The sequence below is a fragment of the Pelodiscus sinensis genome, chromosome 14 (genome assembly GCF_052426305.1).
Source record: "Pelodiscus sinensis isolate ZL-2025 chromosome 14, ASM5242630v1, whole genome shotgun sequence".
Taxonomy (NCBI): Eukaryota; Metazoa; Chordata; order Testudines; family Trionychidae; genus Pelodiscus; species Pelodiscus sinensis.
In genome coordinates this window covers 10,449,544-10,570,766 of record NC_143065.1, presented here as the reverse complement: position 1 = coordinate 10,570,766, position 121,223 = coordinate 10,449,544, and the positions used below count along the sequence as shown (strand labels likewise).

The window sequence follows — 121,223 nt, the reverse complement described above, 5'->3', positions numbered from 1 at the left end:
CATATTTGGGGATAATTTAAACGTTTTCACTATCTTAAAACCCTCTGGCAATAACACGCCTGGCTTGGACTGTGGCGAGGGGCCGCGTCAGCCCCTGCTGCATTGGGACAGTGACTGCGGAGCCCACGGGGGCTGCTCTGCACTGCACAGAGAAGGGACGTGGGTAGGGACTGCCCAGTTGTAGCGGAGGGCTGGGTACGGTGCAGGAACCTTGGCTGGGTTTGGGGTTGGTCCAGGCTACAGAAGTAAATTTCCTATGTCTGTGAAACGAGCTGTGGGATTGTCACTGATCACAGCTCTGGTCTGTAGCGCCTCCCAAAACTCGCCACAGTTCGGGATGTTGAAATGCATTTACACACGGGGAGGCACGCAGCAGCTGGCAGCTTTTCAGCTGGCTCCCCCGCCTATTGCTGCCTCTGGCGGGGAGGGGCAGAGCTGGCTTATGCAGGGAGCTGGCTTAAGTCGGCTCCCCATGCGCACGGTTCCTGCCTAGCGGAGGGGCAGAAGGGAAGGGATGCCTCTTACTGCTTCCCACAGAAACTGGTCATCTTTGCTGGTCCCTGGCCGAGCAGTGATTCCCAGGGGCCTGAGACCATGGTGGAGGCTGGGCGCTTAGCAGAACAACAGGTAGCTGCACTGGGTGAGTCAGGGTTTGCCGTTCACCCCCATGAGGATGGTGGATCCAACTGGGGCGAGGACTCTGTTTCAGCTCGTTCGTGAGACGGGGCTCACACCTGCCAGTGAGCAGCACCCGCCCCCTCGTGCTGTGAGGTGTGAGCGCCTCTTGCCGCTGCAGACAAGCCTGCCCGGTGCTAGCTCTCAAATCACAAGCCGCCTGCTATAACCGCTTTCCACGTCTCCCAGCAATTTTGTGTGGGCAGAAATCCCTGCCCTTCCCCTCGTCTGGGAGAGAGACCAGAAAGGCGACTTCCCTGGGTCCTGGTTAGACGCCTCTGCCCAGGCCCTCGTTGCCGGCACCCACAGATAGACAAGTGCCACGTTTACGAGCCCCACAGAGGACAGCCACAACTCTCCCAGGAAAAGAGCAGACGTGACAGACTTTACCTAAGGGGCTTCCTGGCTCTGCCGTGGGTGCTAAAACCGAGCCCTTGGGTGCTGGACCAGGGCAGATGCTCCTCCTGGTGCAAGATGTGCACAGCCATTACCCGGTGCTGCGTGGGACCAGACCCCCCTGGCGGGCGAGTTAAAGGAAGGGCACGAGGCCGGCTCTGGCGAACTTGACGGAGCTCATCAGCTCTCAGGTGAGCTCCCTAAGGAGCAGCAGGTCCCCTGAACTTCCTGTGCCTTCCTAATGTTTGTGCCTCGGCATTCAGCACGGGTCCTGGACACCCCACCTCTAGGCTCGAATGAAGCGCAGTCGCTTGGAGACCCCAGGGAGAACAGGGTAGAGCCCCATCTCCACACAGCACAAGGAGCCTTGCAGGAGATCTCTGGCACTTTGTAGCCCTTTCTAAAACCCTTCTTGTCCCCATTCCAGCTAGGGATATCGGTGAACTGAACAGTCAATTTACCTCATGAATTCTGATCAGTTACTCGACTAGTCTATAGTCCCCGGGGGCAGGGCCGGCAGCCAGTGCACTCTGGCCCCACTCCCAAGGAGCCCCCTGCCACTTCACACTCCTGCCTCTGTATCCGAGCAGCACGGGGTGCCAGGTGGGAGCTGTTCTGCAAGGGCAGACAGTTTAAAAACCAGCTCCCCTCGTGAACCAGCTGCCTGTCGCCCTGCGCTGCTGCCTCTGATACAGAGGCAGCTGCGTGGGGTGGCAGCAGCCTCTGTCTGGTGCAGGGGGGCATGTGAGAGCTCTTGGACCCGGCGCTAGTTGGAACTGAGCTGGGCTGTCTGCTTGCCTGGCTCCAATTCATTTTAAATGCAGAGCTGCGGCAGGGGTAGGTCCCAGACCCAGAGCAGGCTGGGACTGAGCCAGGCTGCTGGCCAGCCGCGGGGGAGACTTTGTGGAGTCCGCAGCATTAACTTAGAAGCTTTTGCTTACCAGTTAATCAACAACACGGGTTCATCCCTAACTCCAGATGTTGGAGCTCCTGGGGCGGAGTCCTGACAAGCTTCTTCCAAGCATGAGACCCCGAGCTGGGAAAGAGAATACAGCGTGAGCAGAATGCTACCTCTACCGAGAGCAACCTCCTCCGACAATAACCACCCGGGTCAATACGGGTCAGAGGCCCGGGAGCCTGGTGGGCTGTGCGCTTCCCCTTTGCTTTCAGGCCACGCTCTTGTGCTCCTTGGCTGTCAATGTGTAGATGACGACGATATGCCCTGGATTTATCGGTTAATCCTGTGGACTACATGCGCTCTTCCCCTCCCTCCCCGCCTCAGTATCAGAGGCAGCAAGGGGAGGGTGGGAGGCAGGAGCTGGTGCCCTTGAGAAGCTGGCTTTTAAGCTGGCTCCCCACAAGCACCAGGTCCCATGGAGCCACCTGTCCCCATCCATGCTGCTGCCTCTGATACAGAGGCAGCAATGTGGAAGGTGGAGGGGGCGGGCAGGAGCTGGCACATGTTGGAAGCCGACTCCCTGTGCATTTCTGCTTCTGTGGACCCTCTGCCCCTCGTGTTGCTGCTTCTGCCAGAGAAGCAGCAGCGCGAGGTGGCAGGGAGCTCGCCAGGAGAGGGGCTAGGAGCACGCTGGCTGCCAGCCCCACCCCCGGGCACTGTCGAATAGTCGTGTAACTGCTAAGATTCGATGCGGTTACATGACTGTTCCATTAATACCAGGGCTGCTAGATTGCGTGTAACCCTGCACCGCCTGCAGTCCCAGCAGTTCGGGTGCACAGACTCTCCCCCCCCTCACCCCCCGTCTGTCAGCTGGTCCCAGGGGAAGGAGACGTCTTTTCAGTCCTGATCATCAACACCTCGCACCTCGGTGAAAAGGTTGTGAAAGTGCCGCTGACGCAGTTCCCTACTGAGTCCTCTCGCCTTCGCACCCGCGTCACAGCGCAGCGGGTGACAAATACTCGCCTGATGCCAGTGCCGGGGAAAGGGTCCGGGGCGAGGGCTCCTGCGGTAGCTGTGGGTTGTGGTGTTGGGCCCGCATGAAGAGTGCGGGGGAGCTGGTTGGCAGAGGAGGAATTGCCCCTCTGGGATGGAGACCAGCTCTTGGCTTGTAATAGCCACACGGGAGACCAGGTACCACCAGCAGGTGTCGGCACGAGGCACAGCTGCATTCTGACTGTAGCTCCCCCTCCCCTCCCCAGGACAAACTACCCCAGTGAGAAGGGGACAGTCACCAAAGCGGCCCCATGAAAGGAGACCCATGCAGTCAGATGAACTTTCATGGAAGTAATCAGCTTCTCTGTCTTGCTGTGGGGTAGCCACACGGCATGTTGGGCACCACAGCCAGCCACACGCAAGCGGAAAAACCTGCCTGGAAGGGTGTCGTTATTAGAAGGGTGTGCTGAGCCGAGGGAGAAGTGGGGTGAGCTTGGCTCCCCAATCCTGCACTGATTTGGGGTCACTAACACAGCCAGGAGCCACAACTCAACTCCTTTCGGCCGTTGTGAGTTACTCCCTGCACCACCGTGAGAGCGAGAGGTGTATCCGGCACCCTGCTGGCCCCTGGCCCTCTGTGCCTAGTCCTGTGACTGCAGAGAGAACCCTGAAAACCTGAAGAGGCAAAGATGCTGGGTCAGCTGCCGGCTCAGCAACCCCTGTGGCCTGCTCTGTTCACAGGAGCGGGTCTGAATTGTGAAACGCAGCCACAGATCAATGGTGAGGCAGGGTGACGGAGTGGGGGTGCTGTCTGCTTTTGTGAGCCTCTGCTGCTCTGTGTCTGTGCAGGGCCCGGGGGGAGGGGAGGGTCTCCTGAGCCAAGACAGGTAGACAATGGCCCAGCTGCTTCACACCTGGCAGGGGAAGGAGTTTGAACAAAGGAAGGAGTGTGGCTGTGGGGGGGGGGAGGGGCAGTCTGGGTGAGGAAGATGAGCAAGGCAGACTAAAGCCAGGATGGGGAGTTTCAGGGGCCCTTGAACCCCCACCCCCCAGGAGGGATAAGGCTGTCTGCTCTCAGTGTATCCTGCTACCATCCAACTCTACTGACTGATAGTCCCATCTTGCTGCAGATGGGGGTGCAGGGTCAGGGGCTGCTTGACACGTTGTCACAGGCAGCAGCAGCGAAATTGCAGCAGAAACACCCAACAAATCTCTTCCCCACCTCTCCAAGGGCCCAAAAACCCAATTGTCCCACCCACCTGCCAGCACTGCCCCGGGATGGTCGGTGGAAAACAAACACGAACCGGTGCCGTGGTGCCCCCAAACAAGCGTCACTGCGCTGTTGATTTGCTCCAAATGTCAGTGGCTCGAGGATCGTTCCAGCTGCCTCAGGATTTCCGATCTGCTGCGCCAAGGTTCACACCGGGCTTTGGGCCTGGCGAGGATGCTAATGCTGTTCCATAGGGCGCCTGTGAGTGCAGCTGTATTGGAAAACATCTGCAAGTGCTGAGCTAGTGGCTGAACACCAGCGCGCGCAGAGTGCCCGAGAGCCCCGCGGCTCAGTGCAGCTTAGGGGAGAGGAAGGCTGTCAATGAAACAGGACTGGGGTTTGTTGATTAAATTACCCAGCATCACAAGCCCCTTTCCAAGGGCCGACTGAGAGCTGCGCTTCTCCGAGAGCAGCGGGCTGGGCCCCTTTACGGCACTTTCTACTTGACCGCGTTGGGGCCTGCGTCCAAGACGAGCACAGGAGCAGGTCAAGGCAAATGCTTCCCAATTCAGCCTGGTTCACCGCTCCTGGGGGGAAGTTAGCAGCCCAGAGCTCTCTAATGGCAGGAGGCTGCAGTTCGGGGACAGCGTGGCGTTGATTTCCTGTGCTGACCCCGCAGATAAATCTGTACAAGTGAAGGGTCTCGCTCGCCCGGAGGAGCCTGCAGGGAGCAATGTAGCAAACTCACTGCTGGGCAGAATGCAGCCTGGCCTAAGGATTCGGGGTGGGGGCTGCCAGGTACTTAAAATAATAAGTCGCAAACTCGGGCCAGCTGGTTTGGAGCTGCTCAGAGGGCCTGTCTCCTGAGCACCGTCGTCAGCTGGCTTCCAGAAGCAAGGCTGTGAATAAAGACGCTGGCTTGGTTGAGCGGAGGGGTTTGGAACTTCGCTGCAGCACGCCCGTCACTTGGTGTGGGAGGGTTGTGTGGCCCTTTGGTCGGCCGCAGCTTCCCGTAAGTTGTTGGCCTTGGTGTCGTTTGTCGGCGCTACGCCCTGCCAGCACAGCGTGTGTTTTCCAGCACGCTTGAGTCCGTCGCCGCTTCTAATTCTCGTTTGTTTCTGTGATTTGCTGCCCCAGTTTGACGTATTGTCTCAGCCGTGCAACAGCCACGGCCACCGTTTGCTGTGGGCCACAGTTTGTTCTTTCCCTCTCCTAGGCAACAGTCTCCGCTAGGCCCTTGCCCTGTCCAGCCCTGTCTCCGCGTTCTTATTTAACTAGTGCGGAGCGCGTTTCCTCGCCTCCAACGCTGGGGCTCTGATGGGAGGGGGAAGGGGTTCCCTTGTGGGACTGGGAGCCACACTGAGATTTCTCAGGGCAACCAGCAAAGAAAAGGGGCCCTGGTTCCCTGTTCACTTCCCTAGTTGGGGTCATGGCGTTGTGAGCGCTGCAGAGCGCGGTGGTGCTGGCTTGGGGCTTCCAAGTTCGCGGCACTGCCCGGGTGCCGCTTGCTGATGCAAAGTTCTTGGAGAGACCCCAGGCTTCAGCTTGGTGGCAATTCAGCCAAGTATCCAGCAGGTCACAGGGCCGCCAACACGTGGGCGCCCACGCCAAGGGGAAGGCTCAGTCAGGAAACCAGGGTCCTGGCCCCTCGGCTGCTGCAAAGGTGCCCTCTACCCCTTCTCCTCATACACACTGATACAACCCCGGATCGCATGACGCCCTGGATGTTTCTAAGGGTACGTCTGATCAGCTGTTTGTCAGCTCAGCGCGGCAGCCATGTAAATTTAAATGAAGCGGCGATTATTTAAATCGCCGCTTCATTTTCCTATGCCTGGTAGCCTAATCTACATGCCTCTGGCAACAGAGGCATGTAGTCTAGACGTTCCCTTGCTCTTACCTGGGACCTTGTACCTGCTAGTTTGAATAAAACAGCCTCATCTGTTATCCTGCCCTTCCTCCTTACCTTCTGAGGCTCAGCGAGTCCCTGTGCGCCTGTTCCGAATGTGCCAGAGGAGTCACGGTGTTCCTGTACCATCCTCTCGGGGCGGGAATGGTCCTGCTTGGTGTTGCCCAACACCTGGGCATTGCTGTTGTGCCAAGGCCGGGTCTGCTCTGATTAGTTGTACCCAGGGCTCCAGCCTGAACAGCCACAGTTCTCTAGTCACCGTTGGCATGGGGCTTGGGCTGCTGGGTGGTGCCATGCGGGCAGGCGGTACTGCACTGGCACAAGGAGCCCCAGCCCCTCCAATGAAGCCAACTTCCATTGCGTCGCTGACTGGCCCGGGCTGTAGGCTGAGTCGCTGCAGACCCTCGGGTGGGGGAGTATGCTGGTATTTTCCTGCAGGAGACACCCCATCAGGCCAACAGTCGGAGGGCAGCTGGGGTGCGGGGCCAGGTGCCCTTCAGGCATGATGTGGGTGAGGCGGTGACTGTTCTCCCCAGATGTGCTCAGCCCCCCGCTGCACCTCTTGGCTTGTGTGGGGAGGCCGATCCTGAGTCTCGTCAACATCTGGCCTCCATCACAGTCCCAGCACAGGCGCAGGTCTGTCCCGTTTTATCCACCTTCCGGAGCACCTCGGGCTGCAGGGCCTGGCTGGGGGTTGCAGTGGGGGAGAGATGAGCCAGGCACCCACCACCTTCTTCAGGGAGGATCTCCACCCTTCCCTGCGGGCTGTCTGCTCTGATTGGCGCCCAGGCAATGGCCATCTTTCTTCACACCTGGACGGAAGAGGCTCGGCGGCACTGCTCCTGGCTGGCGCTCAGGTTAACAGCCCGGCGGCCCGTCCTGCTGCAGCAAGTGGGGGGGAGCAGGCCGTCCCGTGGGCGTGGGGACTTTCCTTGGCTGGTGACCCCAGCTCCTTTGTGAGGGAGGTCACAGCCCCATGTCTGTGCCCGGGAGCCGAAAAGCTTAGCACCTGCCTCCTGGCAGAGGCCAGCACCCTCTGCTGGAGTGCGTGGAGCTGTGGGATGGACGCATCGGTGCTGACCTCTCCTCCTCAGGTCCCACTGCAGCCAGCCCCTGTGGGCTGACCCCTATAATCAGCCCAGGTTGGTTCAGTTCTTGGCCACCTTCCCTCTGATGCCCGCTACGTCCTGGGGTACCGGGGTGGGAGGCACCGCGCTACCATCCGCACTTAGCGGGGGGAAGCCTTGTTTGCTCCCGGCATGAGGCAGCTCCCTGAACCCACGCGCTGCCCGCTAGGCCTCCAGGCACCGTTCTCCTCTAACAGCGACCAATAGGCCCCTGCCAGTCTTCAAGCCCCCCACCCCTCTCCTTAGCTCTGCTCCCCGGGCACAGGCAGGGAAGTGCGCCCAGTGACGCTCCCATCCTTAGTGCACAGCACGTGGACTAGAGGGGAATCCAGTGGATGTTTATTTACCAAAGACGGAAAGTTCCATCGTGGCCCATAGAAGTGTGGGAAACGTGGCTCCACGGGAAGTAAAATCACAACATGCCTTCTTGAGCCGAGACTGAGCTGCCTAGATACCCACCTGTCTAGGACAGTCTTGCTTGGCTGTGACTCTTCTTTCCAGACACGTGGGCTGCCGGTTTGCTGCCTCCATGCAAGGCTGGGTGTCTCCAGCCTCCGAGATCCCCCCGACCGAGCCGTGGTCAGCAGCAGGATGCCCCCTGCTGTGTCGATTTCGCACTCTGTTGCTCCCACCGGCTCCGAGGGCGAGGCAGGCAAGAAGCAATTCCCAAGTGATCAGACAGGGAGATGGTGTCAGTCACTTCCTGCCGGACAGGGCAAAGGGGAAGAAGTTCCCCACCTCTGCTTTACAGAGACACAGCAGCAAGGGGCCTGGCCCCCTCTGGGCATGCTGGGGTTGGGGGAAACAGCTACGACCTCCAGCTTCCCCCCTTCCTCTTCCCAGCTGCACTGAGCAGAGATCAGCCCTCCCATTTCACACTGTTTCTGACAGGTGGAATCCCTGGGCTCCCCAGGGTGTTGGTGGGAAGTGGGTGCTCCATGGTAAGGGCGGTTTGCAGTGCTGTATTTCAGAACCCCTCCACCTCCGTTGTTTGCAGCAGGGCCTGGACATTTAGCAGGAGGCCTGAGGCCAGCGACCGGCCTTTTCTTTCTGCTGTGACTTTTCAGTCTGGTCTCACTGAGTTAGACACTGGTCAAAGCCCTCTCTCCGCCCTCACTTGCTTCCTCAGGACAACGCTGGCAGCCGACACAAAGCTCCATGAACCAGCCATCCGGTAGCTTACCAAGTCAAGCATGCCGCGGCTGGGGGGCCCGATTTACAGCTGCCTCCCCCCCCCCGCTCTGCCCCTGGCACTTAGGCACCGCAACATATGGTCACGTTTTCCCTGCAGTGTCTGAGTTTCTTTGAGCCGTCTCCGGCCGTGTCAGCGACTGCTGCCCACGGGGTACCGCTCACCGCTTGTGCGTGGCACGGGGGGCGGGAGCGCCACGGTGGGACAGTCGTCTGTCTCTGGAAGGCGGCTGTCATCACGGCCGTCGTTACGGCTTTTGCATTCGCGGTGCAGGACTTGTGGGGAGAGGCTCTACCAAGCTGCCTGGGGAGAGGCCTTTCACCGTTCATGCCCCCCGGTAACGCTGAGTTTGGGGGAAGTGAGGTGGCTCAGAACTTTGTGGCCATAAACATTCTTTTATCTCCCCAATCTTCAGTATTTCCAGGGCAATAAACATGGGCGGTGGGTAAAAGCCCAGCTGGGGAAAACAAGCCCCAGCCCTGCCCTGCCCCACCCCGAAGCCAAACCACGCCCACCCAAGCCTGATCCTTCCTGGCCACGTTGAGGGCTGTGGCTGCTGTGCTGTGGCTCCAGACAGGCCCTCCACAGTGGCCACAGAAGCCAGGCTACTGCACCGCAGCCCCATCCCTCCCCAGTGGCCACAGAAGCCGGGCTACCACGCCACGGCCCCATCCCTCCCCAGTGGCCACAGAAGCCGGGCTACCACGCCACGGCCCCATCCCTCCCCAGTGGCCACAGAAGCCGGGCTACCACGCCACGGCCCCATCCCTCCCCAGCGGCCAAGGAAGCCAGGCTACCACACTGCAGCCCCATCCCTCCCCAGCGGCCAAGGAAGCCAGGCTCCCACACCACAGCCCCATCCCTCCCCAGCGGCCAAGGAAGCCAGGCTCCCACACCACAGCCCCATCCCTCCCCAGCGGCCACAGAAGCCGGGCTACCGCTTCACAGCCCCAGCCCCAGCCCCAGCCCCAGCCCCAGCCCCAGCCTTTGGTGGTCAGGCATGTAGGCAGTTTTGGGAAGGCTGGGCCTTCCCTTGCCTCCATTACTGGCCGCCCAAGGCAATAATCTCAAAATGTGGGGTAACTGATGCCAATTTGTTCTCCAGTCCACCCATCACCGTTGCCGTAACAACGGGAATGTCTGGGACTGGGCTTGAAAAGGGAACCATCCCGGCCAAAACGGGCCATGTGGTCGCCATAGCGCGGTGGGCGGCGTGTACAGCCGGGCTGTGCCCCCTGCCACCATGTGCAAACAGAAAAGCTCCTTCCTGACCAGAAACCTCACAGGGAGGAGGGCGCCGACCCCCTTTTCCCCCCGCCCGTGTTCCTCATGCCTTGCGTGCAGTTAAATTGGAGTGCGGCTAAACCCAACCCCTGCTTCAAATTCCAGCGGGGGCCTGGCTGCTCCCTGCCACCGTCAGCCTGACAGCCGCTGCGAGGGGCTGCTTGTTTCCCTGCCCCCGTAATCTCTCCGAGGCCTCTGCCCTTAAACCTTGGTCACACTTTGGTGCCTGCAGTAATTGGCCCTGCCAACGGCAGCCTCTGGCTTTCTTCGCCCGGCCTGTAATTGGTATCACTTAATCCCAGGCTGAAGTCTGCACATCCGTCCCGTAATCCTTCATCCGCCCTCTGCCCTCAGCAGCCGGCCGCGGGTGGATTCGCACCCAGAAAACAGGGTTCCCGCCTGGGCACATTCCTTCCTCCAGCCCTGCCGCACAGGAGAGCTCCAGCCCGGAACCCGGCCACCAGCAAAGCAGGACACGGCCAGGGGAGGCGACGCTTTTCCTCGCAGAGACACCACCTGAACGCTCAGGGACATCCCAGCCCATTGGCCCCCCCGGGGATGGGGGGTCCATCCCACACTAGCCTGGAAAGAGTTAATGGGCCTCAGCAGGGAGAGGCCGCACCTGAGGGAGAGATGCCTGAGGTAATCTCGGACTGTGGGTAGGGCAGGCTGGGTGGGAGGAGGGGGCAGAAAGGGGGAGATGAGGTGACCCAAGAGGAGCTAGAAGCTCGGGGAGCCAGGCCCTGCAGGCCGGGGTCACTCAGAAGGGACTGGAGCAGATGTCTGATGGGGTGAAGTGGGTAAGTTCTGGGGCAGTGCAGGCCTTGGCCATTGACATAGGAGTCCCTGAGGGGGAGCCCGGCGTAGCAGGCAGGCTGGTTGCCCAGCCTGGGCAGGGAATAGGAAGGCTGCCTGGCCCAGTTCCTGGCCAGAGGTTGATCCCCTGGAAGTGGGGAACCACATTGTGACCTGGCCAGGAAGGACGAGCCTTGGATGTGGGGTCACGGCGTGAGCATGGAGGCATCCGACTGGGTGGAGCGACTCCCCAGATGCAGCTGCATGGAGGAGAACCCCGTGACACTCCCTCGGGCTCCGCCAGCCAGCAGCAAGGAGGTCCCGCTCAGTGGGGCTGCCTGGATTCCGGCGCAGGGGGGAACAGCAGGGCTCCTGATGGGGCCGAGACCAGGGCCAGGCTGTAGAGAGGGGTTGTGTACCCCCGCTCCCAGCAGCGTCCCAATCAGAGCCCAGCCCGTGCACTGTTCCCACCCTGCCCCACAAACAGCCCCTTGGCAGCCCTAATCCCTGCTCCACTCTCCTCTCCATGTCGGGCACCCATCCCACCACTGATCCACAGTACGGCTGCTTCCCTGGTTGCTCCCCTGCCCCCATCATGACAGCTGGACCCTGGCGGCTCAATGCCACCTCGGGATACCCCAGGGCTATGCCTGTCACAGGCTGCTCCATCTCCTAGCCATCCCCCAACATGCTGTCTGCCCCACCCCGGGAGCCATCTATCCACCAGCAGCAGCACCACTCAGGAACTGTCCCACCCAGCGACTGCAAGTGGCCAGTTGTGATCCTGGTGGGTTCCTGTGATGGGAATTCATCTCTGCTCCTGCTGCTTAGCTACAGCCGGGTTGCAGTGAGTATTAATTAGAAAATAAGAATGGCCACACTGGGTCAGACCAAAGGTCCATCTAGCCCAGTATTCTGTCTGCTGACAGTGGCCAGTGCCACGTGCCCCAGAGAGGATGGACCGAAGACAATGATCAAGCAATTGTCTCCTGCCATCCTTCTCCAGCCTTTGACAGAGGCTGGGGCACCATTCCTTACATCCTGGCTAATGGCCTTTAATGGACCTTACCTCCAGGAATTTATCTAACTCTTTTTTAAACTCTGTTATAGTCCTAACCTTCACAGCCTCCTCTGGCAAGGAGTTCCACAGGTTGACTGTACCCTGTGTGAAGAACTTTCTTTTATTAGTTTTAAACCTACTACCCATTAATTTCATTTGGTGTCCTCTAGTTCTAATATTATGGAAACAAATAACTTTTCTTTATTCACCCTCTCCACACCATTCATGATTTTATATACCTCTGTCATATCCCCCCTCAGTCTCCTCGTTTCTAAACTGAAAAGTCCCAATCTCCGTTTAGCCTCTCCTCATATGGGACCCGTTCCAAACCCCTCATCATTTTAGTTGCCCTTTTCTGAACCTTTTCTAACGCCAAAATATCTTTTCTGAGGTGAGGAGACCACATCTTACGCAGTATTCAAGATGTGGACGTACTATAGTTTTATACAGGGGCAGTAAGATATTCTTCGTCTTATTTTCTATACCTTTTTTAATAATTCCTAGCATCCTATTTGCTTTTTTGACTGCCACTGCACACTGTGTGGACGTTTTCAGAGAACTGTCCATGATAATTCCAAGATCTCTTTCCTGATTAGTTGTAGCTAAATTAGCCTCCATCATATTGTATGTATAGTTGGGGTTATTTTTTCCAATGTGCATTACCTTACACTTATCCACATTACATTTCACTTGCCATTTTGTTGCCCAATCACTCAGTTTGGTGAGATCTTTTCGTAGTTCTTCACAGTCTGCTTCTGTCTTGACTATCTTGAACAGTTTAGTATCATCCACAAACTTTGCCACCTCACTGCTTACCCCTTTCTCCAGAGCGTTTATGAATATGTTGAATAGGATTGGTCCTAGGACTGATCCTTGAGGAACACCACTAGTTACTCCTCTCCATTCTGAAAATGTACCATTTAGTCCTACCCTTTGTTTCCTGTCTTTTAACTAGTTCTCAATCCATGAAACGATCTTCCCTCTTATCCCATGACAACCTAATTTACACAAGAGCCTTTGGTGAGGGACCTTGTCAAAGGCTTTCTGGAAATTTAAGTATACTATATCTACTGGATCCCCCTTGTCCACATGTTTGTTAACCCCTTCAGAGAACTAGATTAGTAAGACATGATTTCCCTTTACAGAAACCATGCTGACTTTTGCCCAACAAATTATGTTGTTCTATGTGTCTGACAATTTTATTCTTTACTATTGTTTCAACTAATTTGACGGTACTGACACTGAGGTTAAACTTACTGGCCTGTAATCGCCAGGGTCGCCTCTAGAGCCCTTTTAAAATATTGGTGTTATGTTAGCTGTCTTCCAGTCCTAACAATTGCCACCTTCATGATACGTTCGGTCCAATTATTTCCACCAACACTGCTCCCCATTGTCCGTCCATCTGCCCACCTCTCCCCTCCTGCTTCCCCTGCAGCTCAATGTAAAGAGAGTCACCGCTCTTTGCTCCCCTCAGGTCCTGCCCCTCTTGCTGTGTGGAGCTGCCCATCCCACAACAGTGCGCCAGCCTGCCACAGTGTGGACCCCGCCAGCGGGCACTGACAGGGCTGTGTCAAAGCACACCAGGTCCACAGGGCCGGACAGCGTGTGCAGGGGAGCACTGTTGTTTCACACCCGCCTTGTGGCTGTAGCTGCCATGTAGCCAAGCCCTTGGAAAGCCCAGAGCAGGGAGATGGGGCTTTCTCAGACGCCTCGGGCCTGAGCTGGCAGAACAAGTTCAGGGCAACCTGCCCCCACGGTGGGGAACACTAGTGACAGGTCAGGTCAGAGTCCCTGCTGCGGGCCCTGCCCGGGAGGCGCCCCGTGCCCACAAGCGCTGGAATCGGGGGCGCTGGGCGGGGGCCCCCGGCTGGAAGCGGCCTCCGGCCCACACAGAGGCAGGGTTCACAGCCCCCCCCGCACCCCGGCCCGGCTGTCGCGCACACGTGGCCGGAGGGACCCGCCCGCTCCCCGGCTTGGGCGGGGCCTGGCGAGACCCCCGCGCGAGCCGAGCGCTGTGACTGGTCCGGCCAGGCCCCGCCCCGCCGAGGGAGGCTTTAAATGGGGCCGCGCGGGCTGCCGCCGAGCCAGAGGCGCCCAGCGTGGGGCACCGGTGGCCGCTGTCGCGCTCCCCGGCCCGAGGCGAAGCACCCGCGGCGTCTCCCCGAGCGCAGCGCGGCGGGGAGCCATGGGCGCGCTGCCCGCCGGCCGGCTCCTGGGCTGCCTACTGCTCCTCGCCTGCCTCCCGGCCGCCCCCGCCGCCCGGCCCGACCTCGCCGAGCCGCGCAGCCGGGCGCCCCGGATCAAGGTTCACCCCCGCGGCAACCTCTGGGCCACAGGTACCGGCCGCGCTGCCGGGGCGGGCTGGCCGGAGCGGCCGGGAGCCAGGGCTGCGCTGGGGGGAAACGGGCGCGGAGCTGGAGCGAGGGGGCCGGTCTGGGTCTCCGGGCAGCCCGGGGATCGCTGCTCCGGAGCGCAGCCGGCAGCAGCCGTGCCGGGACCCGGCGCGGGGTGTGGGTCGGGGGCGGCCGGCGCCCCTCGGAGACGGGCTCTGGCCGCAGGGGGGCAAAACCGAGGGCTGCGGGGCTCGACTCCCCACGTCGCCGGCTGCTGGGTGCCCCGGCTTCGCGCTGCCCGGTCCCTTCCCTGCACAGCCCCGCTGTGCGTCTGGACCACGGGCTCCATCAGTTCGTGGAGGGTGGCTCCATCCAGGGCTGCTAGGCAGGATGGGGAGGAGCGGCTCCCCCCAGCCCAGCGGCTCCCCCCGGCCCAGCGGCGTCCAGCCGGGTCTGAAGCTGTGGCCGCTGGAGTGGCTTGTGCAATAGCGACCTAGCCACGTTATTCTGAAAATACAAGTCGTGTCGTGAGCCGAGGAGCCGCATGTGCCTAGTGCGTTGGACCAGCCTCTGTCAGAGGCTGGGAATGGGCGACCGGGGGGGGGGGGGGGCGATCATGGCTTCGTGATTCCCTGTTTCTGTTCCCTCCCTCTGGGGCACCTGGCACTGGCCATTGTGGGCAGACAGGACGCTGGGCTGGATGGCCCTTTGGTCCGAGCCGGTGTCGCCGTTGTGATGTTCGCCCCATGCCCAGAGGTTCTACGAGGCGACTCGCTGCGGCCAGTCGGGAAGCGCTGGTGCCAGGATCAGCACAGGCACGGCTACCTGCAGACGTGTCCGGGTGCCTCCGGATGTCAAAAATGAACCTCTCTGGAAAGCGAGGGAAGGGGAGATTGGAGGAAGGAGGGTGAGGCAGGACTCAGCCAGGGGTCACTGTGCCTACTGCTACAGATGCCCACTGTAAATCCCCCCCTCACTACCCAAGACAGATGCCCATTTTAAAAGCGCAGGATTTGCCCTTCCCTGAAATCAACTTCCCTTTTAAAATCAACCCCCCCCCCCCAAGAGATGAACCAAATGCAAGCCCAGTAGAAGTCTCTTGTGGCAGTCAGAAGCAGCCTCTCCTTAAGATCATAGAACCATAGGGCTGGAAAAGACCTTAGAAGGCCATCAAGTCCAGCCTCCTGCTCTAGGCAGGACCAACCCCAACTCAATCAACCCAGCCAGGGCTTTGTCAAGCCGAGACTTAAACACCTCTAGGGATGGAGACTCCACTACTTTCCTAGGGAACCCATTCCAGTGCTTCACCACCCTCCTTCGGATCCTTTGGTGCGATGCAGAGAGAAGTGTGAAAGGCAGGAGCGATTGACACTCTTGTGGGCTCTCCGAAGCGTGGCTGGCGAGCAAGAGGAGGGGACAAATTCTGGCGAGAAGTTGGCAGATGCTGTCTCAGTCACCCTTAACCCCCGCACCCTTCCGTTGCCCAGCGCGGGCTGCCCCGATGTGCTGCCTCGGCCCCTCCAGAGCAGCAGTGCGCACTGCGTTATTGTAGAAATAACCGGGAAATGCTCACCCAGCCTCTGGAGAGCCCCAGTGCTAAGGACTGGGAGAGCCAGTCCCTGTCTCTGGAACAATAACTTGTAAGAGTCCTGGGGCAAACCGAGGCAAAAAAGGGCTGTGCTGCTAAGAATCTTAATTCAGATCCATGAGCGAGTATCTGAGTTTGTCCACACTGCAGAGAGGTGTGGTCTTTGGGTCGCTGCTTGGGCACTCTGGGGGCTAGCAAGAGCCTCTGGCAGAGCCCCCATGTCCACACTGCAATTTAAGAGGCAATCTGGAGTCCCTCTAGCTGGAGTCTGTCTGCTTGGGCCGGGGAGACTCAGAGAATCAGAGAACATGAGCTGGGAGGGACCTCAGGAGGTCGTTGAGTCCAGGCCCCTGCCTCACGGCTCCACCGAGCACTAGATCATCCCTGACAGATGTCCAGCCACAGGTTTTCCTGCCCCAGGGACGTTTTAGTGTAATTACATTAGGGTCGCTCTTACCCAGCTGCCCAGTTTTACTCACCTCTTGGACCAGATCCTGTGCTCCACTTAGGACTGAATCAAGACCTGCCTCTCTTCCTGTGGGTCCCCAGGAAAGCTGCTCCAAGCTCTCCCAGCTGCAGTGTGGACGCACACTTCTATTTTCACCTGGGCTGCTCACCAAGATCCTGTCTTCCCTGCTATTTTAACCCGAGTTACTAACACACCTCTTTTGTGGTGTAGACGCGCCCTAAACAGGGGAGACCACCTCACAGGATCCTGCCCACTTGTCTGCGTGACAGCACCTTTAATTAATGAAATGTCAGAGGTAAATCCTAGAGGCTCAAGGAGCGGCTGTAGATAGAAGATTGTCAGAACAACTGTCCTTGACTAATGGATGATTCCAGTGCCCCATGTTACCTAGCGACCGTTCGCTGGTTGTCCCTGTTGTGGGTGTGTGGCAGGGTGGATTGTTACACGTCCCCATAGCAGAGGGATCACATCTTCCACGCAGCCGGTCCCAGGCATAGGAAGCAAATTCCTCAGGCAAATTCTGCTTTTGTTTGTAGTATTGTGCTCCACAGGTAGCCTCGTTCACAGGGTACTGTGGTCTCCGCTCTGCCAGATCCTGGGAAACCGGCACAGGGGGTTTCAGAACATCAGAGGTAATCTGATATTAGCAAGACAAGGCGGGTGAGGTAATATCCTTTATTGGGCCAACTCTTTATTGTCTCTCTTTGTTGGAGAGAGAGACAATTTTTCTGCTATGCAGATTTCTTTGGGGCTGGACAAGGTACCAGTGTAGTAGCTGTGTCAGTCCCAGGATACTGGAGAAAACCTTTCCCAGACTGGAGAAAGAAGAGCTCTGTGGGGCTTAACATCTTGTCTCGCTCTAACTGAAGTTGGTCCCAGGAAAGAGATTCCCTCCCCCATCTTGTCTCTCTAATATCCCGGGACAGACATGGCTGCAATGAATCGCGGATAATAAAATCGTGTTGTGCTAAAATGCAAAGCGGAGACCCTGTCCGATATTTTAAGGCGAAGCAGAAATACGTTCCAGATTTGTGCTCTTTCTGAGAGAGAGGAAACCCGTTCTCTTTCAAATCTATTAATCTTTGTTCCGGCACCTTGGGTGCTGCTGTGAAACTTGCCCGAGGAGTGCTCTGTGAGCGAGCATGTGAGCAGGACGTGGATGTGTGGGAGAAAGCCGCCATGAAGCTTCCTGCAGACGAGAAGCGTGAAGGGGGGCGGAGGGTAGAAGAGCTGTCGGGTCACTTAATCTGCTTGGCAAGCAGAGAACCCAGGGAGCCCTTGGAGAAACATCCCCGCTAGACACCACCTTGCCCTTCAGTGCCCCCCTCAGGTGATGTCAGTGCAAACCCCCAGGTGATGTCAGTATCGCCAATGGCAATTCTGGCTCTGCCAGGGCGATGCTCGTTCTAGCTAGGGATGCTGCACCCCAGGGAGCAAGTTGGAACTGTAGCAAGACCACGAGGTCGCCAGGCCACAATGAATCCAGACTGTCAGCCTCTCAGTGCTGCTGTGTCCTGGGGCGCCAGCCTTAACCAGTGGGCTGAGCTGCCCGGGGACTGGGCTGGGGTCTGTAGTGGGTTGTGTTGATCCTCTGTAGCTTGTAGCTTACACCCACTGTGCCTGAGTCCCGGCAGGGTGTTTTTAGGGTTGCCAGATGTCTAGCTTTCGTCTGGAGAGTCCGGTAATAATTGCGTCTTCTGTTCGGTGAACAGAAAGACAGAAGGCCGGTGGGGACATTTTTCATCTGGGGGGAGCGGGAATTTAAAGGCGCAGTGACCTTTTTTCTTTTTTCTCAACAAGTTTGGTTTCTCTCCCCCCCTGCCTTCCCCCCCCCCCTCAACCAAATTCACCCCACCACCATGTTCGGGATTTTTTTGTGACGGTATCTGGCAACCCTACAAGTTTCCTGGTGGCCCATATAATACTGGTCGGGCTGTGAGTGCTCAGCTCCGCCACTGGGGGGGGCGCACGTGACAGAACTTGTTGTGAAAAGAATTCTTCTGTTGCTGCGGAGGGCGTGGTGGTTTTCGCAGCCCGCGTGACGCAACGAGGCCAACCAATGGGTAGGCGTAGGCCAGGCCTGGGAGCATGCGTGGGGACCCATCAAAGGCTAGACCCTACAAGGTCAGCTGTTTCGAGAGCCGGACTCCAAGCGGGTGCTGCGTCCAGCCTGCTCCTGGGGGGGCTGGTGCCCCACTGCTCACCTGGCCACACTGTGCCTTGGGTCCAGGCTGAGCCCGGCTCGGATTTCGCAGGTGCCACTGTTGATGCAACTTACAGCCCTTAAATGGCACATTGCTGACCGCGCGGGCAAATCGTGGGCGGCTTCGAAAGGTGCCGGCGTGCTCTGCGGAGCGTGAGACTGGCCTCCATGCTGAAGCCTTCTACAAATGCCAGCCGTAAATCCCAGCCAAGTTCCCAGCCCCCAACGCTGCTGCCTCCTTAGCGCCCACCCAAGGTGCTTTTATGGCTGCCTCCCTCTGACCTGCTAAGCTAACTTGCAGGTTGCTAGTGGGTGGCTTTTAAAGGGGAGCTGCCAGGAGGGTTTAGGGCTCTGAGCAGCATCCCGCTGGCTCAGACGGGGTCCCCCATGCCCAGTCTCTCCGTGGAAGGCACAGGAACCCTGCAGCAGGCTGGGGTGGGTCTGTGACCCCCCCCCCAGGAAAGCTCCCTCCCACCCACCGCTAGCTGCTGGCCTGGGAAGCAGGCGGGTTTGTCCCTTCCAACACTGGCGGCTGTTTCTGCTCCGGGCTGGGATCGCGCCGGGAGGATCGGGAGCGATGTTTGCAGGGCTCGAGCAGAACAAAGCGCGGAGCCGTTGTCCCTTTGGCCACTAGCTCCCCCTCTACCGGCCGCCTCCTGCTACAGAGGGGTTTGCGCTCCAGGGTCTGGAGCGTGGCTGTTGCAATACTGCAGGGGCTGCTGCCATGGCTGGTTTCACAGGGAGCTTGGCCTCAGTCCTTCTGCCGGCACTTTGAACTCTCCCCCACCGCCTCCTTCCCCGGCCCTCTCACCCCGGCCCCTTGCCGTTCCAGGTCACTTCATGGGGAAGAAGAGCATCGCGACCTCCCCACTGCTGGAGTCTCCGGGAGACGCTGCAGCCGGCTCCGGCCCGGTGGCTTTCGACCCGACGCTCCGCGCCGCCCTGGGGGACGTGGAAGAGCTGCTCACCAGGGAGCTCCTGAGTCTCCTCGCCCAGGAGCGGCGACTAGACGGGAGCCGAGGCAGAGCCGATCTTCACAGCCAGGTGGGCGCTGAGCAGCGCGCGGCCGCAGGAGAGTGTGGCAGGGAGCTGCCTAGACCCGGATCAGCCTCCTTGGAGGCAGCTACCGGAGGGGCCGGGCGCCCCCGCGGCTGGACGGGTTGTTTCCCTGCCCACTGGGTGAGAAGTTCCAGAGGAGGCCCAGGGGCTGGGACCTGCCCCGGAGGCCCAGCGAGGGGAAACCCCTGTTTCTAAGGGCAGGTGATGGCTCCGCTGGAGCTGTGCTGCCTCGGGCAGAGCCCCCCGGGGGTCGGGAGGGGCTCTGGGCCTCTCACTGCAGCGGTGTAACCAGCTCGGGTTGACCAAGGGGAACTGCCGGGCGTGGCTAGTGCCTCCCTCCTGCTTCTGCCCCCAAGACCCTGAGGGGCAACGAGCCAGCAGAGCTGCAGTGCCAGAGCTGGGCCTGGCACCGAGGGTGGGTAGGACAGGGCAGAGCTGCAGGGACTCCACAGCCGACACCCAGTCACTGCCCCCCCCCCAGCCCATGGAGCAGAGCGGGCGGGTCTGAACCCGGCCTCGAAGGGGGGCGAAGTGACGCCGGGCATTTCCCTGCTCACTTCTCTGGTGCGGAGTATCCTGCCTGCAGGCTGGGGAAGGCTGCCCAGCCGTGCCGAGCACAGGCGCACAGGGGAGTCCACCAGGAGCAGCAAATCGGTGCAATAAGAGGTCTCCAGGTGCCTGTCTGCTCCCTGGCATGCAGCGGCTCTGGGGACGCCCGTGGCTTCGCGTGCTGGTGAAGGGGCAGGGGCAGGGGCTAGGTCTGGCTGGAGCGGACAGAGACGGGGCTGGTATGTTTGGAACCGAGCGCTGGGCACCGCTGCAGCTGGGGGGCAGCGCTAGGAGCTCTAGGGCGGCTCCGCTTTACCCCCGTGCATTCTGCTGCACAGGATGGTCCCTGGCCCTGTGTGGCCCGCAGAACTGAACCGCAGGGAGAGCCCTGGTGTGAGCACTCACCGGCTGTTGGTGTGCACAGGCCCCTAGGTGCCTGTCCCGCACCCCCCCAGCACAGTCCCTAGAGCGGTGCTTTCCGGGGGCTTCAGAATGCCTCCCGGGGGGCTTTGGAGTTGGCCTGTGGGAACTGTGGGTGCAAAGGGCCAGCTTCCACAATCCTCTGGGGGATTCCCCTGTCGCTGCCACGTAGCCCAGGGCCTTGCTTGAGCTCGGAAGCCGGCGCGGCTGCTTGGAGCTGAGGTCTCTGCTGGCGGCTGAGGGGCAGGCCGAGGAGCGGCTGGGGGCTGTGCCAGGCGAGAGCCAGAGCAGGGCAGCGCCTCCTGGCTGTGGGGCCCAGGCCTGGAGCACGGCCTGCTGGGGCCAAGTTCTGGAGGGGGGGAGCAGCTGTGACACTTCCACGGGAGGGAGGAGGCTCTTGGCGCGCCCCCCCCCCCCCGTGACAGCTGCTGCAGAGCATGAGGCGGGGGGCTGCATGGGGGGACGTGAGCAGGCAGCGGAGGGAATGGGGGGGGGTCCCCAGGGCTGACCCCTGTGGCGTGCTGAGGTTCAGCAGGCAGGGAGCCAGCTGTGGGATTTGCTGAGGGGCAGGATGGGCAGGTGCCCGCGGGAGGGGAGGGGGCTGACAGCGGGAGGGAGGTGGCTGAGCTGCGCTCGCTGCGCGGTGACTAACTCTGCACCCGTCGGGTCTCCCTGCCGCAAGCCCCGGCCTGCACTGGAGCCCGGGGAGCGAACTGTCAACGCTGAGCGCGGAGCCAGGCCCGCGGGATGCCGCGCCCTGCCGACGAGGGGGTGGTTGCCGTGGAGCCGGGACGTGTTGGGCCGGGGGGCTGCTCCTGCCTTGCCCCTTGGCTCCCATCGGCGCGGTTGGCTCGGCTCAGCTCTCGGGCCTGGCTCGGGAGTCGCAGGCCCTCGGTGGGCTGGTCTCTGCCGCCTGCTTGGGCCTTCCCAGTTCTCCAGCCTCGGGCTGCGCAGGGCGCACTTGGCGCACAGCTCCCTCTGTGCTTGGCCAGGCTCCGCGTGGCCCCTGTGTGCCCCTCAGGCACAGCACCGCAGGAGGCCTGCCGCAGTGTCCCCACTGGTTAGGGCCGGGGCTTGGCCTCCAGCCCTCGCCCTGCCAGGTCAAATCCCTTGCGGGGGGCAGAGCCCCCGTCTTTGGCCCTGCTGGGCTCCTCTCTCAGGTGAACCCAGTTGCCCAGGCTTGTGTGAACCTCCACCCCACGGTGCCCGGTAACCAGTCACGTGCGTGCTGCTGTCAGGCCTACCCTTCCCCCAAGCATGGGCTGTGGCTCCCAGCCTCGCCTCGGGTCCTGGGAGCTGCCAGTCCCCTCCCGTTCCTTCCCCTGCTCTCGCCAAGCTGCTGGCACTGGGGCCGCAGCTCCCTCGCCCTGCGGGGCCCACCCGCCTCTCTTCCCCCTCAAATTTCTGCCCCTCACGGCGCTCGGCCTCCTGCCGGCAGAGAGTCACCGCCTTACCTCAGCCCTCCTCTTCACCTGGGCCCGGGCTCCCTGCTGCCTGGCGCTGGCGCCAAGAGATGCTACGTCCCCTGGCTGAGCTTGCTCCAAAAATTGCCCCTTCCAAGCTGCCTGCCCTTCCCTCCAGCTCAGTATTCCCCCTTTGCTCCCCTCCTCTGAATGGGGGATGGAAGCTGCTGCCTGCCCCCCCCCACACATTTCTCAGTGCCTCTCCCTGGTGCAGGGAGACCCTACGCAGCGTGGCACTGAGCAGGGAGCCTGGCTGTGGGCCTATGATGGCCCCCCTTTGTCACACAGTGCCTGGCCATGGGCCCTGCCTCAGGCACTGAAAGGTCCCCCAATGGGAGTGCGCCCGACAGCCGCCAGTCCCCGTAGCAGGCTCCATGCGGCAGCCAGGGGTGCTGCCTCTCCACGCCAGGCCTTGCCGCCTAGTGGCTCGCTGCCCAGCCCTTAGCGCGCCCCCAGTCGGCAGCATTGTTGGGAAGAACGGCAGAGTAAAACTGCTGTTTGGGCCTTTCGTGCTGCGTGGCTGGGCCCTGGGAAGGGCCTTCATCACCCCTAGGGGCTGAATCGCCTGGACCTGTCTGGCACTGACATGCCTCAGTTTCCCTGTGTCCTAGATTAGGGTCCTGGCCTCCTGCCCCTTGATGGGTCTTTTGCACCCGCCCAGCAACTGTCATGGGCAGACGCCCCAGGGGTGTTTGCTTGCTGGATATGATGGGCCAGGCCCAGGTCCTGGCACCCCCTGCTGCTCGAGCAGCTGTCACAAGGGGGCGCTGTGATCTGGTTGATGAAGCATATGCGTATTGTGATATGGCTTGAACATTCACAGAGCAAAAGAGTCTTTCACAGTATCTTAAACCTACCTTTAACAAGTTTTATTGCACAGGAGCAGTTTTAAAAGCACTAATATATATAAAATTTAGTACTAAGCAATTAAAACAGCATTAAAAGCGATACTTAAAGGGAATAGTTAACTATCCACATCTAATCCTTAACCCAATTTAGCAGCCTAATTCTTAATTCAGTTTCACTCAAACACACACATCCTCTGTGGCTGGCCAGACCCCAGGTAACGTTGGTTAATTTGGTTGAGGCGAAGTCCGACGTGCATGTCACCCCAATATGCCGAATCAATGGGCTCCAACTCGTGGGGCAAAATGGTGCGGTATCGATCTCCTCGGCTGGTGGGATGCCATCTGCTAGTTGCACCCAATCCAGATAGGGTGAGACAGAGGCTGGTCGCGCTCAGTCTGGGGCTCTCAGTGACTGAGAGAAGCCAGGATCAGTCACCTCTCACGGCCCTCTGTGAACATTCCTGTTGAACAAAGTTTTTGTGTGTGGGCGTACGGGGTGGGGTGAGTCCTGGGAGCTGAACCCCCGCACAGCTGGGGAGAGATCGAAAGGGTTGGAAGTGTTGACTTGAGAGGGGACGAGGAGCTCACAGCGACTACACCTGTGACTGGTACAGAGACGCCACGCTGCTGTTCGCCCTGCCTCGCCATAGCGGCACAAGGGCTCCATGACCTTGAAAGGGAGCGAATTTAAAACGGAGAGATCCTTTCTGCACACCATGCGTGGCAGGCCTGGGGAACTCACTGCCATAGGATGTGAGTTTAAATCGGAGAGATCCTTTCTGCGCACTGCACACGGCGGACCTGCGGAACTCACTGCCACAGGATGCCAATGAGGCCAAGAGGGTCACAGGGCTCACAAAGGGCCCAGAGGGTTTCTGGGGCTTTGGAAAAGATCCTGAAGGGCAACAGTAATTCTGCTTCAGTGCTGCGTGCCAGTCCCACTGTGCCACTTGGGTGGCATAGAGCCGCGAAGTTAGTGGATGCAGCCAGGTGAAAAGTCTCGCTGCGGGGGGCACCTCCCAGCTGGTGCAGCCAGCTCCTGCAACTGCTACCTGCCTGCTGTGGGGAGTGGATGGGGAGGAGGGGAGTGCTGGTACACTCCAGCATGCTGCAGTGGGCAGACACTATACATTAGAGCACCCCAAGGCTGCTCTTGTCTATCCGGGCAGGTGCAGATGCTCCATGAACTGTGTCTCACTCCCTGCTGGCCTTTCTTCCCTGCTCTACTGGGTGGATTGTGGAGCAGGAGAGGATCCACCTGCTTCAGGGACATTCCCAGGAGCAGATCAGCCCTCGTCTGCCTTCTCAGAGGTGCTGATCCATTGGGAGGCTGAGCTAGCAGGGACTCTGAGGCTCTATGGGGTGACGGGTCCCGTGTTCCCATAAAGGTCTGTTGGAATAACGGGCTTGCCCCCGACGGGCAGGTGACGCTGTCCCTGCAGGTGACGTTACTGCGCAGTGGCGCTGGAGATGCTGCAAAGCGCTGGGTAGCTGCGGGCTATTCGGGAGCCGCAGGGAGGCGGTGCTGGCCCCGGGATGGAGCCGGGAATGCAGGCCGGCTTGCAAAGTGCCGTGACTGCAACGTGGTAAAAACTCCCCCGGCTTGGTCCCTGGGCCCCATGCAAGGTGTTTGACCTATTGGTTACCGGGCCATCTGGAGCTGGCCAATCGCAATGCTAGGCTTTTTCTGGGCCAGCTGGTCCTGAAATCCGAGCCCAGGTCACAGCGATACCTGGGTAGGCAGCTGGATGGAATTCCCTCCCCCCAAACCCTGCCCCATCTGGATCTGCCGGGGCCTCAGTGCTGCCAATTAGTGAGTTGGGGCCAGTGGATCCCCCACCAGCCTCTCCCCCACTCGTTTGCTGTCTGGGCCAGCTCCCTCGAGGGGCACAGAGGCTTCTCTATGGGCGTGAGGGATTCCCCGGGACTCGCGCTGCCCAGAGCCCTGGCTGGGTTAGGCCGGGCCGCCCTTGTACCCTGACCCTTGCTGCCGCTTTCTCGTTGCAGGAGATGAGCTTGGTGCGGAAGGTGCTGGCGAAATACCTGTCGGACTGACGGAGCGGCGCGGGGGCCGTGTGCGGAGCCGCCCGGGTCCTGGCGCCGGGAAGGCCGGGCTGCTTTGGCGGCGGCGGGCACCGTTTGGATTGTGGCACCGTGGCGGCGTTGCTCTTGTCGCACTGGATAGTGGCCGTGGCCGAAGGCGCCCCGAAGCCCTGGTGGTGTCGCCCGACGGGTCCCGCGTTGCTGCCGAGGTCAAAGAGCCCTTGGCAATAAAACCGACTTTGCCCAGCCCGGGGGAGCGCGTCCTTGGCGGTTGGCAGAGCCAGCGCGGGGGAGGGGCTGATCTGATGGGCAGGGTGGGGCGCAGTTGAGGGGGTCTGGCTGCACGTTGGGGGGAGGGGGTTGGGGTTCTCAAGGACCGGCCTGGGAGGGGCTCAGTGAACCTGGCTCCAGGGAGGCAGGGGGGTGGGATGCAGCCTGGGACTGAGCCCCGGGTAGACACGCACAGAGAAGTGAGGGACTCTGAGGCCCTATGGGGATGGGGCATGGGGATGGTGGGGGAAGGGGGGATGTTTGTGGGGTGGGAGGGAGGGCTGGGGCGGTGTAATGTCCGTGGGGTGGGGTTTGGGGTGGTGGGGAGGTGGGACATCAGGGAGAGGGCTGTGGGGTGGGATGTTGGTGGGGCAGGGTTCTGGGGAGGGTCGGGGGGAATGTTGGCATGGCTGGGGAGGAGGGTCAGGGAGGTGGGACGAGGGCAGGGCTGTCGGCGGGGCTGGGGGGAGGGTTGGGGAGGTGGGTGGCCTGGTGCAGCATGCCCCCAGGAGCTGCCTTGCTGCCTGCCTTGCCAGCCAGGAGCCACTCCAAGCCCGGCCAGGAGGCGGCCGTGCACTGGGCCCATTCGCAGGCCGGTCCCTGAGACGCACCGGTCGGTCTCCCTGCCGGGCCTGTTCCTGGAGCAGAGCTCAGCGACACCTCCGGGAAGCGGCAGGGCTGGAGAGCTGGCCCCTGCCCTGGACAAAGTGCTGCCGCCGTTAATGCCTTTCACCACTACAGACCCGCCTGCGGTGCCCAGCCTGACGGTCTCGCTTCAGCTTCCAGCCCCTGGGCCCGGCCCCACACAGCCGGCAGGTGGCAGCCGCTGCCCGAGACGTGCTGGGGAAGCCAAGCCTGTGCCCGGGGAATCCCTCAGGGCCTGCTTCCACTGGGCCACCCTGGAGCTGCAGCTGGCGAGGGCAGGGCTGGGGCTGGCTGGGCCCTGTGTTCTGCGGGGAGCTGAAGATCCCTCCGGGGGAGTGGGACCCAGCAAGTCCCCATCAGGCCTGGTGTAGCTGCCTGCACTGGGGAGACACAGGGAGTCCTGGCAGGGATGTGGTGTCCGGCAGTGGGTGTGTTCAGGCTGTTCCTCCCCACGTGCAGCACCTTGCGCGAGGCTAGAGCGCTCTGTCTCCACAGCCCCGGCTGCACCCCATCCCCTTTCACTGGGGAAACATGGGAGTCCAGGGCCGTGGGGGGGTTTCCCCACAAGCTAGCGACTTGCCTATGCTGAGGAGGAGGCGGGAGAACCGAGAGGCTGTGGGAGAGTCACAGTGGGCCGTGGAGGAGCACTAACAGTCTGCCCGGCTGTGAGGGATTCAAGGGGGGGTGACTGGAGCTCTGCCACACAACCTTAGCACCCCCCCCTGCAACTTGGGACCATTGATCCTCGTTCTGTCACCTGCCCCCACTGAGATCTGCCTCTGTGGACCCCCTCGCTGTGGCTGAAGGCACCAAGCCGGCGCCTGCTGCTTGGCAATGAGGCCATGAGTGTGGGTGGCATCTGGCCTGGAAGGTTAGCTGGGGCTGCGTGGCCAGGGGCTGTGAAGCCCCGCTCGCTCTGTGTGGGATGGGGAGCGTCCCCTGCAGCTGAGGAAGACAGAGCCCAGCTCTGGGGGTGTCCACAGCCCCCCCTTGCTGCCACCTGCCCCAGAGCCCCCAAGGGAGTGGGGATGTCTCCAACATGGGCTGGTTGAGGCCTGCCCTGCCCGTTTCCAGGGCTCCAGCTGCAGCATGGGAGGGAGGGGGCAGGCTCTGGCCTCCAGCCCTGCCCCACTCAGGTTTTGGGAGGGTGAGCAGAGATGGATCAGAAGCCACGGAATCCTTGCTCTGGCCCTCTTGGGTTGTCGGAGCCCTGCGGCTGAGACCTGGCACAAGCTTACCAAGGCGATGGCTTCCCTGGGGTGCCCTCTCCCAGCCCCGCTAGACAGTGGGGTGCGGCAGAGCACACGGCCCTGCAGGCAAAGGGGGAGGGAGCAGAGAGGCTGTTCTGCACGTCAGCTCCTCTCCCAGCAGGGCGGGGCTGGCATCTCCCCGCTGCCCAGCACGTTCAAGTCCTGGGCGAGGTCCCACGGGGCCAGGTGTAGGGTGACCATTCCTAGCGGGGGGAGGGGGGCAGTCCCAACAGGCAGAGTTGTCCCAGATCCCCTGTACTACTGCTCCATGCTTGCCTGGGGGCGTTCACGGGGGGCCTCCTCTCTTCCCCCTGAAGCCCTGCCCCTGAACCAGGCCAGAAGCCAGAGCTGGGCAAGTCATTCCTGGCTAGCGGGGGAGCCCTGGAGTCCTGCCCCGTGAGACAGGGCCGCTGGCTGGGGCTGCAAGTTCAGCAGTGAAAGGTCGGGATGGGTGTTGCAACGCAGCGAAGCATTTTCCCCTTCCAGCATCCAGACTCGTCCTTGTTTCCGACCCTTTGAATGCCAGCTCCCATGCAGGCGGGTGGGAGCGGAGTCCGTGCCAAAGGACAGCTCAGAGGAGGCTGACTCAAAGCTTTCTCTGCCGCAACCAGGGAAAGCAGGCGCGCTGAGTGTCATCACCGTAATAACAGGAAGGGTGCTATCTGCGGTGGTAATTACACCGCCTCTTTCTACAGGAAGCCCAACCCTGTTCCTTGGAGAATCCCTCACAAACCTCCCCCTGGCTTCACTGCAAACAGGAGCAAGTCGGGTGAGTTTCTCCATTAAGCCCCAGCACAAACTGTCCATAGCCCAACAAGGCCGAAAACGACAACAGGTTTGTTTTTTGGCAGGCGTTGTAGCAACCAATTTGGCCTGTTGCATTTTTCACAGCAACAGCCATTAACCACCGGGCCAGTTTGCCAGGGATCGTGGCGGATTGTCCTGTCGCTGACAATCTTAAATCAAGTTTGGGTGTTCTTCTCAAAACTCTGCTGCAGGGTTACTGGGAGCCGTTCTCTGGCCCGTATTAGGCAGGGGGTCAAGCTAGGATCACATGATCCCTTCTGGCCTTGGAATGTAGGACTCTGTGGCAGTTTGTGGGGCAGTGGGGTGAGTTGTCACAGCTTCTGCTGGCCTCACTGGCAGACGCACCCAGCCCAGACCTTTCAACGCTTTGAAAATTGAGGTGAAGGCTGAGTCTGCGTGCGGGTTGTCAGGGCCAGGCGTGGGATGGAAGGTCTAGAAAACAGCGATTAGGACCACACGGCCGATCCATAGCATGGGAGGAGGCGAGTCGGTGACTTCCCCGTGGCCCACACGATGGCCAGCGTAAGAGATTACTAATGCGATGGGAAAGGGGGCGACAGGCAGGAACAGCTGAAGATGCGCCAGAGTCATTGAGTGTGGCAAGACAAGAATGGAGTGTGAGGAATTTCAGATGCTCTGCCCCTCCTGTCCTTAGCCAGTACCGCAGAGATCTACCTTGGCCACCACCTGTCTCCAGAATGCAACACCCAAGAGACCACACAACCTCCACCGCTCCCGCTTGTAACCCAGCACCCCCGACTGAGCACAGCCCCACCACCCTGTTACCAAACACCCCAGTGATCTACCCCCCCACATATCCAACACCTCTGCCACCAAGCACAACCTCCACCGCTCCCGCTTGTAACCCAGCACCCCCGACTGACCACAGCCCCACCACCCTGTTACCAAACACCCCAGTGATCTACCCCCCCACATATCCAACACCTCTGCCACCAAGCACAACCTCCACCGCTCCCGCTTGTAACCCAGCACCCCCGACTGAGCAGAGCCCCACCACCCTGTTACCAAACACCCCAGTGATCTACCCCCCCGCATATCCAACACCTCTGCCACCAAGCACAACCTCCACCGCTCCCGCTTGTAACCCAGCACCCCCGACTGACCACAGCCCCACCACCCTGTTACCAAACACCCCAGTGATCTACCCCCCCGCATATCCAACACCTCTGCCACCAAGCACAACCTCCACCGCTCCCGCTTGTAACCCAGCACCCCCGACTGAGCACAGCCCCACCACCCTGTTACCAAACACCCCAGTGATCTACCCCCCCGCATATCCAACACCTCTGCCACCAAGCACAACCTCCACCGCTCCCGCTTGTAACCCAGCACCCCCGACTGACCACAGCCCCATCCATTACAGCATCCTCTGTCACTGACCCCACCCCCTCCGTTCCATCCGTTACTCAATAGCCCAGTGACGTGCCCTGCCCCGCCTCTGTTCCCCAGCACACCGGTGACCCTCCACAGTCCCCCCGGCTTCAGCCCCTACACAACGCTCCCTGGGCCCTATGCCATCCCCTCTGGCCTAGCCCACCACTCCGCCAACTTGTGTACTCCTCAGGACTGGTCACGTCCCCCTGGGGCCAGGGCAGAAGTGCCTGGGGGGAGGGGGGGTCCTGCAGGCGGACTAGGTGGATTTGAGGACTGGCCCTGAGGCAAACTGAGTGGAGACCTCTGGGCTGGAGGCTGAGCCCTGAGTGGGCCCCCTCAAGGAGGCCAGAGGTGAATTTACCTAGGGAACGGCAGCAGCCGGTGCGGTGCCAGGCCCTGGTGTGGGCGCTGAAGGCCAGGATTATGGGCATGGGCAAAACTGGAGGGCAGGAGGCGCCCAGGACTGGCACAGCAGGGGGACTGCCGGGCAGAGCTGTGGCAGGGACCCGCGGCCCGCCTTTGCCAGCCCCAGTCAGCTATGAACCTCTCTCTGCCCACCACGGCGTCATTGAACAGCACGCCCCGGGCAGCTCTCCCTTCCACGATAGCTTTGCAGGTGCCTTTGGTTCCCCTTCGCCCCTCCCCCGGCGCTGCCAAAAGCAGAGCACATTCCCCGTGACTGAGGCTTTCAAAAGCAGCCCGGCTCCTCCACCTGGCCCCAGGAGCAAGCCCCCAAGCTGGTCGCCCACCCCTCACCAGGGGCCCGCTGCATCTGCTGGCTGCGTGCACCCCAGGGAGACGACATCCCCTCGCCTCTGACACCCACGGCCAGCGTGCCAAGCGGCAGGGGGTTGCCCAGGCTCGCGGCCCCCCAAACAGGCCATGTGACAGGGCCTGTTCCTGTGCTTGGCAGAGCTCAGTGATCGGGGCGGGGGAAACCAAGTGGTTTTCCTAGCTGCTAATTACTGCTAATTATGATGATTAATTATTTACACCAGCTGAGATCCAGAGCTCACTGTCCTGTGCACTGGGCAGACGCACAGACAGTATCTGCCCCGAAGAGCATATAAGAGAAATGGACGCGCTGGGAGCAAAAGAGGGGCCGGGCTGACCCCCCTGCCGGCTGAACGGTTTGGGGGACCCCCCCTACATTTGCTGACACTGCACGATTGTTGACCAGGGCTGACGAGCGAACTGAGTGGTCCAATCAGCTGGTGCCGTTTGCACACAGGAGACGCCTGTTTCCTTGGAGCTGGGGCCCTGCTCGGCCACTGGCAGTGGGCCTACGGCGCGCCCTGCACGCTGTCTCCTCCCGCGCAGCGCTCTTGCACCCACTGCCACACCAAGACATTCCTGCAGAGGCAGGAATCACCCCGGGCGAGTGCCCGGCCTCCCGCTGCTCTGAGCCCGGGCTGCAGTCAAAGGAGGGCCCCGTGCGTGTCGCTGAGCGCGCCTCTCTGGGACAGGGCTGGGGGGGAGCTGGTGCTGCTCAGACACAGCTGATGTGCCATACAAGCTATGGCAGGAGTCTCCCCCTGGCTGCCCTGGGGCACAGAGTCAATTCGGCCTGCAGACGATAGGCTCTGTCTGACCCCTCCACAGTCAGGGCTAAGCTGGGAGAGGGCCAGGATCCCTGGCAGGGGCATGGGTTCAGCCATCTGCATCCAGGAGGGGCCCCACTGGAATTAATGCACAATCAAAGGCCTGGTGGACAGATTGCTTAAGCCCCGACCTGCTCGGGACCCCCGGGTTGAACGTTCGTTCCATTGAAGTCAAGCACCGGCCTCAAGTTAATCACATTGATCCAAGGCCGGAGGGCAGACCGTGGGGCTCTGCCGGGGCAGATCCGCGAGATCACGCACGTGTCCCACCCCTCCCTAACTTGGCTGCTTGCCTTGTCCCAGGCAGCAGCTGGGAAGACTCTGTTGCCTGCAAAATGCTTCTGCAGCCGATTCCTTGCGTGTGTCTCCTTCCAGCGACGTGGAAGAAATTGTTCTGTAACCCAGGACTGCCCAAAACAATGCCTGGGCAATGGTGAACCCCCGCTTCAGAGAGGCTCGTTTGCTGGCCCCGCCCCTTCCACCAAAGGCCCCGCCCCTGCACACCAGAACCTCCAAAACTTGTAACAGGAGTCCTGAGACCCGTCCCCCATGACTGACGGAACCCCGTGGTGCCCAAGGGGTGAATTTCCCAGCTGGCTGGGTTCTGTGTTGGATGGATGGATGGATGGAGATACTGATCCCGACTCTGGCTGATGCTGGCTCCGCCTGATGGAAGGGTTACGAAAACAGCCGGGCCCTGGACATTCAGGCAGGGCCAGTCTGTGCCCCACAGCCCTGCCCCCACCGTCTCAGGCCAAGTGGCCTGTGGACTCTCAGAACCACTGCATCCTGTTTGTGCACCCAGCTCCCGTGCGCAGGCCTGTTGGGTGTGTGGGGGGGGGCACTAGGGGAGCGTTCCAGGGAATAACGGGGGTGGGGAGAGACCGAAATGCACATAAGGCAGTTCCTAGGAAAAGGGAGATTCTTGGGAACTCAGCCTGAAGTTGAGACCATGAATCTGCCCCTCCCATGGCAGCGCCGGAGCAGAGCACAGCCCATGCGGGGGAGGGGAGCGCCTTGGCGTGGGTCAGAGAGCGTCGCCCCTGCTAGAGCTCCTGGCCTGGGTCTGCAACTGGTTTGGCCTGGGTTAGATCAAGGTCTGGTGCTGCTGAAGTGTGGGGCTTGTTAACCCTGACCCCCTGGGGAGAGGGGCGGTGTTGGTGGGTGCCTGGGCCTGGGACACCATCCCCAGCCCTGCCTGCCTCCCCCGATCTGGTTCATAACTTCACAGGCCTATGTGTGCACAGCTGGCGGGTCGGAGAGCACGTGTACACCTCGCAGGACACAGCACCTTGCAGGAGGAATTCCCCCCCCCGCCTGTCCCCCCCCATGACTGAGCTGGGAGCTGCGTGAGCCTCACAGACTTGCCCAAAGTCCCAGGGGAAGCCCAGGGCAGGGTCTGTGCAGTGCTGGGAGCTGACCCCCCCCCCCCCCCCCCCACTGCTCTGCAAGTGCCTAACCGCTAGGCCATCCTCCCTCTGCTGTTATCTGCTCTGCTGCTTCCAAGCTGGGCTGGAATGTTCCTCCTGGTTTTGTGCCCGGCTTTGGAGAGAGCTGGTGGGTGAGGATGGCTCTGTGGACAACACGCAATGAATAACACTCCAAGCCTGGTCCTGCCAGGCCAACCCCTTCGCCTCCCCTGGAATTTGCTTGGGCTCTTTCTTCCTCGCTTGGCTCAGGTTCTGGCCATTTCCATGAATAGCAGCGAGGAGCCTAAGGTGCCAGCCCGACTCCCAAGGCCCTGCCAGGTATAAGCAAGGCGAGGCCGGGCTCTGGATCCCGCGCTGTGCCGGGTCGGAGGCCTGTTTTCCGGGAAACCAGCTCACTGCCACCTTCCCTTTCTATCTGCTGGTGACTGTGGTTTTGGAGCCAGCAGGGGGAGAAGGCCGGCTTTGTGTGTATGCCCAGGACACGGTACAGGTGTGACTGCCTGACAGGGCTCAGAGACCTGCGCTTTGTGTGTGTGCCCAGGACACGGTGCAGGTGTGACTGCCTGACAGGGCTCAGAGACCTGCACTTTGTGTGTGTGCCCAAGACACGGTGCAGGTGTGACCGCCTGATAGGGCTCAGAGACCTGCGCTTTGTGTGTGTGCCCAGGACACGGTGCAGGTGTGACCGCCTGACAGGGCTCAGAGACCTGCGCTTTGTGTGTGTGCCCAGGACACGGTGCTGGTGTGACCGCCTGACAGGGCTCAGAGACCTGCGCTTTGTGTGTGTGCCCAGGACACGGTGCTGGTGTGACCGCCTGACAGGGCTCAGAGACCTGCGCTTTGTGTGTGTGCCCAAGACACGGTGCAAGTGTGACCGCCTGACAGGGCTCAGAGACCTGCGCTTTGTGTGTGTGCCCAGGACACGGTACAGGTGTGACCGCCTGATAGGGCTCAGAGACCTGCACTTTGTGTGTGTGCCCAGGACACGGTGCAGGTGTGACTGCCTGACAGGGCTCAGAGACCTGCGCTTTGTGTGTGTGCCCAGGACACGGTACAGGTGTGACCGCCTGATAGGGCTCAGAGACCTGCACTTTGTGTGTGTGCCCAGGACATGGTGCAGGTGTGACCGCCTGACAGGGCTCAGAGACCTGCGCTTTGTGTGTGTGCCCAAGACACGGTGCAGGTGTGACCGCCTGATAGGGCTCAGAGACCTGCGCTTTGTGTGTATGCCCAGGACACGGTACAGGTGTGACTGCCTGACAGGGCTCAGAGACCTGCGCTTTGTGTGTGCCCAGGACACGGTGCTGGTGTGACTGCCTGACAGGGCTCAGAGACCTGCGCTTTGTGTGTGTGCCCAGGACACGGTGCTGGTGTGACCGCCTTGACAGGGCTCAGAGACCTGCGCTTTGTCTTGGGACACCCTAATCTGTAGAACAGGCCCCTTTTTGCTCCAGAGAGAGCCAGGAGAGCGCCATCAGCCTGTGTGGCCAGCCAGGCCACTAAGCCTGTGTCGAATTCCTCCCTACTGTGCCTTTGTGTGGGCTTTAATCGGGGCTGCCCCTGCCCTAACGTGAGGGTCACAGCCAGCTGCATCTGGCTGCAGCTCACTGCTTGTCAGCTTCCTGTTCATTCGCTTCCTTCCTCTCACGCCACCACGCCCGGCCACCGCTGATCACCCCTCGTCCTGCCTCAGTCTTTGCACCCCTCCGCAACGTGCAAACGGACACAGGGCCCTTTGGCGGTCGCCCGCCTGGCACATGGGTCTTTTCCACTCTGCCCATTGGCCCCCAAGCCCACTTTGTTTTTCTCCTCCCAGGCTGTTGGCACCCTCTGGCTGGACTAGAGCAACAGGGTGCGGTCCCTATGCAAAGGGACCGCCCCTTCCATTCCAGCCCTTCATGCCTGGGCCCGAGCAGCCCAGAACTTCATCTTGCTGGGCCATTTTCCTAGCGTCCTCAGAGAGTGGGTCGAAATGCAGACGCGCAGCGGGCGGGGCAGTAGCAAGGTCTCAGCACCCCCTGCTGGCCCAGCCGGAGGCCCTGTCAACACCTGGTTTGGGCCGAGCAGTTGGTGACTCGCAGCGCGCATGCATCAGTGTTTGAACCCTGGCAGGGTCAACCTGGGGCTTTACTGAAACCAAGCAACGAAGGCGTTCCTGGGACGTTTCTTCTTCCTCGCGGGGCTGTAACACCACGTGCTTCTTCCCGCACAGCACCTGCCGCCCTCGCCAGACTCTAAGGGTGCCTTCCTCCCCCAGTCCATGCAGGGAGGGGTACACGGGCCAGTCTGGCCCCCATGCGGCACCTCAGAGGCTGAGCAGGCAGGGTCGCCAGGAAGGGCGAGTGAGCTGCTCGATGGCTTGCAGTGGCTCTGCTGGGTCAGAGGAGGCCTGTGGGGGGGGGGCCTCAGAAGCTTGTGGCTATGGGGCGTGGGGGAGCAGCCTGCCCAGCTGCACCCCAATGGAGTCAGCCCTGCACCCCATGAGCGAGACAGAGAGTTAAGCGCTGTGCTAGGCGAAGAACAGGGAGAAACGCTGTTCCTGGTGTTTTCCCCGTCTCCTCCCCGCGCGGTAAAACGGCCCTGCCCGTCTGTCCGCTCTGCCTGTCTCCCACGGCACAAGCGCTCTGGGCAGTCTATCTCCTGTGCTCTCCGTGGCCAAAATGAACCCCAGCGGCAACCTGGCGTTCATGGCAGTTTCCATGGGAGCCTCTGGGGTGAATGCCCAGGTGCTGCAGACTAGGGGGGTGCTTCTAAAGTGCCACAGGGCCCCCCCAGAGCCACGCTGAATGTGGCAGAAGCTCGGGGCGCTGCTTCCCACGTTGCCTAGTGTCCGGGGCAAAGACAGGAGAAGCAGAAGCGATGGGCAAGAACCAGCCACGTGCCAGAGCGTGGAAACAAGGGGAGAGGGGGGCTATTTTTGGTGGTGGCTATTTGAAGTGAAGCAGAGAAAGGAACATCCCAGCCTCCATGGTCCCCACAGAACTTCCCAGTCTTGCCTGAGGAGAAACAGCTTTGGGGAAGGTCCTGAAAGTGTCAGCCCAGGAACCCTGGAGGCTGAGTGAATCCAAGTGAGGCTACCAAAAGCAAACCTAAGGGTCTATCGGAGGAGCCTCGGGACAGTGCTACCCTTGGGGGGCGGGGGGACATGTGGCCGCTGTGTTCTGTGGTGTACCCGCAGACCCATGCATTTGGAGAGCACAAGTCCAGGCATGTCTGGGGCCTGGATGTGCTGGAGCAATTCCCTGGTGTGGCCGCCTGCAGCTGAGTCACTGACTTGTATTTCTCTGGCCCGGACAGTGACTGTTGATGGATTCTTTCACACCCCGCCTGGGCGTTGATTACTTTCCTCCCTGTTGCCTCTGGGGAGCTACTCTCTGGCTGATTCCCCAACTTACCCTATGTTTTAGTGACAACCATGCAACAGAATTGTCATAACGTTCATGATGCACACTATGGAGAGAGCAATGACGTTCAGAGACCAGAGCCTTTCCCCTGGCAGCTCGCAAGGCATGCTTTGTATGTCAGCTCGCGAGGGTATCAAATGAGGGTTATGGGGGTTACAGGATGCTGCCCCAAGAGCAACACAACCACGTAAGAAATCCTGGCTCTATTTAACCTGTCTTGGGTTTGAAGTTGGCCGCTGATTTCGGTACAGCATCCTCCTGCTGTCTACCTAGGCGGGTGCTTTCAGGTATTGTTGCTTTTGTATTGTTCTAGTTACTCCTGTTCTTTCTTCTCCTTTGTTGTTTCTTTTGTTGTATTGTTACCTTGGGGATTCTGATTGTTAATGGATTCCTTGTGTGTCGGACTACACTCCTAGCATACTATTTGGTAGGAAACATCCCGGGCAATGCGAGGGTCCTGTGGGATGGAGGCACCAGGTGCTGAGATACAGAATCCAGGACCCACGCCCCCAAAGAGCGAGGGCAGGAGCCTATCCAGCCAGCTGGCAGTAGGGAGAAGGTTTAAGCTGTGCCTCGGGTTACACTGGTGCAGTTTCCCTGATGGCGGGTGGTGTGGGCAGAGCACGATCAGCTCCACACTGACTGTGACGCCAGCCTCGAGCGTTCCCAAATCACGAATCAGGCACCTCAAATCATGAAACTGGCTTCAGAATCGGGAGATTTTTAAGTGGGGGGGGGAGGACCTAAGGCCAGGGGGGCAGATGCGGTTCCCAGCTTGCCTGGATCCACCCCCCCAAGGCTCAGCCCCACCCCCCCAGCATTGGGGTGCCTCTACTGGCAGCTGGGGCGAGCTACCATGCAGCCCCGCCCCCCACGGCACGCCCACCCCGCTCACCCCAGGGCCAGGCTCTGCTCTCAGACAGGGAGAGGAGAGCCGTGGGGCTGCTGGAAGGGAGAGCCAAACACAGCACAGGGCGCTTGGCTGCGCTAGCAGGGAGGTCGTGTCTGCGGCTCTGCTGCTCCCTGTCTGGGCCGGGGCTCGGAGCAAGTGCACGGCTCAGGTGGGGCGGGAGCTTCCCTGGCACGCTCCAGCAACCAGCTGCTGTCAGCACAGGCGGCGTGTGCCCTGGGGAGCAGGACGCGCAGGCCTGGCCGCCTGCCCATTGCTCAGGGAGCTCCTATATAGAGCGAGGGAGGCAGCCTCGCTCGCTCAGTTGCGTGTGCAGCTCCCAGCGGCCCACCGGCCCCGCGCGGTCAGCGGAGGGGGTAAGTCAGCGCTCGCCTCTCCTGCCTCGGGGCAGCATCCCAAAGCACCCGGTGGGGGGCTGGGGGCATTTCTGCAGGCAGAGCAGCGCTTCTGGGACCCCCCCTTTGCTGGGGCTGCTGGCAAGTGACCGCCCTTGGGAAGGAAGGACACCAGGAGCTGCTCATACATGGGGGCGTGTGTGAGTGTGGGGGGAATTGCCGCCCCACTACCCCAGGGCTGGGGGTGTGAGTCACTGTCAGCCGACGGTCAGGGCAGTGAGTCCCTTATGACCGGCTGAAGTTCTTTTAAATTGTGCTTGGTTCTGTTACAGCAACTGAAGGAGTCAGGTTAAAGCTTAAACAGTTACTATTTTATTGTTACAGGGTAAACTTAGTTGTTAAATGCTACTGCTGTGTTACAGATAACACAGACACTACAAAGGACAGGACAGAAATTACACTAATAAGTCACTTACAGGTACCATGAAACCCTTTGGTTCTCTGAGCTCTTATTAAATGCATGCAAAATAGACACATAGCAGGTATATATTCTCACCCCTGCGTTCCAGACTTGGCGTGGCCAGCGTCTTTCTCTCAATCCCTCGGGAAGAAGTAGGGCGAGGTTGGGCGTCCCACAGACCTCGGGAGACAATCAATACCTGCCAGCAGGTATAGATGATTGGAGCTCAAATGGGGTGGGCTGCTGAACCTCTTTTATACCCCTTGGGTCATGTAGGCTTCTTCCTGGGCTCAAGTGGCCAATTAGGAAAAATGGCTTTGAATGCCAAGTTTCCCACGAAGGGTGCAAAGCATAATTTACACCTGGGAAAATGCAGACAATGGGCACCTCTGGTATGTGATGGGCGAAGATTCCTCTCCTGGGACAGTGCAGGCGTGTCAATTACTGGTACAAGCCATCAGGGCGACGGGAGGCCCCGGGTCGTCAGCTAGCCCATTTACTGTCTGGTTTCTGTTTATGGTAGAGTCAGGGACAGGCAGCAAACCTGTGTTCCCAGGGCATCAAAGGCTGACTGCCTTTCTCTTGCTCTCTGGGGGGGGGAAAAACAAGATGGGGCTCGTGGAAAAACAAGATGGGGTTTTGTGTCTGGCTACATTCCACCCCCTTGACACGCCTCACTATGTCCCAGAACGCAAGATGGCGGTGATGCCAGCACCCTTTGCCCTCCTTGGAGGAAGCTAAATTCGCCCTATCAGCAGGGTCTGATCAGATAATTTGGATCAAGGGATTGATTAGGATCGCTTCCCAATGCCATATACCAGATTTGTGCAGAGGAGGTAGCAGTGTACACAAAATGCCTAACAATACATAGAAGCATGCAGCAAGCAATTACAACAAGTAAAATGGTTAATATAGTATTTACAATAGAGTGAAGGAAGGGAGTTAACGAAAGTCCAAGGTGTTGGGCTAGACAATCTAGCCATGAGGCTTTACATTTTTAGTTACAGCATGTCTTATCCCATACCGTTCGTTGCCACTTCCCTTGCCTCCCTCCTTGACCTCCCCCCAGAGTTATTTAGAGGATTGCGGTAGTCGCTGTCATCGAACCATACCGGTCCCCATCGGAAGATGTCACTTTGTTTCACCAGTCATTTGGGCTGAGAGGGACAAACTCGATTCCCAGTCCAGTAGAGGAGTCAAGTAAGGTGTTCTGGTACAGCAGTAGCAGTTGGGATGAGGAAGAAGACCATGGCGAGTTGGAGTACCATGTCTTATTTCAATAGTCTGTAACTAACAACAGTGGTTGCAAGCACAACAGCAAGCGGTGTATATATACAAAAAGTTCATGGTGGTTTCCCGGATCCACACCAGCATTGGGAGGGATCCGTCCCACTGGAGCACTGTTTAGGGCTATTGCCTCAGTTTCCTGTAATAAAACATAAGGTTTGCCGGTCTTGGATACAATCCAAGCCTCAGTAATAGTTATTGGTGTTAGCCCAGCATCTGCAGTTGTCCAGACTCCTTTTCCCTTATAGGAGTGCAGTACATGGGTTTGTGTTCCCAAACTGGGGTGTTGGGACAAGGGCTATTAAGTGGTTTAGTCCCATGATCGTAGACAACCTTGTTGTCCATCGGGTTGGGTAAGCAAAACCAATTCTTGAAACAATTTCTACTCCAGTTAAAACATACTCCCACCCTTGCTTACTGCTGGGCGGTGGACCAATATAATCTACTTGCCAGGTTGCCCATAGCATTTTTCCATCTCTTAGCCTGGCAAATCATTGCCCTTCTGTTATATGTTTCCTTGAGTTCAGCACATAGGGTGCAAGCTTGTACCAGATCTTTGGCTTGTTTGTGGGTGATAGGCCACCCCCTGGCATGTGCCTGCCGCACCAGCTCATCACTTTCTGTGTGTCCCAAGGTTTCATGTAGCCAAATGTACAGGCGTTCCCAATCCACCTGGACAGCAAAAATTTGTACTGCTGCATCTGCTAGGTTATTTAGCTGTGCAGCTAGAGTATTATTCTTTTGGACACATGACTTATGCTTAAGGCATGTGGGGTTGCATGCTGGTATATCCATTTCCAATATTCCAATCTCCAAACCGGCTTTCCTATTTCCCAGTTATTTATCCACTGGGTGGCTCCAGCCCATATAGCACAGGAGTTAGTATAAGTCTGCTGAGACAGCAGCAGCCTTCTCTGTCCACTTTCCTTTGAAGCCAAAAGTGTTATCAAGTCAGCCTTGAAAAAAAAACAGTTAAGTTTCAAAGCTTGAATTTCTAAACTAATAATTTGGTTTCTAGAAAGTTAAATGTCCTTAAGAGTTGAATGCCCAACACAAGCACTAACTAATTTGTGCCTTGTCTGTTTGCAATTTTAAGCAAGAGGACATTATCCAAAACAAAATAAAACTAGTTAATTTGAAATCCACAAAATAGTTACAATATATAGAGCTCATTCTTTTATGCAGTTAGCCAATTAAGTTTCAGTAGAATCCCTAATTTTCCTTTGCAGATTTAACAAAGGGGTCCATAGACAAAATGTTTACATTAGATTGTTTCTTTGCATAGATCGTTTGCACAGTGCTTAAGGAAGAGGCTGCAAAGAAACAAGGTGTCATTTTTAAAACAAGATTTCCCTTCACATATTACAACCATCACTTAATTCCTTCCACACTCCCATGGAGTCCACCTTTTATCTTTACATTCCCTCAAATCACTTGCTTTGTCCTTTCAAAGAAAATGTCTCATTCTTAGTAACTTTCCAATGTCTGCTTTACTTTCCTTATTCCTTCAACCATTCCCATATAGGGCTCCAAACTTTTTGCCTTCCCTTTTTCACATGCTAAATGACTTTTCCCAATGAGACAGGTTTGTCTACTATTAATTTGGTAAGGAGGGTGAGCTTGTTTACTAAGCCTTATACCTCCTTGTCCTTTTCTTAAGCATATTCCTGAGGGAAGAAAAAATAAATACATCTGAGAGTTGCTTTAACTCTCAGCACCCATCCTTAAGGGAATCTAGCTCTGTCTGGGTATTGAGGGACATGCATTTCTACCTCTCCACTTTTGCAGCAGAGGCTTTTACATTTTTGCAGTTTCATATCTGGATTCTTATATTCAGACAATTTTGAAGAACACCTCTTTACAGGTTTTCCATAGAAGACAACAGCTGCAGCTGTTTCCCTCTCCTTTGAAGTTGAGGGTTTACATATACACAAGTTAGTCAATTTGTCTTCTAGGTCTGAAATTGTATGGACAAGCAGTTAACACTTGATCAGACCAAGGGCTATGCCCGAACCTTTGCAAGATTTTGTTCAAAAGGGGTAACATCTTTTACAAATGCCAATTTCTCAGTCTTCTCTCTGGGTATGTCTCCACTACCCCCGCTAGTTCGAACTTTCGGGGTAATGTATGCATACCGTATTTGCTAATGAAGCCCGGGATTTGAATTTCCCGGGCTTCATTAGCATATGCGGGGAGCCGCCATTTTTGAATCCCCGCTGCTTCGAACCCCGTGTAGCGCGGCTACGCGGGGTTCGAACTAGCTAGTTCGGACTAGGGTGCCTATTCCGAACTAGTGGTACACCTCGTTTCACGAGGAGTACCGGTAGTTCGGAATAGGACCCTAGTCCGATCTACCTAGTTGGAGCCCCGTGTAGCCGCGCTACACGGGGTTCGAAGCAGCGGGGATTTAAAAATGGCGCCTCCCCGCTTATGCTAATGAAGCCCGGGAAATTCAAATCCCGGGCTTCATTACCAAATGCGGTATGCATACATTACCCCTGCTAGTTCGAACTAGCGGGGTAGAGTAGACATACCCTCAGTCTTCTTAAAAGACTGCTTACATTTAAACTTTTCCTACTATACCCAACCTCCTATTTCTTTCTTTCTTTCTGGAGGGCTACAATTTGAACTTTCTGGTCTCAGGTAGTTTGCTAATCAAACTTAGCTATTACCTGCAAAGCTTCTTTGTGCTGCCAGCTAGGGCATTTGCACCACAAAGGAAATCACAACCTGGTGTGGCTCCTGGAGCTTTCACAGCATTTTAGTCTGTTTGCATTTTTTTTTTTTATTTTTTTTTTTTTTTACTCATTCTATAGTTTACAGGAAAATGTGCAATCTTTGTTTACAACACTACTTAGCCACATTAAACTTTGCATATAGTGTAACTCTTTCTTTATGCTTACAGTTTTCCTGTACTTTCATTAAACAACTTGGACTAAAAGTAAACCAAACCAATTTGTTTTAAACCTACAAACAAACAAGATTACTGGACCTTAAAACTTCATTTATTTACACTATATATATATATCTACACACAGATACACATACATTCTCTCTGAACCTTTCTTACACTATTTCTACATAGCTGTACAACAATTACATTCCCTTTTATATTCAATGGGGTAGTTCAGTTCCAATAGAACTCCCTCCCTTTAGAGTTCTTTTAGCAGTATCTATAATCAAATGTTCAGATTTGAGTCAAATTTGCCTGGATTATTTACAGACATTCCTTTGGAAAAAGGGCCCATTTTTCCTTCAGAATGACTGTAAAGAAACCACAGTTTTCTATCTACACCATTTTAGCATTTGCACAACTGCTCAATTCTCTCCATTCTCTGCAGAGTTTAAATTTTCTGTTTTTCTTTTCTTAAAACACTTATCTCTAAAATAAAACTGGCCTTGTTTCAGATATTACTCTGGTAAGTATGTTTAAGGATTTAGATTTCCAGTACTTACTGCCTTTTTCTCAGTTCTACCACAAGGCTTTCAATCTTATCTGTTACCTGCCTGCTTGTCTGGGCCTGATCCTGTTTTCCTTGCTAAATGGAAAGTGGCTCCTTTCCACAGACTCGGGCTTTGTCCCATTCTTTAGCTTGCAGGCAGTTCTATACTTACAGAACTGCACCCACAACTCCTCAGGATTTCCCCAATCCTTTTCTAATGTTTTTCTATCCCATTTTGGGTTGCCCCAACCTTCCTGGGCAAACCCTTTCTCTATACCACTAAAATCCATGTCTATCATGACAGGCTTCATGTTGCTGTATGTGAACCAGTAGCACAATCCTGCCGACTACGCCAATTCTGTCAGCCGACGGTCAGGGCAGTGAGTCCCTTATGACCGGCTGAAGTTCTTTTAAATTGTGCTTGGTTCTGTTACAGCAACCGAAGGAGTCAGGTTAAAGCTTAAACAGTTACTATTTTATTGTTACAGGGTAAACTTAGTTGTTAAATGCTACTACTGTGTTACAGATAACACAGACACTACAAAGGACAGGACAGAAATTACACTAATAAGTCACTTACAGGTACCATGAAACCCTTTGGTTCTCTGAGCTCTTATTAAATGCATGCAAAATAGACACATAGCAGGTATATATTCTCACCCCTGCGTTCCAGACTTGGCGTGGCCAGCGTCTTTCTCTCAATCCCTCGGGAAGAAGTAGGGCGAGGTTGGGCATCCCACAGACCTCGGGAGACAATCAATACCTGCCAGCAGGTATAGATGATTGGAGCTCAAATGGGGTGGGCTGCTGAACCTCTTTTATACCCCTTGGGTCATTTAGGCTTCTTCCTGGGCTCAAGTGGCCAATTAGGAAAAATGGCTTTGAATGCCAAGTTTCCCACGAAGGGTGCAAAGCATAATTTACACCTGGGAAAATGCAGACAATGGGCACCTCTGGTATGTGATGGGCGAAGATTCCTCTCCTGGGACAGTGCAGGCGTGTCAATTACTGGTACAAGCCATCAGGGCGACAGGAGGCCCCGGGTCGTCAGCTAGCCCATTTACTGTCTGGTTTCTGTTTATGGTAGAGTCAGGGACAGGCAGCAAACCTGTGTTCCCAGGGCATCAAAGGCTGACTGCCTTTCTCTTGCTCTCTGGGGGGGGGGAAAACAAGATGGGGCTCGTGGAAAAACAAGATGGGGTTTTGTGTCTGGCTACAGTCACTCAGCGCCGAGAGGGGCAGGGAGCGCTCCGGACGTGTGCACAACACGTGCAAAGGGCCCCTCACTTTGCACCTGGCCGGGCGGCTCTGGGGGATTCACCCCCTCCCCCCCACTCCCCGGGGCTGGAGGTCACTGGCTCAACAGCCCTTCAGGCCTGGGCTTTGGCTGCAGCAAGAACATTCAGTGCTGGTTACTAAAGGGGGGTGTTGCGCTGTTTTGGCCCCTCCTCATCCAGCGCCTAGGGCAGGCCACCGTCTGGGGGGGCCCAGCGCAGAGGCCTGAGCCAGGCTCGGGGGAGTTGCTAGGAGACACTGGCCGTCATGCTCCATGACTAGACGGGGACTGGCTCTGGGGCTTGGGGACGCGTCCCAGGTGTGTTCACCCTCACGGCCTTACGGCTCTGGCAGGCATGGCCGAGGGGCTTTTAACTGAGGCATTTGACGCCTGCTGCTGCCTTGCGGCCAAACAGTGTAGCGTAGGGTTCCCTCACGCGTGGGGCGCTCGGTAGCAACGTGTCCTTTCGCTGACGTGCCTGTGGCCCTGAGAGCCCCGTTCCCCCTCCCCCCAGACCCTTGGTGCTCAGGACAGAGCCAGGCCTGGCGCTGCCCAGGCCCAAGTGAAATACACTGGCCCAGCCGCACGTGGGCCCTCCCCGCGCCAGGCCCCGGCCCAATGCCAGGTGCGCAGGGGTCCCTGCGGACGAGGCGGTGGGTGGCACCGATGTACGAAGAGGCTGTGAGGGATTCCCACGGCATATCGCTGTGGCCTCGGGGTCCAGGCAGGCCCGGGGCGCCATGGAGAATTCATTCCTGTGACTTTCTCGTTTCCCTTTGTCGACTGGCGGCACCTGCGCTGGTGACTCATGGAGGGACAGGCACCGGGCCAGCGTGTGCGCGGGGTGACTCGCTGCCTGCCCGCATAACTCCGCAGGGCGGAGGGTGAGCAATTTTCTGTGCGCTCAGCGCCTGCGCCGGAGAACCGCTTTTCAGGCGTGCCCGGTGCCTGTCTCCCTGTCCTGGGACACTGGCTCAGGAAGCAGCCACAGCATGGGCCAGGGACGGCCAGCTCCTCCCACGGTTAGGGGGCTTCCTGCTTTCCATCGTATCAATGGAGCTGCTGCTGCTTTCGGACGCCCTGCTCGAGGGCCATTTCCACGTCAGCCTGGCGGGGAGGAGGAAGGGTTTCCTCGCGGTTGAGGTGATGTGGCCGAACCCTTTGAGAGGCTCGTGGGGGGGGTCCTATTGTCGGGATTCACAGGATACGTCGTTTTTTAAACCCCATTTTATGGAGACAAGGTTGGTTCCGTCTAGGGATTCTGATGGCCTGCAACGACGTTCGTCTGGGGCAGGTCTGTCTGGGAGTAAGGTGATTTGCTTGCATGAAAGTCACCCCCTGCTTGCACAGGCAGCGAGTTTGATGGGCCTGCGGTGCTCCGGCACCAGGAATACACCTGGCCCAGAGCTGGGCTTCCCCAAAACTCGCCGTGTGCGCCCCTGTGTGACCTCTCGCCCTGCCTGCCTCCTCCGGGCCTTCAAACACCTCAGGGTCCCCTGCTGCCACCACCAGCAGGGCTAGAGTTGGGGACAAGGGGTTCTTCCTGCCATACTCTGCCCGGAGACTGCCCCACCCTGGGCCGCAGGGAAGTGCCAGCAGCCGCGCGGGGTGAGCAGCAGGAAGCCGCTCTAGTCCCGCTGCGCTGCCGGTGGTGGTGGCGGGCCTCCCCGGGGCGTTTGATGTCACCTGGAGGGGTGCTGAGGGGTGACCCAGCATGGTGGGGCGAGAGGAGGATGTGTGCCGGCGGGGAGGGAGAGCCACGTCCATTCGCTTCACTCGCTGCTCACGTTGTGTCTGCAGGTGTGCGGCCTCTCCCAGGCGCCGCGATGACCTTGTTTGATGGCTCCTTCCCCTTCTACCCGGTCTCCAGGACGCCTTTCCTCTTTAACACGAGCTGGGCCGTGATCCTCTCTGTCTTCCTCACCGTGCTGGCCACCTTCCTTCTCATCCTGCCTGGCATCCGGGGCAAAGGGGTAAGGACGGGGGTTCGGCGGGGGGAGAGACGCATCGCTCCCCATGCTAGGCCAACTGTGAGGGCAGTGTTCCCCTTTCCTCCTGGCTGGTGGACTCCAGCTCCCCCGCTAGGCATGTGGGGGCACAGACCAGAGGCCATGAAGGCACCGAACAGCCGACGCTGTCTCTGGTCGAGTGAATTCCACGGGGGCTATTTGAGGGAGGCGCTTTGGGCGGGGAGAGGGAGCTGTGCATGGTGTGAGCAGCCAGGTCCGGTCCTAACCAATTGGTGGCCCCGGGCAACCACCTGGCTTGTCTGTAAGGTTGCCAGATGGTTTAAAAAATACCAGACAAAAATTTGTCAAGCAAAAGAAAAAAAGGGTCAAGGCGTAACCAGGGAAACCTGGGGGGAGGATTCGGGAGGTCGGCCCCACATGCGGGCGCAGACGGCCCCTAAGACCGGCTCTGTGAGCAGCCATCTGGCCCATAGATTAGCCCACTGGAATGCCGAGGAGGCCGTGAGCCCTCCCCTCACCTCATGGAGAGACAGAGGCCTGCTCGGGGTGTATGAGACCCCCCAGCCGACATGTCACCCCCCCGTCCCCGGGTCTCTCGGCGCCAGGGAACTGGAGGTCACTCTGGCGATGGGGGTGCCTCTTAATGCCAAGCAGCAGGGATGGGGGCAAGCCTGGCCAGCAGCCAGCGTCCATGGGCTCTTCAATGTCTGAGGTGTTGTCTCTGGAGCTGGCTCCATAGGCCATGTCTGGCCCTGTCTCGTGGAGGCCTGGACCAACTGCCAGACTCGCGAGGAACATTAAGGCCCAGTTCCAAGGTTTCCGGCGCTTGCCCAGCTCCAGGCGTCCCATCACCCCGGTGCGAACGCGTGAGCCCCCCAGAAACCAGGAGAACTTCAGGGAAGAGACCCCCATGTTCTGTTGGCTGAACTCTACACCTCCACAAGGCTCGGTTGGCCTTGTAGCAATGGCAGCCCCTCCCAGGACACTCCTGCATTCGCCTCTAACGCCAGCCCCTCGCTCTGCCCCCAACACTGGTGTAAAATAGCCCTGGTCCCGCGGGCCTAGCTTAGACCCGATTGACCGACAGAATTCCCGGGTGGTGTCAGAGTCCAATATTGTGACGCACATTTTCTTCCTGAATTGGGACAAAACATTGAAAATACGAGTGGATTGAAGAATCCAGGAAAAGGTCCATTTGGGAACGTGGAAGGAGAACATTGCTCACTCATTTTCAACCTGTTGTGGGTCTGGGTCTCTCAGGCCCCCACTTCCCCTTAGGGTCCCACTCCCATGAGGCCCAGCAGTCTTCCCCTGGGCGGGAGCTGCCAGTGCCGTGGAAACCACAGTATCCTGGCCCATCTGTGTTTCAGACTCTCTTGCTTTAGAGCAACACCCTGGTGGCTCCGGAGTTGAGTGACCGGATGGGTCGATATTATGAAAACCATCCCAATATGAAGGCCTGTGTCATAGAAATGCCCCCATAGCCCCCAGGCTCCCTATTATGTGTCCCCATTTCACACTCGCTATTGGTACCAGCGACCCCAAAGTTGCGATTTGCTTCCAGTTGAGATTTCTAACTGGGCTCGTTTGTTTTGATTTTCCCCGCGGAGAATCCCTCGGGAATCCCTCCTTCTCTGCGGCCACGCGTTGTGATTTCAACGCGGCCCGTTTTCTGACGGGAAAATGAGCTGATCAGGAATGTCTGGCCAGCCTGTCCCAGGAACCAGGGCATGAACAGAGCTTGTCAGAGTCTGCCCTCGCGGGCCCTTGGTCCGTAGCGAGTTCACAGTGAGCCGTTCTGTCCCCCCCTACAGAGGTTCTTCTGGTTCCTGCGCGTGATCCTCAGCCTCTTCATTGGAGCAGTGATTCTCAGTGAGTACCGGATGCTGCGCTCCGGGTGCCCCGGCAGGCAGGGAGGAGGGAAATAGCCAGAAAATCTGCCCCGTAGCGAGGAGGACAAAGACTGATGATGGGCAATGGGGTGGGGTTGGGGTCCCATTGAAGACTCTGGGAGGAAAGAAGACGAGTGAGTCCCATTTTTGACTAACGTTCTGGGGCTCTGGATTCAGCAGGGTAATTAGCGAGCAGAGTTAATTAGCTGCCCCCCACCCCAATAGGCGAAGGCAGGGAGAACTGGCATGCGGACGGGACACGGCGGGAGGAGGTGGGAGGGTGGAGCACCCACTGGGAAAAATAAAAGGCAGCCCTTGTGCAGGGCAGGCGTGCGGGATTCGCTCAGACGTGCGCAGGAGTCGTGGCCAGGCCGCTGGCCGCCAGAGCTGTGCACCGTACGTGGCTGTGACGTAATGGGGGTACCTTGCTGGTTGCTATGCTGGGGCTGTGGGTGACCCCCACTGGCTGCTGGCTGTAGCACGGCCCAGCAGGACAGGGGATGAGTCACTAGGCAAGGGTCTCTCAACCTGTCTGACCAGCTAGCCCCCAGGGAGAGGAACAAAGGAAGGTGGAATGCTGCCCCTGGCTGGGGGGCAGGGTTGGAAGAGAGTTAGTTTCGGTCGGGGAAGCAGGGGAGAAGGAGCTAGGGAGGGGGCTGGGATTGTAGGGCCCAGCCACCCCCCATCTCAAGGGGGGGCACTGGGGCCTCCTAGCCCCAGTCCCTGTAACCAGATTACATCTGTGCTGTGCTGTATCCTGGAGAAGCAATAAACTCCCTCTATTCTACTGGCTGGTGGAGTCTGTTTGTGCCACTATGGGGGGTGCAGGAGGCAGGGGACCACGACGCGCAGCCACAGTGGCGACGTGCCTACCCCCTGGGGCTGGCTCCAATGCCCGCCCGGCCTGTGACCCACGCGCTCCCGACCCTGGGGCCGCAGAGCAGAAAGAGCCATCCTGCCCAGAGGGGCGCTCAGGCCCTGCATTGCCATCCCGGCTCCCAGCAATTCCCAGCAGCTCTCGGGCACCAGTTGGCTTTGGCACATGCCCCTCTGACGCCCCATCCCCTCAACTTCCTGTGCCCCTCCCAAGCACCCCTTCACCCCAAATTCTACTGCCCCTGCAAGAGGCCAGCTCCCCCATTCCCAACCGCCCACCCTCTCCCCACCTAGCTACCCCCAGGCTGCTCTGTGCTGAGGGGAGGAACCCGGAGTCGAAGCCACCTTCCCTACCAGGGACCACTACTGATGGTGCATCCTATCTGGGACAGGCGGGACGCGTCGTGGCCTCCTGGTGAGCCAAGCAGGACAGACCCCTGGCGCTGACACTGGGGTGGGGCTGTGCTTTGAGGCTCCATGCAGTCCCTGCCGAAGGTATCCAGCTGGCAGCGCCCACACGGGGCCGTTACGGGGCAGCCCCACCTTCCAGAGCTGTCCGTGCACACCTTTCCAACAGACAGGTGCTCGGCGGCTGCCGTGGCGACGTGGAGTTTGTCACTCGCTCTTCGGCACAGTCAGTGGCTGGTTCGGTAGCACGGAGGCTCTGTCTCATCCCTGCCACCTTTGCAGGTGTTAACTTCAGCCGGGACTGGGAGACCGGCGGGGTGCGGGCAAACACCTCCTACAAATCCTTCAGCCACGCCATGGTGATCGCTGACGTTGGCCTGCACATCGGCTTGTTGGGGGTCAACATCACGCTAGTGGGTGAGTCCTGGGCTTCAAGTCAAGGGCGAGTAAGAGGGGTAGATGCTGGGGCCTTTGATCTCCCCAGGGCAGGCTGGCAGGACAGAGGGGAGGTAAGTCTCCTGGGACTGCCATAGGACAGAACTGTGTCTCTCTCCTTCAGGGAACCCCGTGACTCAGATCAACGAAACCATCAACTATAACGAGCACTTTGCCTGGCACCTAGGCGCAGACTACACCCACACTTACACAGACAGCCTGGCCAAGGGGCTGCCCAGCCCCATCCTGTACGTGGCAGAGAAGTTCACCCAGGAGAGCCCGTGCGGCATGCACAGCCAGTATAGGATCTCTGGCCACTACACCTCCGTCATGCTGTGGTAAGGGCCAGCGAGAGGCTGTGCCTCGGGAGTACCGTCCGGGAGGGACAGGGGTGCCCAACGGTGGAAGGCGGAGCTACAGTAGCTTCCTGACATGGACAGCGTGTGGCTCTGAGTAGCATCGCAACAGGGTCTGATGGCCACAAACCATCCTTAGGAAAGGCCTGTCCAAGGCTTGACTAGCACCGGACAGGTGGTCCCACAGGGGAGCTGTCTTGCAGAGCTCTCCAATGCTCCTAACCCTGAGCAAAGGTTTTCTTAGCCGGGCTCCTGCCCTGCAGCCACGCTAGCTCAGCAAGGCCAGCTCTTGGGTGACAGGAGGCATCCCAGATGCTCCAGGACTCGGCCGCTGGTTCTCTTACTTCACAGCCAGTGACAATTCCGTGCCTCACGCAGGGACTGGTGGCCACCCCTACTCAGTTACGGCCATGTGGCACTTCTGCAGGACTAGGGGTAATAGCCACCATCCCAGCCAAACTCCACCTCCTGCAGGAGGTTCTCGCTTTAGACTGTGGGGGTCTATCTGAGCCATGGTCATCCCCCCGAGTCGTATTTCTAGATATCCGGGGCATCCCCTGGCGAGGCCGCTCTGGGGGCCTGGCGTCACAGAGCAGGTGTGCCCCTAGCATGGCAGGTAGGACATTCTCCTGCATGCGCTCATCCCAGGCAGTCCCGGGTGTCTCAGATGTTCCCCCGAGTGAGACTAGAGAGTTTTCCCGTGTCCTGTGAGCCTTGGGGCCCGCGCACTGCACCCTCCGCCCTACCCGCACCGCTCAGGGCCATTCTCCGAGCTCCAGCGGCCAAGGAGAAGATGGGTTCCAGGGCAGATGTAACCCACTGGGCTCCTCTAACAAAAGTCGTCCCTGCAGTTCAGCAGCATTACACCAGGGCTGAGCTCAGGTTGGGTGCAGGACAGATCCCGGGGATTGGTGGGCCCGGCTCTGGGTAGCCCGCTGGACCAGTGTGAAGTGAGCGCAGCCTGCTGCCGTTGTGCCCTGCGCTGCCACCACCCCTGCGTTGCACAGGGGGGCACCCCCCCCAGGGCCAGGAGACGAGACCCTTTCACCCCTGCTGCTCCTCACAGGTTGGCCTTCTGCACCTGGCTCATTTCCAATGTGCTGTTCTCCATGCCCATCCTGCTGTATGGGGGCTACACGATCCTGCTCACGGCGGTGCTGCTGGTCTGCTCGCTGCTCTTCTTCTCCGTCGCCAGGCATGCCCCCCTGTGCACCATCCGCTTCGGCCCAGCTGCCTTGCAGACTGTCTACGGGGCCTCCTTCTGGCTCACGCTTGCAACAGGTCAGTAGCCGGCTCCTCAGAGAGACTGGGGGGCTCCTCGGGGGGAGCTAGCAGCACAGAGGAGGGGCTGGGTGGGGGCAAAGGTGGGGGCAGGCCGCATCTGGCCACAGGGAACCGACGGGGGATGCTAAGTCCCCCTGACTCCGAGCGGGCTCAGTGCTCCACGGGAGCATTCCCGGGGCTCTGCTGCTAGCCCTGGAGAAAGTTCTTTCCAGGCCCGAAATGCAGCTTCTCATCACCCACGCGGAGGGAGGGAGCTGGGCCTGTGAGTCCGGGGAGACAGATCTGAGCAGATCGCAGCCCAGGCCCACGGGGCCGAGGAGGGGATTAAGTGCCACCCTGCGTAGAGGTTTCTAATCAGGCAGCAGGTTTCTGCTTCTCCTCAGGGTGGATAATCCCATTTCTCTAAATTGCTCCCCCGTTGCGATCACGGCAAATTAAGATCAAATTAAGTTTGAATGGAAGAGGTGCCAGGGCCCAAGCAGTTGGGGCTCAAGTAACTGTTTTACTGTCATAACTAATGTGGCAGGCCTGGAGGTGCCAAGCTCTGAACCGCCAGGCCTGGAGGTGCCAGATTCTGAGCTGCCAGGCCCGAGGGTGCCGGGCTCTGAGCTGCCAGGCCCGAGGGTGCCGGGCTCTGAGCTGCCAGGCCCGGAGGTGCCGGGCTCCGAGCTGCCAGGCCCGGAGGTGCCGGGCTCTGAGCTGCCAGTCCCAGGGGTGCCGGCAGCTCAGCCCTGGCACACAGGAAGCTCTGGATAACAGTGCAAGAGGAGAAGTATTGGGTGTTCATGGCCATAATGGAGGGCGTGAGTGTATGTCCAGAGAAGGCATTCTCCGGTATAGTCTGAGTGAGCGACCACAAGGTTTGGTGTGTTCAGCTCCTCAGATATTGGAGCGGTAAAGCTAGGGCTGGTTTCCCGCCGTTATTACAGGGAAAGCTCTGAGTCGCAAGGTAGTAACATTAGCCGATGACCCACAAATACTTCAGTGAGGCGAGACTGGAGAAGAGCGCGAGGAACTTGGCAAAGAGCTAGCCAGGCTCAGTGGCTGGGGGGCTGGCAAACAGTGGGTGTGTCTCTTTGGACATGCAAGCGGGTTCTCGTGCATCTGTGACTCCAGAAGAAAGGGGCCCGGCTCGCTGTAGACAGCTCGGTGATGTACTACCCGGCGTGCAACAGCAGCAGCGCGCTGAAAAGCGGACAAGCTGGTCGGGTGGGCAGGATAATACGGAGGCTAGTCGACGGCGTTCTAGAAAGCCGGTAGCAATTGTGTGGAACTTGGAGAGAGCAGCAAAATTGCAGGAGGGCCAGGCTGGGATGTTCGGGGCTCTGGCAGCACCTTTGCGAATAGTTGTCTGTCTCTTCCTAGAGAGCCGGTTTCGTTTTGTTATTACCCTGCCTGTGCGACGCGAAACAGAAGGAGGCCTCCCTTGGGGTGCTGTAGTCCGTTCTCCTCAGCCTGTCCCAGATCCTGGGCCCTAGGTGCCGGCCTGCCCTCTAGCTGAGGGATGCTCGACCCATCCTCTGCCCCAGGCCTCACCCCCATGCCACTCCTTCACCCACCCCCCGCCCTGTCGTTTCCTATCCCTGCTCCATCCCCACCTTGCCCCTGTTTCACTCCTTTCCCCAAGCCCCCGTCCCCTCACCTGAGCATGCCCTGTCCCCTTCCCAGACAGCCTGAATGCTGCAAAACAGCCGTTTGGTGGTGGGCGGGAGGGGAAGGAGTTGGTTAACGGGGCCCCTGTGTGTTAACGGAGCCCCTGCCAGGCAAGAAGCACTAGGGGAAGGGGGGGCCTTGGCTGCCGACGGGTGACGAGCACCCGTTCCTTTTTCCTCATGGGTGCTCCAGCCCTGAAGCACCCACCAAGTCGATGCCTGTGCCCAGGGGTGCTTGGCCCTGCCGCATCAGAGCAGAAACAACAGACAGGACTATGCAGCACTTTAAAGACTAACAAGATGGTTTATGAGGTGATGAGCTTTCGTGGGCCAGACCCACTTCTTCAGATCAAATTGTGGAAGAGAAATTGATTTGAGGAAGTGGGTCTGGCTCAGGAAAGCTCGTCACCTAATAAACCATCTTGTGAGTCTTTAAAGTGCTGCCTAGTCCTGTTTTTTGTTTCAGCAAGATCAGACTAACACGGCTGCATCTCTATTAGCATTGGAGCAGGGGGTTCCAAGGCCTGTGTGCAGCTCAGCCAAGCGCAGGGCGCCCTCTCGTGGCAGAGAGGCAGTGGCACGCAGGCCAGGTCCCTCTGGCCCACCAGTAACTAGTCCCCCATGTTGCATTGCAGGGCTGCTGTGCTTCTTGCTGGGGCTGGGCGTGATCATCCTGAACTCTGTGCAGCCCGAGACGCTGAAGCTGGTCTTTAATCTGAGTGAGGAAAGGGGAGAGGAAGAGGAAGACGAGCGACCCCCGAGAGACAAAACCGGCTGCTCTGAGCAGGACCCGTTCCTGGCGTCCCTGAGCGAGCATTGCAGAGTGACGATTACGAAGCTGTAGGGCATCCCAGCTGCCCGCCGCCCATTGCCCTGGTGGAGCTGAGCGAGCGGGTAGCAGCCTGTGCCCGGGCTGGGTGCAGGAGCCCTCTTGGCCTGTCCATTGTTAACTGCCGCCCGTTCAGCTTTGCACGGTCACACGAGGCACATAGGCATGGTCCAAACAGGCATAGGACCTAACCAGCCCAGCATCCTGTCTCCAGTAGTGGCCAACGCTGAATGCTTCAAGCTCCCAGCAATGGCCAGCTCTTTTCCCCCTGGGGGGTTGTGTAGGAGCCAGCCATGTGTCTGACAGCTCTACCGTGCATTAGCCAAGCCTGAATTCCATGGGCCTTCATGATGCCCTCTCCCCTGGCTTCCTTAGGTCCCTTTCAGTCTTGCCTAAGCTAAGGACTTGTGGCCACTGCATGCCCTGGGCGCCCACTTGCTTTACCTCAAGATGAATAGTAGCCGTGTTAGTCTGCTCTTGGTAAAACAAAAAAGCAGTCATGTAGCACTTTAAAGACTAACAAGATAGTTTATTAGGTGATGAGCTTTTGTGGGGCAGACCCACTTCTTCAGATCATATTCTGAAAGTGAACAGGCATGACCATTTTATAACAGAGGGATACAATGAAAGAAGATAAAAAAATTTACAAACAGACAATTCAGCTACATAGATCAAAAAGTGGGGGTAAGGGGGCGAAGTGACAAGGAAGGAGGAAAATGGTTATTGTAAGAGTCAATGAAATGGCTAATCTGGGGTCACTACAAATATCAAAAGGCGGGGAGGCTGTCTTTGTAATGTGTAAGATCATTATCATCATGATCAGGGCTCAACAAACAATGTAATCTACTCGCCTGTGGCAAGTAGATTACACCCCAGAAGAGCCGGCGCAGCCCGATCTGCACGTGCGCAGAGCGCAGAACCACACGGCTGGCGAGCGGGGCTCACCGCCACTCGACGAGTCCTGATCATGATGAAGGCTCATTCGCAACCTGTCGAATTTTAGCATAAATAAGAGTTCTGAGGTCTCCCTCTGTAATTGGGGGTTAAAGTCTCTTTGTTGTAAGACCCACGTTGTCAGGGCTTTAAGAGAAGGACCAATTTGATTGAAATGCTGGCTGACAAGTTTGTGTGTGTGGAGATTTCTGATGTTTGCTCAGTGAGCATTAATTCTTTGGTGAAGTGACTGACCAGTTTGTCCAACATACATCGCAGAGGGGCATTGTTGGCACATAATGGCATATATCACATTGCTGGACATACAGGAATATGAGCCCTGGATTGTATAACTGACATGGTTAGGTCCAGTGATGGTGTCTCCAGAGTAAATATGTGGACAAAGCTGGCAGCGGGGTTTGTTGCAAGGGAAAGTTCCAGGGTTAGTTTTAACGTGGTGTGCCCTGTGGTTGTTTGTGTGAATCTTCCTGAGGTTAGGTGGTTGTCTATGGGAGAGTATAGGTCTATCACCCAGAGCCTCTTGGAGTGTAGCATCCTGTTCCAGTATAGGTTGTAGGTTATTGATAATGCATTGGAGGGGTTTGAGCTGGGAGCTGTAGGTGATGACAAGAGGTGTTCTATTGTTGATTTTCTTGGGCCTATCTAGGAATAGCTGGTTTCTGGGTATTCATCTGGCCCTCTCAATCTGTTCTTTCACTTCCCCTGATGGGTAATTGAGGTTTATAAATGCTTGGTAGAGATCTTGACGTTTCTGGTCTCTGTCAGTGGGATTGGAGCAGATGCGATTATATCAAAGGGCTTGACTATAGACGGTGGACTGTATGGTGTGTCCTGGATGGAAGCTGGAGGCATGTAAGTAAGCGTAGCAGTCAGTGGGTTTTCTGTAGAGAATGGTATTGATTTTGCCATCAGAGATTTGTACTGTGGTGTCCAGGAAATGGATCTCTCGTGTCGAATGGTCAAGGCTGAGATTGATGGGTGCAAGTTGTTAAATTCTCTGTGGAATTCGTCCAGTGTTTCTAGACCGTGGGTCTAAATGATAAAGATATCATTGATGTAGCGTAAGTAAAGGAGGAGTAATAGGGGACAAGAGTTGAGGAAATGCTCTGTCAGCCATAAAGATGTTAGCGTACGGTGGGGCCATGCGGGTACCCATGGCTGTGACGCTGATCTGGAGGTATAAGTTGTCCCCAAATTGGAAATAATTGTGGGTAAGAACAAAGTTACATAGATCTGCCACCAGATTTGCTGTGGTAACATATGGGATAGTGTTTCTAATCGCTTGTAATCCACCTTCAAGTGGAATATTGGTGTAGAGAGCTTCTACATCCATTGTGGCAAGGATGGTGTTATCAAGAAGGTTATCGATGTTTTGTAATTTCCTCAGGAAGTCAGTGGTATTTTGGAGATAGCTAGGAGTGTTGGTAACATAGGGTTTGAGGAGGGAGTCTCCATAGCTGGATAATCCGGTAATGAGTGTGCCAATACTTGAAATGATGGATAGCACAGTATTCCTGTAGACAGAGACAGCGAAAGAAGACTTCAAGCCTTGCAGCCTTCTTTCTCCGTCTACGGGAATATTTCCAAGACACCAATGAACATCAAGCTAATCAGCTAAATCCTCCCTACCAACACCAAAAGAAACAAAATTCTATGTGGACTACCCCCAACGGTCGTAGTTACGATCTGGATTTCTATATTCAATGCTTCCGCAACTGTGCACAGACTGACATTATGCGCAAACAACAACAGGTGACACATAATCTCAGCTGCGCTGAATGCTGTGTTATCCAGAGTCCCCCAAAAAACCTCTGACATTATAATCAAGCCAGCTGAGAAAGGGGGTGCTGTGGTCATTATGACTAAGTCGGACTATGAACAGGAGGCAGCTAGACAACTCTCCAATACCACATTTTACAGACCTCTCTCCTCTGATCCCACTTTAGAATACCAAAAGAAATTACGCCATCTGATTAAGGAACTCCCTGCTTCTACTCGGGACCAAATTCACACAGACACGCCTTCTGAACCCCGGCCAGCATTATTCTATTTGCTTCCCAAAATCCATAAACCTGGAAACCCCGGACGCCCCATCATTTCAGGTATTGGCACACTTATGACCGGATTATCCAGCTATGTAGACTCCCTCCTCAAACCCTGTTACCAACGCTCCGAGCTATCTCCGAGATACCACTGATTTCCCGAGGAAATTACAAAACATCGATAACGTTCCTCAAGATGGGCCGTGTCCTCGTTTTGTTTTCGTGTCTCTCAAGTATGGCTGCACAGCACCTGGAGGTTTCCAGTTTCCCAAGTTGTTTTACGAGCCGCTTGGCTGTTTGTCACTAGAAGGGGAGTGTCCATGTCGTGAGTGTCCTTTTTAGGGTGGAAAGACCTTCTCCAAGAAAGAGGCTCTAAGACAATCAGACTCTGCCCTAGCCGGCCCTCCTCTGGGCTGTAGTCCCTTCGCCAAAGCCCTGGCAGAGAATGCTTTGGGACCAGCTCCTGAGTGTTTTGGTCTCCAGTGAAAAGCGCCTTTACACCCAGTGTGAGGATGCCTATGGACTTCCCTTTAGTTGTCGGTCTTCTTGGTGAGCTGGGCTGGGTTTTTTGGAATCCTGCTGTCTAAAGATTAGCGCTGCAATGCTGGGTTCTTTATCAGATTCCTCCTCCAAGGGTTGTGGAACAAGGTTAGACCGAGGTCACTGACTCGTCCTTGGTGGCCCTGCTAAACTCACTTCTTGAGCCATCCCGGGTGAGTGACTTAGGGCTGAATTGAGCAGAGCCTGTGCCCCGAGCGACACTCATACAAGGTGTCAACAATCTCTTCTCTCTCCCCACCCCATGACATTTGGCCAATTTATGTAATGAGCGGTGGAAGTCCCCCATTATTGTCATTGTACTGAGCTTTGATCTCCCTCAACAAGGTGCGCTGTGTGGGTCTCGGCTGCATTCATAATAAATTCTGCTTAGGAGGCACCACGTTAAGGGCCCTTTGCACTGCTATTGTAAAGCATTTTGGGATTAGCTACATGGCAAAGGTTAATTTAGTGCTTGTGACAGGGTGGACTAGACTCAGAGGCCACTTGCTGGAGGCTTCAGTGTCCTGCCACAATTGTCACAGAGAAAGAGTAGTAGAGGAGACCTCCAAGCAGCCTAGAGTAATTGCAGGGGAAGCAGCCAATCAGAGGCTGCAGGGAGCTGCCAATCAGGGCCCAGGAGACCCATATAAAAGGAGTTCAAGAGCTAGACAGAGCAAGTGCATTGCTGGAGCTGGAGGAATGCAGATGCTACTCCTGGCTTGCTGAAAGGATCAGCAGATCAGTGCTGGCAGGGAGGGGGCAGGGAGGAAGCACTTCTGGCCAGCCGGCCAGCCAGCCAGCCCTGAACTTAGCTGAGCCCTGAGGTAAGGCTGATGTGTTGGTGAAAGCTGGGGCCATGGGGAAGCGGCCCAGAGAACTGAAAACAGTGTAATCCAAGGGATATGGTGGCATGGGGATGCTGCTTTTATTGTTTCTGGGCCTGGGTCCTCCCATAGCCCCCTGGGGAATTGGTCTCTTGTTGGGCAGAGATAAGCCCCTAAAAGGGGGTCATCTGAACTGAGAGCTGGGGCCAGAATGGACTCAAAGGGCAAAGCCATTGACGCCTGCCTGTGGTGGGGAGGCCACTCCAGCCCCCCGTCCATCTCCCCTTTAATTGGTTAACTGATTAAACATAATTACCCGACCGTAAGCGCTCATGGGTGCAGCGTTGTGTTGGCCAGAAAGCTTCTCCCTCTGACGTAGCTTCTGCTGCTCACAGAGGTGGGTTTTTTATAGCGATGGGATAGGTCGAGTACTTTACCTGGACATGCCACAGCAGCACGGCTGTATCGACACAGCCTGGCCTCTGCGCCCTATGTGTGGAGCCTCAGCATTAGCATATATGCAAATCGGCCCCTAGGAGCATGACGGGACCCGCCCCTTCTAGTCTCCTGTTGTTCCAAGCACTCTGCATTGCTCACGGCGCTCCCAACACTGGCTCAATCCCGGCGACCCAGTTTGTTCTGAAATGACTTCGACAAATGAAACACTTAAATGAAAATGATGTTTTGGTCATCGCGGTCACAGCGCCAGGCTTCAATAAGCAAAATGAATAAAAATAATTGGAACTAGACACAGGGTGTAGGTGGGGATGGATGGACAAACAGTCATTGAAATAAGGAGCATGAAGGCAATACGTTTCCACACGATGCCTTTTTCATCTCCGGAACTCACTGCCACAGGATGTTGTTGAGCCAAAGACACAGGAGGATCCCCAGAGAGATTAGGCATTTCTGTGAATCAGAAGAATTCCACATGCGGGGACACACACAAACCCTGCCCTTCAGGGCACGAGTTGAACCATAGGTGGGTGAATGCATGGTTGCCCAGCGTGCGGGTTCTTGGAACCCTGCGTGGATTCACTGTGGAAGCCCTTGTATTGCCCCCAACCCAGGAGGGGAAGATGCAGAACAGTCGGGCCCCTCTGACCAATAAGTGGGGGATCCCCAGGGAGGGGACCCTTCCCCACTTCAGGGAGTGCACAGGGCTCTGCTCCCTGCCCAGAGGCCAGGAGAAGGGGCCTGGTACCAGTGCCTTGGAGACCCCATGGTCCCACCTTGATCCCCCAACACAGCGCAGCTGGTGGCCCTGTGGCTCTTGGCGGAGCACTGTGGGTCACACGGTGCTAGTCTGCATTCCTCCACCAGGTGGCGCGCTGGCTCCACACTGCCCTGCTCTCTGGGCTCAGCAGGTGGGGCAAACTTGGTCCAGTGTCCCCAACTGCAGGCTCCCCTCAGCTTTGAGGGAGGCTGGGGTAGGGGGAGAGCCTGGGATCATGTGATTAAAGCGGGTGGGGCGGAGGCACGGGGAGGATGAATTAAGGCTGCAGAAACAAGGTTAAAACTGGCATTTCTGTAAGTGTCTGGTGCTGGACGTGGGAACCTCAGTTCCCTTTTTCACGTCATTTCCTAGGGGGTGAAAACGGCAAAAATTGTTTCCAGTTACGTGCAACTGGAACAGTCAGTTCATGACCCAACACCATCGGGCTTTGACCCCTAGAATCATAGAACCCTAGGGCTGGAAGAGACCTCAGGAGTCATCAAGTCCAGCCCCCTGCCCAAGGCAGGGCCAATCCCAACTAAATCAACCCGGCCAGGGCTTTGTCAAGCCGAGACTTAAACACCTCTAGGGATGGAGACTCCACTACTTCCCTAGGGAACCCATCCCAGTGCTTCACCACCCTCCTAGGGAAATAGTTTTTCCTAATATCCAACCTGGACCTCTCCCACCACAACTTGAGACCATTGCTCCTTGTTCTACCATCTGTCACTACTGAGAACAGCCTCTCTCCATCCTCTTTGGAACCTCCCTTCAGGAAGTTGAAGACTGCTCTCAAATCCCCCCTCACTCTTCCCTTCTGCAGACTAAACAGACCCAACCCCCTCAGCCTCTCTTCGTAGGTCATATGCTCCAGCCCCCTAATCATTTTTGTTGCTCTCCGCTGGACCCTCTCCAATGCGTCCACATCCTTTTTATAGTTGCGGGCGGGCGGGGGGGTGGGGGGGGGGCAGAACTGGACACAATACTCCAGATGTGGCCTCACAAGAGCCGAATAAAGAGGAATCACATCTCTGGATCTGCTGGCAATGCTCCTCCTAATGCAACCTAATATGCCATTAGCCTTCTTGGCTACAAGGGCCCACTGTTGACTCATAGCCAGCTTCTCATCCACTGTACCCCCAGGTCCTTTTCAATACAGGGATCTAGCTAGCTGGTCGAGCCGGAAGGCTGGGGAATATGAATGGGCTGTTTCTGAGGCCAGCAGCGCACCGGGTCATCTCGGCACCAGTGGTCCTGTCTTCTAGACAGCCGAGACAAGGGCACAGAGGAGTGACAAGTATTGTGGCTAATTGTCGGCTGGGCCTCCTGTAATAGTGCGGGGGGGGGGGGAGGGGGGTGGTTCCAGTCTCAGCTTAGGAATAACAGTGAAGGATCCAGAATTCTCAGTCCCCCTCACTGTTCCCTCTCCAGTTTTCCATCCATGCGCGGAATAAATTGTATGTGCACCGAGGCATGCGGGAATGTGCACCACCGGTAGAAACAAAAATGTAGTTGTGGGCGCTCTGCTACTTGGAATCTCTGCTGTGTGGCCGCACAAGCGCACAGCTGACAGGGAACCCTGGTCCCAGCCTGTCGAATGACCCAGGCGAGATCTTTGGGGCCCAGCACTGGCTCGTGACGGTGAAAGCAGAGGAGTCGGATGCAGTCTGGCTGGTGATGGGGCTCTATGCACCAGGCTGGTTCATGCCCAGGCTCTGGGGCGTGCGGCTGAAACCAAGCGGCCCACAGGTGGGAGATGGTGAGTCTCAGCCGTGTGTAACTCAGCCAGAGCAGGGCAGCCAAGACACTGCCTTGACCTGAGGACCCTCCTTTGGCCAGAGCTCAAGTCCTGCTGCAGCCCAGGGAGGAGATATTGCTCCAAGAATTTTTATAATGGAAAGCGTTCATCAGCCTCAGAGCAGGGCTTTCTGCTGCCCCCGCTCCCCCCAGCCTGTGTCTTGCTCCTACCAGGCCAGAGAGCTTCTGGCTCATGTCCTCTGTGTGGACGTACGTGGGCCCCCCACCCTTAACTGGCCTTTCCAGAGAGGTTGCCACCTGCCAGTCACCGCCGGGCTTTCATCTCAGCCCTGGGCGTCGGGGCAGCGCAGAAGGTACGGCACTGCCTTTTAGACGTTGGACTGTTACAGTTCAGGCAGCAAAGTGTGTGTGTGGGGGGGGGGGGTTTGCGGGCTGCCGAGTAAGTGCCTCCCAGTGCCCATCCCACCTCTGAGTGCTGTGAGTAAACAAATCCAGCATCCTTCTCGGAAGGTTTGTGGCTCATGGGCGTAACAAGGAAGCAGGCAGCCCGGTCCCAGCTAAAGAGAAGAGGCTGGCAGTGAATCAGGCTACGCCCTGCAGCTCTGTGGCAATAACACCCGTCTCAGGACGGCTGCTGCCCTTTCTTCTCCTGCGTCACTCCAGGAACGTTTGCCATGTGCGGCTCTGGGGCTCCTTGTCCATTGGACAAGGAAGCAGGCAGCCGGGGACGGTTAAAAGGAAGTGGCTGGCAGGGAATCGGGCAGTGCCTATCAGCTGTGGAGATAACACTGCTTGCAAGGCTGCTGCCTCTCCTTCCAGCCCTGAGCCTGGATGAGCCTGTTGACAGATGATCTAGCTCCCGGTACTGCAGAGGTGTCCAGAATGATGTCACCCCAGCCTTTGATACCTGGGACCAGGAAACTGTCTCCACTCTTCATGGGATCCCTGCACTGCAGCTCCCCCACCCAACAAGGACTTTTGCCATTGGCAATGCCCCTCGTAGGGGCCACAGATCAGAGACGCACAGCTTCAGGCAGGAGGAGGCCCACTCTGCAGCTGGCAAAGCTGAGGGGAGACACCAAGAAGCAGGGACATAGTGTGCTTGTGACTCAGGTCCAGGTCCTCCAGGCCGTTACATGCCTAGTGACTTCGGTGGCATGGAGGAGCCTTTTGGTTTGGGCCTGAGAGACTGGGGACGAGACAGTCTGTGGTCCTCGGGCTTTCTACCACCTTACAGCCTCTGACTGCTGGGTCTGCTGGGGTCCTTCTCAGACCCCAGGATCTGTATTCCCTCTAATTCTTTCCATCCGTGTGCAGGATAAATTTTGTCATGTGCACCAAGGCAGATGTGCACTACAATAGAAACATGCTGCTGGCTGTGGGCACTTTGCAAATCAGACGTGTGGCATGTGAGTCTCTCCTGGGTTCACCTTACAGGGGACCCTGGCCAGGAGAATTAGAGGAGCCCCAGGGGTTGAGGACCAGTGGGAATTATGCTCCTAACTCACTTAGGCTCTGTAGAAAATCCCATCTCACTTCTGCTTCAGCATGAGTCATTGGGCACCTGCTGGGTGGTGGCTTTCAGGCGCCTTTGAGGAAGTGAAAAAGACAGGAGAGGGCAGCCCCTGGCAGCTGTGATCCGCCCGTGGGCATGGCGGGAGGTGCAGCCTCCATTGCTAGAAATGCCATGGGGCTGGCCCAGCCACCCAGAAAAGGTCAGGAGCCGGCTGGTGGCTACACTTCTATTGTTTTATTACAATGTTCTCAGCATAAATACACAAACTCCAAAACTTGCTCGGACGCATCACCAGTCCCATGCGCACAGACGCCGAAATGCATCAAGGACCGTCCAATAAATAGTGCTCAGCCCAGCCCCGGGGAGCCAGCCCAGGGCGGCTGGACACGGCGTCACGTGCCACCTGCCCTCGGACCAGCGCGGCCCAGGGAGCCAGGCCTCCGCGGGGCTGCCAGCCGCAGCGCTCTTGGCTTGAGCTGGGACGCAGCTCGCTTGAGGGCAGGGCCAGGTTCTGCAGAAGGAGCCGAGCCTGGTCAAACCCGCTGCTGGGCTTTGGTGCGGCCCAGCTGAATAGGGGTTCAGAGCCTGGAAGAAGAGTCTCTCAGGAAGCCAGTCGCCATGGCGACGTGGCAAGCTCCCGCCTGCCTGTATTCCTGCTCCTAGCAGAGGGACCCCCCCGTCCCCCAACATGGAGAGTCCCCCAGGCTGCTGTCTGTCAGACAGTCAGGTGCGCCATGGCGACCACTTGCCTGTGGGCCCCAGGCCCTGTCTAAGTGTCTCCTGCCCGTGGGCACCTGCTCGGCCCAGTCAGGGCCCCTCCTGCAAGGACTCAGATGACCCAAAGGGATGTACAGAGGGTTGGCCCCGGGGTGGTGGCTCACAGAGCCAGAGAGGGGGCCGCGGGGTCTCCGGAAGCAGTAGGTGATGAGGAGGCAGGTGCCCAAGGGGAACAGCGAGCTGGCTCTGCAAGGGGCAAGGCCCTGGGTGTGACCTAGGGTGTGAGAACCAGGCTACAGCAGGGTGGGCTGGTCTAACACAAACGACTGTCCGGGGCCAGCGAAGCTGTGGGAGCAGGGATGTGGCTGTGGCATTAGGGGGCATTCAGTGTGGTACCCAACCAGTGCATCTATTCTTGCTCTAGTGCTGGACTCTTGCCTGGCACAGGCCGGAGAACACCACCCCGGTGACACCACCCCGGTGCCTTGAGCCCAATCACATGTGTTGCGTCAGTGCGGGTGGGGTGGGTCGGTGGCCTGTGACAGGCAGGAGGACAGAGTGGCTGGCCATGATGTTCCCTTCTGGCTTTCAAGGCCCAGAAAGGCGCCAGTCGGAACCTCCCCGGGCCAGACAGACTCCCCTCCCTTGTGATGTGGCTGGCTTAGCCCCCCGGCCGTCGGCTCTTGGGCTGCCTATCACGGCAGGGTTGAAGCCGTTAGTAGGCGAAGCTGCTCCCCAGGAAGGTACATCTCGGCCCTTCCTGGCAGAGCCTTAGTGCAAATTAGAAAGCAACAGTCTGGATAATTGCTCATTGAACATACTAAAGATCTTCCGTGTTCTCCATACGGGGTTTGCCCTTGCAGGCTGGGACGGAGCATACTGGATGCCAGTATTATTTCAGTCCCTCTTGCTAGATCTGAATGTGCCTCACACCTTGCGCATGGGGGTCTCGGACCCTCCAGGCGAGATCTCTCCCGCTCGTGGGTTCGGGCGGGAGTGCAGCACGAGGATTTTGACCTGATTCCAGAAAGGGGGCAGGAGCTAGAAGAAGAACGCTCCTGGGAACCCATCTGAGCAGAGCGACGATGCAGATCAACACTGCAAACACTCTGCGGGCTAAGGCCCCGCCGGCCCCTGCCCTTTCTCCTGGAGAGGAGATGAACTGAGAGGGGTCTCAGGCCAGCTGAGGCATTTGCTGATTTCAGAGGTGCCGGCAGGGCATGCGAATTCAAGCCCCATGGGGAACTGGAAAAGGATCTGCCTCCACGGTGCTCCGCTCCTCCTGTCTTGGGACCAAGGAGGCAGGGAGCCGGAGTTGCCTCTAGACAGCCTTGATGGTCATGGCAAAGTTGTCATACACTGTCTTCGTGCTTGTCTGGAAGTGGGGGTTGGTGTACACTTCCCCCAGCATCATGTCCCCTTCCTCTTCGTCCTCACTCAGATCGAAGAAGGCTCTCAGCACCCTCGGCCGGAGGTAGTGCAGCACCACCACGACCCCCCCAATCAGGAAACACAGCAAGCCTGGAAGACACAAGCAAGGCACGCACACTCAGCAACCTTCCCTACTGTGCAAGAAGGACCCCTCACCCCACCCCACCCCAAGCAGCATGTCCCTCCTGGAGGACGACAGCTCACATCCAGCCAGCAGCGGGGGACACACACCAGCTTCCACCCAGCTGACACTCCCATGTGTATTCTGACAAGCCTGGGGGAATGGACCGCAGATGGGGCAATGCAGAACCTAGCACCATCCAGGGCTGCCTGGGACAGCGAGTACCAGCAGAGCTCTGCCTATAGCCTGCTCAGCAGAGCTGTCTCAAGAATGACAGAGGGTTGGAGCAATTCCCTCTAATTTTTTCCACTCGTGTGGAATAAATTTTGTTATGTGCACCAAGGCATGTGTTAATGTGCACCACCAGTAGAAACACATGCTGCCGGTGTGGGAAGCTGTGGGCGCTCTGCTAATCATTCAAACAAAAGCTAGATAAATTCATGGAGGACAAGTCCATCAATGGTGATTAGCCAGGTGGACAGGAATGTGTCCCTAGTCTCTGATTGTCAGAAGCTGGGAATGTGTGACAGGATGGATCACTTGATGGTCACCTGTGCTGTTCATTCCCTCTGGGGCACCTGGCACTGGCCACTGTTGGCAGACAGGATACTAAACTAGATGGACCTTCGGTCTGTCCCAGTGTGCCCCTTATTAATCTCTCCTGGGAGGACATCCAAACGCTCAGCTTACAGGGAACACTGGTTGGGGGGGATTTTAATGTTTTTTCCTTTTGATTTTTAAATTCCCTGTGATTTTTTTTAAATGACCAAAAAAACAAAATAAAAAATTGGTTCTTTAAAAAAAAACCTGTTTTCAGATTAAGAAAAAACCGTTGATTTTTCAGTTTTTAAAAAGAGGCTTTGAAAACCCCAACCAATTTTTTTCCAAAACCGCCAAAATGTTTTACCCCCAAATCAATATTTTTTACCAAAACGTTTTCCGTTCAGGGGTTTCCGTGAAAATGTCAGGCATGTCACTCACAATCAAACACATCCAATGGAAAAACCCGCCATTGATCTGCCCCATGGAGGAGGGGGCGGGACTGCAGAGCACAGAGCAGTGTGGCGAGAGTCACAACTTGTGGCTCTGACCCTTGCGGTTCGGCTGTGAGGGACTTGGAACTGGACAAGAAGCAACTACATGAGGTGAATCTGCCTCCCCCCCGTCCTCAGTGACCTGGTCTCCCCTAGCGCCACATCCCACCCAGAGCAATGGGGATGCCTACTTGTTGCAAGCGTGAGCCAGAAGGAGGCCCCGTAGACAGTGTGCAAGGAGACTGGGCCAAACTGGATGGTGCACAGGGGGGAGTTCCTGATGGTGGAGAAGGACAGCAGCGAGAAGATCATGAAGATCCCTGTGACCAGGCTCATGTAGCCGCCGTAGACCAGGACTGGCATGGAGAACAGCATGTTGGAAATGAGCCAAGCACAAAACGCCACCCTGGTGGGACGAGAGAGGCCACAAGAAGATCAGATCCACCCGGAGCCACCGACCGAGAGCCGGCTCCAGTCTTGTAACCCCCTCCCTGCCTGAACGCTTGCCTCCAGGCTGCTCCTGGCCTTCCCCAGGACAACACACTGGGTGCCCCTCCCGGCTTCCATGGGCCAAGCCAGAGGGGCTGCAGGTGTGGACAGAACGTGGCTCCCTCTTGTGGGACGTGGCTGTTCCTCCATAGGGGAAGGGGCGGCTTTTTGCCATCAGCCGGCAAAGGGCTGCGAGGCGCTGAAAGCCAGGCCAGGCAGGCTGAGGGAAGAGGCAGAGGGCAGAGAATCCTCCCGCAGGGATGGGGTCCACCCCCAAATCCATGTCACAGGACGGCTCCAAGTCCCATTGGAAGGACTCTCTCCAGGCTCCCCCGTCTGCCCAGCCCCAGTGGAGTTCACCCGCAGTCTCTCCACCCGCTCGCGCTTCCTGCACAAAGGCCACAGGCGCCAAGATTTCCCTAAACAGGAGCCTGATGTTGGGTGCCTCCATGTGCATCTACGGAGTGTTCCGTAGCCCCCGTGACCTCCCCCTGGCATCCTGCTGCATTGTTAGTGGGAATGGACTGATTGGGGGGCGAAGGGGAGCAGGCCTGCTCCCAGGGTGGGGCAGGCCGGCACTGACTTCCAGGCTCTCCCGGCACAGCGGGCTCTGTTACAAACCCATCCGATTGGAGCAGGCCTGGCCCACCCCCCAGCCCAGCTGGCTCCCCGGGCAGGAGAAGGGGGCTCACCACATGGTTGCGGACGCGTAGTGGCCGGAGATCCTGTACTGGTTGTGCACACTGCAAGGGCTCTGCTGGGTGAACTTCTCTGCCACGTAGAGGATGGGGCTGGGCAGCCCCTTCTCCAGGCTGTCCCTGTAGGCCTGGTCGTAATTCTCTCCGAAGCGCCAGGCAAAGTGCTCGTTGTAGCTGATGGTTTCGTTGATCTGGTTCACGGGGTTCCCTGCAGCAAAGGGAAGCGGCGTGTCAGCTTCGGGGCAGAGCGGGAATTCCGCCGAGCGTGGGGATCCAGGGGGCTTAGCCATAACCGAGGGGCCAGGGCTACTGTGGAGCCAGCCTGCCCTGGGGGAGATCACGCTGGGAATACGAGCAGCCCCGCAGTCTCCCCTCCCAAGGCCGACCAGTTCTGGTGGGCTGTGTGTCAGCCCAGAATCAGACATCGGGCAATTACCATGGTGGGCAGCTGCCCTCTTCTGACCAGAGATCGGCCTGATGGTACAGGCAGCTTCCCCCCACCTCACAGGGCCTGGGAGGTCCAGCAAGCAGACTGATACCCAGCATGCACTGGGAGCCAGGGATATACAGAGCTCCTGCAGCTGGTAGTGGAGTTAGGTGAGGGCCAACGGCTCCGGTGCCTAGTCAGGGCTGGGAACAGGAGAGAGACCCTCCCCCAGGCTGCGCACAAGAGACGTGTCGCACGGGCAGATGCACCCTAGTTTTGCACACTCACCTACTAACGTGACATTGATGCCTCCCAGGCCGACGTGCAGGCCGACGTCGGCGTTCACCACGGCGTTGCTGAAGGATTTGTAGGAGGTGTTCGCCCTCACCCAGCCGGTCTCCCAGTCCCCGGTGAACTGCACAGCTGGGAGGGAAGAGGAATTATGGGCGGAGTTAGTTGGGGGGGGCTTGACTAGCTTCTCACCCCCCTTACACGTAGCCCATTTGGGGATCCTGTTCCCATCCTCCCCCCGCAGACCGGATTGCCTGGCCCTGTGGCATGTAGATGCAGGGAAGAGCCCTCACATTTTAGATCCAGAGGCTCACGCCGACTAGGGCATGTTCCAGCAGGACCCGGCCGTGGAACAAAGCACAGTGGCTGGGCGGCCTAGTGGAGAGAGCGCGGCCCTGGAAGCCCCACGCTCTCAGCTTGTCAGAGCTCTAAAGCTGGGGCAGACACAGACTCTAGAGGTAGCTGTACTGCCGGGGGATGGGGGAGCTGGAGGTGGGGTGGTCTGCAAAGGGCCACCTGAGATGCAACATTCGGAGGAAATGCCCCAGGGCAGATGCTGAGAGTTGCAGGACTTGGTGCTTTGCTCCCTGAGCCCTCCCCCTTTCCTCCTCCCCCCGATACTGGCAGGGGCTCACAGAACCAGAGTCGCTATCTATGGCATCCAGACTGGGTTTCCAAGGATGCCAGACAGAGCAATTCTTGGCTGCGGCTCTGAAAACGCTTCATTATTCTTGTGTGCCCAAGCAGCACTGGGCCGTCTCGTTAGGCTGAGAGCACGTGGCAGCTCTCCAGTGCTTCGGGACTGGGGAGCTGCCTCCCACCCCTTCTCTGAGAGCCAGTCTCCTGCATTTCCCCAGTGCGCTCCCGTGTCCCCTGGGATGTAAAGATGGCAGGGACCAATCCCTGGGGCTATCGGGTGCCGCCTTTACAAACAGGGCTCCAACCATGCTCAGCCCCGATGGGCTGTTCCCATCGTGTGGGCAGGTCTGTGTGCGTGCACCACTGCCCTCTACTGGCTGGAATCAGAACTGCTCAGCTGTGTGTCATAGGCCCCCTACTGCTTACAGCCAGTCTCCTGGCTGTAGAGCTCACATGAGGGGCTGCATGTTTTGGCTCTGGGGGGATTTGATTTTGAGTCTCTGAGAAGCTCCAAGTGGCCACAGAGGGCAGAAGAGTGACAGCCTCTATCCTCCTCGATGGCCGTGTGATTATTAAAATATGATTGATCCCATTATAGAGATGGGGAAACTGAGGCCCAGGCAGGTTATGTGACTTGTCTAGGAATGGAACCCAAACTTCCCCAATGAGCACATCCCACAGCCTCCCAGCCAGGAAGTGCCCCTGCTCTGGAGCACGGCCCCATGCGTTCCAGGACAGAGGGAGGGAGCACTTACCAACAATCACCACCCCGATGAAGAGGCTGAGAATAACCCGGAGCAGCCAATACAACCTCTGTGGGGAGACAGACAGACCAGGGTCAGCGGTGAGGAGTGGCCACCAAGTCCTCACTTCTCTCCCCTGCCAGCGAATGCAACCCAACCACTTCCAAGGAGCAAAGGCAGGAGGAAGCCGTAAGCTCCTGGGGCGGGACAGAGGCTTGCAGGTGTTTGTGCAGCACCTAGCACCCACCTGGAGCTGGGCTCCAAGCCCTACTCCAGCACAAACAGCAACCAATCACATCTCAGCAAAACTGCTGCCAGGTGGGAGGGGCCAGGGCTTGAGTAGCAGCAGGTGCAGCCTCTCAGAGGGGAGGGGTAAATGCGGGCTGTGAGGGACCCAGAATGGGACTAGCAGGGGACTGTAGGGCGGGGATGTGGTCCCTGGTAGGGCTGTGAAACAGGACGGACAAAGGGCAGGGCTGGGGTGCCTTGGCAGAGCTGGGGTGATGGACTGGCAGGGGGCAGTGGGGCAGGGCTGGGGTGCCCCGGCAGGAATGGGATACTGGACTGGCAGGGGCAGGGCTGTGTGCCTTCGCAGAGCTGTGGAGCAGGAATAGTAGGGGACTGTGGGGCAAGAATAGCAGGGGGCCTTGGCAGGGCTGTGGGGCAGGGCTGTGGGGCAGGAATAGCAGGGGACCTTGGCAGGGCTGTGGGGCAGGAATAGCAGAGGCTGTGGGGCAGGGCTGTGGGGGCAGGAATAGCAAGGGGCCTCGACAGGGCTGTGGGGCAGGAATAGCAGAGGCTGTGGGGCAGGGCTGTGGGGCAGGAATAGCAAGGGGCCTCGGCAGGGCTCTGGGGCAGGAATAGCAGAGGCTGTGGGAATAGCAGAGGCTGTGGGGCAGGAATAGCAGGGGACCTTGGCAGGGCTGTGGGGCAGGAATAGCAGAGGCTGTAGAGCAGGAATAGCAGGGGTCTTCGGCAAGGCTGTGGGGCAGGAATAGCAGAGGCTGTGGGGCAGGAATAGCAGGGGGCCTTGGCAGGGCTGTGGGGCAGGAATAGCAGAGGCTGTGGGGCAGGGCTGCGAGCCCGGCAGGGCTGGGCAGGGGGTCAGTGTCTTTCCCCCAATGCGCCCCCGCCGGTGATGGCCTGGGGGCAGGCGGAGCGGGAGCGGAGCGGGGACGGGAGCGGAGACTTACGGCGCGTCCGCGGATCCCGGGCAGGATGAGCAGGAAGCTGAGGGCCAGCGAGAGGAAGACCGCGATGACGATGATGGAGCCAACGTCGAACACGAAGGGCTTCCTCGCTTGCGGGTAGAAGTTGTAGATGCCATTGAAGAGAGTCATGGTGCGGGCGGCAGGGATCCTGCGCGGGAGAGGCGGCCTTAGCGGGGCCCAGCCGGAGCGGGCTGCCCGCGTCCCCCCGCTGCGCCCACCCCCGCTGCCTCTGCGCGCCGGAGCCGGGCCAGGGGACGCGCCTGCGGGGATGGGACCCGCTGGGGGTGGCGCCGGGGCAGCGAGGCGGGGGACGAGGCTCCGCACCAAGCCCCGCTGCCCTCCAGCCCCGGCAGGCCTGCCCCAGGCTGGGCTGGGTCCGTGGGCGCAGCCGGTGCGGGCAGAGCGGAGCCCGGTCTCCAGGGAGTGCGCCCGGCTCCCCATGCCCTGCGCAGCAGCCCAAGTGCGGGATCGTGCCCCTCCTGGGGCGCCAAGCGGCGGCGGCGGGGGTGGGAGAGACAAAGGACCGATCAGCTCTGCGCTCCCGGCAGTGGGCAGGAGCTGGCCTTTCCCAAGGCTGCCTAGGAGATTTAGGCACCTAGCTGCCACCAGAAATCGCTGCATGTTGCAGGAAGCCCCTGGGACCGGTGCGCAGCAGAAGGGAAACTGATGGAAGATGGAGACTGGCTGCAAAGGGGTGTCGGCCGGACGGGGCCGAGCGAGGGAACGGGACAGTCTAATCGCCCAGCGAGCCGGGAAACGCTCGGAGCGGGAGCAGGAGCAGCCGAGCGGGCTGATTGCGCCCGGGCGCCCGCAGCGCGTTTATGGGTTTGTCTACACGGCGAAATTGACTGCAATTGCTACTGTGCAATCAACGGCACAATAGCGCCTCGCCTCCTGAGCGGGCTCGTCCAGAAGCGAAGGCACTTTATTGCAGAATAACAAAGGCACTTCCCAAGCGGAATACAATCGATTTGACTCCGGAGCCAGGATTCCACCAGCGCTTTTCAGCTCAATACCCCGTGTAGACAAACTGGGGATAGAGCCCCCTTGCCCTTCTCAGGCAGGGGCTGCGGTAGGGGGAGTACGGGCGGGCACTATGCAGCAGAAATCTGCGCAGGACCCGCGCACCGGCCCCCACCTCTTCCTGCGCTTTAAAAAAATCCCAGCCCCTGCTCCGGATGAACCTAATCCGCCGTCACCGGGAGCTGCCTTTGGCCTGACAACGTTTCCCGAAGGAAAAGGGGGTTTCGTTTAAAAATCGTGTTTCCACTGGAAAAGAGAATCGCCATCGAATCGATTTCAAAGCCAAGCGCCGCTTTTCCCTCGCTTCGGCGGCCGTGGGGCGGTTTGAAAACTTTTCTTTACAACTATGTTTGGATGCGGGTTTCCAGCCCGGGGCTCTGGGATGTGACACTCTCGGGTTTTCCAGTCTCCCCTCCCCCGGGGGTGAGGGGTAGCGGAGCGGTACCCAGGGGAAGCCGAGAACGCTGCGGCTCCGCCAGGCTTCCAAGGCGCTTTGGGAAGTGAAGAGGGAAGAAGAGCAAAGCGAGGAGAGCCAAGCCGGCTGGGACGCCACAGGGACCCGGCGGGAGCGAGGGATGAAAAACCAAGCCCCGATGGTTGGAGGGCCGGGCGGGGGGGGGTGAAAACGGAATCCGACATTTCGCTCCGATTCCGGTTTGGCCCGTTCCTGCCAAACGCGAGCTCGGACCGTTCTCCCCGGGCAGGGTCTGTGGCTAGCGGGGCGCCCGACGGCAAAGCCAAGCGAGGACACCCCGTCCCCGCCGCCAAAGGCTTCCCGGTCCTTGCGCGCAGCCCCCGCACAGGCGGGCCAAGGGTCTGCGGGCCGTGGCGAGGGGAGCCCCAGGCGGGACCCAGCCGCCGGGGCAGCCCGGCGCGTTTGGGGCGCATCTCCCCGCTGCCTGGAGCCCCTCGCTTACCTGTCCGGGAAGGCAGCGCTGAAGGGCGGGCAGTGCGGGCAGCAGCCCGGGGGCCGCGCTCTTATAGCCCGGCCGCCGACCGCCGCCCCCCGCCCGGGGATGCCCCCCGGCTGCGGGGGCAGGTGACTATGCAAATGAGGCCGCTAGGCCCCGCCCCCCGCGCTGCCACCCGGGCGCAGGTGCCGCCCAGCGCCACTTCGCCAGAGCCCGGCCAGGCAGCAGCGCGGAGCGCGGCGCGGTCCCACACCCCTGGCGCGCTGCGGGCAGGTGAGTGCGCGGCCCGCCTGGGGCCGGGGCCCGCGGGCGCTGGAGGTGCCGTCTCGGGATGCACCTGTCGAGGGTCCGGCCGGGCGCTAGCGGCGCGGGGCCCGCAGGACGCCGCCAGGGGGCGCCGCGCCCCGGCCGGTTCACACGCGGGAGCCCAGCTGGGAGTCTCCGGGAAGAACCGCGCCGCGCCGCCCGGACCCTGGAGGCGGCCTGGACAGCCGCTGCCCCCTCCCGGCGCGGGCCGCTCTGCTGCCCTGGCCCCCCCTTGCATCTTGGCCACCGGGACGCTTCGCCCTCCCGCCCGTCCCCTGCCTCCTGGCTGCGCCGCGGATCCGCCAGGCTGTGCCCTGGCCGGGGGAGGCGGGTCCTGAGTCCCGGGGGCTCCCTGGAGCCCGGAGCCCGTCCCTCCCAGCCGTGCGGCGAGCTGCCCCGGGCCCTGCGGGGGGAATCTGGGACAGTTCTTCGGACTCGCGGGCGGGGCCTCGGCCAGCTCAGCCCGCCCAGCCGCCGGGGCTCCGGCCGGGCAGGCGCTGATCCCTGGAGATGCAGCCCGAGGGGGCTGGATGCGCCCCCAGGCAGACGCCAAAAGCAGCCACGGGGCGGCGTCCTGCGGCGGGAACAACCCTGGGCGCTTGGCGGCAGAGCCGGAGCTGAGCCCAGCGGCCCGGAGCTGTCCAGCCCGCGCCCTGCTTAACTCGGTGGAGGCTCGCTGGTCGCGGGGGGGGGGGGGGGGGGGGGGGCTGGCAGCGAACCGAGCCTCCCCCGCCAGGCTCTGTGGCTCCCGCAAGGGGGGTGAGTGGTTGGGGACGCTGTTCCCCTTTCAGTGCACAGGGAGGGCAGATTTGGGCTTGTTTCGGCGGAGAGGGGACATAGTGGCAGCGTCCAAGCGCCTGGAAGGGCGCTCCAAGGAGGAGGGGAAGCGTGTTCCCTTGGCCTCCGGGGACAGGCCGCGAAGCAACGGGCTCACACCGCGGTAGGAGGTTTCAATGAGACTGCTGCTCAGAACTGGACCTCATGGGCGGACACGATGGACACCCGTGGGCAAGAGGCCTGATTTCAAATCCTGACTCGGATCTGGCCTGTCAGGAGGGGAGCCACCTAAGCTGGCCCGTGGGAGCTGCCAGTGAGACGTGCGCCCCATCTCAGAGATGGGCACCTACGCCCAGGCCTGCCGTGGGGAAGCCAGCTCTTAGGGCATGTTATCTGAGGAGGAGCAGCTCTTTTGCACCTGTTAGCCTAATGGTTCAGGCACCTGCCTGGGCTGGAGGAGATCTCCCAGTTCATGCCACCACCACCCACCCATGGGGAGAAGGGATTTGAACAGGGATCTCCCAGTTGCGGCTCTAACCACTAGGCTACAGGATCTCCTGACATGGGGCTTCCTCTGTCTCTCCTGTTTCCACCATGGATAAGTGATGAAAATCTGAGTGGAGCTGGATTCTGGGTATCCCACATCCTGTGTGTGTCCTGTAATCCGCAAGTTAGAGTCCTCTTGCCCTCTGTACCACACTGCGGCTTCCTGAGGGTTAGAAATTCTTTGCAGAGCATCAATTCACCTGCTTTCTTCTCTGTTTGCAGAGGCATCAGTTGGACCATCTGCCAGGAAAAAGACAAGAGTCATGGCCAGGGCTAAAACTTGGATCCTGACCTTGGTTGTGTTGCTCTTCTCTGGGACGTGGGGCACAGTGGGTAAGTACCAACCATTCCCCTACACACACACACACACACACACACACACACACACACACACACTCCCCCAACCATTGGTTGTTACACACACACACACACACAGAGTCCCCCACCCATTGGTAGTTACTGACATATTAGAAGGTCCCACATTTTCTCACTTCCCTTTGGACTTGGTTGATTAGAAAGAATCCACCGCCCAAGGCCGTGTTGCGTGGGGGAGGAGGGTGGTGCTGACAAGGGTGTGCCTTGGCAGGGCTCCGCTGTGTGTGTGAATAGTGTTGTGTGGGTGGGCTCTGCGGAGTGACTGTCACTCTGCGGGGGTCCCATGCAGCGAGTGGGAGATGTTGCGCACTCCGTAGGCTGTGACTGGTTAGTAAGATCTGGCGTTGCTATCGTTTACTCACAGCCCTGGGATCTGATTGGCTGGGGAGGGGGGGGCGTGTTACATGCTGAGAGGTAAAGGCAGCAGAGGGAGCTCCGTGCTGGCAGTGTGAGGCACAGGACGGCCGGGCTACCAGAACACCCTTCTGGGCCCCTCGCACATTTTGTTTGAAATCTCAGAAGCCGGTGTCAATTTGCCCCAGCTGTGACCAAACCTGGATCCCACTTCCTGGGCTCGGCGCCCACCTCCCCTAACAGCTGCCACTCACGCTGTGCCACCCAGCCGGGCTCGGCACCCACCTCCCCTAACAGTCGCCACTCCCGCTGTGCCACCCAGCCGGGCTCGGTGCCCACCTCCCATAACAGCTGCCACTTGCGCTGTGCCACCCAGCCGGGCTCGGCACCCACCTCCCCTAACAGCCACCACTCGCGCTGTGCCACCCAGCCGGGCTCGGCGCCCACCTCCCCTAACAGCCACCACTCGCGCTGTGCCACCCAGCCGGGCTCAGCACCCACCTCCCCTAACAGCCGCCACTCCCACTGTGCCACCCAGCCGGGCTCGGTGCCCACCTCCCATAACAGCCGCCACTCCCGCTGTGCCACCCAGCCGGGCTCAGTGCCCACCTCCCATAACAGCCGCCACTCCCGCTGTGCCACCCAGCCGGGCTCGGCGCCCACCTCCCATAACAGCTGCCATTCGCGCTGTGCCATCCAGCCGGGCTCGGCACCCACCTCCCCTAACAGCCGCCACTCCCACTGTGCCACCCAGCCGGGCTCGGTGCCCACCTCCCATAACAGCTACCATTCGCGCTGTGCCACCCAGCCGGGCTCGGCGCCCGCCTCCCCTAACAGCCACTACTCATGCTGTGCCACCCGGCCGGGCTCGGCGCCCACCTCCTGTAACAGCCGCCATTCGCGCTGTGCCACCCAGTCGGGCTCGGCGCCCGCCTCCCCTAACAGCCACCACTCCCGCTGTGCCACCCAGCCGGGCTCGGTGCCCACCTCCCATAACAGCTACCATTCGCGCTGTGCCACCCAGCCGGGCTCGGCGCCCGCCTCCCCTAACAGCCACTACTCATGCTGTGCCATCCGGCCGGGCTCGGCACCCACCTCCTGTAACAGCCGCCATTCGCGCTGTGCCACCCAGCCGGGCTCAGTGCCCACCTCCCATAACAGCCGCCACTCCCGCTGTGCCACCCAGCCGGGCTTGGCGCCCACCTCCCATAACAGCCGCCACTCCCACTGTGCCACCCAGCCGGGCTCGGTGCCCACCTCCCATAACAGCTGCCATTCGCGCTGTGCCACCCAGCCGGGCTCGGCACCCACCTCCCCTAACAGCCGCCACTCCCACTATGCCACCCAGCCGGGCTCCGTGCCCACCTCCCATAACAGCTACCATTCGCGCTGTGCCACCCAGCCGGGCTTGGCGCCCGCCTCCCCTAACAGCCACTACTCATGCTGTGCCACCCGGCCGGGCTCGGCGCCCACCTCCTGTAACAGCCGCCATTCGCGCTGTGCCACCCAGTCGGGCTCGGCGCCCACCTCCCATAACAGCTACCATTCGCGCTGTGCCACCCAGCCGGGCTCGGCACCCACCTCCCCTAACAGCCGCCACTCCCACTGTGCCACCCAGCCGGGCTCGGTGCCCACCTCCCATAACAGCTACCATTCGCGCTGTGCCACCCAGCCGGGCTCGGCGCCCGCCTCCCCTAACAGCCACTACTCATGCTGTGCCACCCAGCCGGGCTCGGCGCCCACCTCCTGTAACAGCCGCCATTCGCGCTGTGCCACCCAGCCGGGCTCTGCGCCCACCTCCCCTAACAGCTGCCACTGGCTGTGACATAGTGGGAGGTAACTTGCTGGGGCCGTGAGTGACCTCCACTGGCTGCTGGCTGTAGCGCGGCCCAGTAGGGCAGGGAATGAGTCACTATGCAAAGGGGGCTCCAAACCTGTCTGACCAGCTACCCCCAGGGAGAGAAACAAAAGAAGGTGGAATGCCACCCCTGGCTGGGGGCAGGGCTGGAAGAGAGTTAGTTAGTCTCTCTCTGGTATAATGGAGGAAGCAGCCTAGGCAACAGGCTGGGGTTTAGGAGCCCAGACCCCCCCATATCAAGGGGGGCTGAGGCATCCTAGGCCTGCCCTGTAACCAGATTACATCTGTGCTGTGCTGTATCCTGGAGAGGCAATAAACTCCCTCTATTCTACTGGCTGGTGGAGTCTGTTCGTGCCATTACGGGGGTGCAGGAGATGGGGGAACCCCAACGCGCTGTCACACTCACGCTGTACCACTCAGCTGGACTCGGTGCCCGCCTCCCCTAATAGCCGCCACTCGCGTTGTACCACTCAGCTGGGCTCGGCGCCCACCTCCCCTAACAGCCGCCACTCGCGTTGTACCACTCAGCTGGGCTCGGCACCCACCTTCCCTAATAGCCGCCACTCGCATTGTACCACTCAGCTGGGCTCAGCGCCCACCTCCCCTAACAGCCGCCACTCGCGCTGTACCACTCAGCTGGGCTCGGTGCCCACCTTCCCTAATAGCCACCACTGGCACTGTACCACTCAGCCGGGCTCGGCACCCACCTCCCCTAATAGCCGCCACTCGCATTGTACCACTCAACTGGGCTCGGCGCCCACCTCCCCTAATAGCTGCCACTCGCGTTGTACCACTCAGCTGGGCTCAGCGCCCACCTCCCCTAACAGCCGCCACTCGCACCGTACCACTCAGCTGGGCTCGGTGCCCACCTTCCCTAATAGCCACCACTGGCACTGTACCACTCAGCCGGGCTCGGTGCCCACCTCCCCTAACAGCTGCCACTCGCGCTGTACCACCCAGCTGGGCTCGGCACCCGCCTCCCCTAACAGCCACTACTCACGCTGTGCCACCCAGCTGGGCTCGGCGCCCGCCTCCTCTAACAGCCACTACTCACGCTGTGCCACCCAGCTGGGCTCGGCGCCCACCTCCCCTAACAGCTGCCACTCGTGCTGTACCACCCAGCTGGGCTCGGCACCCGCCTCCCCTAACAGCCACTACTCACGCTGTGCCACCCAGCTGGGCTCGGCGCCCACCTCCCCTAACAGCCACTACTCACGCTGTGCCACCCAGCTGGGCTCGGCACCCGCCTCCCCTAACAGCTGCCACTCGCGCTGTGCCACCCAGCTGGGCTCGGCACCCGCCTCCCCTATCAGCTGCCACTCGCGCTGTACCACCCAGCTGAACGTGGCCCTGGGGTGTGATGTTTTCACAGGTGCCCAGGAGAACATTCACTGGGAAGTGCAGCGGTACGACGGCTGGTACAACAACCTCCAGTACCACAGGCTTGGCTCTGCCGGTGAGTGCGGGCGTGTGGGAGGTCAGCGCTGGTGGCATGGTAGGGCCAGTGGCTTTGATGTCTCTGGTCACCGTAGTCTCCCTTCTGAATGTGGCTTCTATTGACTTTCAATAAGTGTCTGTGCCAAATTCCCTTAAATATGTGGCTCCTATTGACATTTAACCAGTGTTGGTGCCTAAATCCCTTGGGCACGGGCTGCTGCTGATGTTCAAAGGTGGCTGGCACCAAACTCCGAGAGGCGATTTTTAAAATCCCACGTGCAGTCCCCCCAGAAACGCAAGTGGGCGACGCTTGTGGAACGTTGTTTATTTTGGCCCCGTCTCCACCGGCCAGGGCTTGCCACGAGCGTTTGGGCAGGAGAGCAGCCCCAGTGCCCACCTGCCTTTGCCAGGGTCGTTTATTCCCTTTCCCCAAAGGAAAGAACCTCTCCCAGCCAAGGGACAGCTGCATCTGCAGGGGGCTTTGGTTTTTGTCAGTTACGGGGGGGGGAGTTCATGCTCCTGATGGACTTGGCCACACTAGGCCGAGATGTCTGTGCAATAGTGTGTAGCACACCCAGGCCCCGCTAGGTCTTTCCCAAACACTCCATCTGCCTCGTTCTCTCTCTCCCTTGAGATTTCCCAAGCCCCTTCCGGCCCCTTTCTCCGGATATGCTGCCCAGCACCCCGGGGCCCCATCTGCCCTGTAACCCGTTGCTGTTGTACCCCCAGGTTCCACGCTGCTGCGCCTCCTGCCGGCTAACTATGCCGACGGTGTGTACCAGGTGCTGGAGGAGCCGCACGTGCCCAACGCTCGCAAACTCAGCAACGCGGTTGCACAGGGGCCCTCGGGGCGGCCCTCCGTCGGGAACAGAACCGTGCTGGGCGTCTTCTTTGGTAAGCGTGGGCCGGCAAGGCAGCCTTCGGGCTATTTCTTCACTCCCGTCTTTGTGGTCCCTCTAGATCTCCTCCAACAAAGCCCCTGGTTAAACAGATTTCCAGAGCAAGAAACCAGACTGAGCAGAGCGCTGGGGGGTAGGAAAGGCTAAGCCACGGCCATGCGTAGGCACGAGGGTGGCAATGGGAGGCATGGCAGAGTGGGGGTGGCAACATCTCAGCCACAGTTGTTTGGAAACTTCCTTGTTTTATGATGCACCAATGGTGGACGTGGAGCTGCTACTCCCCAACAGACCCTTGTGTCCCTTACAGGCTCAATGGGGGGTTGGGTGCCTTTGAGACTCACAGCTGGGGCTCCCCTGGCTCCTCCACACTCTGCCTGGGAAGAATTCACTGGACACAGTCACGGCAGCGCAAGCGATTTACCGACCCGTCTCCCGGAGATTGTGACCCATGGAGTGTGAGGGATTCATGTAGCCCTGTACACAGAGGGTTAAAGATTTCCATCCTGAAACCCAGAGGGTGCTGTAGCTGCCGCAAACCCAAACCCTGTCCCCTCCGAAAGCAGAGAGGAAAAGCTACAGAGAGTTCCTGATGCACAAGGAAGCCCATGCACAAGGAAGTCCCTGCCCGGGGAATGGACGTAATGAATAGCCCAAGGCTCTAGCCCTCAGAGAGGACAATGAACTAAACCAAACACAGAAGTTCTAGCCCACACTGTGGAGGGGTGTGACGGGACACAGCACGGCCAGGGAATCTGAGGCCATTCCTCTCGGCAGGGGCGTGGTCAGCTCCTCGCCCCTGCCGTGCGCACCAGCGATTTCTTCCATTTGTCTGAGTCCGGTTTGGAAGCATAATCCCATCAGTATGTCCACACGGGCTGAGCAAACAGGCGGCAGGTTTCCCAGAAGCCAGGGGCCGTCTCGGGGGAACAGCAGGAGGAAATGGGCGTTGATATTATTTCCTTTAGTAACACTGTTTCAAGAAGCAAAGCAAAGACACGCTCACCGGGGCAGTCCCTCTTGCCCGGGGCAGTCAGCAGCGTCCCCATTGTTGGCTAGAGACGTGAATCAATCCATCGAGGTGGGGCCCAGTGCTGGCTGCTGGCAGAGGCTTCGGTCGGGATCTGTTCAATGTTCTCTCCAAGTTTTGAAGGGTAGAAGGGACCGTCCTGACCCTCCTCTCTGATCGCAGGCCAGGGACCCCAGCCAGCAAGTCCTGCAGCCAGCCCATCTTGCCGGGCCCAGCCAGTCTCTCGGGAGGGGGCAGGCGAGACGGGGTGTGCACAGGAATTGCTCTCTGGCCATTTTGGGGGGGGACTTTCTGTGTCCCCACTGATTGAGGGGCCTGGTCCCCGCTTGCCCCCCGGCTGTCCGGGCTGAGGGCTCCTATGCAATACCCAGGAGTGGGAGAACCCGGAAGGTTTAGGGGCCTGGGATGGGCACGTCCCCCAAACTCCCCCGCGGTCCCTGGCCCCTTGGCTCTGCTTTGGGCTAGTTGTGATGCTCAGCACTGGCGATTCCTGTGGGGGGGGGGGGCGGGCCTAGGCCTGTACCACCGGGCAGGGACCCCTCCCCAACCCGCCACGGGCAGCTGAAAGGCTCCCCATGAAGGGGACTGTAATGCTCTGGCTCGGCCTGCCAGGACTGACGCCTCCTTGGTCTTCGCACACCGAGCATCACTCCCAGCGGCCAACCACTCCTCCTGTCCCCTCAGGACCCTGGCAGACCTGGCTCAGAGGCCGGGTGGCCAGGCTCTTCCAAGAACCGGGATAGGCAAGGAGCCAGGCACAGGTCAGGCTGATGACAGTCACGTCTCTAGCCAACTAAGCTGGGGGGAGAGGTAGATACGCTGGAGGGCAGAGATAGGGTCCAGAGTGACTTAGACAAATTGGAGGATTGGGCCACTAGAAATCTGATGAGGTTCAACAAGGACACGTGTAGAGTCCTGCACTTGGGATGGAAGAATCCCAAGCATAGTTACAAGCTGGGGACCAACCAGTTAAGTAGTAGTTCTGTAGAAAAGGACCTGGGGGTTACAGTGGATGAGAAGCTGGATAGGAGTCAACAGGGCGCCCTTGTAGCCAAGAAGGCTAATGGCATATTAGGTTGCATGAGGAGGAGCATTGCCAGCAGATCCAGAGATGTCATTATTCCCCTTTATTCGGCGTTGGTAAGGCCACATCTGGAGTATTGTGTCCAGTTCTGGACCCCCCACTACAAAAAAGATGCGGACGCATTAGAGAGGGTCCAGCGGAGGGCAACCAAAATGATTAGGGGGCTGGAGCTTATGATTTATGAGGAGAGGCTGAGGGAGTTGAGTCTGTTTAGTCTGCAGAAGCGAAGAGTGAGGGGGGATTTGATAGCAGCCTTCAACTTCCTGAAGGGAGGTTCCAGAGAGGATGGAGAGAGACTGTTCTCAGTAGTGACAGATGGCAGAACAAGGAGCAATGGTCTCAAGTTGTGGTGGGAGAGGTCCAGGTTGGATATTAGGAAAAACTATTTCCCTAGGAGGGTGGTGAAGCACTGGAATGGGTTACCTAGGGAAGTAGTGGAGTCTCCATCCCTGGAGGTGTTTAAGTCTCGGCTTGACAAAGCCCTGGCCGGGTTGATTTAGATGGGATTGGTCCTGCCTAGAGCAGGGGGCTGGACTTGATGACCTTCTGAGATGTCTTCCAGTTCTATGATTCTATGATAAGGGGATGGGTTGATGAGAGAACATGATCTTGGTAACTAATTGACCATTCATTTTCAGTGGGAAATATGTCAATGGAGGGATGATAGGAGTTACTATAGAGAATTTCTGGGTGTCTGGCTGGTGGGTCTTGCCCACATGCTCAGGGTTTAGCTGATCGCCATATTTGGGGTTGGGAAGGAATTTTCCTCCAGGGTAGATTGGCAGAGACCCTGGAGGTTTTTCGCCTTCCTCTGTAGCATGGGGCGCAGATCACAGCTGGAGGACTCTCTGCATCTTGGGACCTTCAAAGTATTTGAAGGCTTCAATATCGGAGATATAGGTGAGAGGATTATTCTAAGAGGGGTGGGTGAGATTCTGTGGCCTGCACTGTGCAGGAGGTCAGACTAGATGATCATAATGGTCCCTTCTGACCTTAAAGTCTATGAGTCTATGAGTCTATGAGACAGGCGGCCCTGCTGGGGGGTCTTTGATGAAGGGGCTCTGGGTGAACCCTGAGTCCGGCTGCCCAGCCACACAGAGGGGTCACAGTACTCCACCCCAGGACTCCTCCCGTCCGGAGACCTCAAAGCGTGGGAGGAACCGAGACATCAAGTGACTTCCCCAAGGTCAGCTAGCAAAGCGGTGGCAGAGACAATGTGGGTTCAGCGTGGCCTTTTGCTCAGCATTCCCGTGTTCCCTCCCCCAAGGCACGCTGAGGCCCTCAACTATGTCAAGTTGGAGAGGCCCCGTCGCAGCGCCAGGTTCAGGGGCCTGGGGAAATGTGTATTATTCTGACAGAAAGGGCAATGAAAATGGTACCTCGGCGGGGGTGTGACTAACAACGAGTCGTTTTTCGGTATTTAGAGGCCCCTCTGAGGCCTCCGCTGCCACTTACGTAGCGTGTACCTCAGTCCAGCCCTGCAGCCCCCAGATGCGTCTCCTCCGACCCGCTCAGACTGAGCTCTGACCGGCAGCTGTGATGTTGTGTCCCACAGAACGAGCTTGAATCCCGAATGCGGGGGTGGGGTGGGCAACTGACCACCCGCCCTCTCCCAGCCGCCCGCTCAGCATCCCTGCTTGTGTGTCCCCCAGGTTTCCACGTGCTCGCAGAGACCCTGTCGGTGGAGAACCCCGGCTGCCCGGCTGAGTTCATCAACATCCTCATCCCCCAGCGAGACCCCGTGTTCGACCCCGAGGGCACCAGCGACATGGTCCTGCCCTGCCAGCGCAGCAAGTGGTCTGTGGAGACGGGGCAGAGCCCCAACCACCCCCGAGAGCAGGTGCAGGGGCGGCGCCGCCTTTTCTCTTCCTGTTTTGGCTGGGCGTAGTTCGCCGCCGGCTGTTTGCAGGAGTGTTTCAGACCTGGCTGGGCCGAGGCTGGGCAGGTGCCAACAGGCCTCAGCGACGGGCAGGTGGCTTAGGAAGCAGCGCTGTCCTCGCATGCCCTACTCACCGTGCCCCCCTCTCCAGGACCTGAGAACAGCACAGTTCCCCCAGACGCGCTAGAGCAGGGGGTGGGGAACCTTAGGCCCGGGGACCGGATGCAGCCCCGGTTTGCCTTGATCTAGCCCCCAAGTCTCCTAGCCCTCCCCAGCATGGGGAAGCCTGCGCTGGTGCCCCAGCCCCCCTGCCTCCTCCCCGTGGGGCTGGAGCACACAAAATCTACTAGGCTGCCCCCCCCAGGCTCTGGTGTGCCAGGGGAATGTGGGGAGGGTCTTTCGCCTTCTCAGTCGGGGCCTCGTCCGTGATGGTTTGGTTTGGATTGTTTGCTTCTCACGTGTGTGCGGCTCCCGGCTGGTTTTTCTGTGGGTCAGCAGCCCCCGACCCAGAAAAGGTTCCTCAGCCCCGCACTGGAGAAACATGGCAATGGAATGGACTATGCAGAAGATGCCATGTTGAAAACGCAGTGATTGAGCGAAGCAGCTTCTGCCAGGCCTGCCCCCCCCCACCGCCTTGCCAAGCATTAGCACTGCAGTATAAGTAATTCATCGCAGAGTCCTCTGGGACACTGGCAGCTCTCGCCTGGTCCTCCAGGTGCCACCCAGAGATCCCCATCTCAGTGGAGCAGCCAGGCTGCTATCTCTAGTCTTTACAAAAGAAAGCTCAGCCATGCATGGGTGGCAGGTAATGGAGGCAAGGGAAGGCATTGCTTTCCCCAAACTGTTTTTTACTGCCCAGCCACCCTGGAGGGCTGGGGTCAGCGCGCAGCGGCCTGGTGGCCAGGGAAGGCAGGGACCACACTGCTCTGCCCCCTGGTGGCTGGGAAAGTCTGGGGCCATGCCACGCGGGGTCTTGGGGAAGGGGTGTGGCTTTGGAAGGAAGGGGTGGGGCTTCGGCCATTTATATTTTCCAATGAGGCCATTTTCCAGTGAAAACGTTGGCCCCCGTGAGACGTGAGGCCTGGCTGTGATGGATACAGACTTCGCAAAGCCACAGCAGGCAACGTGGCTCTAGGCCTGAGGGAGCAGCCGCCAGAGGGAACCCTGGTTAGAACCAGCCTCCCAAGAGCAGGCGTGCTGAGGAGAAGTCCAGTACTTCTGTCCCCTGAGGAAAACGCGCTGGGCATCTCGCCGGGCGGGTAGCTGGCCCTCTGCCCGAGGAGCCGAGCTCTGGTCTCTCGCCATCCCCATGCTGACACCAGGAGGCTGCTGATGGTCCCGTTCTCACCCCGGCCCCTGCTTCTCTCCTCAGATCAACGTGGTGACGGGCTGGCTCGACGGAAGCGCCATTTATGGCCCTTCGCATTCCTGGAGTGACGCCCTGAGGAGTTTCTCCGGTGGGAAGCTGGCATCAGGGTCAGAAGCCAGCCTCCCGCAGCAGACCAACGGGAGAAACTTCATGTGGAAGGCTCTGGACCCGTCCACCGGGGAAGGGGGGTCCCAAGGGATCTACGGTAAGGAAGCCTCACGATCCATTTCCCACCTTTCAGCCTCCCCTTTGAGAGGTTATTTCACGCCCTCTCCGGGCTGAGGTCTCCAGCCCATCCTGGATCAGAACCAGGCCCCAGTTCCCCGCGTGAGCCCACCGCTGCGGGAGAGCATGTGCGCCCAAGCAGGGCATCACCGCGGTGCAGGGAGCAAGGGGCTGGCTGGGGAGGCCGGATGCCCCCTGCATCTAGGGAGCCTGCCCACACATGAGCCTGCTTGTTATCCGGGTGTGGTTTGGAACCGAGGCTCAATCGGGCAGCGCCGTGATGAGAAATGTCTCTTAGCACCCGCGGCGCTGCCCTCCGGTACCGACAGACCCAGGCTGCACTGGCCAGTCGCCTAGACTTTAAGGCCAGCAGGGACCATTGGGATCAGGCCCACCCATCCCTCCAGCCCATGCAGCCCTAGGGCAGTTACTGGGTGGCGCCTCCGGGCAGAACCTCCAAGCTGCAGAGTGTCCGAACTTTGGCCCAGTTGCTGAAGCTCCGCCCATTCATGCCCGCAAGTGCACCCTGATTGGCTCCCTATGGGGAGGGAACTCGGCCAGGTGGCCACGCTCAGGGACGGTCCCTCAGAGAAGGTTCCCGTTGGCATAACGTTGCCCAGATCACAGTAAAGCCGGCTCCTGGCAAGCGGTAAAATGCTGGAAAAAACCCCTCGGTGCCCAGCTGGGGAAGGAGCCGGGGGCCCAGCCCGAGAGGGAGAGAAACGCCAGATCATGCCAGGGGGGTGCCAGGAACCCCAGTGTAGGCTGAAGATGCAGTGTAAATTTAAAGCAGCTCCCAGCCCAGCCCAAACCTACTCTCCCCCTCTGATCTCAAATGATCTAGGCTGCTGCTAACAAACCTGCCCGGCTTTTCCTGAAGTCTCTACCCAGCCACCCTTTGCTCTCTGGCCCTTTACGTGGATCGAGGATGCGCCCAGCATCTCCCAGGGCTGCCGGGTCATGGGACGGGGCTTACACCCCGCTGCGGGTGGGACGTGTTCTGACTGTGCATCGCTCAGCGGACACCTGGGTCAGATACCTGACCGGTGTCTAACAGCTTTGTTTGCTCTGCCCTTTGTCCACGAGAAAAGATAAAAAACCATCGGGAAAAAAAATTAATTCAGCCTCTTTTCTTGGTGCACCTTGTGACAATGAGTTTGCTCTGCTCAGGGTTCAAAGGATTTCCCCTTTGCCAGCGCTCAGTGTCTTGCTTTTTAAATCCATCAGCTGCCTCCTTGTTTTCTCGATTTCTCCTGTGCGATCTCTCTTACTCCTCTCCCATATACAGCAAGAGGACTAGAAAATAGTGACTGGTGACCTACAAGAACGAGGAAGGGCTTTTATCTTCTCTTCTCCCTTTCTTCTGTTCCCCTCTGGCTGGCAGACCTGGGCATCGAACACCCTCTATCCAGTTCCAACACACAGCCCTAAGAACACCCCCTCTCCTCCCTCCTGGCAGCAGTCGGCTCTGTGATGTATTGAAAATTCTTGAAAAAGCCTACCTCCCATTTTAAGAGTCAAGGGGTTTCTTGGTTCTTCTTGCAGGGTGGAGGAGGCTGGAGGGAGAGGTGCAGTTTGGGTTTTCAGCAAAGAGTCTTCGAAGAGCTGGCCGAGAGCTAGAATTGCCTCAGGGAGCAGCTCGCTTGTGTCTCTCTGGTTTTGGTTCTTGTGGGGTAGTGTCTAAGCAATCAAGTCATGTTGTGTGGCAAGCCCCTAGCAAGAGCAGATTGTCTTCACTGAACGTCTCTCTGTCTGTGCCCTGCATGTCATGGGCTGCTTGGCGCATGTAGACTTCGGGAATGCCAGAGGGAACGAGAACCTGTTCCTGCAGGCCGAGAGCATCGCCTGGTTCCGCTACCACAATCTCCGGGCCTCCGAGCTGGCCCGGCAGAACCCCGGCTGGTCGGACGAGGACGTGTTCCAGCACGCACGCAAGTGGGTCATTGCCACCTACCAGGTGAGGGGGCCGGGAGCTGCGTGCGGGGGAGGGGAAAAGGGGCTGGCATGAGTGAGAGCCCCAGGGCGACGCTGGCCAGGGCCTCTGTCCCGTGCAAGTTGGGGGTGTGTGCTGATGCCAGCGCCTCTTCTCCCCTTCAGAACATTGTGCTGAATGAGTGGCTGCCCACGTTCCTGCAAATAAATGTCGCCCCGTACCAAGGTGAGCGGGCAGGGTAGGAGGGGTCTGTGGGGAGCAGTGGATGGCCTGGGGAGGGAGGGGCCCTGAGGGGGGCAGTGGGTGGCCTGGGGAGGGAGGGGCCCTGAGGGGGCAGTGGGTGGCCTGGGGAGGGAGGGGCCCTGAGGGGGGCTGTGGGTGGCCTGGGGAGGGAGGGGCCCTGAGGAGGGCTGTGGGTGGCCTGGGGAGGGAGGGAGGGGCCCTGAGGGGGGCAGTGGGTGGCCTGGGGAGGGAGGGGCCCTGAGGGGGGCTGTGGGTGGCCTGGGGGGGAGGGAGGGGCCCTGAGGGGGGCTGTGGGTGGCCTGGGGAGGGAGGGAGGGGCCCTGAGGGGGGCAGTGGGTGGCCTGGGGGGGTGGGAGGGGCCCTGAGGGGGGCAGTGGGTGGCCTGGGGAGGCAGGGAGGGGCCCTGAGGGGGGGGGGCTGTGGGTGGCCTGGGGGGGAGGGGTAGGAGAGGCTCTTCACCCCTGTGCTGGAAGCTGCAGCTCAGAGCTGCTCCTCGTTGCAGGTTACAAGCAGCACGTGGTTCCCAGCATCTCCCCCGAGTTCCTGGTGGCCATGGTGCAGGCCCTGGCGACCATGGTGCCCCCCGGAGTCTACAGGAGGTAGGGGAGCCCTGTGGGGGGTGGGGCTGCCTTCCTGCTGGGCAGGCCTGTGGGCAGCTGGGCCAGGCAGGTCCCAGGGCTGCTCCGCTCCACAAGGAGGGGTCCTTCCCACGCCCCAAAAGACACAACCCTCCAAAGCATCCCCCACCCGGCGCTTCCCTGCCAGCTCCTCACAGCCGGGCTGGCACCGCTGGGCAAGTCTGGGGCCACGTGGGCTCCCTGCTCTGCCTTTCAGAGGCGCCCGGGGCCCCATGTATCTAGCCGGACACCGAGGTGCTGTCTGCACTCTCGGCTGTTTCCTGGGGGCTCAGACTCCAGCAAGCTGCAGAAGCCCCCCTCCCTCCCGGGAAGGGCCGCAGACTTCACCCTCCTCCTGTGTTCCAGAAACGAAACCTGCGATTTCCCAGAGGTGATCAACCTAGACGGCACCAAGTCGCCGGCCTTCCGGCTCTGCAACAGCTACTGGAGCAGAAAGGTACCGGGGGCTGGGAGGGGCCGCGCAAGGGCAGGGCTCCGCTCCAGAAGCAGGAGGGCAGAATTTAGGGAGCCGCTTCTGCACAGCAGGTTCTTGATGTTCCAGGTGCCCCACCCCGAAACTCCGATTGTAAAAATGTCCCTGAAGCAGCTCCCGGCTGTTGTGCCAAGCGCTGGAAAGGCTGGAAAAGGCAGTGAAAACTTCCCTGCAAGAGCTGGGACCTGGCTCAGTGACATAGAATCCCAGGGCTGGAAGAGACCTCAGGAGGTCAGAGTCCAACCCCCTGCCCAAAGCGGGGCCACCCCAACTAAACTATCCCAGCCAGGGCTTTGTCAAGCCGGGATTTAAAAACCTCCAGGGATGGAGATTCCACCCCCTCCCTAGGGAACCCGGCCCAGGGCTTCCCCACCCGCCTAGGGAATGGTTTTTCCTAATATCCAACCTAGACCTCCCCCACTGTAACTTGAGCCCATTGCTCCTTGTTCTGCACCTGTCACCACTGTGAACAGCCTCTCTCCATCCTCTCTGGAACCTCCCTTCAGGAAGTTGCAGGCTGCTCTCAAATCCCCCCTCACTCTTCGCTTCTGCAGACTAAATAAACCCAAATCCCTCTGGGTATGTCTACACTACAAAGTTAGTTCGAACTAACGGACGTTAGTTCGAACTAACTTTAATAGGTGCTACACTAGCGCTCCGCTAGTTCGAATTTGAATCGAACTAGCGGAGCGCTTAGTTCGAACTAGGTAAACCTCATTTTACGAGGACTAACGCCTAGTTCGAACTAGCTAGTTCGAATTAAGGGGTGTGTAGCCCTTTAGTTCGAACTAGTGGGAGGCTAGCCCTCCCCAGGTTTCCCTGGTGGCCACTCTGGCCAACACCAGGGAAACTCTATGCCCCCCTCCCAGCCCCGGACCCCTTAAAGGGGCACGGGCTGGCTACGGTGCCCGTGCCAGGTGCAAGCCTGCCAGCACCCAGCTAGCAGACCCTGCACCTGGCACGGCACAGAGCCACCCACCCGATGCCCCCCAGCCCACCCCCTCTTGCCGGGACCAGGCTGGCGGCTCCCGGGAGCTTGCCCTGGACCGCAAGAGGCGGGCACCTTCCTGGGCTAGTGCGGACATCGTGGACCTCGTCCACGATCTCCGCACTAGGCACAGAAAAGTGGCCGTCTAGGGCAGGAGAGCTGCCAGCCTGGCCACCCAGGACCAGGTGTGCATGAAAATCAAGGGGGTCCACTGAGACCCCCGACACTGAGCCCTGAGCTTACAATGGCCGTACTGGGTCAGACCAAAGGTCCATCTAGCCCAGTAGCCTGTCTGCCGACAGCGGCCAACCCTAGGGACCCTGGAGGGGATGGACCGAAGACAATGACCAAGCCATTTGTCTCGTGCCATCCCTCTCCAGCCTTCCACAAACTTTGGGCAGGGACACCACTCCTACCCTCTGGCTAATAGGACTCCATTGACCCAACCTCCATCACTTTATCTCACTTCCCTTTAAACTCTGTTCTAGTTCTAGCCTTCACAGCCTCCTGCAGCAAGGAGTTCCACAGGTTAACTATTTGCTTTGTCAACAACAACAACTTTCTCTTACTAGTTTCAAGCCTGCTACCCATTCCTTTCCTTTGGTGTCCTCTAGTCCTTCTTTATGGGAACTCATGAAGAACTTTTATGAATGCACCCTCTCCACCCAACCCCTGCTTTTAGAGACCTCTATCCTGTCCCCCCTCCGTCTCCTCTTTTCTAAGCTGAACAGTCCCAGTCTCTGTAGCCTTTCTTCATCTGGGACCTGTTCCCAACCCCTGATCATGTTAGTTGCCCTCCCCTCTTCCAGCCTTTCTCTTCCCCTCTCCCACCTCCTTTTCCCAGTCTCCCCCAGTTTTGTTCAATAAAGACAGAGTCAATGTTGGAAGAAACGTTATCTTTATTTTGTACATCAATAAGAAGGGGGGCTAGGGAAGGGTAAGTGGAAGGAGGTGAGGGAGGAATGGGGTACGAGCCCCCGATGGGGAGGACTGGGCTGGCTCTGCGGGCTTCTGGGGGTGGAAGCTCTCCTGCAGCCCCCCAATTACTCCCTCTCCCCAGATGGCAGCCTGCGGCAAGTGCAGCCGGGCTGATGGCCGAGTGGTGTGATGTGCCCAGTGTGGGCACTCAGGGCACTCCAAGCCAGAACTTCTTTGCAAGCGGGGCACCCCTTAGAACTGTGTGTCCGGGGTGGGGGTCGGGACCCTTTAAGCGCAGCCCTCGGCTAGCCTGAGACAGCATCTCCATGCTCTAAGTCCTCCTTTTATGCCCTGCTGGCACTGCTTCCGGCCATCCTTAAGCCCTGTTCAGAGTCCACTCAATGTGGACTTACTAGTTCGAACTAGCAAAACGCTAGTTCGAACTAGTTTTTAGTTCTAGATGCGTTAGTTCGAACTAGCTTAGTTCGAATTAACTAATTCGAACTAAGTTAGTTCGAACTAACTTTGTAGTGTAGACATACCCTCTGCCTCTCCTCATAGGTCATGTGCTCCACCCTTCTGATCATTTTGGTCGCCCTCCACTGCACCCTCTCCAATGCGTCCACAGCCTTTCTGTAGTGGGGGGACCAGAACTGGACACAATACTCCAGGGCTGTGTCTAGACTGCACCCCTTTTCCGTAAAAGGGATGCAAATTAGACACATCGCAATTGCAAATGAAGCGGGGATTTAAATCCCCCCCGCTTCATTTGCATAAACATGGCTGCTGCTTTTTTCCGGCTCCTAGCTTTGCTGGAAAAAAGCGCCAGTCTAGACGTGGATCTTTCGGAAAATAAAGCCTTTTCCGAAATATCCCTTATCCTTATTTTAAGAGGAATAAGGGATCTTTTGGAAAAGGCCTTATTTTCCGAAACATCCGCGTCAAGTCTGGCGCTTTTTTCCGGCAAAGCTCCGAGCCGGAAAAAAGCAGCAGCCATGTTTATGCAAATGAAGCGGGGGGGGATTTAAATCCCCGCTTCATTTGCAATTGCGATGTGTCTAATTTGCATCCCTTTTACGGAAAAGGGGTGCAGTCTAGACACAGCCTAGATGTGACCTCACCAGTCCCGAATAAAGGGGAATAATCACTTCTCTGGATCTGCTGGCAATGCTCCTCCGAATGCAGCCCAATATGCCATTAGCCTTCTTGGCTACTAGGGCGCCCTGTTGACTCATCTCCAGCTTCTCATCCACTGCCATCCCCAGATCCTTTTCTACCAAACTGCTGCTGAGCCAGTCGGTGCCCAGCCTGTAACAATACTTGGGACTCTGCACTTGTCCTGGTTGAACCGCATGAGATTTCTTCTGGCCCAACCCTCCCATTTGTCCAGGTCACTCTGGACCCGACCCCCACCCACCAGCGTTTCTCTTCCGGTTTCTCACTGAGGTCTAAGGGCACCAGATCATCAGCTGGGGTAGATCTGGGCAGCCCGGTGCAGCCTCTGAATCCGGTTGATGTGCGTTAGTCAAGCACGATGGCTCCACGGAGGGGTAAGCGGGTGGGAGTCGCCAGTCTGAGCTTGGCAGGAGCTCAGAGTAGACGATCCAAGGGTCCCTTCCGGCTTTATGAGCCCAGGTTCCTTTGGGTGCTGGGTCCGGCGGGTGCTGATCCCCCAGGCCTGTCACAGCTTCGCACCCTAATGACAGAGACGCTCCTTCCTTTAGAACCCCAATCTCCTGGCCGTGCGGGACGTGGACAACCTGCTGCTGGGGATGAGCTCCCAGATCGCGGAAGAGCAGGACAACGTGGTGGTGGAGGATCTCCGAGGTGAGGACACGGTCTTGTGGCAGTTTGGCCGCACGTCCGTCTCTGTCGGCTGCCTGGGGCTGCAGAGATCTGGGGGTTAAGATGGGTCCTTGAGGCAGGGAAGGAGGCCTGGAGGGGGAAAGGCCTCTCGGGGCCCCTGCTGTCCTGCCCGGGAAGGGGGACCCCTGGAGCTTGTTTTGACATGACTGTGACGTTAGCTCCAATCTTGTTCTCCTCAGACTACTGGTACGGGCCCCTGAAGTACTCCCGCACCGACTACGTGGCCAGCTACATCCAGCGGGGGCGCGACCTCGGCCTGCCCACCTACAACAAGGTCCGGGAGCTCTTCAGCTTACCCCCCGCCCAGAACTGGTCCTTTTTCGCCCACGTGGACGCAAAGGTCAGAGGCCCCGAGCGGTGGTTTCCCCTCAGCTACATGGGAGAGCTTCTGCTACCCTTGTCTCCAAGTGTTAGCTGGCCTGGTGCAGTCCCAGCTGCCACAGCCTAGTGCGGACACCGGCACATGGGCCAGACAGGGTTTCTGTCGGTTCGCTGCTGGCTGTAGCCGGCTACCGAGGCTCACGAGGGTGCGTCTGTGCAAGCCACCACCTCTCCAACTGTAGTGCGGACATAAGCTTTGACTGGTCAGTAGGAAGGGCAGGGAGTTCTGGCCACGTTCTCCCCAGCCCTCCCTCCGGCCTAGCTACAAGTATCACCAGCCCCGCCCCCATGTTCCCTGTACGCCGAGCACTTGTGCGGCCACTCAGCAGAGATTCCAGTGCAGCCCAGCTGATCAGCACCATGCCCACAGCTAGGTTTGTGTTTCTCCTGGTGGTGCACATCCCCACATGTGCACATAACAAAATGTATTCCGCACATGGATGGAAAAGATTAGAGGGAACATTCCTGCACCCTGCTTCTGCGGCATCACTCTGCTGGGCGAGAGGCACGCTGGGAGCCCCTGTACCTCATGGCAAGGCTCCCCCGAGGATGATACGGGGGGGGTGTCATCTACACGGAGGGGATCTCCGTGAGGAATTGGTGGGGTTTGCAGGCTGGGGCTCTTGGTACCTGCCAACCCCAGTTTGGCCAAGTCTTGAAATCTTTGTGGGGGGCAGGGGCAGAGGACCTATTGGGCATGGTCCTTCCTTCCTCCTGCCATTGCAGCGGGAAGGCTGTGGGCCTGTACAGGGTAATACACACAGCTGGCATTGCCACCATCCCATAGCCAGCTGGCTTTGCCATAAGACCCCAAAGGCCTAATGAAACGTGCCAAGGTTTTACGTTACACGCCCTCCCACCGCAGTGCACGGGTGTAATCAGCCTTCGGGGCGTGTTCTCCAGGTCCGTCAGGAAGTAGCTGCCTTGTACGCCAATGACATCTCCAAGCTGGAGTTCCTGCCGGGGGCCCTGCTGGAGAACAACCAGAGTGCCGGAAGCCTCTCCAGCGCCATCATCTCGGACCAGTTTACGCGCCTGCGGGACAGCGACAGGTTTTGGTTTGAAAACAGCAAGAACGGGTAAATGTCTCTGCCTGGGCCGCGGTCCCCCTGCAGCAGGGCTGTGGGGCACTGTGCACGTCCCCCGCCTGTCACGGGTCTGAGACTGGGCCAGGGGCCCTGCCAAGTGGGAGCCAACGAGCAGTCCCAGGCTGGCGGAGGATGGGTTCAGCTGTCCCAGCAGGGCCCTGGCAAACTGTGATCATGCTGCTGCGGAGCCTCGCTTGTCCGTCCTTGTCCCCGGGCCCTGCGATGATGCGGGGCGGCAGGGCTGGGGGTGGAGCCTTTGTGCAATGGGCAGAGCCAGCTCTGGTCACACGGGCACGACCCAGCGCTCACGCCCTGGCATGGCCATGAGTCACGCTGTGGTCTGTGGCTTGCAGCCCTGGGATTCTGCCCAGGCTCATCTGTGGAGGGTAGGGGTTGGGGGGGGTCACACACGCTCCTGTTCTGTGGGGGGCTCTTGCTGAACGCCAGGTCTCTTTGCCCAGGTTATTCACACAAGCGGAAATTGACGAGATTCGAAAGATCACGTTCCGGGACGTCCTGGGTAACGTCACCTACGTGGGGCCGGAGGCCTTCCCAAAGCAGGCGTTCAGCTGGAGCGCGGGTGAGTGTTTCCCATCAGTGCTGCTGGCCAATGGCTGCTGTGTCCCTTCCCCCTTCCCCAGGCCCGTCGGAGGCTATACAGGAAGCTGGCCCACGACCCCCTGCCCGCCAGGTGGTTTCCAAGAGAGCAGGTCTTCTGCGACGATTTGGAGGCCCAGACCAATGGAGCCGGCTCCGGTCACATGGGAACGCCCCAACACTCGCGCCCTGGCATGGCCATGAGTCGCCGCTGGGCTGGCAACGCATTCTGGGTAGTGGCAAAGTGAGGCCCACAGCTGGCGGGTAGAACCCCAGAGATCCCAGTCCAGCCCCTCTGGCTAACAGCCTCGGTCGCTTTCCCATGTCACTGGCACGTCCCCGGTGCCCGGCCTTGGCTTGAAGCGAGTCGGGCACAATTCGTCTGTGAGCCGCGGCCCGTGTTGCCCCTGGTCCTTTTGGTGCTCGGCCCTATGAAGTTCTCCACGGATGGTGCGAGCCCGTTGTGTTCTCCATTGCGTTCTCCCAGGCCCGTCGCCGGAGGTTTATTGATTTCTCTTTAAAATATGAAAATCCTGCCAGTGTGCTATTGCCCTGCGGGGGTTTCAGCCTTGCAACACCCCATCATGATACTGCCTGGCCCGGAATGCCTAACACACGTCATTCCCTTCCTGGCCACCCCCGGGACTCCTGGGGGAACCGACGTTGCCACCCAATCCAGAGCAGGCCAATTCAGTGCCACGGTGCAGCCACCACGGGGCCCGTGCAGCACGGCAGGGCCCCGGCCGCTCAGCCTCTGGGCGGGAGAGCCACGTCGGGCCTCCAGCCCTGCCGAGCGTGAAGGGACCCCAGCGAAGCCCTCCCAGGGCCGCGTCGGCATCTTGGCACTCAGAGCCTCTTCTCTCTGCCCTCCAGCCGATCGGTGTCCTCAGCCCGGGCAGCTAACGGCGGCGCTGCTGGCCAACTGCACGCCCATGACAGTGCTGGACTATTTCGAAGGCAGCGGGGCCGGATTCGGGCTCATCCTCGTGGCGCTCTGCTGTTTCCCCTTAGGTTTGCTACGGGCCGTCTCGTCCTTGCCTGGGGGTTGTGCCAGGTCCCGCCGGGGGCAGAGCCCCGGTGCCGCCAGCTGGCCTCAGCAGGGGTTGCAGGCCCTCGCCTTGGGATCTGGCTCTGTGCTGTCCTCGGCGCAGAAACGGCCCGGTCCCGGCGGGCGGGGGGACCTCCGAGAGCTGCCGAGACCCTTCAGCTCCTGCCCGGTGCCGTGGGGAGAAGGGTGCTCGGCAGCCTGGCTGGGTCACTTCACCACGCCAGGGTCCCCATGACACCGGGGCCACGCCCGGGGGGACCGGACCTCACGTGGCGCCTAGGCGTGGGTGGGGGTCTGTGCCCGGTCGGCGGGCAGATAGTGCCGTGGCCCCGTCTGACGGAGAGACAAAAGGCAACGGTCTTCGCCAGCAGCAAGGCAGGTGTTAGAGGGAAACCTTCTAGCCGGAGGGGGGCTCGGTTACGAGGGAGCGGGGGAGGCCCCTCCCAAAGGGTTTTAAGGGCAGGTTGGGCGGGTCTAGGTTTACTCGGTCCTGCCTTGTCACCGGGGGCCGGACCAGATGCCCAGGCCCCTCCCAGCCCGCTGCCTCCATGGTCATGCGACTCCGTGGTCCTAGCAGGCGTCTCCGGTGGGACACGAGCGATGCCGGAGACGGAGGCAGAGCCGCACACTGAAGCTGGTGGCGCTTGAGAGGTGCCCTAGCGGGGGAGGGGAGTGGCCCTACATTGCCTCTGGGCCCCGTGGGAGGTGGGACTCGTTGAAGGCCCCTGCCGTGAGCCTGGTGGCCCTGGGGGGTCCCCTCGCCTCATCTCCCCCTCTCCTGCCCCTTTGCTCCCCAGTGAGCCTGTTCGTTGCCTGGATCGTCGCCACCTTCCGCAAGCGGGATTTCAAGCGGCTGCAGCGGAAAGCCAACCCCAGCCTGAGGAAGGAGGTGTCGGGCGAGGGCGTGCAGGGTGAGGCGGGGACCTGCAGGGGGCGCCCCGGCTCGCTGCATTGGGTGGCTCCTGTGTAGCCCAAGTCACGCATCTGCCAACCCCCCCTTGCTGTCCACATGGAGCCCATCACCATCAGGGGCGGGTGCTCCTCCCTCCCCAGGGGAAGGCAGGTGGCAGCTTCTGGGGCAGGCTGCAGGAAGCTGTGGGACTCCTCCCCTGCATTGCCCACTTAGCATGAACCCCCTCACGCCTGCGGGGGTGATCTCAGCCCTCCCCCTGCCCCCCCGCCGTGGGCATGGCCTGAACGTAGCCTCCAGCCTTCAAAATGGAGACTGGTGACCCGACCTCGGGCTCCCTTGCCGGGTGGAAGTGAGGAAGACAATGGATGTGCCTGGGACAGAACCAGCCCATGGGACTCCAGAACCGCGCCCATTGCTTGGGGAGGGCAGGGTTGTGGGTTCAAGTCCTGCCCATGCACCCTCTGCCCTGGGAGTGGCCGGACAGCCAACACAGGTTGCCCCATTAGGAAAGCAGGATGAGGGCGGTGGGGAGGGCTCTACGGTGGCTTTGGGGACAGGGCATCCACCTGGGGAGAACAGGGTGGGTTCAAGCCCTGCCCCCTCCACCCAACCTGGGAGTGACCAGGCTGCCAACACAGGATCAAGGGCCCCTCTGAAGAAAGGGGGAGGAGGGTGGGTTTATTTGCTGGGGGGTGCAGGGTTGGGGGCTTGAATCCCACCACCCCACCCTTGGAGCAGCTGGGCAGCCAACACCCTTCCCGCCCCTGAGTAGATGCATTTGGAGTCTCCTCACCTGGTGCCCAACACCCTGTGTTCTCTCCCCAGCCTTGGAGTGGCAAGGTCCCAAGACGGACAACAATCTCGTCTACCTGCAGCTTCACCCGGACAAGGCCATCAAAGTGCTGGACGGCCGGCGAGCCCTGCTCCGCAGCATCAGCCTGAAAACCCAGTCGCAGGTGGACGTGGTCCTCTCCATGAACAGAGGGAACAAGGCCTTGCTCCTCAAGGTTCCCAAAGAGTACGACCTGGTATGTAACGGGTGACGGGACGAGGGAGCCCGCTCTCTGCAAGGAATACGTTCCCGGCCCTGCACCTCCCTTAGCCGCGTTCTTGGGAGCCCCAGAGAAACGCTTCTGCAGGGCTGGGAATCTTCACTGACTGTTTCTAGGTAGCGGAAAAGAAGCTTCTACTAAGAGCTGATCCACCACTCCTGCCCCAAAGTCCAGTTTGAAGCGTGTGTGGTGTTTTGGATCCTGTATTGCCCCTCTTTGGTCCACACAGCATGAAATGTGTGAACAGCGGCTGTGCCCAGTTGGCTAAATAACAACCTGGGCGCCGTAGGGATGGGTCAGAGGTGTGGGATGCTCTGATCTAGGCAGAGAATGTGTCAGATGGGCCCGGAGGTTCTGCTGTTCATGTCAAGAAGCTGCAGGCTTCTCTCAAGCAATGAACCGATGTCCCCCACCTGGAAATGGACGTGTCGCCCGTTGGGTGGGCCTGTACGGGGGGCAGAGCTCCTGTGCCTAGGCGCAAAGAGAACACGAGAGGGAAGAAACATGAGATTTCCAAGTGGCAGCCTGATTCGCTGTGAGCGGGGTTCCCTGTAAGCCGAGTGCTGGGCTGGCAGCCTGGGATTCAGGTGGATTAGCAGAGCGCCTCCAGCCTCCAGCCTCCAGCATGTGTTTCTATGGGAGGTGCGCATTCACACGGGCCTGGGTGCGCACAACAAAATTTATCCCGTCCGTGGGTGGAAAAAACAAGCGGGGGCACTGGCTGCGAGTGGCTTTGGGGGCGTGGCATTGTAGCCGGGTTTAACACGCCGGTGGAGACCCATTCCCAGCCAGGCCATGCGTGGTGCCCGCTCACCCTCTCCTGCCGGGGGGGCTCCACCAGGTGCTGCTGTTCGATGGCGAGGCGGAGCGCAGTGACTTCATCCACAAGCTGACCGACTACCTGGAACGCAGCGGGCTGTTCCTCAGCGTGGCCGACATGACGGAGCAGAGCCTGCTGAAGAGAGCCGTGACCAAAGAGCAGAGGAAGCGGATCCTGGAGACTTTCTTCAGGCATTTGTTTGCCCAGGTACGGCCCCGTCAGTGCGAGGCAGCGGCGGGCGCCCGGGGACATGGAGGGTGGCTCCGGACAGAGCTCGGCACGTGATACCGCTGCCATTACTGGCAAGACACACACGAGGCCAGGCCGCCCTCCCGGTCCGTTATACACTGAGCACAGGCCGTGCTAGGAGAGCCCTGTTGAACCCCCGGCAGAGGCTCTTGCACGATGGCGTGAGTCCCCCCAAGCCAATAAATGCTTGGCTAAAACATGGGCTGTTTGCTTAGAGCTGGGCAAAGACCTTCAGCTTCTGTGTGGAATAGGAGAGGTGCGGATTAGCACAGCTGGAGTGGAACGGGAGGGGAGGGGATTAGCACAGGAGGGGGAGGGATCAGCACGGATGGGGAGGAACTGGAGGGGAGGGGATTAGCGCGGCTGGGATGGAGCGGGTGGGGGGGATTAGCGCGGCTCTGGGTGCTGAGTACGGGACTCGCCTTCAGCCTGCCTCTCTCCACGCAGGTGCTGGACATTAACAAGTCGGACGCCGGGGACCTCAACTCTGAAACGTCCTTGACAGCCAAAGAGTCCCTGAAGTGTGAGCTGAGCCGGGCTGAGTTTGCGGAGTCGCTGGGGCTCAAGCCCCAGTCCATGTTTGTGGAGTCCATGTTCTCCCTGGCGGACAAAGATGGGAATGGGTATCTCTCCTTCCGGGAGTTCCTGGACATCTTGGTGGTCTTCATGAAAGGTGAGACCTTGCAGGAGGACCGGAGAGAGTCACTCACTCACATTGCCAACAGGAAACCTCTTGTTGCAGTCACAGCCCCAGCTAAACAGCTTCCTCCTTCCTCCACCCTGCTCCCCAGCCATCACATTCAGCGGAACCTCGGCATGGTCCCTCTGTCAAATGAAACATAAAGGAACGGCCGTGTCCTGTCCTCCTGTAGTCACTGGTGTCCACATGAGTTCACAAAAGCAAGGGAGACCTCCACCTGTTAACTTCTCCTGTAGCTCTTTGACTGACAAGCTGGCTGGCAAAGTTTGACTGGTTAGTCTCTGAAGCACGGTCAACCTGTGGAACTCCTTGCCACAGGATGTTGTGAAGGCCAAGATTTTAACAGGGTTCCAAAAAGAGCTAGATAAATTCATGGTGGACAGGTCCGTCGATGGCTATTTGCCAGGATGGGCCGGGATGGTGTCCCTAAACTCTGTTTGCCAGAAGCTGGGAATGGGTGACGGGGTGGATCACTGGATGATTCCCTGTTCTGTTCATTCCCTTTGGGGCCCTGGCATTGGCCACTTTCGGGAGGCAGGATCCTGGGCTAGATGGACCTTTGGTCTGACCCAGTGTGGCTGTTCTGATGTTTTTAAGCTACCACGACCGGGCATCACTCCGTGATGTTACTCACAGGATGTTCTGACGCACTAGCAGACGAGTAAAGTCCCAGCAAACTCCCCTGCTGCCTCTTCAGGAGGCAGTGGCAGGGGGCAACCCACAACCACCCCTGCTATCACGGGCTTTTTGTCCCTGCCGTGTCGGGCAGTTTGGGGGAGTAGCTTGCCTGGGGAAGTCCGGAAGGACTGCACTGTAGTGGGTGCATTCGGGAGCTTCCTTCAGAGTGCGTCTACATGGTGAAATTGACCAGAATCACTACAGCAGCGATTCTGGGATAACTGCCTCTGTAGACACTCGAGTTAGAAACAACCGTGATTTTATTCCTGGCCATAGCGCCAGACTCTGTCCCAGTTTCACCCCAGGCTGGAAAGGAACACACGCCTGCAACACATTAGGAAATAAGGCCAAATGAGATAAGGAGGCTTCCAGCAAACCTTTGCTCCATGCTGATCATTAAGACTAGAACTAAGGGAATCGTTCAGCGTAAATAATTTGCTGGGCAGATGTTGCCGCTTTCTCTCTTTGTAGCCTGCAGACAGGTAATGACGGTGCCAGGTGTTCCTGCAGCTTTCCACAGTGACTCCTCCTTGGCTGCGGGGTGGTTCGGAAGGAGCCCGCTGGCGATTTTCCAGCTGTGTGCCCTCATGGGTTCATATATGAACCCGGAGGGTTGATTCTGCTCCCCAAAATGCCGCGTTGTGTCCTTCCCTAACCCACGTGTGAACTGTGAATTCGCACGCGACTATGTAGGGAAGCATTTGAAATGGACGAACGTTGTGTTCGGCCAGCTGTCGAGTTCTCGTTTCACGTCTGTTCCTGCTGGGAAAGCTCACCAGACAGCGGAGAGGGAAATCACACACGGGGAGCAGCCAACACAGCTGAAACAAGCTGGCTTAGGTCCCCCGACGGACGCTGGCGGGCGCCGTTCTGCGGCGCGTTCACAGCTGGGACGGCGAGCGGGTTACTGCGGGCCCCAGGAGCCCCACCTGAGTCCGGGTAAAATGCTTTAGTTGGCAACAGAAGCAGGAGGAGTTGCTTAGTCCAGCCGCCTTCTTCCCTACCAGGGTCCCCGGAGGAGAAGTCCAAGCTGATGTTTGCCATGTACGACGTCGACGGGAACGGCTTCCTCTCGAAGGAGGAGTTCTTCAGGATGCTGAGGTATTCCTCGGGGGCGGTCGGCTCGGCGCGCGCTTCTCTCACTCGAGACGCTTCCCGGGGTCCAGCCTGAGCCCCTGGGGGTCCAGCGTGGGCCCAGTACTCAGAGCTGAGAACCACGGGCCCGGTCCTGCTGCCCTGCCCAGCCTCTTCTGAAGTGGCTCGAGCGCTGGTGCCGCTGCCAGGTGGATGTCGCCTGCTGCCCCTCGCCCTGCCAGGCCCGGGCGCTCCCTGGAGCCAGAGGAGTGCCCTGCAGCGCCGCCTTTGCCCCTTGCTCCAGGTCCTTCATCGAGATCTCCAACAACTGCCTCTCGGGCGAGCAGATCGCGCAGGTGAGCGAGTCCATGTTCCAGGTGTCGGGCTTCCAGGACAAGGAGGAGCTGACGTGGGAGGATTTTCACTACATGCTGCGGGACCACGACAACGAGCTCCGCCTCACCCAGCTCTGCATCAAAGGTCAGTGCGGCAGGGGCGGGCCAGGCGACCTGGCTGGGGGGCTGGCCCCGGAGGCAGGGCTGGGGGGGCTGGCCCCGGAGGCAGGGCTGGGGGCGCTGGCCCAGAGGTCCTGTCTGTCCTCCAGCGGCTCTTCTCCTGCAGCCCAGGTGCTACAAGGTGGGGAAGGTGCTTTCTGCTACGGAGACTCCACCCGCTGGCCCTACCCTTGTGCAGAGCAGGCTGGCGCCCTAGTGACAGGGTCCCGTTGCCTCCCAAGCGGAGAGCCCGGGCGCAGCACGGGGCCCAAAGCAAAGTGCTCCGCTCAGGAAGGAACAATCTGTGTCCCGCACACAGAACGGGAAGCGACAGTCTAGGGAGGAGTCCGGCAGAAAGGGATCGAGGGGTCAGAGTAGCCCACCAGCTAAACATGAGTCAACAGTGCGACACTGTTGTAAAAAAAGCCAACACGATTCTGGACGTACTAGCCAGAGTGCAGTGAGCGAGACCCGAAAAGCCGTTCTCCCGCTCTACTCCGCGCCGATTAGGCGTCAGTTGGAGTTTTGTGTCCAGTTCTGGGCACCACGTTTCAGGAAAGATGTGAAGAAATTGGAGAGGGTCCAGGGAAGAGCAACACAAAGGATGAACGGTCTAGAGAACAGGACCCCATGGGGGAAGACTGAAAGAATTAGGCCTGTTTAGTTTAGAAAAGCGACGTCTACACGGCGGCAGTGTTTCGGACGAGGAAATGCAAACGGAGCGCTCTCATTTGCATATTCTCCTCCGAGCCTTTTTCCGCAAAAAGGCTCGGAGGAGAATATGCAAATGAGAGCACGAGGTTTGCAAACGAGCGCTCCGTTTGCATTTCCTCTTCCGAAACACTGCTGCAGAGTAGATGTAGCCTTAGAGGGGTGAAGTCGGCAGCTGTCAAGTATCTAAAAGGGTATGTCTACACTACCCCGCTAGTTCGAACTAGAGGGGTAGTGTAGACATACCCAAAGGGTGTTACAGGGAGGAGGGAGAAAAATTGTTCTCCTTGACCTCTAAGGACAGGATGAGAAGCAATGGGCTTAAATTGCAGCCAGGGAGGTTTAGGCTGGACATTAGGAAGAACTTGCTGCCTGTCAGGGTGGTCAAACACTGGAGTAAGATGCTTTGGGAAGCCGTGAAACCTCCGTCATGGGGCAGCAGGTTGGACAGACGCCCGTCAGGGAGGGACAGTGCTGGGCCATGCCGTGGGGGCAGGGGACTGGACTGGAGAGCCCCTCCCCATGCTAGTGCTCTGCGCTCGTCGCCGTGTCCCACGTTTGTGCTTTCTGCTCCACACAGGAGTGCCTGACGTGTTCAAGACAAACATGAACAACCGCGTCTCCTTCATAAACAAGCCCAGGACCAACGGGTAAGCTGGACCCTGAGGCCTGCAGCTGCTGCAGTCCCTCCTCCCCACCTTGCGGGGGAAGGGGAAAGAGCCTCCCCGCTCTGGTTTCTGAGGCCCTTTCCCCAGGAGAGGAGCCCCTCACACCGGGGGGAGCCTTCCCCATTTCGGTGGCCACCTCCAGCCAGGGAAGGAGTCATTTTGTGAGACACGTCTCCCTTGGCGGAATGGCTGCTGTTGGCCTGGCTCTGGGGTGGGGGCAGTTCTAAGCGAGGTCTGTCCCAAGCCCCCGGCAAGGGGGACGCCCCACACATCCCCCCCCCCCGCGTCACTCGTCACCCTCACCTCTTGACGAGAGCGGGGGAGGCGCGAGGCCCCGCCCCACGGCTGGAGCGACACAGCAAGGAAGTTGCAGCCGGCTGTTCCATCGAAACTCCTGTGAATTTACTGATTCCCTTTGGAGTTCCCAGCCGTCTGCCGTGTCCTTGCTGCTGTCTCTGGACTTTCCAGTTCCTGGGATTAACGGCCTTTTATGGCCGCGCTTTAAAACGTATCTTATCTGCCTTGATTGAAGTACCTGTGAGTCGTTATCAGTCCCTAGCGAGGCTGCCCCTTCCCGGAGAGCCGGCTGCCGTTGCCTGATGCACCTTTGCATCGTCTCGCTGCTCTCGTTCCCGAGCGGGAGTGTAGCAGTGAGCCGAGGCGCCAGCCCAGCCAACCGCTAGCGGGTGCTCTGTCGCGGAGCGAAAGCGTCTCCGCCCCAGGGAACCCGCACGCTCAGCGGCACTAAGGACCGGCCGCACGGCTCCATGACTGAGCGAAGCCCTGAGGACGTTCTACCCCCGCGCGGGCAGGAGCGGGGCCACGGTCACTTCCCCGGGAGCTGACAAGGTTTCTTTCGTAGGACGACGCCTCACCAGCCGCACTTGTACACCGAGGCCCAAAGGACCAAATACCAGCGGAGCAAAGTGCACCAGAAGGTCCAGCAATTCAAGCGGTTCATCGAGAACTACCGGCGCCACATCGTCTGCGTGGTGCTCTTCTCCGCCATCACGGCCGGCGTCTTCGCCGAACGCGCGTACTGTGAGTTCAGAGCGCCCCCTGCTGGCGGGGCGGGGCGGGCTGCCGGGAGCAGGGCCCTGTGTGCTAGGCCACCCGAGGGGGGGTTAGGAGACAGCAAGGGGAGTGTAGGACACAGCTGCACAAGCCCACGTCAGAGCAAGGAGTCCCCGGTCAGACTGACAGGCGGTGCAGAGGGGCCAGGTTCTGGCCAGCGTGGCGTTCTTTCCCATGGCATAGAGCTAGTTCCTGTGCCTGCTGCCCACACCTTGGCATGGGGCGATTGGGGGGGCATAGGAGGGGCAGATAGGGTGCATGCGGAGTCCCAGTCCTCCACTGGCATGACGTTCCAGCGGGGCACGTTCAGACAGGCCCCCTCCATCACCGGAGGACCAAGGCAGGTGCTGGCAGACCAGCCCTCTGAACCGGCGCTGCCCACCGCGCCCTGGGGACGTGCCGGGTTGGTGGAGGCGAGCCCCGCCCCGCCCTGCCGATGACCCCCGCCCTGCTTCCTTGGCAGACTATGGATTTGCCTCGCCGCCCACCGGAGTGGCGCAAACCACCTTTGTGGGCATCATCATCTCCCGGGGGGCGGCGGCCAGCATCTCCTTCATGTACTCCTACATCCTGCTCACCATGTGCCGCAACCTCATCACCTTCCTGCGGGAAACCTTCCTCAACCGCTACGTCCCCTTCGACGCTGCCGTGGACTTCCACCGCTGGATCGCCACGGGCGCCCTCATCTTCTCCAGTAAGTCGGCCATGGGGGCGTGGGGGTGATACTGACGGGGAGAATATTCCCCAGAGACAGACCTCGGCCAGGGCTGGTCAGGACCCCTCTCCCCCCCACACACACATGCGCGCACGGAGCGACACTGGCAAACACTGCATCGTAGAGCAAGCCTTGGTTGTCTGGCTCAGGCCCTGTGTTTGGGTCTCGAGCACTGGTACCCGGCCGGGCGTCCCCATGTATCTGCTCTGTCATAAGAACATCAGAACAGCCAGACTGGGTCAGACCAAAGACCCGCCCAGCCGAGTGTCCTGTCGGCCCACAGTGGCCAATGCCAGGTGCCCCAGAGGGAGTGAACCGAACAGGGAACCATCACGTGATCCATCCTCTGTCACCCATTTCCAGACAAACAGAGGCCAGGGACACCATTCCTGCCCAGCCTGGCTAACAGCCATTGATGGACCTAACCTCCATGAATTTCTCTAGTTCCTTTTTGAACCCTGTTAAAGTCCTGATCTTCACCACATCCTCTGGCGAGGAGTTCCACAGGTTGACTGTGCGCCACGTGAAGAAAAACTTCCTTTTCTTTGTTTTAAACCTGTTACCTATGAATTTCATTTAGTGACCCCCTAGTTCTTATGTTACGGGAACAAGTCAATAACTTCTCCTTATTCATTTTTTCCACACCAGTCAGGATTTTATAGACCTCTAGCCTATCCCTCCTTAGTCTCCTCTTTTCTAAACTGAAAAGTCCCAGTCTTTTGAATCTCTCTTCAAATGGGACCCGTTCCAAACCCCTCATCATTTTTGTTGCCCTTCTCTGAACCTTTTCCAGGGCCAATAGATCTTTTTTGAGATGAGGTGACCGTGTCTGTATGCAGGATTCAAGCTGGGGGCGTCCCATGGATTTATACAGAGGCAATAAGATGTTCTCTGTTTTATTCTCTGTCCCTTTTTTAATGAGTCCCCACATCCTGTTGGCTTGTTTGCCGGCCGCTGCGCCCTGCGTGGGTGTTTTCCGAGAACTCTCCACGCTGACTCCAAGAGCTCTCTCTTGCATCTTTGTTGCCAAATTGGTCTCCCTCATATTGTATGTGGAGTTGGGATGGTGTTTTCCAATGTGCGTTACTTTGCACTGATCGGCATTAAAACTCATTTGCCATGTTGCTGCCCAGTCCCCGTGCCTGGGGCGAGCCCTTTGCCGCTCTCCGCAGGCCGCTTTGGACCGAACTGTCGTAAGCAGTTTGGTACCAAATGTTGCCACCTCCCTGGTGACGCCTGTCTCCGGAGCACTGAGCACGCTCTGTCTTTGCTCCGCAGTTCTGCACACCTTGGGCCACGTAGTGAACGTTTACATCTTCTCGGTCAGCCCGCTCAGCATCCTCTCCTGCCTCTTCGCCAACGTCTTCATGGACGATGGGTGAGTGGGGGGGGGACGCCATGGGGAGGGGCTCGAGAGCTCTCATCCAGCCTGCCCACGAAGTGATCTCCTTGGGCGGTCCCAGGAGAGGTCTCTTGGCTCCCCGGGCAGCGGAGAGCAGGGGGCGTTTGGCTTGTTCTGTGGAGGGCAGGGGGTGACACCGTCTCATCCCTCTGCAGGTCCCAGATGCCCCAGAAGTACTACTGGTGGTTCTTCGAGACCGTCCCAGGTAAGGGGGACCATCCGTGCGGGCCACGCATGGCGGGGGGGATCTGCACAGCTCCCCCACCCCTGCACTGGGGGTTCCAAGCCAGGCTCCTCCTGCCCCACTGCCCCTCCTTCCTCATCCCTCTCTCGGGCAGGCATGACCGGGGTGCTGCTGCTGGTGATTCTGGCAGTGATGTACGTGTTCGCCTCCCGCCACTTCCGGCGCATCAGCTTCCGGGGCTTCTGGATAACGCACCACCTCTACGTGCTGCTTTACGTCATGGTACGTGGGGCGGGGTCCTGCGCCCTGGCGTCGCTCAGAGCCCGCCCGGGCTTGTGCAGCCTAGACTCACTGCGCGAGGCCCGGTTTGTCCTCTGCCCACAGCAGGACCTGGACTGGCACAGCAGGCGGCGGCAGGAGGGGGGGGAGCGCTCCCAGGGACTGTACACGGGGCAGCCGAGCGGGAACCTTGCAAACAGAGAGAATGCACAAGTGGCAGGCAGTGATGCCCAGTGGATAGAGCCCTGGGCTAGGAGACCTGGATGCTAGTCCCTGCTCAGCTCCTGGGCGAGTCACATCCCTGCTCCGTGCCTCAGTTTCCTCCTTGTACAACGGGCATGCAAAGAAAGACGAGAGCTGTGTCCTAGCTAGCAGGTGCCCAGGGTGCTGTGTGCCAGCCTGCCTGGCCGAGCCTTCCTGCCCCTCATGGCGCTGCCACCGCGCTCCTCCCTGGGCGGATTCCTGGGCGGAGCGCTGTCCTCAAGAGCCTGCTGGGCACCGTGTTCCCAGGTCATTATCCACGGCAGCTACGCCCTGATCCAGCAGCCGCGCTTCCACATCTACTTCATCATCCCGGCGCTCATCTACGGGGCGGACAAGCTGGTCAGCCTGAGCCGGAAGAAGGTGGAGATGAACGTTCTGAAAGCCGAGCTCCTCCCGTCAGGTACAGGGGAGGGGGTGGCTGCCGGGGGATGGGGGTGAGCGGGCCCATCTGCAGGACCCCCCGCAGGCGGGCACCAAACCCAGCTTTCTCAGGGCTCTGGAGCCCCCAAGCCGCCCTGCGGGCTACACTCTCCTCTGGGAAGCACCGCTGCCGGCCTCCACGCCAGCCGGACTCAGCCTGCTCCCGATCCCAGCCAGTCGGGCAGTGACGCTCTCTGCTCTGCCCAGATCCCCCTGGGCCTTGGTGGCAGGGGGCGTGTTGGAGCTTCCGTGGGTGCGTGCGCATCACCCTGGCGTGGCTCAGCCCAGGGGCAGCCGGTTTCCCAGAGACGCTGAGCAAACCTGGGCCTTTCTCGTAGGCGTTACCTACCTCAAGTTCCAGAGGCCGCAGGACTTCGACTACAAGTCTGGGCAGTGGGTGCGAATTGCCTGCCTCTCCCTGGGGACCAACGAGTACCACCCCTTCACCCTGACCTCTGCCCCGCATGAGGACGTGCTGAGCCTGCATATCCGAGCCGCCGGGCCCTGGACCACCCGGCTGCGGGAGCTGTACTCCCCGGAGAGCGTGGCTGAAATCGGCAGATATCCCAAGGTACAACCGAGCATCTCCTCCCCAGGCAGTCCGAGGTGGGAAGGGGGGACCACATCTCTGGAGAGCAGAGTCCTCCAAGCACGACGAAGCACAAGCAGAGAGAGCCGGGTGTGCTCTGGCTTCACCCCTGGATTCGCTGGCACCTCAAGAAAGATCTCTTGGCACTGGAAAAGGTTCAGAAAAGGAGTAGGGTTTGGAACGGGTCCCCTATGGAGAGAGATGAAAAAGACTTGGACTTTTCAACGTCAAAAAGAGGAGACTTAGGATATGTCTACATTGCAATTTCGTTTGTCTGCATTTGCATTCCTTTCTCAAAGGAGGAATGCAAATAAAGTGCAGATTTGAATTTCCTGCGCTTCATTTGCATAATGGCGGCTGGCCGCTTTTCCGAAATAGTATATTTTGAGGGAAAAAAATGGGGTTATTAAAAAAGAAACCCTTCCTTCGAAATAACCCAATTTTTTCTCAAAATACGCTATTTTGGAAAAGCAACCGGCCGCCATTATGCAAATGAAGTGCGGGAAATTCAAATCCGCGCTTCATTTGCAATTCATTTGTCTGCATTTACATTCCACTCTCGAAGGAGGAATGCAACGTAGACATACCCTAAGGGGGAGAGGGGATATGATAAAAGTCTATACAATTCCGATGGGTGTGGTGAAAGTGAATAAGGAGAAGTTACTAACTTGTTCCCATTACATAAGAACTAGGGTTTCAGAGGGGTTGCCAAGTTGGTCTTTATCTGGAAAAACTTAAAAAACAGCTAATAGTCTTGCAGCACCTCTGAGGAAGTGGGATGCGCCTACGAAAGCTCATGACACCATCAACATGTTTTGTTAGTCTCTAAGGGTACGTTAAACTACATGCCTCTGTCGGCAGAGGCATGTAGATTTGTTTTTTTGGCAAAGGCAAATGAAGCCGCGATTTAAATGATCGCAGCTTCATTTACATTGCTGCCGCACTGAGCTGACAAACAGCTGATCAGCTGTTTGTCGGCTCCCGCACTAATCTGGACGTTCCCCCTGCCGACATCAAAGCCCTTTGTCGGCAGCCCCGGTAAACCTCATTCCACGAGGAATAACGGGGCTGCCGACAAAGGGCTTTGATGTCAGCAGGGGGAACGTCCAGACTAGTGCGGGAGCCGACAAACAGCTGATCAGCTGTTTGTCGGCTCAGCGCGGCAGCCATGTAAATGTAAATGAAGCCGCGATCATTTAAATCGCCGCTTCATTTGCCTTTGCCTATGTGTCTAATCTACATGCCTCTGCTGACAGAGGCATGTAGTCTAGACACAGCCTAAGGGACTGCAAGACTATTTGCTGTTTTCTAAGAACTAGGGGTCACCAAATGAAATTCATAGATTGCAGGTTTAAAACAAAGAAAAGGAAGTTTTTCTTCACCCTGTGCACAGTCAACCTGTGGAACTCCTTGCCAGAGGATGTTGTGAATGCCAGGATTTTAATAAGGTTCAAAGAAGAGCTAGATAAATTCATGGGGTTTAGGTCCATCAGTACCAGTAGCCAGGATGGGCACGGATGATGTCTCTAACCTCTGTTTGTCAGGGGCTGGGAGGAGGGATCACTTGATGGTTCCCTGCTCTGCTCACGCCCTCTGGGGCACCTGGCATTGGCCCCTGTTGGCCGACAGGACACTGGGCTGGATGGACCCTTGGCCTGACCCCGTCCGCCCGTTCTAATGTTCTCCTACGGCGTCTGCTGACCCCGCCCCGTGCGTTGGTTTCTATAGCCGCAGGCTGCGTGAGGAACGGGCCAAGGAAACGTCGCTGGCCCGGCTCCTGCCTGCTCCAAGTGGGCGTTAGGGACCTCGGGCACTGCTTGCGGCAGGTCACTGCGCTGGGCTAGCTGGTCCCTGCTCCGCCCGGCCGAGGGGGCCGCATTGCTCAGCCAGCCGGGCAGGGTTTGCTAACCCCGGCTTCTTCCCAGCTCTACCTGGACGGGCCATTCGGTGAGGGCCACCAGGAGTGGAACAAGTTTGACGTGTCCGTGCTGGTGGGAGGAGGCATCGGGGTGACTCCCTTCGCCTCCATCCTCAAAGACCTGGTCTTCAAGTCCTCCGTCAGCGCCAAGATGCCTTGCAAGAAGGTGAGCGGCCACAGAGCACGAGGGACCCCTGGCCCCCCACTGGACTGGCTCCCTGGAGGGTCTGGCCCGTCCTGCAGTAATGCCTAAGGGCCGGGCTTAGCCCTTGTCCCCCAGCTGTCCCTCTCAGCCAGCCGCAGCACCGTGCTGTAGCCAGGCGTGTCCCCGGGCCCTGCGCCGGGTATGGGACCCGGCGCCACACGGTGCCCTCAGGGGCCCTGAGACACTCAGTGGCCCGGCACCGTGAGGTCTGCCCTGCATCAGAGCGCCCCCTGCTGGCTGCACCCTCACCCCCCTCCGTGCAGGGATTTCACCCTTCCTGGCCAGACCCTGCTGGGGGGCCTGTGGCGGGTCCCCAGGATGGCACCCGCTGCAGGGATCCCCGGGCTGGCTGTGGGGGTGCGCAGGGAGGGCTTGGTGCAGGGGAGTCCCCTGTGCGGGGGCCCTGCCAGTGACCCACCCTCCGTGCGCTCTCAGATCTACTTCATCTGGGTGACGCGGACGCAGCGGCAGTTCGAGTGGCTGGCCGACATCATCCGCGAGGTGGAGGAGAACGACCGGCACGACCTGGTGTCCGTGCACATCTACATCACCCAGCTGGCGGAGAAGTTCGACCTGCGCACCACGATGCTGGTGAGCGCCCCGCCCCACGCGGGCCGGGCAGGAGAGCGGGGCCCCACTGAGAGAGGGCACAAGCTGGTAGTCATTGCCCCCTTCCTCACCGTGTCTCTGCCCCCCAGCGCCGCCCTGTGCTGGTCCCATTCCTCCATCCGATGTCTTTGCCCCCAGAGCAGCCCTGTGCTGGTCCCATCCCCCCATCCCATGTCTCTGCCCCCCAGCGCCGCCCTGTGCTGGTCCCATCCCCCCATCCCATGTCTCTGCCCCCCAGCGCCGCCCTGTACTGGTCCCATCCCCCCATCCCATGTCTCTGCCCCCCAGCGCCGCCCTGTGCTGGTCCCATCCCCCCATCCCATGTCTCTGCCCCCCAGCGCCGCCCTGTGCTGGTCCCATCCCCCCATGCCATATCTCTGCCCGCCCAGCGCCGCCCTGTGCTGGTCCCATCCCCCCATGCCATGTCTCTGCCCCCCCAGCGCCGCCCTGTGCTGGTCCCATCCCCCCATGCCATGTCTCTGCCCCCCCAGCACCGCCCTGTGCTGGGCCCACCCCCCCATGCCATGTCTCTGCCCCCAGCACCGCCCTGTGCTGGGCCCAGTCCCCCCCATGCCATGTCTCTGCCCCAAGCACCACCCTGTGCTGGGCCCACCCCTCCATGCCATGTCTCTGCCCCAAGCGCCACCCTGTGCTGGGCCCACCCCTCCATGCCATGTCTCTGCCCCCCAGCGCCGCCCTGTGCTGGGCCCGCCCCCCCATGCCATGTCTCTGCCCCCAGCGCCGCCCTGTGCTGGGCCCCCCCCATGCCATGTCTCTGCCCCAAGCGCCACCCTGTGCTGGGCCCACCCCTCCATGCCATGTCTCTGCCCCCCAGCGCCGCCCTGTGCTGGGCCCGCCCCCCCATCCCATGTCTCTGCCCCCAGCGCTGCCCTGTGCTGGGCCCCCCCCATGCCATGTCTCTGCCCCCAGCGCCGCCCTGTGCTGGGCCCCCCCCATGCCATGTCTCTGCCCCCAGCGCCGCCCTGTGCTGGGCCCGCCTCTCATGCCATGTCTCTGCCCCCAGCACTCCCTGTGCTGCCCCCCCCCCCATGCCATGTCTCTGCCCCCAGCGCCGCCCTGTGCTGGGCCCGCCTCTCATGCCATGTCTCAGCCTCCCCCCATCCCATGTCTCTGCCCCCTGTGCTGGGCCAGGGCAGCCCCCCGGCCAGTGTCGCGGCGCGTTGGTTCGGGCCAGGCCAGGGCAGAGCAGAGAGCCCCGCCCTCGCCCGTCTCCCTCTGACCCCGGCGCCGTTCTCCTTCCAGTACATCTGCGAGCGGCACTTCCAGAAGGTGCTGAACCGGAGCCTGTTCACGGGGCTGCGCTCCATCACGCACTTCGGGCGGCCCCCCTTCGTGCCCTTCTTCAAGTCCCTGCAGGAGGTGCACCCCCAGGTCAGTGCCGCCCAGCGCCGCGTGCAGGGACTGGCAGTGGGGTTGTGTGCTGGGGGAGCCCAGGGAGACCCGTGTGCACCTGGGCAGCCCTGGTGCCAAGACGGCCTGGAGGGAAAATTGCCAAATAGCCACAGGCTGGGCAGGGCAGGGCCCCGTAGCCTCCCAAGGGAGGGGGAGGCATGTGCCAGTCCCACCTACGGGCAGCATGACAGTCCCACGCCAGCTGGCCTGGGCTGGTCCTATCACAGGCCCACGTCCCCCCCGACCAAAGGGGCACACGTCCGCCAGCCCTGCCCCTGCACAGAAAGAGTCCAGAGCCTTTGGGGCACAGCCTGGCAGCCAGCCGGCGAGACACCCCAGGGATCCCCAGGGCCACTGGCATCATCGAATCCTAGAGCTGGAAGAGACCTCAGGAGTCATCCAGTCCAGCCCCCGGCCCAAGGCAGGACCAATCCCACCTAACTCAACCCGGCCAGGCTGGCGGCCAGCGGGCTGGCGTGTTTGCGCCGGGCCACGGCAAGGAGAGACCAGTGCAGCTGGGGGCTGCACACGCAACGTCCCCATGCTGTGGGGACGAGAGCCCCCGGAGCTCCCGCCGCGATCAGGCCCACTCCTGCGCGGGGAAGGGACCGGCACGCTCGGGCGCTCTCCAGGCAGAGCGGGGACAGTGACTGGGGGGCTACAGAGGCGCGGGAGGCAGAGGGAAGGGAGCTGGGCCAGAGGAGCGGGATGCAGACAGCCCACCTGGAAGAAAGGGGATGAAATTAACCGATGTGCCATAGGGCTGAATGGAGGGGGGGGAGCTGTGCCAGGCGGGGGAGCCCCTCTCCCAAGGGAGCCCCAGCACGTGGTGGTGGGGAAAGTGAGATGGAAACGGGGACAGAACTAGAGCCAATTTCCTGTGGGCGCCAAGGGGGGATGGGCCGTGGCTGCAGCCAGCGGCTGAAACGCCAGCGGGGCTCCGGGAAAGAGAAGCAAAGGCGGCTTTTGTTCGCCCATCGGCTGCAAGACCCTGGGCTGGCAGGCGTGGTCGGTGGCTGCCCGTCCGCATGCAGGTCCCGATCCTGGCCTCTCCCGGGCTGGCGCAAGGCAGTGGGGCGGTGGGAGATGGGTGGGAGCGCAGCGGGTGAGAAGCTACAGCTGCCCACCCCTCCTTTGGCGGGAGACAAGCAGAGCTGGCACGTGGGGGCAGCAGGGGGAACCGCTCCGAGCCCTCGCAGAGCTGGCCGGGCCGGGCCAGGCTGGCGGAATGGGCGGGGCGCTGATCACATGACACCCCGGCTTTCCTGCTCCCCCAGGTGTGTAAGGTTGGCGTGTTCAGCTGCGGCCCCCCGGGGATGACCAAGAACGTGGAGCAAGCCTGCCAGCAGATCAACAAACTGGACCAGACCTACTTTGTGCATCACTATGAGAACTTCTAACCCCGCCCCCCAGCCCCCCAGCCAGCGCCTGCTCCCTGGGCTGCCACGGCCAGAACTAGGCACTTGCAGAGTCCTGGGGAAGGTTCAAAGGGCACTGCTGGGTGTCCGCGCCACGTCCCCGCAGAGCCTCCCCTGGAGCCGCACTGTCCCTGCAGGGATTGCACAGGGCGCTGGCAGCAGGTTCCCTGCGTCCTTACCCAGCGGGGAGCCTCTTGACTGTGATTTATGGTGATCCCCAACGGCAGCATAGCCAGCCAGCCAGCCAGCTCAGTTCTCCCACCCCGTGGGGACACGCTGGGGCCGGCAGGGGCCTCTTGCGCCCTGCCCTGAGCACTGCCTTTGGAGCACGTCCCCGACCGCAACAGCCGCTGAAAAGGGGCTTTGCCTGGGTCGGCATCAGCCCTGGGAACACCATCAGGCAGCTTCGCACTGTGGCACAAGGGGCTTCTGTTCCAGGGCTGCATCGCCGGAACGTGGCCGCTGGAGCACGCGCCTGTGGCCCCGTGGCCAGCTCCTGGCTGGCGTGTATGTGTGTGCGTGTGCATGCACGCATGTGTGTATGTGTGAGTGCGAGCGCAAGCGTGTGTGCGTGCATGCGTGTGCATGTGTGTGCGAGTGCATGCGCGTGCGTGCATGTGTCACCCCCCCTCAGCTGTGCACACCGAGACGCTGCCATTCAGCATCCGAAGTGCAAATCTCGCAGCCCCACTGGCCCGGCTGCCTCTGCCGACCCCGGGGCCAGGCTCCAGCCTGCCCGCACGCCAAGCCACGGCAGAGCCATTTGATCTCCGTGCCCCATGCGGACACATGGGGGGGGGCAGCACGATGCCTGCCAGGAGCTGGGGCCGTGTGTTCACTTGGGATGCTGACCCCCCTCCTGTGGAGGTGTCATGTGGCCCTCGCCCCCTCCCAGCACACCCCGCCCAGGGCTCAGCACCAGCAGGTCCAGTGGCTGCGGCCAGCATCTCCGCGGTGCGCCAGGGTGGATGCAAGGGGGCACCAGCCCGGCCACATCTCTTGCATTGAGACCCGGGGTGTGGGCACAGCGGCAGCGGACGGGGACACCTCAGCTATGGGGCACGGGAGGCTTTTCAGCCTGCCCAGCAGCGCCGGGATGGTTGCCAGTAAATCCAGGACAGAGCCAATTGCTGGGCCCCCGGGTGGACCCGAGCGATTGGAACAGAGCGAACGGCGTTAACGCCATGGGGCTGACGTGGGACACAGGCAGCACCTAGGACTCGGGCTGCACTCCTTCCGGGGGGGCATCCCCCCTCACTGCCAATGGCCGTAGCCGTCTGCACAAGGCACCCCAACGCTGGCCTGCATCAAGGGGGTTCACACTCAGCTACACTGGCCCAGCTCCCGCCTGCTCCTGCCACCCTAGCAGAGACATGCAGCCTCTTGCTTGGCCACGCAGGTGCGTGTTGGCTTGGAGTAGCTGCATGCATGAAACCAGGGCTTGCTCGCTAAAGAAACAAATGTCTGTGCTGACTCATTGCACTTACTGCTGCTATTACAGGTCAACTCCCTATGTCTGGGACTATTCCCTGTCTGTATTTAATGGCTAAGCCTGTAGCTCTTATTTTTGTGGTCTGCCCCCCCAAAAGCCCTGTGTAATTTACTAGCTGACGATTCGTGCCTCTTGAAATGACAATAATGATTATTGCAAACTGTCAACGTATTAAAACACCCTTTTTGTGTGTTAAACTCCATGGAAGGCTCCATGTTTCAGACCCAAAGCTGGACAGTTGAAATCATGAATATAGACGTTGCTGTGAATCTGTAATGACACTGATTTTAAGGCACCGCCAAAATAAAACTGGTGAAAAGTGAACTCCATTGCTTGTCATTGGCAATTACTGGGCTTTATTATTTGATCTGTTGCAATCATTCCTTCCCAGGCAGCAGGTTTAAAACAAACAAAAGGACGTTTTTTGTCACACATCAGACAGTCAACCCGTGGAACTCCATGCCAGAGGATTTTGTGATGCCCAAGACTATAATAGAGTTTTAAAAAGACTTACCGGTAGATAAATTCATGGCTTTATAGTGCAGCAAGGGAGGTTTAGGTTGGACATCAGGAAAATCTTCCTAGCTGTCAGGGTGGTTAAACACTGGAATAAATTGCCTAAGGGGGTTGTGGAATCTCCATCCCTGGAGATATTTAAACGCAGGTTGGACAGACACCTGGCAGGGATGGTCTAGACAGTGCTGGGTTCTGCCGTGAGGGCAGGGGACTGGACTTGATGAGCTCTCGAGGTTCCTTCTGGTTCTAGTGTTCCACGTTTCTGTGGAGGAGAGGGGCCATCACTGGCTACTAGGCAGGAGGGGCTGGGAATGGGCAACAGGGCAGGGGGCACCTGAAGGTTCCCTGTTCTGGTCATTCCCTCTGGGGCCCCTGGCATTGGCCACTGCTGGGAGAGAGGCCACTGGTCCCGATGGCCTTTGGGCCGACCCAGTCTGGCCGTGCGTCTCAATAGGCTGCGTGTTCCTGCCTGCTTGGGCACTGCCCAGGAAGAGCCGACAGCGCAGCGCCGGGGAGCAGCCTGGACTGCGCCGCCGTGGCGGTTGGGTACCACCTGAGCGACGCGCGTGGCCTGTCGGGAGTGCAGGTGCGACCTGCAGCAAGGGCCATGTCTGGGCTGGCAGCCGGGGGTTAGCGAGGGAGCCTCCAGCGCTGACTCCGCGAGCTAAGGGGCCGGGGGGTAGCAGACTCAGCTCTGCTGTTGGGGGGAGGGGGCAATGCGGGACGCTAATGCAGGGAGGACGTTGGCACAGAGGCCGCTCTATGTCGATGTGCCGGGCTACAGACGCCGTTGTGGCTGGCTGGTGCAGTGGGGAATGGCCAGCAGGCCGGGCTGCCCACCCAAGGAGCTACAATAGAGGGGCATTAGCTCAAGCTATTCAAGCACTGGCGACTGGTCTTCAGGCAGGAGCCCAGGCCTGGCGAGGAGGGTAGGGGTGGGGGAAGGCACCGTGGGTCAGCATCAAGGTACAGCAGGAGGCCCCTGATGGCCCCAGACAACCCCAACGCCTGCTCAGGGGGCGGGGGCGCGATGGGGGCCCAGGGCCATGGCACGGGGTGCTGCACACTGTGGAGCGCGGGGTGTCTGGTGCTGTTAAAGCCAGCGCCATGGTGGGCTAGCCACGGGGCACAGGCAGCGCATGTGGCATCTGCACCTGCGCCAAGCACCCCGAAGTGCTAGCCCAGCTGGCTCAGGCTGGCAGGCGGGGGGGGGGGGGTAGGTGTCTGGTTTTGAACCGGACAGTCCAGTATTTGAGCTTTCTGGTCGGGGAAACAAATGGAGAAAATGGAAATGAGAAACTCGGAATGTCCGGTGCGTTCTAACTCCGACGGAATGTGGATTGTGATGTCATGTCAAGTGTGGCCGGGATTTTCGTTGAAACCATCTGGCAACCCTACAGGCAGGGTGGGTGGAAGAGGCCGAGGGCTGCGTGTTGGTGGGCCCCAGGAGCGGGTGACAGATAGACGAGCCGCACCCCAAGATTGTGAACAGCGGCTCTACACTAGTGACGCAGGCATAATAAAACACCTAGGGGCAGGACTGGCAACAGACTCTCTGCTGGGCCAATAAAAGAAAGTTCTTCTTCACACAGCGTGTGGTCAACCTGTGGAACTCCTTGCCAGAGGAGGCTGTGAAGGCTAGGACTATAATAGTGTTTAAAGAGAAGCTAGATAATTTCATGGAGGTTAGGTCCATAAAAGGCTATTAGCCAGGGGATAAAATGGTGTCCTTGGCCTCTGTCTGTCAGAGGCTGGAGAGGGATGGCAGGAGACAAATCACTTGATCATTGTCTTCGGTCCACCCTCTCTGGGGCACCTGGTGCTGGCCACTGTCGGCAGACAGGATACTAGGCTAGATGGACCTTTGGTCTGACCCAGTACAGCCGTTCTTATGTTCTTATGGGCCCTGAGCAAGGGGGGAGAGGGTGTGGCACTGGGCCCACCCAGAAGGGGCAGAGCCTTGGCAGGAGAGGGTGGAGCAAGGGGCAGCCAGCCCTCAACACAACTTGGACCACGGCATGAGACGCTCTGGCCATAATTTAAGTGCCCAGGGCACCTGCCGCTGCGGTAGCAACAATGGCCTTTTCAAATTGCCACGCCCCGGGGCAACTGCCCCCCCCTCCCCCGTCGGCAGCCCTACCTGTGGCTGGAGCTGTGATGGGGAGACATGTTACCATTTCTCAAGGGTTCACCAACTCTGCCTGCCCCCTGTCCTGGCAGGCCAGCGCCTAGCAAAGTGCAGGCAACAGTGTTAGCCTGTTGTTCAGCTATGACTTATTCACAGCACCTGTTATGTACAGCGTGTGTGCGCTCGTGGGGCATTGTAGGGGTACAGCAGCAGGCCAAGCGGTATTTTGAGGGGCTCGTCTCCCCCAGAACACAAGGCCTGGAGGCCGAGGCCGGCACGCGTCCAGCGGAGCTATTTCAGGCCTTGGTGACAAGAAATGCTGACCTCCGCCTGTGCGTGAAGTGTGCCTGTGTTTACCGGGTGGGAAGGAACCACATGGGCCGATTGCGAAACATTTGCTGGAAGAGTAATTTTAAATCTTAAAACTGCAGCAGAAGCGCTTCTGGGTCCCACATCTGCCTTAACCACAGGCCACAGACGTGCTGCTGTGCTCGGGAGCGTAATGAGAACTACACGCTGCCCGAGAGTGGGTGCCAGGGCACCACGGAGACAAGGGCTGAGACTTTCATGCAGCAATAGGGCCGGTGAATTTTTTCCCGGTGGCCCGTCAGGATCAGGTCATCCAGAGATTTCAGCATCGGCAGGGGGTTGAGGTCTGCGATTGTGGGGCTGTCTCAGAGCTGGTTCCCAAGAACTTCCTTTTGGACCCCAGTGTCTATAGTGAAACTTGAGTCCTGCTGCGCTCGATCTTGACCAATCCCTTTACACAACAAGCCAATCCTAGCCCACGAAACAATTCTTCAACCAATCAGCCCCACCGGCTTGGTCAATTCATGCCAGTGGGCACCAACCAGTCGATCGGGATCTACTGGTAGATCCTGGAGCCTCTGACAGGGGAACCTGATTGGCTTGGCCAGGAGGCTGTCAAAGGCGGGCACTTCAGCTGCCCCTCCCGCACTGCTGCGCATCTCCGGCCCTTTGCCTTGTAGCTGTCCCCTCGGGAGCCCCCTGCTTGCTGGGCAGGGCAGGGCAGGGCGAGGAGGGGCGCTCATATCAAGATGCCCCCTCCCCCAACTTGTATCCTGTCTCCACAGGGCAGAGAGGGGGCACAGCAGGACCTGGGAGGGAGTTGGCTGCCTGCTTTGGGGAGTGGGGCAGGGCCAGGGCAGGGGTGAGCCTGACTCAGCCCACCACTCAGGATCCACCGAGGTAAGCAGGGCCCAGTCAAAGCCCTACCCCAGTCATGAACCCCCCTCCAGACCCCAAGTACTGAACACACTGCATCCAAACACCCTCCTGGAGCCCGCCCCTAGAACCCCCTCTGGCACCCAACTCCCCGCCACAGGCTCAGCTCAGAGCCCCTCGCAGACTCCAAATCCCTTAAGCCAAGACCAGAGCCTGCGCCCCAACCCGCTGCCCCCGCCTGAGGAAAGTGAGGGAGGATGGGAGCGCGAGGGAGGACGGAGTGAGCAGGGTGAGGCCTCGGAGCAGGGGCACAAAGGAGGCAGGACCAAGGTACTTGGGTTTGAGGTAGATCTTGGATTGCACTTACATTCAAAAAGTGATCTCCTGCTTAAAAAGGCTGGCGACCCCCGATTTCCACCTGCCCCAGGCAGACGCCACACAGCTGACCAACAGCGGCATAGGGCCCTTACCGGCAAAACAAGAACGAAGCAGAGATGCCACAACCCCAGCTGCTGGTAAGGGCTTGCTGGCCAGGCAGACAGAGTTTTCTTCAAACATCTGACACGATTCCTTGCTTATCTGGCGGTGGTGGGTGCTGTGAGGAGAGGCACCTGCTTACCAGCCCGTTATGACACTGGTTTGCTATCATCCCGCTGTTCCTTGTATAACTACATCTGTGTTCTGCTCTGGGTAAAGGGACCCCACACTGGGTCTGGGGGAGAGAATCTGTCCTTGGGGGGGGGTAGGGTGCCCATTCCCCTGCAACTGTAATGGGACTTCAGGCTCCAAATCCATTAGGCAGCATTGAAAAATCTCAGCCTAAATGTGCCACAGCTGTGCACTGCACGGCACCAGCTAGGGTCTAATCAGGCCTTCTTTTCAATCATGTCTCATAGGCCCTCTACTGCTAGAGGTGCAAGAGATTTTCCAGTGGCAGTTGCCTTTAGCCCTGGGGTAGAAGGACCTGCATGTTAACACTATCTGAAGTGTGTAATTATATCCCTGCCTTAGCTAAGAGGCAGTTGGCTTTTTAGCTCCTTCCTGCCAACAACCAGGGTCCATCGGCTTTACACGTAGAAGAAAAGTTAGTTCCTATGGTTAAATGAATCAAATACACGCGCCAGTTGCATAATTCTTGGTGCAGGTGTAGCTGAGGTGGAATTATCTGTGAGCTTAAATCAAGTCCCTGGAATCCATCTGCTGTCAGGATGGATCATCAGTCCTTTCTTCAAGCTTCAGTTCATAGCAAAGATCCTCCAGAGGTGAGAAGCCGGATTGGAGACAAAATGGAGGAACCTCCAGGTCCTTTGTATAGCCACGGACATGTGGAGGGACTGCCAGTGTTCTCTGTGGGAAAATACAGCTACAAAATGGTGTCTGTCGCATGAGCAGGTTGCCTGTCCATGTATGACTCAGTTCTTTTTAGGCAGCAGCCCTGCTCCCATGCTGGTCTGAGGGTTCACCAAGGAGCGCATCAGGTGCGGATTGGTACCACCTAAGGCCCGTTGTCAGTCAAAGACTGCTGTTCCCATGACTAGCTGTCCCGTCACAATAGGCTGGCCACCCCGCCTGTTGCTCTCTCTCAAGCCTTGTCTTTACTTACTGGGAGAGCGATGCTGCAGAGATCTAGCTCTCAAGCGTCGATTTAGCAGGTCTAGTAAGGACCTGCTAAATCACCCGCTGATCCTGCTCCCGCCAACTCCAGTACTCCCCAGGTCGCGAGGAGTAAGGGAAGTTGATGGGAGAGTTTCTCCCACCGATCCCCCCGCCGTGGGGATGCTGCAGAAATTCATAGTCAGGCCTATTGACTCCAGCTACACTATTCACGTCGCTAGAGTTGCACATCTTAATTTGACTTTGCCCCTAGTGTGGGCCTGGTGCCAAACATCTGAAATACAAGTACAAAGCCAATACTCATAACTTCAAACACAAAACCGAGACCTGCGTACGAACAGTACAAACAGAACCAGCAGTGCCGAAGCTGGCCACACACCCCTCCCTTGGCCCGCTTTGTACGTGGTTTGGTGCAAACATACAACCAATGGCTGCTATGGTCATATCAGACTCCAGTCATGTCACAGCTGGTGAGAATCAGGAAAGGGCTTGGGGACAGGGGAACGGGTGTGATCAGGAGCATGCACTTCGACATACCTGGATGAGCCAGCGACCCATTGAACCCCTCACCACCCTGAGGACTGGCTCTTTGCCACAGCTCTGATTCAGGAGACAAAGAGCAATTCATTGCTAGGTCTCAATGGAGAGGCCGGAGGAGGAAGTAACAGCTGCCTGGGAACAATTGCTACCAAAAATAAAGGGGGGGGATGTTGCGATTTTTCCCCAACTTATACAACTCTTCCAGCCATGCATGCCCCTCGCTTCCTCCTCAAAGCCCTTTCTCTTGTCACAACTGGTTTGGGCAGGTGCTGCTGGGGCGGAATGTAAATAAGGAAGCACCTGGCACAGGTAGTGCATCCGTTGCAGCCCACGCACCAGGTGACCCCCAGAAATAGCGAATCTCCGGGCGATGATGGAAATTCCTCACCCTCTGATGGCCTGGGAGCTCACGCCGCTTTCCAAAACGCTGGTCCCGAAGCAGGAGCCAATCGGCATGTGCTTTGTGGGCAGCTTTGGAGCAGAGCACCGGAGGGAATGGGCCTTTGCTGGGTTAGCAGAGAGCGCGTCGGGGCGATTGTATTTGGAGCTGTTTGTTCCAGAGATGCCACCCTGCTGCCCACAACAGCCATCGCAGCGCTGTCCACTCAGGACCCTTCACAACATCAGCCCCGGCTCCCGCCTTTGTGTGCGGCCAGCTGATCACTGCCACGCCGTGTGGCGAGGCGTGAGGCCGCCCGTCCCACCGCAGTGACGGCTGGGTGCGCACCTGCCCGAGCGCCGGTAACACAGCGTACCCTGGCCTGCCTGCTTCGAAGGGCTGGGCCGGCAAGAGGCCGGGGCAGAGAAGCCGGTCCAGGCTTGGCTCGATGGTCTGCGTGGCACATTGCAAACAGCCCCTGCCCTGGGGTAAATGAGGGGTGGAGCGGGCGAGAAGCCAGCTCAGTGTGTCTCGAGGGCAGTGCTTCCACGGACGTGGGGCGGGGGAGAAGCTGGGAGCCCTGCCCACACTAGAGTTTCTGTGGACTATTTGGGAAGTGATTTCTGAGCCCCGTTTCTCATGCCCCCCTTCCCTGCTCCATGGATGAGGGATGCCACAGCCTGGCAGCGCCACACTGGGACAGTCCAAAGCCGGGTCCTAGCCCGACTGCCCAGCCCAAGCCATGCCAGGGTCCTTCACCCAGCTAAAGCAGGGCAAATGTACCCTATCTCTGCTGGCAGGGAGCCTGCTGCTCCCCCCCCGTGGCTGCCACTGGCCAGGGGCCATGACTTTACTTGGACTTCCAGCCCAGGCTTTGGGTTGGGATTGCTACAAACCTGCCTGAGTGTGACTGGAGTTCAGGGCTGTCCTTAAGATGTATGGGGCCCTGTGCAACCTGCCCCCACACATGCCACCCCATGTGACTCGTTCCCCACCCCTGTACTCCTCCCATCCCCTCCCCAGCCCTGGCATGTCACCTGGGCGAGTCCAGCAGGGAGGGGGTCAAAGGCTGCCCGGTGGAGTCTGCCCCTCAGCTCATTGGAGCCAGAGCTGCGCCCATGAGCCCGGCGTAGGCCGCACTGCAGCCAGGAGGAACCAGTGGCAGAGCCCCACCTCCGGCGTGTGCATGGTCACGTGGCCATAATCTGGGAAATCAACAGGTCAGGAGGTAAGAACGGATCAGCTGCCTGTGTGCCCCAAATTCTCGGGGACCCTGTGCAGCTGCATATGCGTAGGGACTGGCCCTATTATATTGCAGTGTGGGGGGCTTGCCCGTTAGCTCATAGCGGCTTCACTAGCCTTGCTACAGCTGCCTGCTGTAGGTGCTGTTGTGTAGACACTGCTCTGTGTGACGTGACCAGGCGGATGAGGTAATATCTGAGGGAGATAAGGTTTCAGCTTCACAGAGCTCTCCTTCTGGGCTGAGCAATGCTCCCAGAGACATAGCTGGACATGGGAAAACAGATTTAGCCTATGCAGAGCACACCCATTTCAAGGTGAAAGGGCCCATTAACACCCCTCCAGTCAGGGGAGAGGGTGTGCAGGAGAGTGTTGTAACACGCCACAGGTCCGGCGCCTAGCAGAGCTGGGACTCTCCATCCCCGGCTCACTGGGCTGGCTTCCTTCGAGGCTGAGGCCCGAGCGAGAGGCGCGATGGCAGCGAGCTTTGCAGTTGTTGCTGTGGTGGGGCCTGGAGCCGCACTGACTTGGGAAGTCCTGGCCTCAAGGCCGCCTCAAACAACATGCCGAGTATCCCAAATGTTGTGGTGCCCTCGGCAGCTGCGTATGCGGCATATGCAGCATTGCCAGCTCCAGTGGCCAGCCCCAGCCCCTGGGGCTGC

The 121,223-nt window shown here is 59.1% G+C and overlaps 3 protein-coding genes across 4 annotated transcripts; 2 read left to right on the top strand and 1 right to left on the bottom strand.

The window, feature by feature from the left end:
• Positions 1-13,602: 13,602 nt before the first annotated feature.
• NMB (neuromedin B) lies at positions 13,603-24,760 on the top strand. The gene is made up of 3 exons (XM_075897465.2): positions 13,603-13,872; positions 18,962-19,173; positions 24,476-24,760. The coding sequence occupies exons 1-3, from the start codon at positions 13,722-13,724 to the stop codon at positions 24,521-24,523; spliced, it is 411 nt and encodes a 136-aa protein (XP_075753580.2). The 5' UTR covers positions 13,603-13,721; the 3' UTR covers positions 24,524-24,760.
• An 11,473-nt stretch (positions 24,761-36,233) lies between these two features.
• DUOX2 (dual oxidase 2) lies at positions 36,234-113,279 on the top strand. 2 transcript variants are annotated; one of them, XM_075897466.2, is made up of 38 exons: positions 36,234-36,579; positions 44,825-44,997; positions 46,809-46,866; positions 48,453-48,587; positions 48,730-48,943; positions 50,028-50,242; positions 73,163-73,273; positions 76,900-76,983; positions 77,694-77,858; positions 81,627-81,814; positions 83,226-83,427; positions 85,238-85,404; positions 85,545-85,605; positions 86,126-86,222; positions 86,607-86,697; positions 90,364-90,466; positions 90,685-90,845; positions 91,790-91,965; positions 92,436-92,554; positions 93,445-93,582; positions 94,417-94,530; positions 95,358-95,560; positions 96,426-96,611; positions 97,101-97,326; positions 99,039-99,132; positions 99,410-99,585; positions 100,891-100,960; positions 101,841-102,019; positions 102,516-102,746; positions 104,046-104,145; positions 104,325-104,374; positions 104,508-104,635; positions 105,143-105,296; positions 105,655-105,887; positions 107,831-107,989; positions 108,464-108,619; positions 109,901-110,029; positions 111,328-113,279. In XM_075897466.2, exons 2-38 carry the CDS (start codon positions 44,851-44,853, stop codon positions 111,448-111,450), a joined length of 5,343 nt encoding a protein of 1,780 aa, XP_075753581.2. In that variant the 5' UTR covers positions 36,234-36,579; positions 44,825-44,850; the 3' UTR covers positions 111,451-113,279. The 2 variants fall into 2 exon arrangements, with proteins under 2 accessions (XP_075753581.2, XP_075753583.2); XM_075897468.2 differs by lacking the exons at positions 36,234-36,579; positions 44,825-44,997; positions 46,809-46,866; ... (1 more) ...; positions 48,730-48,943; positions 50,028-50,242 and adding an exon at positions 71,101-71,584.
• DUOXA2 (dual oxidase maturation factor 2) lies at positions 62,756-70,963 on the bottom strand. The gene is made up of 6 exons (XM_075897469.2): positions 69,360-70,963; positions 68,179-68,236; positions 66,782-66,916; positions 66,061-66,274; positions 65,071-65,285; positions 62,756-63,814 (listed from the first exon to the last, which is right to left on the bottom strand). Exons 1-6 carry the CDS (start codon positions 69,996-69,998, stop codon positions 63,615-63,617), a joined length of 1,461 nt encoding a protein of 486 aa, XP_075753584.2. The 5' UTR covers positions 69,999-70,963; the 3' UTR covers positions 62,756-63,614.
• Positions 113,280-121,223: the final 7,944 nt, after the last annotated feature.

Bases quoted from the DNA above. Each gene is read 5' to 3' on its own strand.
- DUOX2 (XM_075897466.2), top strand. From the start codon at position 44,851: ATGACCTTGTTTGATGGCTCCTTCCCCTTCTACCCGGTCTCCAGGACG. The intron at 77,859-81,626 runs GTAAGCGTGGGC...TGTGTCCCCCAG, and splicing joins CGTGCTGGGCGTCTTCTTTG to GTTTCCACGTGCTCGCAGAG. The intron at 99,133-99,409 runs GTATTCCTCGGG...CCCTTGCTCCAG, and splicing joins GAGTTCTTCAGGATGCTGAG to GTCCTTCATCGAGATCTCCA.
- DUOXA2 (XM_075897469.2), bottom strand. From the start codon at position 69,998: ATGCAGCGATTTCTGGTGGCAGCTAGGTGCCTAAATCTCCTAGGCAGC. The intron at 66,275-66,781 runs GTGAGTGTGCAA...CCTTTGCTGCAG, and splicing joins CATCAATGTCACGTTAGTAG to GGAACCCCGTGAACCAGATC. The intron at 65,286-66,060 runs GTGAGCCCCCTT...TCGTCCCACCAG, and splicing joins TACGCGTCCGCAACCATGTG to GGTGGCGTTTTGTGCTTGGC.
- NMB (XM_075897465.2), top strand. From the start codon at position 13,722: ATGGGCGCGCTGCCCGCCGGCCGGCTCCTGGGCTGCCTACTGCTCCTC. The intron at 13,873-18,961 runs GTACCGGCCGCG...TTGCCGTTCCAG, and splicing joins CGGCAACCTCTGGGCCACAG to GTCACTTCATGGGGAAGAAG. The intron at 19,174-24,475 runs GTGGGCGCTGAG...TTCTCGTTGCAG, and splicing joins GAGCCGATCTTCACAGCCAG to GAGATGAGCTTGGTGCGGAA.